Consider the following 125,264-nt stretch of genomic DNA (forward strand, 5'->3'; position numbering starts at 1 on the left):
CCATTTCCACCATCTGAGCCTCTGCCAGGCAGAGTAGGCTGTGGCTGGTACACGCCAGCTCAGCAACCCCTGGGTCATCCATCACCCTGGCTCAAGGAACCTGACCCTCAACCTGCAGGCAGGAGCGGAACCCAAGTGGGTACTTGACACCAGGGGCTGGAACGGGCCAACTGGCTGAGAGCCACTGTCTCTTTCTCACTCGCAGACCCGAGAGCACCTGCTGAGTCAAGGTAGGCATGGCTGAACATAGGATCGAGACCCAGTGTGGTACATACATACACACACACACACACACACACACCTTGCTTCTTCGCTTCTCTCTCTCTCTCTCTCTCCTCTGCCCAAAATCTTACATGGCTGACATTTTTCAGACAGACTTCTTCTAGCAGCTGTGTGACAGTAATAAATCCAACAGGTGCAGCTCTGCTCAGCAGCACTAGAGATGGTGAATGCTGAATGTGTTAGAATTTCTGCTGTCAACTGTTAATGACACAGCACCCTGTTGTGAAAATAAAAGATAGCGACTATCGAAATCCTACTTTCTGTACCTCATTAGAACAAGTTGTAGAGGGGTAGCAGCAGGAGAGAGGGTATGCCCTCAGCTCTTGCCTGTGGGCTTCCAGAGGCATTTGGTGGGCTACTGTGCGAAACAGGATGCTGGGCTGGATGGGCTTCCTTGGGCCTGATCTACATAGGAAGTTGCCTTCTACCAAGTCAGACCCTTAAGAACATAAGAACAGCCCGGCTGGATCAGGCCCAAGTCCCTAAACTATATTTGTATCCCACTCTTCCTCCAAGGAACCCAGAGTACATGAACATAAGAAGAGCCCTGCTGGATCAGGCCCAAGGAGGCCCATCTGGTCCAGCATCCTGTTTCGCACAGTGGCCCACCAGATGCCTCTGAGAAGTCCATAGGCAAGAGGTGGATGAGGGCATGCCCTCTCTCTTGTTGTTGCTCCCCTGCAACTGGTACTCAGAGGCATCTTGCCTCCGAGGCTGGAGGTGGCCCATAGCCACTAGACTAGGAAATACTTTTTTCCAGACACTGTGTGAAAAAGTATTTCCATTTTTTTGGTCCTAAATTTCCTGGCCTTTAGTTTCCTGGGATGATCCCTGGTTCTCATGTTGTGAGAGAGGGAAAATTTAATTAACTAACTAACTAACTAACTAACACATTTTTATACCGCCCCAAACACAAGTTCTCTGGGCGGTTTACAACAAAACAATAAAAACAACCAATAAAAAGATTAAAACACTTCAACAATTAAAATTTAAAATGTTAAAACTATTAAAACACGATTAAAACAATATCTAATTAAAAGCCTGGGTGAACAAATGCACCTTGACTGCCTTTTTAAAAGTTGTAAGAGATGGGGAGGCTCTTATTTCAGCAGGAAGTGTTTTCCAAAGCCTCATGGCAGCAATGGAGAAGGCCCATCCCTGAGTAGCCACCAGAGGAGCCGGTGGCAACTGCAGACGAACCTCTCCAGATGATCTCAATGCGCAGTGTGGTTCATAGCAAAGAAGACATTCTCTTAAATGCCCAGGGCTCAAGCTGTTTAGGGCTTTATAGGCTATAACCCAAACCTTGTACTTTGCTTGGAAACTTGTCAGCAGCCAGTGTAGATCTTTTAAGGTAGGAGCGATATGGTCTCTCCGAGATGACCCAGAGACCAACCTGGCTGCTGCATTCTGGACCAACTGCAGTTTCCGGACTATGTACAGAGGCAGCCCCACATAAAGCGCATTGCAGTAGTCAAGTCTGGAGGTGACCAGCAGATGTACTACTGTTCTGAGGTCATTTAGCTCAAGAAACAGCTGCACCTCTGGCCACTGCCTCAGCCTGGGACACCAGGGAGAGTTTTGTGTCCAGAAGCACCCCCAAACTGCGTACCTGTTCCTTCTGGGGAAGTGTGACCCCATCCAGAACTGGCAGATCAAAATCATCTCCTGAGTTCCAATCCTGCACAATAAGTACCTCCATCTTATCTGGATTCAGTTTGTTATCTCTCATCCAGCCCATCACTGCTTCCAGGTAGGCATTTAGGGAGGTTATGCCTTCTCCTGATGATGCTGACATGGAGAAATAGATTTGGGTGTCATCAGCATACTGATAACACCCCGCACCACCAAATCTCCTGATGATCTCTCCTAGCGGTTTCATGTAGATGTTAAACAACACCAGAGACAATACGGAGCCCTGAGGGACACCATACCGAAGTTCAGTTTTTGAAGAACAACAGTCCCTGAGAGACATCATCTGGAATCTGCCTGAGAGATAAGAATGGAACCACTGCAAAGCAGTGCCTCCCACCCCAACCCTTTCAAATGCTCCGGAAAGATACTATGATTGATATCATAGTATCAAAGGACCAACAGAGTCACACTTCCTTTATCAATTCCCAATTGGAGATAATCCATCAGGTCGACCAAGGCAGTCTCAGCCCCATAGCCCACCCAAAAGCTGGTCTGAAACAGGTCTAGATAATCAGTTTCATCCAAACTGCCTGGAGTTGGGAGGCCACCACCCTCTCAATGACCTTGCCCAACCACACAAGTTTGGAGACAGGGTTATAGTTGCTCAACTCTGAGGGATCCAAGGCATTCTGAAGTGGTCTAATAATTGCCTCCTTAAGGCAAGGAGGCATCCTGCCCTCCCTCAGAGAAGCATTTATGATCTCTACTAGGCCTTCTACAACAACCTCCCTGCCAGATAGTATTAGCCATGTTGGGCAAGGGTCAAGAGAACAGGTGGTGGGCCGCATCACTCCAAGCAGCTTGTCAGCATCTGTCACAAACTTAAACTGATCCAGCCTAACCACATAAGAGGAGTCGCTGGACACCTCCGATTCAGACACTGCAGTAATTGTGGAGTTTGAATCCAAGTTGTCCCGAATACGAGAGATTTTATCCACAAAAAAATCATTAAACACTTCACAGCAGGGAATAGATGGTTCCAAATTCTGATTCAAGGGAGGAGGGGCACTCACTAGCCCTCTCACAACCCTGGACAACTCTGCCAGACGTGAACTTGAAGACGCAATACGGGCTGAAAAGAGTTGCTTCTTTGCTGCCCGTATTGCCAGAGCATAGATCTTCCTAAGTGCTCTATGTTGTAATCTGCCGGATTTGAGTCGAGTCTTCCTCCACTTGCGCTCCAGTCATCTACTCGCTGCTTTAGCCCCCGTAGTTCTTCCATATACCAAGGGGACAATTCTGAAGCGGATCGGAGAGGATGTTTAGGTGCAATCATGTCTACTGCCCTGGAGCTTGCTGTTCCAGTTCTCCACCAGGGCATCAACAGGATCACCAACAGAGCCAACACTAAATCCCTCCAAGGCTTCTTGGATCCCTATTGGATCCAATAACCTTCTTGAGTGGACCATTCTAGTGGGCCCCTTGCCCCTGCAAAGGTGGGGTGACTGTGAGTCCAACCTTAACCAGGTGGTCCGTCCATGACAATGGGGAAATCACAGGATTCCCTACCCACAGAACACCACCCAGATCAGAGTGAAAGACCAGATCAAGTGTGTGACCTGCAATGTGCATCGGTCCTGAGACCCTTTGGGATAGGCCCATAGTTGTCATGGCTGCTATGGACTCCTGAACCACCCCAGACAAATTGGTCCCAAAGTGGACATTGAAGTCCCCCAGCACCACAAGCCTTGGAGACTCCAACACCAAACCCGAGACTAAGTCTGTCAGCTCAGTTAGGGACTCCATCAGGCAGTGTCGGGTAGAGGAGAATTAAATTCTCCTCTGTCCACTCGTGCTATTCCATGCATAATTTTATACACCTCTATCATGTCTCCCCATGGTCACCTATTTTCCTAACTAAAAAGCCCCAGATGCTCTAGCCTTACCTCATAAAGAAGGTGTTCCAGGCCCTTGATCATCTTGGTTGCCCTCTTCTACATCTTTTTCACTTCTACAATGTCCTTCTTAAGATTCGGTGACCAGAACTGTATGGAGTACTCCAATTATCCACACCATAGATTTGTATAAGAGAATTATGATATTATCATTTTTATTTTCAACCCTAATGATCCCTAGCATGGAATTTGCCTTTTTCACAGCTGCCACACACTGAGGTCATTCACACAATCGAAAACTGTGTTCTACCCAGGTTTGGGATCTGAGTGTACTCCCAGTTTTTGATTGTGTGGAAACAAGGTTAGAGGAAAACCTGGGTAGAAGTGATTGTGTGGAAGCAAGGTAGGAGAAAAAGCTACCCAGGTTTTCCTCTAACCTTGCTTCCACACAATCACTTCTACCCAGGTTTTCTTACCCGTGTCCCTCTGTTATTCAGTGGGAGAGAAGACAACTGTGGGTGAAGACGAGCCAGTGGTCTGACTCTGCCCAAGGCAGTTTCATGAGGTCATAGAAATTGTACAGCCCCATCCAGCATGGAGGGGAACCCTTTAAAACTGAATTAAGATGATTATTAATTGCTTAAAGAAGAATATACAATTTTTTGACAAAGTGGCTTTCCATGTGGCTTATATAGCAAAAGATATGAGCAAGTGGTTCCCTGTCCCCAGAGGGCTCACATTCTAAAAAAGAAACAGAAGGGAAGATGCCAGCAACTGCCACGGGAAAGGACTCAGTGCTGGGCTGAATTAGTGCAGTTGTTCTCAACAGAAGAGCACCACCATTTGAAAAGGTGCCTCTTGGTCTTGTCAGCCTCTTGGTCTTGTCAGCAGGAGGGACCGCAAAGGTGTACGAGAAATCAAAACCTTGCTGTCCAGAGCAGACGCAGCAGCCAAGGGTGCCCGGACTCACCTTCCTTGTCCGTGGAGGGGGAGGCAAGCCCAGGCGCCCTCTCCTTTGTCCTTTGAAGAAACGTGGTCTGATATTCTATCCCGCCGTGATTCAGGCTGGACTGACTGGCTGGGTTATTTCTATCTAGGAAAACTCTTGCTGAATGCTATGTGCTCCCTTCGGCGTTCTCATGCCAGCTGGAGCAGGAGACTCAGTCCAAAGACCTTTTTTCTTGCGCACGCCAACACGCAGGCCTGAGTCAAACGCTGCCCATGGGGAGGACGAGGCAGGAGGGAAGAATGGGGAACTGGAGTTGAGGAGGGGGCTGGTTTAGAACTGAGTCCCAATAAAGTGTGGGGAGGGAGGTCAGTGCAGGAGCTGGGGTGAACATAGGAATAGGAACTGAGGAAGCTGCCTTCTACGGAGTCAGACCATGGGTCCATCTAGCTCAGTATTGTCTTCACAGACTGGCAGTGGCTTAAGAGCATAAGAACATAAGAAGAGCCCTGCTGGATCAGGCCCAAGGAGGCCCATCTAGTCCAGCATCCTGTTTCATACAGTGGCCCACCAGATGCCGCTGGAAGCCACAGGCAGGAGTTGAGGGCCTGCCCTCTCTCCTGCTGTTACCCCCCTGCAACTGGTACTCAGAGGCATCCTGCCTTGGAGGCTGGAGGTGGCCTGTAGCCCTCCGACTAGTAGCCATTGATAGACCTCTCCTCCATGAAGTCATCCAAACCCCTCTTAAAGCCATCCAGGTTGTGGGCTGTCACCAGTCTTGTCTCTCAAACCTATCTTGGAGATGCTGCCTGGGAGGGAACTTGGAACGTTCTGCTCTTCCCAGAGCGGCTCCATCCCCCGAGGGGAATATCTTGCAGTGCTCACACTTCTAGTCTCCCATTCATATGCAACCAGGGCAGACCCTACTTAGCTAAGAGGACAAGTCATGCTTGCTACCACAAGACCAGCTCTCCTCTCCTGAAGGGAGGCAGTAGCAGTGAATTTTTATTCAGCCATTCATCCTGCTAAAGAACACGGTGCCCTTAAGAACGTAAGATGCTGCCTAGCAGGCAGAGCAAGGTCCATCTGGTCCAGCACTCTTGTCTCCAAAAGCAGTCGGTCTGATGTCTCTCAACACCCGCCCATGAAGGTGATGGATGGCCTTCTTGTATTGCAGGGGTTCTTAACCTGTGGTACTCTAGATGTTGCTGAATTACAACTCCCATCATCCTCAGTCACAATAAATTGCAGCTCTGTCAATGATGGGCATCATATTTCAGCACTGTCTGGAGCATCAAGGAAACCCCTGTCCTAAGGCATTGTGCCTCTGAACATGGCAGTTCCACTTATTCCAATTATTTATCATTTGAGTCCTTCACAGCTGGTTATTGTTATAGGTAATGAACTACCTAAACAACTGACACACAGACACACATCCACAGGAAACTGCTTTATACCAAGTGCTTTATACCAGGCTCCCCTCCCTCTAAAGAGTTAACCAGAAGAGAACCCTTGTCTTGACTGACAGGCTGGTGACCTACAGAGATCGCCCAATCAGTCCACGGGGGGTGGTGGTGGTGGTGGTGAGACCTAGAGAGCTGTTGCTGGGAATTATGGGAATAAGAAAGGAAGTGCTAGGCTGGAGATGCACAGGAGGACATGTGGCCATGGAGGTTGGCTGCAGGAGAATAACTCTGCAGATCCTTGAAAGACAGGAGGGCAGGAAGCTTGAATTCTAATAAGGAGTTTGGTGAGCTCAAGGCAAGGAGCCAGGGTTTATGGATTCGGGAAGTTTAGCATAGGGAACAGTTTGTTTAGTCAGACTTTGCATTAGAAACTTATATTTCTTTGTGTGTGTGCTCTGCATATTCTGGATACTGTTCTATTATAGTTTACCAGCAACGTAACTGAAATAAGAAATACTAGCCTACACTCAATACACCTAGGGTGTTGCAAAAGCCTCTGTAAACATTACTGTTTGTAATGTTTGTCTCAGTCTTCAGTAATCAAATAAAACTGGTTTTTTTTAGTTCTTTTCTTTTTATAAGGCTCTCTGAGTTGGTTTTCAACTCAGGAAAAGGGGGTGGGCATGAAGGGGGATTTATCTGCTGCAAACACATCCTCAAACTTTAGGCAGCTATCAGTTTTCTCACAACATGTAGGCTTGAATGTGGAAGGCCTTTGTACTCGTCCAAGAACCAAATTAAGAGAGTTTTCTTTCTTTCTGGGTTATCCCACCCAAGCCCAGAGAGTTTCTGCAGACAGAAGGGGTGGTGGCGGCAGCATTTTGAACCTACCGATAATAGAGAATAGTTTTAGAGGAAGCCTAGCCAGGCAGCTTAGCAGGGATGATTCAGCATTTCTTTCCCTCACGTGAGCTCCTCTGAGACAAAGGCTTTAATTCGCTACACCAAGTCACTTCATTGGTCCATCTAGCTCAGCATGGTCTACTCTGACTGGCAGGGGCTTTCCGGGATTCCAGGCAGAGATCTTCCCCAGCACTACCTGGAGATGTTGCCAGACACAACACAAAGAACAAGAAGTTATATTTGACTGGACCCAAGGTGCTCCTAGTTTGGCATTCTGCAGACACTGGTCTGGAGCTGAGCCTGCCCACTGCCTCCTCCCTGACCCTGTACCTCCTGGGTTCCGCAACTGAGTCAGGGCATTTCAATCTTGGTTGCTTGTGTAAAACCATGGACTCTGATCTAACTGTGGCCGATAAGCCAGGATGTGAAAACACAGTTTGAAGTTAGTTTAGCAAGCCAGGATGTCCAGTGGTGTGCAAGGTAGAGGGGAAAGGGAAGAGAGTGCATGGGCTGAAGACTGTGAGCCCATTGGGGACAGGGAGCCATTTGATTTATTTATTCCTATCCATGCAAACTGGTTTGGGAACTTTTGTTGAAAAGTGGTAGATAAATGTCCGTTGTTGTTGCCATAAGCCTGTGTTGATTAAACCATGGTTTCTCGCTCATGTGATCTGGCCTTTTGTGGTGTCTTCATTATCTTCATCCAGCACAACAGCGAGAAAGGGAACAAGGCTGGAGAATATAGAAGGGAAGCCAAAGCTGAGTGGGTGTGGGTATGTTTGTGTGTGTCAGCTGGACAAGGAATCAGACAGAGAACCAGGCAAGAGCAGCCGCTATTTGGGAGCAATATTGTTGTAATCTGAGCACTCCCGAATGGCATCCCACTGGCCATTCGATCTGGGCAGGGCATTCTTTAGTGTAGATGTCACACACAAACTTGCCTGCACATTGAGACTTCATCGGAGGCCTTTCTCCATGTGCTACAACTTTTGGAAGCTGGGTGAGTATTGACCTGGGAAAGGACCTCCTTGAGGATGGCTCCCTGCCTCTGGAATGGCCTTCCCAGGGAAGACTTACCTGCTGCCAGCACCGGCTCATCCTATCAAACTGGGGGCACTAAACGAGGCTTAGCTGCCCCCGGTTCCTGGCTGCTTTGGTTGCACCTCTCTCTGTCTCATCCCATCCCAGCATTAATGAGAGTCGTGCTGCCTGCAGGCTGGCCATCTATCAGGTAGAGCTGCATGGACTTTTCCTGGTGAATAGCCAGCCAGCAGGCAGCGTGGCTCTTGTTAACACCAGAGCAGAATGGGGGAGACAGGCGCAAACGGAACTGCTGGTAACCAGGGTTAACTGCGCTTCATTTGACACCCCCCTGGCTCATTGGAATTAGCTTATTTTCCCAGACATTTTTAATTTCAACTTAGTCAGCAGTTGATTTGGCTGCTGTGTTTTGATCTCTGCTGCTTTGCCCTTTCATTGTGTTGTCTTGATATTATTGTCTTCCTTCCTTCCTTCATGGATAAAACACACACAGACCTCACTTTCTTTTGAGATGCCAGTTTGGAACATAGGAAGCTGCCATATACTGAGTCAGACCCTTGGTCCATCTAGTTCAGTATTGTCTACACACAGACTGGCAGCGGCTTCTCCAAGGTTGCAGGCAGGAGTCTCTCTCAGCCCTATCTTGGAGATGCTGCCAGGGAGGGAACTTGGAACCTAGATGCTCCTCCCAGAGCGGCTCCATCCCCTGAGGGAAATATCTTACAGTGCTCACATGTGGTCTTCCATTCAAATGCAACCAGGGTAGACCCTGCTTAGCTAAGGGGACCAGTCATGTCCCCTACCACAAGACCAGCTCTCCTCTCCAGTTCTAGGAGTTTGGCAACCTCTCATCCAGGAGCTGAGCTACTGGTGTTTGCCTGTATTCAAAGAACCCGGCCTTCTGGGAGGGATGGGGCCCCCGAGGGCCTCTCAGTAGCTTGCCACCACTCCCACTTGCCAGGGGGCCACTCCTGCCACCCGCTGCCCCTTGCCACCGGGCTTGGGGGGCCCTCAAAAGCAGGGGTCCCCACTCCATCCCTCTCCCCTGAACGAAATGGGACCTCCCTGGTTCTGAGCCCCCCAAGCCTGATGGCAATGACAGGGGGTGGCAGGAAAAGCAGTGGTGGTGGAGAGGCTGAGGTACCCTAGCTATGCCACTGTGTTCATCCATGCTGGGCAAAGAGTGGGCTTTCTAAGCCCATAATATGGTCTGCATAGCAACCCAGGCAGAACGCTGACTCGCTTGAATCTCTTTTATGACCCAGCGGGCCGGAACGTAACCCAGCACCAAGAGAGCAAGGCCTGTCTGCGAAGCCAAGAAGCTGGTTGGTTTGGGATTAAAGGCACAGTTGGAAAACATAATTGTCCTACAAATCTGTTTCAGTGCACAGCCAAGATCACCAGTATGTGACTTCCGTCAGGGCTAGTTTCCCTGCACATGCATTTGGGCGCATGTCCACTGGAGCCAAGCTGCATTCGTCCCCCGCCCCGTTACAGCGTGTGAGTTCTAGAAATGCTGGGGGAGGGAGATGAACTCTGAAGAAGGACGTGCACCATCCATGTTTAAACAGGGCATCCCTCCAAGGGAAAAGGTAGGGATCAAGGCCAGAGAGGGACTGACCAGGGATAAGGAAGGCAACAATAGCCAGGTCCCTGGTACAACAGAGACAGCTGGAATAGGTGGAGGTCTCGGATGGGCTGGGCTGAACGAAGCCACCCGTCCACTGTGCTGGCAGAACAGAGGCGGTAAGTCGGTCACAGCCCACTGAGGCATGAAGGGATTGCCCGTGCCTTGTGGCATCAGAGGACCGATGGATCAATGTCAGAGCGGTGCTGATTGGCCAAGGAAACAGGCCATGAAGAGGCAAATTCCACTCGGACAAAGGATTCATTAGGCAGCCGGGAGACACAGCGGCTCTGCTTAGAGTTAGTGGGATGATGAACACCACAGCCAACTCTAGGGAAGAGCAGTGCAAAGTTTTGGAGCACAGTTGGAATTCTGTACCCATTTTTTTTTAAAGAAGTTCATGCATTTGCTTCTTTATTTCCTGGGGGCTGGAGCTCTCCACCCCACTCCCTCATTCCTGCCCCCCAGGATGGATATGAACATTGAGAAATGAGATTCAGGCCTGCACAACACACTCAGTCACTCAGTTGAATGGAGGCCACCAGCCATAGGAACATAGGATGCTGCCATCTACTGAGTCAGACCCTTTGTCCCTCTAGCTCAGTATTGTCTACACAGACTGGCAGCGGCTTCTCCAAGGTTGCAGGCAGGAGCCTCTCTCAGACCTATCTTGGAGATGCTGCCAGGGAAGGAACTTGGAACCTAAAGGTTGAAAATTATGCTTGAGAATTATGCTTGAGAATTATGGGAATTATAGTCAACAACATCTGGGAATCCCTGTTAGAGGGAACACTGGAAGGAGACCAGCTTCTTCTGTAATGGTTCCTGCCTGCGGCAGCTTTTATAACTACTTTTATTGAAAACAATTAACTTTTTTTAAAATGTGTTGCTTGATTGACTGGGGGTCCCTCCTCAGTCAATTAAAAAGGGTTTAAATTGATTAATCTAACCAGTTCTCAAGCATATGCCCTCAGATGTTTTTTGCAGTACAACTCCCAGCATCACCAGCCAAAGTGGCCAATAGTCAGGGATGATGGGAGTTGTAGTCCAACATCTGAAGACCTAAGCTTGAGAACCCCTGAATTGATAAGTTCAATTGGTAAGATTTAAACCCTTTTTAACTGAGAAGGCAACCCCAATCAACGAAGGAATACTTTTTTTTTAAAGTGATTTTTTAAAATTTTGACTTCACAATTTTGGCCTTTCTGCAGATGTGAAGCCCTGCCCTAGGTTAATCAATTAAAGTTCCCAGGCTAGTACTTTTAAAAATGAGTTTTATATTAATATTTTTGTCATAGCTCCTACCAGAGCAGGAGGAGGAGGGGGGAGTCCACTAGGGGGTGAATCCTTGACTGTAAGGGATTCACACAGTAGGCTGCCACCATCCACTATATTTTAATGTGGGACAAACCACTCTCTCCATATAAGACTCCTGGGAGCGGTTAAAGTGGCAAAACCCTCCCCAAAAGGGCTGAGCATTCCTAGGCCTCTAAAGGTATGTGACTAAGGCAGATCCAAAAGGAAGAGTAGCACACTTCAGCAACAAGGATTTATTTTCAGATTTAAAAGAAAAGGTACGCAACAAGAACAATTATATTTTCATAAAGCGGATTGTGTGTGAGAGAGGTTTCCCTTAACCAGAGGCAACTCAGATCCAAGCAACAGCATAAAGGAAAATAACTTCCCCCACACGTCTAACTGAACTAGTCCCTCTCTTACTACTCACAAGCAGGGGTCTTCCTGCTGTCTCCAGCCTCCAGGCTGTGGCCTTCCCATTTCCCCAGCAGCTCTCAGCCAGCTGCTCCTCAGGCCACTCCTGGGACAGAACTCAACAAAGAACAAAGCTTTCTCTTCCTCTGCTGGTGGTGGCTGTGTGTGGAGTTCCCAGCCAGTCCTCTGACCTGGTCTATCTGTTTTGAATTTCCCAGGCTTTCTCCCCTTATGAGGAAAGGCCCTCTCTCCCAGCAGTTGTTTTCAGTGAGCCCTAGTCCTCTCTCAAATCCTTCCCACCACTACAATTTTAAATGGTTTGATTTTTGACTGAGAGCCACCCTGAGTTGTTTTAGGATAGGTGGCATACACATGAAATAAATAAAATGAATATAGGAACATAGGAAGTTGCCCTATACTGAGTCAGGCCATAGGTCCATCTAGCTCATTATTGTCTACACAGACTGGCAGCGGCTTCCCCAAGGTTGCAGGTGGGAATCTCTCTCAGCCCTATCTTGGAGATGCTAGCAGGGAGGGAACTGGGAACCTGGATGCTCTTCCCAGAGCAGCTCCATCTCCTAAGGGGAATATCTTCCAGTGCTCACACTTCTAGTCTCCCATTCATATGCAACCAGGGTGGACCTTGCTTAGCTAAGGGGACAAGTCATGTCCCCTACCACAAGACCTGCTCTCCTCTAATAAATATATAATAGAGAGTGATTCTGAGCATGTGCAGAGTGGCACCTACACCTCCCTCTCACGCTAGCCATCACAACTGGCCCTATATGCACGAGCAGGCCAAGAAGGCAGAGTTAAGGCTCTTTGAGTTTTAGAAATTAAGGTGCACCCGAGTGCGTGTTGAGGGAAAAGAGTTGTGGCACTTGGTGCCTCTTTCTCTGGGATTTCCTGCCAGACTTTCCCCAAGAGAAAGCAGATGCTGCCCTGGAGAGTTGAGCCTCTCTGCCTGGCAGCGCTTGGTGGGTGCTGTTTACAAGGCCAAGCCCTGCTGAGCGGCCTCTTCTCCTCCCCAGCCCTGCAACTCCACGTCACGGGCTTGGTCACTGCATAGCTCATGGGCTATTCTGGGTGGCAGCATCAAGAGCATCAGGGAGAAAGAGGAAACTTGGCCCAGGCCTCTGCCCTCCCTCCTGGCCAAGTCACTGCTAGGCTATCCCATGAGAAAGCACCTTTTTTGAGCCATGCGGTGACACGGTGGAGGAGCAAGGGGGAAGGAGAAGGCTCTGGCAACTTCCAGTTGGGGGACCTCACCCGTAAAATCACAGCTGGCCAGGAAGGCTGACGTCATTTGCACGTGCTGGGTGAGCTCAGGAATGAGGGCTCTGCGCTCTCTCTCTATCTGGCCCCACAAGTGGGAGGTTGATAAACCGTCGCCCAGAGGTGCCCAGACCTCAGAAAAACACTCTTTCTTTTCGGTGAGAGTCAAGATCCCCAGGAAAGCTCACCCTCTGCCAGATTAAAAAGTTCCCCACCATAAAGTCTGTGTTTGCAGGCACATGATGGGATGCACCTGAAGTCCTTTCGAAGCCTGTTGACTGTTCATTTGGGCAGAAAACCCATGTCGACAGATGGGAAACCTTTTGTGCTGCCTTGCTGCATTGTGCGGGAATTGAGTGCAGGAACTGAAGGAGGGGTCAGAATAATTTTATTTCTCATTCATTCATCGGGGTGGGGGGCTTAATCTCACCCCCCAACGTCTGTACTGAAATGGCACCCATGGCAGTAAATTCTGTCTCAGTCATCCTAAGGAGCTGGGTGGGCACCAGAGGAGGTGAAGCTGCCTCTGCTTCTTGGCAGGAAGTTCAGGTTGCTCCCTGCCCCTTTCCTCTCCATCTAAGAGCTGCACTGACTGCAGGCTGGCCAACCGTCAGGTAGAGCTGTGTGGTTAACCACACAGCTCTACCTGACGAAAGGCCAGCCTGCAGGTGGCAGGCAAGGCAGGAGGAGAGAGAGGCACAACTCCAGCTGCTGCCGGGAAGCAGAGGCAGCCGCACCTCCTTTCCCCTCTGGACGGCTCCTTAGGATCAGCCACTACCACTCTGTCCTTGCAGACGGCACCATGGATGGGCAGTCTAGATTCTGTACACATGCCCTGTAAACTGAGTTGAGCCTTGGGGACAACTGAACACCTACCAGAGGGCCACTTGCTGAGCTTGAATCTGGACAATCTGGGTTCAAGCCCTGCCTGCACTGTGGACTTTGCTCCCGTCACTGTTATGGCAGCCTCATTCCCCTGCCTGGAAAAAGGAAAGAAAGGTGACACACAACTTAAAAAGGGCTTCTCTAGGGGTCGTTTAAAAATACAGAGGGGAGCTGCAAAGGCCACTGGTTCAAGCCGACAATTTGGACCGAAGGGCCAAGCACACGTCCCGCTCCGGCCCAGGTTGAGCTATTTGGGACCAATTGATGTAAATGCTGCTGGTGACCGCTTGAAATCCAGACTCCATTGCTGAGTGGAAGAAGGTAGAAGCTTTCATTCAAAGATGAAGTTGCCGTAGGCTGAGTCAGGCTTTTGCTCCATCTAGCCCAGTATTATTTCCTCTGACTGGCAGAGTCTCATTGAGGCTCAGGTAGGGATCTTTCCCATCACCCAAGTGTGTGTGTGTGTGTGTGTGTGTGTGTGTATTAGCCTACTTTCCAGTAGGCTTATGAGATCACCCGACAGTCTGTGTGTGTGTCCCCCCCCATCAACTTTGCAACGCCTGGACCAATAGGAATCAAATCACGTACACTTGTAGGGACACATAGGAACACCCAAATGGCGTAGTTTGTGATGATGTCATCCACCTCAATCCAAGATGGTGGATGTGTAAACTTCTGAGGCGCAAGTAGGCTAACTTGTGAACCGCCTAACCCATTTGAATCAAATTGGGTACAGCTGTAGGGACACATAGGGATGCCCAAACGGTGTGGTGTGTGATGATGTCATCCACTCCAATTCAAGATGGCAGCTGCATGAACTTCTGAGGTGCAAGCAGGCTAATTTGTAGACTACCTAACCCATTTGAACCAAATTGGGTACAGTGCAGTGAGTGACACACAGGGACACCTCAATGGCTGTTTGTGATGATGTCACCCACCCCAGTTCAAGATGGCGGACATGTAAACTTTGGAGGCACAAGTGGGCTAACTTGTGAACCGCTTAACTGATTTGAACCAAATTTGCTACAGCTGTAGGGACACATAGGGACACCTAAATGATGTAGACTGTAATGATGTCATCCACCCCGATCCAAGATGGTAGACGTGTGAACTTTTGAGGTGCAAGAGACCTAACTTGTGGACCTCGATTTGAAGATCCTACCGATTTGAAGGTCCTACCTCGATTTGAAGGACCTTGTGGACCTCGATTTGAACCAAATTTAGTCCAGTTGTAGAGACCGTGAAAGGAAAGTAGGCTGATTAGTTCTTACTAGAACAACTTGTTTTATACTGGGGAGGCCAGGGATTGCACCTGGGACGTGCTTGGCCACTGGGTTCTGAGCAGGGTCAGCCCAGGACCCAGGGAGCTGCCTTCGGCCAAGTCTGGCTTATCGGGCTCAGTCTTGTCTGCACTGACTGGCAGCAGCTCTCTGAGGCTTCAGTGCAGGGCAGGGGTCTCTCCCAGCCCTACATGGAGATGCTGCCAGGGACTGAACCTGGGACCTTCTGCTGGCAAAGCTACATCCTTCCCATCCCATAAAGGGGAATATCTTCCAGCAGACCTGTACGCACCCATCCCGATGCAAATGGGGGCAGGCCCTGCTTAGCAAAGGAGACATTTCATGCTCTCTGCTGCAAGACCAGCTCTCCTCCCCAAGAAGACAAGCTCTCCTCTCCATTTTACTGCCTGAGGTGAAGGATGCAACACTGCTCCCCCCCCCTTCTGCAGCAGGTGGGTGTGCCTATGGGGCAGAAGAGGCAGCCCTGGCCTCCCTTTGCACTCCTACTCACACCTATGCGGCCTGAGGCAACCGCCTCGCCCTGCCGCATGGAAGGGTTGCCCCTGACCCTGAGGTTCAATCCCTCCCTTCCCCCTTTAAACAAATCTTGACGGGCTGGGCTGGGGAATCCCACCCAGGGTTGCTGCTTGCCTACCTACTCAGACCAGCCCAGGCAAGCAGAGTAATGGACCGGCTCAGTATAAGATGTCCATAAGGCGACAGTTGTTAGTTGACCCAGTGGCTTTCCTGTGTGTGGGACAGATTTCAAGACAAAAGGCAACACATTCAGCATGTCTAGCAGTGCTAAGAGGACACTGGTGGATCCTCGTGGTTTGGGGTTCGAGTGACTACCAGTGGCTGCTTGTTTGCAGGATTGTTCCTCTGGTCCTTTCCATATGTATGTATATGTTAAATTCCCTATCATTGTAACTTTTTTTGTTAACCCTGTATTGGCTACAATGTCAGCCGAGTGTTTTGAGTGTCACTTGTGGAAGTATTCGTATCGCAGGCCCTTGTGACTGTGGACGATGGTTGTTGTAGTCCAGCAACATCTGGGGATCCAAGGTGGAGGAGAACCCTTGCTCCTAGCGGTGGTTTCCAAAGGGTTCTGGTCCCTCCACGGGTGCTTCTCCCTCTGTCTCCTCCCCGCTCCCAGGCCTTCCACGGGCAGTAGCCCGGGCCCCTCTGCTGGACCGACAGCTTCTCCTTCCACTTGCCACCGAAGTCCTGCCAGCGAAGGACGACCCTCTGCTTTTAGCCCTACTCGCCTCGCCTCGCTCCAAAGACACACACAAGGCAGAGAGAAGAGACAATCCGAACCCTTTTGTGTGTGTGTCGGTCCAGTTTAAAAATAGCAGCTGAACTACCCCTCGCCTTCTTCCCGTCTGGGGGAGGGGGCCGCAGAGTAGAGTTTGGGGCGGCCGAGATGGGGGGGGTGGGCTGGCGGCCGAGCCAATGGCTGCCCTCCGGCTATCCTTAGCGCCCAATCCGGGGCTCCGGAATTATCTCAGGAGGGATTAAAAGAAAGTTACTCATCCCTTACTTGTATATGGTCACAGCGGCGGCATTCTTGGGAGTCCTTCCTCCTGACGTGGAGCGCGCGGGGGGGCGCAGCCTTTTAAAGACCCCTCCTCGGCCCCGGCGCTTCCACTTTTGAATGACGCCGCCGCCCTGAGGCACCCTCGCCACCAGCCGTGACTGCGCCGCCGGGGGCAAGAAGACCGAAGAAGAAGAACCTCGCAGCGAGGGGAAGCCGCCAGCCAGCAGCAGAAGCCCCGCTCTTTGCCTCCGCCGCCACCGAGAGGGTCTCTCTGCCGCCCCGCGACTCGTGCTCCGACTCCTTCTGGATCGGCTCGTCGCCTCTTTGCCTTCGGCGCCGCTCGCTCGGCGGCCTCTGGAGTTGGGGAAGCAACTTCGCCCAGAAGAGCCGGCGCAGGCAGCGAAAGTTTCTCGGGGCGGCTTCTCGGCTCCGTCTTCGTCCACGACGCGGGGGGGCTGTAGGCTGTAGTCCCTCCCTTCGCGGGTCCGTGTCTCCCCCCGCCCTCGCTCGCCGCCGCCGCCGCCTCTTGGCGAGCCCCAGCGCCCGCCCGGCCACTTCACTGCAAGCCGCCTCGAGCCCCGGCGCGCCGCCGCCGCCATGAACAGCAGCAACGGCTACTACGAGCAGAGTCCCGCCGCCGGCCAGCCCTACTACCACGGGGGCGAGGAGCAGGAGGAGATGCCGGCCACCGAGAAGGACCTGGCCGAGGACGCGCCCTGGAAGAAGATCCAGCAGAACACCTTCACGCGCTGGTGCAACGAGCACCTCAAGTGCATGAACAAGCGCATCGGCGACCTGCAGAAGGACCTCAGCGACGGCCTCAAGCTCATCGGCCTGCTGGAGGTGCTCAGCCAGAAGAAGATGTACCGCAAGTACCACGCGCGCCCCAACTTCAGGCAGATGAAGCTCGAGAACGTCTCGGTGGCGCTCGAGTTCCTCGACCGCGAGCACATCAAGCTCGTCTCCATCGGTGAGTTGCCGCCCGGCGGGAGCGGAGGAGGAGGGCGCGTGGGGAGGAGGGGGGGCGCCGCCGCCGCCCAGCAGAGTAGCCCCCCGCCCTCCCCTCCGAGGCTCGAGATGGCCGGGGGTGCGCGCCAGGGGGGCTTTGTGCCTGCGCGCGCACGTGCGGGGCTCGGAGGAAAAGTTAGCTGGGACTGGGAGACAACTTTGTGGCCTAGGGCGGCCCCCGCAGATGGGATCTAGCGAAGAAGTGGTCGGCGCTGGCGTGCCTTTTTCTTGGGCTCCAGCTTGTGATGGCATGTGAGCTTCCCAGGTTCCACAGAGCTCTTGGTCGGAGCCGCGGGTCCAAGCGTACCTCCTAGGGACGCTGGGTGCTAGTGGCACTTCCTGCAAAGGACAAACCCATCATGGCAACTCTTCTGGGACTAAGTACTGATGATGGCATGCCAGCTTCCCAGGCCACAAAGAACGCTTCTTCGTCACGGCTGAAAATATATGGCACAGTTCTGGATTTTAAGCAGCTGTTGCTTGGTTAGTGGCAGGGAATCAGAGCGACAAAAGAGATTCCCAGGTTTCCTTGCACTGGCTTCAGGCGGGATGTGAGTGCATTACGCTTCCGGCCCTTCTGATCTATTATAGGGTAGAGAGATCTCATTTCAGATCGCTTTTATGTAGCACTTTCAATGAATGACCATCCTGTGCATTAAGCTTCAAGAGTCTGGAAACCCCTTCAGGGGAGTGCCTTAATTAGGGGAGCCTTAGGTGGTAAATCGCACGCCTTGCATGACGTTCCCAGCATCAGGTTTGTTGTAAGGATTGTTGTGATGCGGTACATGAATAGGTTATTTGGCAGAGAGACCAGGGGCAGGAGCCCTCATTTCCATAGCACTTATATGTATGTAATCACTCTGCTTATCTCCAAAAACAAAAGAGAAGATTGATCCCAAGTGGCCCATAAAACCCTTAAAATGTCAAGCAACAAAACTTTCATCAACATACATAGAAGTTCAGGCCCTGGACTGTAGTAACTCTCCGGAATTTGTAAATTCTGACTTCTTGACCTCCCCGGATTTTAAAATGTGGGGTAAAATAACTCTTGACTATGAAGGTCAGCATGAGAGACAGGAGCTTCTGTTAGGAACTGAAGTGGTGCTTTGTGGAACCTTGCAGATGTTGGCCAGAGGTGGCTGTTGTCCTTCTAGAAGGGCAGGGGGCTTTCTGAGCGTCTGTCGGTGGTGCTTGCTTGATCTTAGGCTTTTGACTCTGGAGCAAAAGCGTTTGGAAGTCACACCACTTTTCCTGTCAATCAGGCACTCCCCTAAGCAGGGTCAGTCAGCTTGGGGTGTAGCAAGGTTTTCTGCTTCTGTTCTGGCAACCCCAATGATCTCCAGCCGCTGTGAGATGCAGATCCAAGCTAACGGGAAAGAACAAAAGATGGGGATGTTGCAAAGGGTAATGAGGGATGTGGGGTACTACTTCATGGCTTGTTGTACTATGTGTATAAACTTTCTAGAGAATGAGAGGATGGGTCCCTGCCCTGAGGAGCTTACACAGTTGTGATAACAAGCCATAAGGGATAATGAAGGAAGAGGAGGGAAACCGAGGCAGGGCTGTATGGGAAAGGAGATGTGATTACTTCAGTCATACCAACGGACTAACGTGGCCAGGACTGGACTTGTGATAATGTATTCAAAGAAGGTCTGTGTTGCCATATGCCCTCTGGATGGTGCTACAAGACTCATGGGGCTGGTGTGGAGAACTCCTTGCCTGACTGGTGTGCTCATGCCTTCATCATGTGGAGCGGGCCAATCAGAAAAGTATGTTTTGAACCGGCCCATCATGTGCTTGCCGTAACTGACCCTCTAGCATTTGTCATGTGGAGGGCTCAGAAGTTTTAATTAGGGGCACTTGGGAGCTAGGCAATGCTGGCTATCAAATGAAAGGCCTGTTACTGCCTGGGCCACAATTAATGTTGCATGCCCTGCCCTCCTGTGCCTTCTAGGTCTGCAAGTGGAAGGGGGGGGGCATGGTTAGAAAAAGGAGAGGTGCAGCGTTCCCTCTTGGGTGGCTATCGGCACTTCCATCTCTCTTTCCCTTTCCTCGGCTTCCTGATGTGCAGTTGGGAATATTTTTTTCAGCCTCTGGACTTCTGCCTCCCTGGACAGCTACCCCTCTCATTGGTTGAGCTGGGACAGCTCTGCAGATGCAAGGCAAAATGCTCACTTCTGTGGCACTGGTTTCCGGCAGCATTCAAGTTACACTGAGCTCTGGAGTTTGTCTTGGGTCAGGAGCAGTGTCCTCTCTACTTTTTTCCATCTCTGTGCCGAATGAATTGTGTTCTGGGTGGCAGGATCGAGGCAGTGTGCACGCAGAGATGCATGCAGAGTGGGGCCTTCCTGATCCATCCTGAGTGGGAGCTAAAATTAACTGAGCGGACCTCACAAAACTTGTGTGCGCACACCTTAGAGGGAACACTGGTCAGGAGTAAACCTTTTCCAGCATCCCGAAGGGAAATGGTTTGCTTGACGGAGCTTGGATGTATGCAAGGTGCTGGGCACTCCCAGTTATTTATTAAAGTTCATTTACAGCCTGACTTTCTGCTGGCTCAGCTCAAGGCAGCTCACAAGAAAACGACAAGGAGGCTGTTCATACAGTCATTAATGGGGTAGGACAAGGGTCCTACCCAGCTTTGGGAGCTGTGTGTGCCCCTGACTTTTGATTGTGTGCTAGCAAAAGCCTAGGGGAGTGGTCTTCTGCACGGCAGGTGTTGGGCAGATGGCGCTGTCCTAGCCAGCAGCACATGTACCCAATACTCAGAGGAAGAAAAGCCTCCTTCTCCAGCTCCTCTCTTGCAGACTGTCGGCCTCTCCTCTTCCTACACAATTGTTTCTTCACACGGAATCAAAAACTGGGAGGCCCACAGCTTCCGAAGAGCGGTGGGGTGCTTGTCCTACCTACCCAGTTCTCGATCCTGTGAACTGCCCTAATAAGATATCAAAACTATGAGCAGACTTGCCAGCAAAAAACCCAACAAGCTCAAAGACAGTACTGCGAACCCACATGGAGCCAAATATAACTAGCCAGCCCAAACCCACCCACAAAGCCCAACCTGTTTTAACCTGGCAACTCAAGGAGTTAGTATACAGCCTATAACAGCTCTCTGTAGTGAGGGCTCTCCAAAGTGAAGGTGGAGCCACCACTGAAAGGCCCTGCTGCTAGTGGCTGCTCATGTATTTCAGTGGTGGTGATTGTTGTTGCTGTTGTTCATGGCGCTTCAAAATAAACCCAGGCAAGCCCCTACGAGATTGCCTGCAGTCTAAATCTAGGCAGGGGGTGAGAAGGGGAGAAGTCAGCTTAACGAAATATAGAAGGAAGGAACAAGAGAGGCAAGGAATGGGTGGGGCTGTCGTTCAGTGGGAAAGCATTTGGCTTTGCATGGAGAAGGTCCCAGGTTCAGTTGTTGGCAGCATCTCCACGTCTGGCTGGGAAAACCTTCAGTTTGCAGCCTTGGAGGGCTGCTGCCAGTCAGTGTTGACAATACTGAGCTAGACGGACCAAGGGTCAGAGGCAGCCTCCCACAGTCCTAATGTGCTGTTCTCATACCTCTGTGCCCCAAACAGCCACGTTCTGCAGCCTCAATTAAAAATACTTAGGGTAATGATGTTTGTGCACATTTGGTCCTTCTGCATAATCTGTCTTGGCTTCTGCTGGTCATAAGGTGGGGGTCAGGGACAAGAAGCCCTGTGAAGAAGCCCAATGGGACCCCCTCCCCCCCATTGACCACACTGCTCAACTGCACCCATCCCTGGCTTCTGAGGTTTCACCCAACACTAGCCTCGTAGAGGAGAGCTGGTCTTGTGGTAGCAAGCATGGCTTGTCCCCTTAGCTAAGCAGGGCCTGCCCTGGTTAGGGCAGACTTGATGTGTGAGCACTGTCAGATATTCCCTTCAGGGGATGGATGGAGCTGCCCTGGGAAGAGCAGAAGGTTCCAAGTTCCCCCTCTGGCAGCATCTCCATGATGGGGCTAGGAGACAGACGCCTTCCTGCAACCTTGGAGAAGCCGCTGCCAGTCTGGGTAGACAATACTAAACCAGATGGACCAAGCAACGGTCTGACTCAGTATATGGCAGCTTCCTATGTTGTTCACACACCACCAGCAGTGTAGGAGAAGCACCCAGCCTGGATAGGGAAGCCGGGCATGCTCCTGGTCTTCAGTCATGTGGTGGGGAGGATGCTCGCATGTGGGGTGGTTCTGGGTAGGATTAGTGCTCCCTCTCCAGATTCCATCCCCAGCTTGTTACCCCGGTAGAAGGGAAAGCCGCCCAAGCCAGCTGCTGCTTCTTACACAATCCTTCTCCCTGCCTCCTGTCTTAACGTTGCATTTTGCGCGGCATACAACTATGTGAAATAAATAATATTGGCAAGCACACAACCGAAAACCGTCTGAACCAGCCTGCTCTTTGTACGTTTAAGCACTTCTTTTCTATAGTCATAAGGGCTGGTGACTTGAAAACATGCACATTCTCACAAGGCAAGAAAGCGAATATTTCCAGAATGGAAAATTCTGGTTCTGAACTCCATGGCTTTGCTGCACAAGAAAGACTGCACAGGCGAGCCTTTCCTAGCATGCTTATGTGTTGGGGAGCCATGCACGGGGGCCGTTTCATAGTGCGGGCACGCCACCAGCAGTGTTCACTCTACTTTTTTCCTATCTGTGTGTGGAATGAGTTTTGTTCTGGGTGGCGGTATCGAGGCAGTGTGTGCACATGTGCATCCAGAGCGGGCCTTCCTGATTCAGCCTGAGCAGGATCTAAAATTGAGTGGACATCAGAAAGTGTGTGAGCAGATGCCCCCCGTGCCCACACTTTAGAGGGGAAAATGGCTACCCTGGGATGTGCAGCAAAACACATTCATGGGTGATGGTCATATGTGCCTGTCTGGGTGCAGATATTATGATCCCCCCCATACATGAAAGTGTCACGGAGATCTGTGAAATGGCCCCACTCCGCCATGCGCACACTCGCAGAGCCCTCCTCTCTTCAGCCTGCCTGTTGTAGAGGCTGCCAGCTGCCCTCCAAAACAAAACTCTCCCTTCCTTTTGGAAGGATTTTTTTTTTTAACTGCACGAAGGGATCCAAGCCAGTGGACGGAGGGAAGGAACCCCTGAAAGTGTGTGTTTGTCAACAAGAATTGTTCTCCTTATTATCTTTGGCTGGAGGAGAGGGAAAACCCAAAGGAAGGGGTGGGGGTGGGCGCTTGTGACTTTCTGCCTGTTGTGGGATCCGAAGGCAGCTGCAGTGCCCAGTGTGTGCTCCTGCCTGCTTCCCATTGGGCTTGCCGCTTGCCACTCAGGCCGAGGGGAGGGCAGCTGTGGGTTGCCAGCCTGCTTGCGCCCGGCCAGGAGCTGCCCCCTTTCCCATCGGAGTGTGGGAATTTCTCCTCCTCGGGTTTGAGCAGATTCGGATGCAGTGCCTAGAGCCGCGGAGGGGCAGCTGCAGTCGACAGTCAGCTGCTGTGCTTCTGCCTCTTGTTCCAGTCAAGGCTGGACTCCTGCTGGGGGCTACCCCAGCGCCAGCCAGCATGAGCGCCAACTGCCCCTTTCTACAGGGGCAGCCCCTCGCTGCCGCTCTTTGTGCCCCCTTCAGGTTAGGAGCCAAGGCCATGAGTCTGTCTCGCTCCGTATGGCAGGAGCCTTTCCCAGCCCAGCCTGGAGATGCTGCCGCCAGGGAGGGAACCGGGGACCTTCTGCATGCAAGCAGGCAGATGCTCTTCCCTTGAGCTATGGCCCCATCCCTGGAGCGCAGGGGTGCACAGCTCAAACGTCCCCGTGGGCCAGAAACAACCATGATGATGTAGGGGTGGGGGTGGGGGTGGGGCGAAGTCAGTTTTCAGTGCATTGTTTATTGCAGTGAAAGTTATGATAAAGATAAATATTAAAGCAATTACTAGTTAGTTGTGTCCTTCCCTCCCCTCCCCTGATGGGCCCACAGTTTTAACCAAGGATAGTGGACCGAAAATAAGCTCTGTCCTTGCTCATTCAGTGAGCATCTGACTGCTCCAGCCCCACACAAATGTCAAATGTTGGGGCTCCTTCTGTTGCTTGGCTACCTGGGCCATAAAAAAAAATGTCCCCGTGGGCTGGATCTGGCCCCTGGGCCTTATGTTGTGCAGGGCTGCTTAAGGGGAATGTCTCATAGCACTTGCACGTAGTCTCCCATCCAAATGTAAACCAGGGTGGATCCTGCTTAGCAAAGAGGACAATTCATGCTTACTACAAGAGTGTTAGTGTGGATTGCTAGCATTGGCGTTCTTCAGGGTTCAGCCCCTCCTCTAGCATCTCTTGATGCCTTGAATAGGGGATGGACACATCCGGTCCCTAGTGCGCATGTCAGTAGATGCATGCATATGAGCAAGATGTTCCTTTCACCATGTGCTCTGTAGCTGTTTTTTCTTTACTTTGAGGGGGCAATCTAGATCACAACTGTGGTGGGTGAGAAAGGGGCTTTAACCTTTCCCCCCAGTGGCCAGGGTTCTCTCTAATCCCCCCCCCCCGTCTGTGCGGAATGAGTTTTGTTCTGGGCAGCAGTATCAAGGCAGTGTGCGCGCACATGTGCATTCAGAGTGGGGCCTTCCTGATTCAACCTGAGTGGGATCTAAAATTAACTGAGCAGACATTAGAAAAACAAACAAACTTCTGAGCGTGCACGTGTGCGTATGCCTTAGAGGGAACTGCCATCTTGGTCTGGATCAGCTTCCTTGCATTTTTTTAAAAATCGGGGCAGAAAACTTTCATTGTTGCTGATGGGAGTTTTCCTCCTTGGCCAAACAGCAGAGGCTGCAGGGAAGCCGGATCTGGGTCAGGGCTAGCCTGGTCCTGATCCAGCGTGGGCCCCCTCGGTGCATGCCATTCAGCCAAGCAGAAACCAGCGGGCGGCTGCAGAGTGTGTGCTTCAAGTTTCCAGTTTGGCTCTGAGCCTCATGCAATGGACAACCTGCCTTCTCGCCCATTCTGGCTGTTGAGGTGCATTTCAGATGGCTGAACAACTATGCCTTTCCTGGGGCAGCATTCGCCAAAAGTGTCTTTGCCTTCATGGCTTCCAGTCAGTGGAGGAGAGGACAGTTGCTAATGAATCGAATTCTGCAGTGAGAAGATGGCACAGAGCCTTCAGCAGCTTCTGGTGAGGTGGAGGGACCAGACATTAATTTCAGGTACAAGCACGCCCCTGTTTTTATCTGTGAAATGTTGGTGGGCAACAGTGTTCCCTCAAATTTTTTTCATCTGTGCATGGAATTAAGTTTTGTTTTGGGTGGCAGTACCGAGGCAGTGTGCAGTCAGGATGAGATTTTCTTGATTCAACCTGAGCGGGATCTAAAATTAACTGAGTGGACATAAAAAAACTATTCTGCTCATGCACATGTGCGCATGCCTAGAGGAAACACTGGTGGGCATCAGTCAGAAAGAGGACAGGTCTTAATCTGATAACTGGAAAGGGAGTTATCAGGATGCATAATCAACTTGTGGAATTCTCTGCCACAAGATGTGGTGACAGCCTACAATCTGGATGGCTTTAAGAAGGGTTTGGATCACTTCATGGAGGAGAGGTCTATCAACAGAGTGCTGGACTAGGACCGAGGAGACCCGATTTCAAATCCCCCTTCAGCCATGAGCCTTGCTGGGCGGCTCTGGGCCAGTCACTTCTCTCTCAGCCTAACCTACTTCACAGGGTTGTTGTGAGGAGAAACTCAAGTATGTAATCCACCACTCTGGGCTCCTTGGAGGAAGAGCGGGATATAAATGTTGATAATAATAAATAAAAATAATAATAATCTGGTGGGCCACTGTGTGAAACAGGATGCTGGACTAGATGGGCCTCCTTGAGGGGCCTGATCCAGAGGGCTGTTCTTATGTTCTTATGAGAGCAGAATCCTTCACTCCGGTGTGGAAGGAATCCCCACATCTCATAACTGGATCTTCCCATTCCCCCCCTCAAGTTGTACAAATGCAGAGTGTACATCTGTAAGGTTTACCCTGGTTGAAAGATCTCTTGCTGAAGTGAATGAGAACTGCCATTTCCTCCAAAATACAAGCAAGGAGCTATCATAGCAATAGCAATAGTAATAATGGGGTGTGCCTGGGGCCAGCTGGGTGTCTGTGGTTGCCCTCGTTGAGAAGCTGCTAACGGGCTTGGAAGGGTGTGTGATGCTGCTGCTGCTGCCACCACCCCCTGAGACCACCTCTGGAGCAGAGCCTTTGTGGTGGAGAAGTGACTCCTGGGAGGCAGTTTGCTTCAGGCTCCTTGCATCCTGGAGTTGGCCCTGTCCAGGAGAACTTCCACCTGGATCGTGCCCATCTGTGTGCCTTGGCTTCTTCCAGCTGCAAACTCTGGGAACTGGGACTGACGCTCTTGCAGAATTTTAGCCAGGTGGTGACAGAGTGGAAGGCCAGACAGCAGCCTGGAAAGTTTTCTGTTGGAGTTTGCAAGCCAACGGAAGGGGCCAGGTGTTCTGTGAGGAGGGTTCATTCTAAGCTTTCCCCCAACGGCACAAGAAGCCAGTGCAGGTCCCCGGCCCCAGCCCGTGGGAGCACAACTCTCAAACTTTTTCTAATTAATTTCTAAAAAGAGAAATGAAAAATATAACACGAGGGAAGAGAAAATGAGAATGAATAGAGAAGGCCTGGGAAAATAGGTACGTCATCAGGGTCCTCCTGAAAACAAACAGGCTTGATTAAGGCTACGTGTGAGTTCATGACTGATGAAATGCCGTCAAGTTGGTGTCGACTCTTAGCGACCACATTGATAGATTCTCTCCAGGATGATCTGTCTTCAACTTGGCCTTTCAGGTCTCTCAGTGGTGCATTCATTGCTGTCGTGATTGAGTCCATCCACCTTGCTGCTGGTCATCTCCTTCTTCTCTTTCCTTCAGTTTTCCCCAGCATTATGGACTTCTCAAGGGAGCTGGGTCTTTGCATAATGTGTCCGAAGTAGTGTCTGACCAGTTTGAGCCTGGTCATTTGTGCCTCGAGTGAAAATTCTGGATTGATTTGTTCTAGGATCCATTGGCTTGTTTTCCTGGCTGTCCAGGGTCTCCTCAAAAGTCTTCTCCAGCACCAAAGTTCAAAAGCATCAATACTTTTTTCTGTCGTGCTTCTTCAAAGTCCAGCTTTGGCATCCATAGATTGTCACGGGAAAAACCATTGTCTGAACAGTTCTAATCTTTGTAGGTATAGACACGTCATGGCATCTAAATATCCTTTCCAAGGCCTTCATTGCAACCCTACCAAGTGCTTGTCTGCAGCGTATTTCTTGACTGCTGGATCCTTTACTGTTGATGGTCGATCCTAAAAGGCAGAAGTGATCCAACACTTCAGTGTCTTCATTGTCAGTTCTGAGGCTGGTTGCTGTACCCGTTGTCATTAGTTTAGTCTTCTTTACATTTAGCTGTAGTCCCATTTTTCCCCCACTGTGCTCCTTGACTCGGCTATCAGAGTGGTGTCATCAGCGTAGCGCAGGTTATTGATGTTTCTTCCTTCAGCTTTAAAACCACACTCATCTTCTTCCAATCCAGCTTCTCTTAGTATATGTTTAGCATATAAATTGAATGAGAAAGTAGACAGCCTTGTCTTAATCCTTTGCCGATCTGGCAGTTCATGGTAGAGGTTAAATTGGAACTGGGCACTTCCTGCTCTGTAGCTTGGTCTCTGAGCCCCAAGGTTCACTCCGTTTGTTCTCCTGCAATTTCCTTCTTTACTTTTGCATGCCGGTTGAAAAGTCCAGAATCTGCTTGGGAATGATACTTTGCTCCTCCCAGTGCGTTTCACCTTTCAACTGATCTGGCCAGGTCTACCCTAAATATCCCATCCTTTGGGGATGATGGAATGAGACCCTGAAAACAACCATGGAGGTTCTCATGTGCTAATGAGCAGAGATGTAGTCACAAATTCAGACGTGCAGGTGCTCTCCATGGCAGCCCCGTAGCCACACCCACTCTGAGAGCTACCCCCTGTAGCCACGCCCATATCAATGGCCACGCCCCAAACTTAGACGCAATAATATGTTGGGTTCTTTTACAAGAAGTAACTAGGATCAAGGGTCATCTAGAGTCTGTAGACTCTAGGGAATTTATTACAATGAAAGGCAGGGAATGTCCTCTGAAATGCTCTTTTCCCTTTCCAAGTGGCCGTAGGAATCCATGGAATTTCAAAATGGAGAATGGCCATTTGGAAATTCAGTGCATTCCGTGGGTGTTTAAAAGAAATCAGTGCATGTCAGTGGGCATTCCCAGTCATTTGTTTTAGGATGTCCTGACACTAGTCAACCCCTGCTAACTTGGCAAAGAGGCACCTTTTAACGTGGTGATTCTCTTTATTTAGAGTAACTGGCCCTCTCCACCTCCAGTGACTGTTGCTGGTGTCTCTCTTATGTTTCTTTAGATTGGGGACAGGGAGCCATTTTATTTATTTATTATTTCTCTGTGTAAACTGCCCTGAGCTATTTTTGGAAGAGTGGTATAGGAATCGCTTAATAATCATCATCATCCACCAGTAGGACTTGCATGCTGATGGTTCCAGCATTTCCCGGCAGCCTTTCTAGTTGGGGCTGGGAGAGACTCTTGCCTGAAACTGTGGAGAACTGAGAACAGTCAGTGTAGACCAGGGCTGCTCAACTCCGGCCCTCCTGCGGATGATGTTGGCCCACAATTCCCATAATACCTGGCTATTGGCCACTGTCGCTGAGTTGTAGTCCCCAAACAGCAGGGGGTGGGGTCCAAGTTGAGCAGGCCTGGTGCAGACAATACGTGGACCAATGGTCTGACTCTGCATCAGGCAGCTTCCGATGTTCCCAAGACCAGAAGAATGGCAATAAATGGAACAGCAAGAGAAGCAGATGGGCTTGATGTCGAAAGCCAAGGGCTTTGCATCCCTGCTGAGACCCTGGAGGGGAAAAAGTATTGGGACTGCATCCATGCCTGTCTCTGCAGCACGACCCCACTGCCAGTGAGGCCCATTGGAGTTTTGTGTGCAGCAGTTCTGGAGACCGCTCCGGAGTTCTCCCCCCTGGAGATTCAAACCAAGAGCCAGCTTTGCCCCGCCTGGCCTTTGCAGGCCCCCTTGCTGCTTCCCCCTCTGCATGGCAACTTGTGTGTGCAAGCAGTGCCCTCCTGTGCAGGCCCCCCCTCTCCGTGCTGGCCTGCGCTGGGCCTTTGATAAGATCACATCCTCGGAAGCAATGACGGCATTTGGGAGCCGGTTCCAAGCAAAGCAGCTGCTTCTCAACCTCTCTGTGTTTCCCCTTTGGCCAAAGCTGGAGGGAGGCTGGGAGGACACCCGGCTCACTCTTTACACCCAACCTTAAGGAGAGTCGGAGAGCTGGGGGGCAGCCAGAACCCCCACGGGGCTGTTTGAGCCTTAACCCCTCCTTGTCTGAGACATTCCACCCCCATCTGCAAGCGATGTGAGCTTATGTACTGTACGGGTGGGTGGAAGGGGGGAGATGAGGAGGGGGCTGTTCAGAGGCCGGGCAGCTGGAAGTGCAGAGGGAGAAAGTCTGGAGCTGATTTGGGCAGGGGTGGGTGCGTGGGAGGGAGGGAGGGCGGTGGGGAAGAGAGGAGCCCAAGAGCATGAAGGCTCTGCTTGGAAGGCTGTGAGCTCTGTTCAGCAGCTGGTTCACCCTGTGCTAGTGCAAGAAGATTGTGGACTGGTGCTAGAGCGTGGGGATTCGTGGGACTCCTTGTGCTCTTTCTTGTGCAAAAGTTCCCTGCAAACTGGGGGCGTGCTGCCTTGTGCAAATGCAGACAGGATCATGCTAGGACGGCGTGAGTCTGGAATGCAAGGCGCTCGTGCAAACAGCCTTGCACGACGTCCTTGGGCAAGTGCCGGTCCTGCACAGTTCTCAGCATCAAGTATTTCTGGTTAGGGTTAGGGTTAGGCATTCTCGGACAGCATGTGACTGGAATCCCAAGGGTGCCTCGACAGCTGCAGGGCGTGCAATGGCACAGGGGGCCTGGAAGCGCATGCGCAGGCACTTAAGTGCATGTGCATGACAGACAAGCTCCGGGCACACCTCCCCCCAACTTGGAAATGCAGCTTTCTAGAGAAGCTGGGGAGGGAGCTGAGCTCTCAAGGGCCAGGACCTTAGTGACTGACTCACACTCTTAATAAGGCAACTCCCAAAGGCCGGGGGGGGGGCTCCCAAACGTAGCTCCCCAGAAGTTGTTGGGTGACCGCTCCTGTCATCCTTAGCTGCCATGGCCTTGGCCATTAAACCCAAACCCTTCCTTGTCTGAGACATTCCACCGCCATCTGTAAGTGATGGGAGCCCGTGGAGGGGGGTGGGTGGGAGATGAGGGGGCAAAACGTTGTTGCCCTGCCCAAGGTGGGGCAAATGATTTGCCAGCTGTGGAGAACAAAATCCAGAAATTTAACTAACATTGACCAGGAAAAGGAAAGGAAATATCATGCTGTCGAGTTGGTGTCGACTTCTGGTGACCACAGAGCCTTGTCTTTGGTAGAATACAGGTGGGGTTGACCATTACCATCTCCCTGCGCAGTATGAGATGATGCCTTTCAGCACCTTCCTATATCGCTGCTGCCTGATATATGGGTTTCCCAAAGTCTGGGAAACAGACCAGCGGGGATTCGATCCGGCAACCTCTTGCTCTCTAGACAAGTCACTTCCCCGCTGAGCCATCAGGTATGAGTGCTGAGTGCATATTTATTTAACATATTTGTATACCGCCCAAAATGCAAGTCCCTGGGTGGTTTATAACAATACAATAAAAAACAAATAAGAAGGTTAAAACATTACAACAATTTATAAATTAAACAATGTTAAAAACTATTAAAAACCATCAAACTATCAAAACAGTATCTAATTAAAAGCCTGGGTGAACAAATGTGTCTTGACTGCCTTTTAAAAAGTTGTCAGAGATGGGGAGGCTCTGATTTCAGCAAGGAGCGGGTTCCAAAGCCTCCGGGCAGCAATGGAGGAGAAGGCCCGTCCCTGAGTAGCCGCCAGATATGGCTGTGACTGGAGTTCTCCATACAAAGCTCATGAAATCTTAGGAAAGTGGGGCACGGAGGCCACCTTTGTTTCTTGGGGAGGGGTGGGGTCAGAGCAAGGCCCATCCCTGGAAGATGCTAAGTAAGAGTGTGTGAGTGCTGTCAAACAGATGCAGGGTTTTTTCAGTCTCCACTGGGTAACCAAGAGGGCTGCATCCAATTAAAGAAACGTCAGCCAATTAATGGTATGAGTTTGAGTCAGTCCATTGCTTAGTTATCCTGTGTGCAATCCTATGCATGTTTACTCAGAAGTCTCATTCACTCCCAGCCAAATGTGCAGAAATTTGTATTTGAGAAAAGCCGTTTAACCTTCTAAGGGGTGGGGGGAATCACCTTTGTTTTAAGTCACACTAAACACCCCTGTGCTGCCTCATGTTGGAAGAGGCCTTCTCCTACCTCCAGGATCCCTCCCAGGTTCAGACTAGGAATCCTGCCTGTGAATCCCAGGTGCAGGGGAGGGGGCCTGCCTTCCGTCTCCTGCTTGTGGGCCCCTCAGAGGCATCCGGTGGGCCACTGACTGGGGGGAACAGGGTGCTGGAGAGATGCATCTTGGGCCTGATCCAGCAGGGCTCTTCTTATGATCTTAGGTTTCTTTCTCTTTTACACAGTGGGCTCTTCTGAAATGGTGCTTGCAATCAATCTGCAGTGTGTTTAAGTTCTTGGATTAAAAATAATCATCATACAAAATGGAAAGGTCTGCTATCTAAGAACCGGGGCACAGTTTCAGTCAATCGGAATATGTAGAATAGGTTTAGTCTAATTGATTCATTACTTAATGGTGCGATCCGGTGCATGGCTCTTCAAAAGTCAGCCCCACTGAGTACAATGGGGTTTATTGCCAAGGTGGTGCATGAAAGACTCTGCTATAAATGCAACCATGACCAGCCGCTTTCAGCTGGGCACCTGGGGAGGAGAAGAGTGCATCCAGGTCAGGGGGCTTGTTATCTTTAGGCATCCTGGAGTCTTGACACATTCTTAGAACTTTTTAGAACATGATGGCGATCCCTGTGAGAACAGACCAAGTGCCCACTTAATCCAGCATCCTGTTTCCCACACTAGCCAACCAAATGCCGCTGGGAAGCCTAGAAGCAGGGCATGAAGGCAGCAGTCCCAGTCTGAGCTAATACATGGAGGTAGACTGCCCTTCCATGTGGAGGCTCCGTTTATCATTAACAGCAGCTTATAGGCCTATTCTCTTTACAATCCCTCTTAGACAGTGGTCATCACTGCATCTTGTAGCTGGGAATCCCGCAAGAGTGAGAGTTTTGGAGGAGCAAGCCGATCTGGTGTCTAAGGAAGGGCCGTTGTGGCGGTGGATTATGGGAGTTGTAATCCAACCATAGCTGAGCTTTGAGACCCCTAGTCTAAGGAGGTGAAAAGAGAAGCAAAACTGCCCTGACTCTTGCTCTCTAGGGCCGTGTGGCTTCCCGCCATAGTATTCCAGAAGTCTTCCTGCCAGCCGCACTGGAGCTGGGGCCCTCCTGCCCGCCTGCGTGCTGGTGTGACTCGACACCCTGCTCCCCCAGAGGCAGGCAGCTCGGCCCAAGCTGGGGACGGAACCTCCTCCTGCAGATGCCAGGGATTCCAGGGCTCTCCTGCAACGTCTTTTGTGTTTCCTTGTCTATCTTTGGTCATAGAGGCTTCTCTCAGCCCAGTGGGAAAGGCGCGGGGGGGTGGGGGGTTGTTGCATGGCGTGATGGAGCGCAGGCTGAGATAGGAATCGGAACTCCTGGTTCAAATCTCACCTCTGTCATTCTTTGACTCAGTGGACTTTGGCAGCACGCAGTTATCCTTCAGTTCTGGCATGGCTGCCATACAGAGTCAGTCCGCCAGTCCATTGAGCCCCGTGTTGTCAGCTCTGACTGGCAGCAACCCGTCTGTGTCTCAAGCAGAGGTCTTCCTTGGTTCTCCCTCTTGGCTGGAGATGCCAAGCACTGAACCTGGCATAGACTGTATAGAAGCCATGGGCTCTTGACGCTGCCCTCTGGGCCCCTCCCCAGATGGAATCCATACCCCCACCACTGAGCCAATTCTGGAATGAATGAATGAATGAATAATAAATATGCAGTGTGGGAATGGTAATACTGGCCTAACAAACACGATTGTTTGTAAGGATTCGTGGTGGATGTATGAAGACCCTCAAGCAGGGGTTCTCAGCCTTGGGTCCCCAGATGATCTTGGACTACAGTCCCCATCATCCCTGGGATGTTGTGGCAAGGGATGATGGGAGTTGTAATCCAGCAACATCTGGCGACTGCTCCAAAGCATTCTGCGGACTCAAAGTGTTGCTGTTCCCAGATCACGCCCCACACTCTTGCCGGTTGCGCTAGCACCTCTGTTCCCGGTTTCTGCTTGGATGGCTTTACTAACAGCCAGGACATGTTTAAACCTGGTTTTGCTCAGAATGCAAGATCTTGGCACTTCGACATACAACAAGCATGTTTCTGAGCAGGCGTAGAGCACATTCCTCTCTTATTGAGCAGGGGGAGAGCAACTGGCCCTGTCCAGCCCTGGCTGTTGCTGGTGTCTGTCTTATATTTCTTTTTAGATTGTGAGCCCTTTGGAGACACGGGGCCATTTTCTTTATTTTCTTTATTTATCTAAAGTAAATAAATAAAATATTATCTTATTTATTTATCTGTGTAAACTGCTTTGGGAACTTCTGTTGAAAAGCAGTGTATATAAATATGCTTCATTGTCTCTTCACTGAATGACTGTAGCCCATCCCTGACCCTATCTGGAGAAGAAGGGCATGGATAACAGATCACAGGTCAGAGGGTGGTTTTCCAAGTTTTGGAAGCTCCTCAGTGGATCCTTTTGAGAAGTTGGCTTCCACAGTGGGCTGGGCAAACTTGGCCCTCCAGATGTTGTTGAACCGCAACTCACCTGCTGTCGTTCAGCAACATCTGGAGGGCCAAGTTTGCCCAGCCTTGTTCTAAAACCAACCTTGGGAAGGTTCCCAGCACCATCACTAGGGAGCAGCTCAGCGTCTTCTTAAAGGCCAGCGGTCTGGAAAGCAGGAGGATGGAGAACGGCATCTTCTGGCACATGTACTTGTTTAGTAAATTTGTATACCGCCTCACACTTGCTCTTCTGGGCAGTTTACAACAAATGCAACATAATTAAAATATTTTTTTTAAACCGCAAAACCGAATTCACAACTCTACAAATCTAGTTAAAAGCTTAGATCAACAATGTTGTCAGAGATGGGAAGGCTCTCATTTCGGCAGGGAGCGTATTCCAAAGCCTCGGTTTTGCAATGGAGAAGGCTTGTCCCTGAGTATATAAGAACATAAGAACAGCCCTGCTGGATCAGGCCCAAGGAGGCCCATCTAGTCCAGCATCCTGTTTCACACAGTGGTCCACCAAATGCCTCTGGGAAGCCCACAGGCAGAAGTTGAGGACATGCCCTCTCTCCTGCTGTTACTCCCCTGCAACTGGTACTCAGAGGCATCCTGCCTTTGAGGCTGGAGGTGGCCTGTAGCCCTCCGACTAGTAGCCATTGATAGACCTCTCCTCCATGAAGTTATCCAAACCCCTCTTAAAGCCATCCAGGTTGTTGGCTGTCACCACATCTTGGGGCAGAGAATTCCACAAGTGGATGATGCGTTGTGTGAAAAAGTACCTCCGTCTGTTGGTCCAGAGAAGCAGGTAGCAACTGCGGATGGATTCATGCACGATGAATCCTCCTCCTGCCAATCTGGAACCAGCAGGATCGAACCCAAGGAGCCTCTCTGGGTGTCCCCAAACCGGCTTTGGGGGCAGAATTGCCTGGGGGGCTTTTGTGCTGGACCTTCCTCCGGCTTGAGTCTGGGTGCCTTTTCAGAGCACTCTCCCAAGAATGGCTGATGATGGGTGAGGCGGTGGTTGGCATTTCCATAGCACCCCCACCACCCCATTCAAAGTGGCAGAGAAGGGGTCTCCCCCCCAGGGACTGGAATCTGAGGCATCGCCCAGGGGCTTCTTCTTGCCCTCGGCTGATGCTCCCTCTCTCCTGGTCTCGATGGAATGGTAGCATTGGCAGGTGGGGATAGTTCATTGAGGCTGTGGGAGATTGCCCTATAGAGCCCCACCCCATTTAACCTGGGGTCCACAAAAATGACAAACTATATGGATTGTTTCAGCACTTTGTGAGTGGAAGAACTCTTAATCTAGGCCCAGAGCTGATCTGGGATGGGCTGCATCTCCCTTGCATTCAAGCCCTGCATCAGAGCATGGAAGCTTTTGAGTTGCACAGAGTTCTTCATTATTCAAAATGGAGGGAAAAATAGGGTGAGCTATTAGTTCCCTACCCATACAGATCTCTTTAGTCACATTCAACCACCTTTTGTAGATGTCGTGCTCTTTTTAGCCTAAGAAATTGCCATCTTCTGTTCTTCCTAAGGCAAGTGTGCATCTTCTTTCACTGTGTATGAAAGGAAGGGAGTACTGGAGAGGGGATCTGGACACCCACAGAAAGTGCAGTGGGGTCAGAATGAAGGCAGAGAATCTAGGGGGAAGTGTGGGAAATTGGCGCTCAGATATCAGTAGCATGACCTCAATTTCTGCCATGCAGGGGTTCTCACTCTTGGGATCCCAGATTTGTTGGATTACAATTCCCATCATGCCTTGGGCCATTGTGGTTGGGGTTGATGGGAGTTTGAGTCCAACAACAGCTGGGGGCCCAAGGTTGGAATCTCTGCTATAGTGGTTGAAAGTCTGTGAGGTTATTTAGTAGAGTGCCCTATGCCTGACCCACTTCTGTCCACACACCAAGCAGAGTGTGGAGTAGTGTTCTCTCTAATTTCCCCCCCATCTATATGTGGAATAAGTTTTTTGTTCTGAGCGGCAGCATCAAAGCTGTGTGCATGCACGTGCATTCAGAGTGGAGCCTTCCTGATTCATCCTGAGTGGGATCTAAAACTGAATGGACATCCAAAAACTTGTGAGCATGAGCACGCCTTATTAGGAATACTGGTGTGGAGCACCCTGGAGGAAATGGGTTGAGAAAGGATCCTCTCTTAAATCCCCTTTAAAGCACAACAGGCAGGTTCATATGTTTTCATTAGATGCTGTAACCTCCTCAGACAGGGCCTTGAACAACTCCTGTTCCCACAAGGAAGCTTTTCCCTGATGTGCAACATTCATGGCTTCTCTGGAGTTTCTCTGTCTTTCAGGGCAGCAAAACATGGTGGCATCATGGCTGTGGCTTGTGTGTTTGCTTTTGCATTTCTGGAGAAACACGCAGACACAGGGAGGAACATCCTGGAGAGAGATGCACAATATCTTGTGCACTGGGAATGTGTGCATTTCACCGGGGTGTATGTGGTACACACATTCACATGTTACATTATGGGCACAAAACAGCCTCCCCACCTCTGACTCAAAACACATTTGCTCATCCAAACTTTTAATTAGATTTGTAGTGTGTCTTTGTTTTTAAACTGTGTCATGTTTTAATTTCTGTTTTACTTTATTTTTGTTGTAAAACACTCAGACGTGAGTTTAATATATACTTACCAGCTAACTAAATTAACAGGGAGAAGGATGAGTTGATTTGCCTGCTCACACGTTTTTCTGCTGCTTCTTGGCATGTGCACAGTGGCACTTGTGTTTTTCACAGTTGTGAACTACCAAACTGAAGTATCATAGTGCGCACATGTGCTGCAACGGCATGGTGCATGTGAACAAAATTAAAAATCGGTGGACAAGCACCAGGCCAGTCTCTGAAATGCCAGCTTTACCAAGAACATTTTTGGCAATTGCCCAATGGAGCGGAGGGAGGGGGGGCGGAATAGCTGACTGGAAACAGGCCAGTTGGCCCTCGAATGGGTGGGAGGTTCTGGGCACATGACCGGACCAGGAATCAACCCTGCCTCCGTTACCCTTGCAAGGAAGGCGAGACACATGAGCCCAAGTATCAAATGTTGAGGGAGAGGACGCAGGAGTTCCGCTGGGGACAGTAGTCTCTGGAAGCTGCTGGTGGGCAAGGGTGGGAGAGAGGAGGATTTGCAAGTGCACTCATTTACTTGGAAGGGGACCCAGGCTGAGTCCATGTATCTGAGGGACCCAATGTACCTGAGAGGAAGAGTCCATGCACTTTTCGTCCTGCAGACTGAGCCCAGTTTTCCCCCTCCCTTCTCACTGCAGTGGACAGACGTACTTGCAGCTGATCTGAATGCTCATTTAATTGTCAGTGTTGCCTCTCCCTCTGTGTGTGTGTTTTTTTAATTGTTTAAAGTGGATCTTCTAGATATATGCAATTAAAAGTTCATTCCTATTTAAAAAGTACCTGCATTTTTAAGTGGCAAGATAGATGGCAGGTAGAGAGAACAGCACACAGGTGCTAGCTAATCAGTGCTCTGCAAACCTGGTTTGTGATGTAAACTGGCAGGCTCAGCGCTGGAGAAAATGTCTGCTTAAACGAAGTGGGGTGGGTACACTTCCTGAGTCACCCAAATAATCTTTTATCAATACGCCTGGTTTTTATTGCTTGGATTTTGTAGCCTAGGCTAACCACGACAGAGCAGGTGAGGGTGCTCCCTCAGTGGTCAATTTGGCAATTCTGTGAGGCAGTTACTTGTATGTGTGTTTTACTGCTATAGAATTGAAGCTGAGAAGTGCCTCCAAGAGCAACTAATGGCGCAGTGGGGAAGTAACTTGCCTAGGGAGCAAGGGGTTGCCGGTTCGAATCCCTGCTGGTATGTTTCCCAGACTATGGGAAACACCTGTATCGGGCAGCAGTGATCTAGGAAGATGCTAAAAGGCATCATCATCTCATACTGCGCAGGAGGAGGCCATGGTAAACCCCTCCTGTATTCTATCAAAGGCAACCACATGGCTCTGTGATCGCCAGGAGTCGACAGTGACTCGACAGCACAACTTCACCTTTACCTTTGGTGCCTCTACAGGTCTCAACCCAGCATACAATTAACCAAGTTTAAGTCCCTTTGACTTTATATCCTTAACCACACACCTGCTGGTTCTACGGCTGGGCTGAGACTTAAACTCGTGTCTCCCAGATCACATGAAGGCTGGGAAAGTACCTAAATAAGACACCAAAACATCTCTGAATGCTGTTCTCAGGATGTCAAGATTCCAAGCTAAATATTAGCCGTATAGTCCAATCCTGTGCACATTTACTTAGAAGTAAATCTACTGAGCACAGTGTGCTTACTCCCAAACAAGCATGCACAAAGGAACTTGCCCAAAGGCCTGATTAGAACATGAATAAGAACATGAGGAGATTCTGCTGGATCAGACCAAGCGGGGTGCAGACCAGTATCCTGCTTCCCCCCCTGGCCAACCAGATGCCTCCAGGAAGCCCCAAAACAGGACTTGAGGGCAACAGGCCTTGACTGCTGTCCTCCACAATTAGTATTCGGTGGTAGGCTGCCTCTGAACATAGAGGTTCCAAATAGCCATCATGGCTAGCAGCCAGTGCTGGACCCAGCCCATTCCTCCATGAATGTGTCTGGTCTCCCTTTAAGCCCAGGTCATGACCACAGATGATGATGATGATGATTGATGATGGATGATGATGGGTGTTCAGGGGTGGGCCGATGCATGTGTTGGCCACATCTTAAGGCTGGGGTGGACCTCTGTGGATCCCTCTTTTGTTTCGGATTCTTCCTTGACCTGCCAGGAGTGAATCCTGCCTATCCGATGCATGCTAAGAATGCTTTCTGGTGCCCCTAAGCTCTGTGGGCCCTGGAATGGCAGAGTCTGGGGCTAGGCAGCAGCTGGAGCTGTGGAGAGGAGGAGTGTGGGAAGGGGACGGGACATTCCCTGCTAATCCCGCAGCCTTCATCCCCAGCTGGGTAAGCACAGCCTCCATTTCCAGAGGCAGCTGGCAGGAGCAGCTGACGGCCATTCTGGGCTTCTAGAGCCCCAGTGGGGCACTTCTTGAAACCCAGGCGGCCTCCAGAAGCGTCCGCGGGGTGGTCTGGTCAGGGTATTTTTATTTATCTGTTAACCGGATTTCTATACCGCCTGAGATGTGCACCCCTAGGGGGTGTACATAAGTTAAAATACAACAAATATGAAAACAGGATAAAACGATTAAAGCAATCATGAAATAAAACCAGTTGAAATTAATTAAAAGCCTGAGAAAACAGGTGCGTATTAAGGGTCTTTTAAAAAACAGCCAGAAACTTTGATTTTAGCCGGGGGAGCATTTTGCTGCCCGGAGTAGCTGCGGCCCGCCAGCTGATCAGGGCTCCTGACCCTCAGATTCTGGCAGAACAGAGAGTGGGGCCTGGAGGGGGCAGAGAGAACCCCTGACCGGTCACAGGGAGGGCTGGGTATGGATGTGGGGGCGGGGCCAGTCACAGAAACTCCTCCCTCCCTGGATGCTGGACCCTCATCGGGAGATGTTGCCACTTCCCCTGTAGAACCTGAGAAGGGGCCACAGACCTGGAGGTTTGGGCCAAACCCTGAACGGTGGCAACTCTCCGCCACGCACCATGTGCCCAGATACGTCCTCCCAGCTTCCTCTGGGTCGCCGCAAGGGGTTGTAAGAGCAGCAGTTAGCATTTATAGAACGTTTTGGGGTGCTAAGAGCATTTGGGGTCCATGCGTGGAGGTCCCGTTCAGACCTGCTGCAGAATCGAGAGGGAGAATTCTTCCCGGGCTCCGCACGTCCTCCGCCAGGAAGGGAGAGGTGGGAAAACTTGATCCTCCAGCTGTTGGGGAACCCCAACTCCCTTCATCCCCGGCCAACAACTGTGGCTGGTCAGTCTTATCCTCATGTTGCAAAATGGGGCGAGGGCGAGGCTGGGGGCATCGTGGCTGGGCTCTGGCCCTCTCATCAGGGTTGAGGCCCAAGGGGGCCTGGGAATGCCCAGGAAAAGTAGGGCTTAGCAACACAGGAAGCTGCCACATACTGAGTCAGGCCCTTGGTCCATCTAGCTCAGGATTGTCTACACAGACTGGCAGCGGCTTCTCCGAGGTTGCAGGCAGGAGTCTCTCTCGGCCCCATCTAGGTGATGTTGCCAGGGAGGGGACTGGGAACCTTCTGCAGGCAGGTGCTCTTCCTAGAATGGCCCCATCCCCTGAGGGGAATTTCTTCCAGTGCTCACAGATGTGGTCTCTCTCATTCAAATGTAAATGAGGGCAGACCTTATTTATTATTATTATTATTATTTATTATTATTTTTTACAGTTATATCCCGCTCTTCCTCCAAGGAGCCCAGAGCGGTGTACTACATACTTAGGTTTCTCCTTCACAACAACCCTGTGAAGTAGGTGAGGCTGAGAGAGAAGTGACTGGCCCAGAGTCACCCAGCAAGTCTCATGGCTGAATGGGGATTTGAACTCGGGTCTCCCCAGTCCTAGTCCAGCACTCTAACCACTACACCACACTGGTTGCTTTCACAAGACCAGCTCTCCTGGCTGACTACCACAAGACCAGCTTGAGTACCCAGAATGTTGGGGGCAATATGCTAAAAATCATTGTAAACCGCTTAGAGAGCTCTGGCTATAGAGCGGTATATAAATGTAAGTGCTATTGCTATTGCTAGTGCTAATTATGGGAGAATGGTGTGTGTGTGTGTGTGTGTGTGTGTGTGTGTGTGTGTGTACATTCCTTAATGAAACCCAAGAACTCCACCCTGAAGGCCCATTCATACATTATGTTCAGCACGTGTATAACGAGTCTACAGTGGTCACAGGTACAAATCTGAACTCAGGTCCAGTCATTCACGTGTTATGCTGAACACAGGTACAGAAGTACACCTCCTGTCTGTACCCTGCATTTGAAGGGCCTGCATCCAGGTTCTTTTTTAGAATTAGCGCAGGAACGGTCATCCACACAAACACATGTACAAGTGTACAGACGCCTGTACACTTCTACAGCATAAGGTCTGAATCGGGTCCTAGACTCCCCCCAATTTAGCCATGTGTGCATGTCAGGACCTGAGGTTGGGATTGAGAGATTCGTGATGTTTGTGACCCTTTGATTTGTTTTCAACCCTTGATTTATTTATTACGTTGCCACCACCAAATTCAATCCTAATTCGGGTTTCTAGCTTATATGCGACTGTGTCAGTAGTACATCAACGAAGGCTTTCCTTTCAAATCACTGGGGTGGCTGTTTAGAAATCTTTAGACTTCCAGCCCCTTTCCTGGGATATAACCTCCCTGGCTGTATATCCTGTGTAATCAGCCAGACTACACTCCCAGCATTTACGCTGGACAGTCAACCTTGCTCCTCTACAGAGGTCATGCTATATGGTGGAGAGCTAGTTTTGTGGGAGCAAGCATGACATGTCCCCTTAGCTAAGCAGGGTCTGCCCTGGTTGCATATGAATGAGAGACTAGAAGTGTGAGCACTGGAAGAGATACCCCCTCAGGGGATAATGGGGCCACTCTGGGAAGAGCATCTACAGGTTGCAAGTTCCCTCCCTGGCAGCATCTCCAAGCCAGGGCTGAGAGAGATTCCTGCCTGCAACCTTGGAGAAGCTGCTTCCAGTCTGTGAAGGCAATACTGAGCGAGATGGACCAAGGGTCTGACAGAGTGTATGGCAGCTTCCCGTGTTCCTATGCTGCCTGGTGTGTAAGTCCTCCCGATTCCATCCCCAGCAGCCCTGCCCTGGAGGCCCTCGCCAGAGACCCCCCCTCTAGCCCTCACCGTCCCTGTCTCTGGCTTATCCAAGCGCTTCTGCACCTGCCAGTTAACTCCCACTGGATTTTCTGGCCACCTGTTCGCTCCATTCCAAAGCCCCCCCCTTAAGGGATCTCTCCAGAGGAGGTTCCTAAGTTTATTTTCCTCTTGATTGACAGTGTGTACAAGCCAATCACCACAGTGCAAAGAACTGTGTTGCCGGGTGAAGCTTTTTGTCAGGTCCGCCCTTCGCCGCCCATGCCTGCAGTCTGAAGCAGAGCGATCCAGACCCACCTTTGCCATCTCAACGAGAGCTTGGCCATCCTTCGTAGACCCTTGGTCTTCTTGCCTTGGGTTTCTAATGTCGTGGTTTGGCCTGTGGCGGAGATGTTGTTTGATTTCTTTTGGTGCATGGCGTCTGATTGTTTGTGACGAGGCCTTGGCTCACCGAGGTCTAAAAATCCAAGGGATCAGCAGAGTCCTACGAAGCGAGCTTCCTACGAATCGTCCTACGAATCGTCTTCCAGATGTCTTGCTGGGAGTCCAGAGCTGGTGGCGGAGGGAGGGGGGCATGTGGCCAGGCTAGAGTGGACCCTGGGACAAAAAGTGAAGGTGCCCCCCCCCCCACCGCCGCCATTCTTCTGCAGAGAGGATGATGGGGAGAGCAAGTCTCTCCCCCCACCCCAGTTCAGTCCCAGCTGCGCCCCCAGACAGAGCTCTCCAGGCAGGGAGCAAAGGGCTGTCCACTCCAGGAACATGTTAAGGCAGATTTGGAAGGCGTTTGCCTGGTGCCGTTCTGCACATGTTTCTGGGTGTCTCAGTCTCGTGAGAGATGACCCAGGGATGCTCTCTCCTGGCCTGGTTGTATGTGTGGGGAGACATGCCCAGGGGCTTTATAAGCAGAAAATCCAGGGACTGCCTGGATTTCTGCAAACCGGTTTGATTCCTCGGGCAGATGGAGAGTGGAGGGTGTGCTTCAGATGCTTGGTCACCCTACGTCACAAGCGCCCCCCCCCCCCCGGTGTGATGCTGGGCATCCCTGCTCCGATGTCTCAGCCTGCCCTCCCTCCCCAACAGTTGCTTCCTTCCTAAGGGACCCTCCTGCGCTTCCAGGACTTTGGGGGAGGACCCAGCACCAATGGCGAGCCAGAGCAAAGCTTCCATTTTAGGGCTGGTTGCAAGGCGAAGGGCTCCCCCCGCCCCCCCCCGCTGCTGCAAGTGGTGGGGGGTGGGGGGGGGAGGAGGACTGCTGTGCCTGTGGGCTGCGTCTCGCTATCCCGGCCTGCTGTGTTGAGCTCATCTCTCCAGAGGGACAGCGAGAGATGGCTCAGCTTTCTTCCACAGTTGCCGCTGGTTGACCTCAGTGCTCAGCTATGAGGCAGGCGGGGGTGGGAGTGGGGTGTGTGTGTGTGTCTGTGTGTGTACGCGCATGCAGCTAGCTGAGGAAGATGGGAAGCCCAGTCTCTTACTAGCCTCGCGTTCCGTGTTTGCTGCCGGTGCTTCTGGAACCTCAGAGCTGTGCCCTTGGCAGGCCTGGAATTATGTCCTGAAGGGGTTCCCCTGGGTGCACCTAGCTCGTCTCTGGCCTTTCCTCCAGGCAGTTCAAGGCAGTGCATGTTGCTCTTCCTCCCCCTGTTTATCCTCACAACAACCTTGCGAGGTAGGTCAGCCTGAGAAAGGGTGACTGGCCCAAGCCACCCAGTGAGCTTCCAGGCTGACGGGGGATTTGAACTCAGTTCTCTCCGGTTCTGGTCTAGCTCTCCGACCCCTGCACCATTCCGGCTCCACACGGCTAGGTTCTCCTCGAGCTTTCTCTTTGGAGGAGTACAGTAGCTCAGCCAAGGCTTCCAGAAGATGGGGCTCTAGAACCTGCTTTCAGTGCAGCCCTAGACCTTGTCGAGTCATAATATGGCTGAGGCTGCGCCTGAGCACAAACAGAGTGGCTTTGCATACCTGTCGAATGGATGCTGGCCCTTTTACATGGAGGACCCGGAAGCTGGCCTTCCAGGTAGGCCTGCCCTTTGGCCTCTGCAGAGACCAAGCGTGGCTGGGAATGGGGGGGGCGGGGCGGAGAAGCTGCTGTGACTCTGCCCCACGAAGGCAGGACTGAGGGGTCTTCTTAGCTGGCGGCTTCCTCGGAGAGGACTCAGCCCTGCAGCTTATTTTCCCGTGCCTCTGGTCAGCACCTGTTCCTTCTGAGCACGTTCAGAGTGTCTTTCCTTCACTGCTGGGAGCCTGGAGAGACCCACAAGCATGTCCCTCACTTCATATGTGCAGCGCTGGGCAGAGTCTGGAGCTCCGTGATGGAGCCTCTGCTTGGCATGCAGAAGCTCCCACCTTCAGTCCCTGGCAGCATCTCCTGGTCGGGCTGGGAAAGGCCCTTCTCTGCCCGAGACCTTGGAGAGCTGCTGCCAGTCAGAGTGGACACCCCTAGGCTGGACGGCCATTGCTTCAGTCCCCTCTCCGTCCCTCCCCTTTGCCATCAGCTGGGTAGGTTTGCTCCAGTCCTGAGAGTCCAAGTGTCCAGCTGAAGGGGGAGATGGCCCGGTGTGGGGTGAGGGGGGGGTGTCTCTCTGCAGCAGATCCCTTGGCGGTGGAGCTCCCCGGCTTTTTGCAAGGGGGCCAGGCCCACAGCCACACCCCTGCCACCGAGCCCGCCGTTCTAGGAGCTGCCGAGCCGCACTCCACGCACAAACGCTGAAATAAGTGGCCTGAAATTCAGGGCAGTGTCTGTGGGGGGCGGGCAGGGGGGTCCAGCTGTGAGCAGCTGTTTGCTGGGCTGTTGGCAGCAGGAGGGGTGCGTCTCTGCAGCCCCTTCTCCTGGCCTGCATCCCGCCCTGGTCAGCCGTCTCCCCCCAGGCCAGGCCCAGAGGAGGAAAGAGCCTATGGCATGGGCTGCCCGTCCAAATATGGGGCGAGACGGCAACTGCTTAACAGCCGTGTAGAACAGCTGCCCCGTGGGCGGGCGGGGTGGGGGGAATGAAAGGAAACGGCCAACTGTTGTCTGTCATGCGCATAAACATGAAGGCTTTCTCTGAAGCGTCTTGATGGAGGGACAAACGTGGTTAAAAGCATGTGAAGGGGTGACTCAACGGCATCCTCTCGCCCTGCGCGGGAGGAGGCCCTGGGAGACCCCTCCTGTCTCCTACCAAAGACAACCGCAGGGCTCTGGGGGCGCCAGGAGCCGACACTGACTGGACGGCACCCCTTTACATCCCTGCCTGTGGAAGGGAGCTCTTCAGCTCGACCATCCTGCCTGCTTTGCCTCTGCTCTAAGCAGCCCTCTTGGGTTTCTGAGGGTCTCCATGTCGTCCCCTTTGCCAAGCCGGCAAAAGAGGGGAGCTTTGCAGAAACCGCTAATCCAGGGGTTCCCAGCCGATGTTCCCTCTAACAGGGACTCCCGGATGTTGTTGACCACAACTCTCATTATCCCCAGCCCAAGGCCATTGAAGCTGGGGATGCTGGGAGTTGTAGTCGACAACATCTGGCAATCCCTGTTAGAGGGGACACTGTTCACAACCTTGGGTCCTCAGATGCGCTGGACTACAACTCCCATCATCCCTGGCCACAGTGGCCAGGGGCAACATCTGAGGACCCAGCTGGGAACCCCTGCGGTGACCCATATGCACAACAGCCTGCAAGTGTGTATGTACAGACCTCCTCCAAGCCAAACTGCCAAAGTCAAGCACCCCCCCCCCCGCCCGCTGAAGCAAGCCTGGATTCAGAGCAAAGCTTTGCAGCTGTCCTGGGGGTGGGGGGTGGGGGAGGAGGGAGAAGCTGGACTGGGGAGCCAGATCTCCACTGGGAGGGGAGAAGGAAGATGCAGACCGGCCCAGCTGCTGCTGCTGCTCTTCATTTACATACGCAAATTCATTTCAGGGCATGGTGCCCGTTTCAGACGCGTCCCTCTCATCTGCTGGAGGCAAAAAGCAGAGGGATGCAAATGGGGGCGAGTTAAAGACTGGTCCACTCGGGGGCTCCAAGCTAGTGGTGAGGGGTCTGAGGCAAAAATGGACACATCGAGTCAGCTGCCGACCTGTTTCGCCCAGTATTGTCTGTGCTGACTGGCAGCGGCGTTCCAGGGCCTTGGGTAGGAAAGGGCCGTCCCCAGCCCAGCTCCCTGAGAGCCTCCCTTTTAGCAAAGACCTTCCAGAGACCTTTGGAACTTGGGCATGCAAAGCCAAGCTTCCCCTGCACCTGGGTGGGGGGCTTGCATTCTGAGCGCCCCCTCCCTGCAGGGTCTGCTCCAGGCACTGGGACTTAATCTGGTCCAGCTTTGAATATGTGGGCTTGCAATAAAGGGAGGAGTGCAGTGAGCATGTTTGGAGTGCCTTTCTTTCCTTGTTGGGCCCCGCCCTGCCTGCCCCAACACTTCTGTGTTTAGTGGAAGAGGCTTGCAAACGGGAAGGTTTGACTCCCAGGGCGCCTGAGGAGTCCTGGCCTCTCTCGGGTTGGTGGATGAGGCCCAGTGCGCCCCCCCCAGATGATCCCTGCTCAGCCTTGGTCTCCTTTGCAGCCTCCGTCCGAGTTCAGCGATGGGGGTGAGAAGAAGAGGAGCGCTTGGCTGCCCCTGCCGCCTCCTCCCCTCTCCACCACCACAACACCCGGCAAGACCCCCAGAGGCAGCTGATCTTGCCGGGAGCCTGGCTCTTCAGCACTGCCTGCTGCAAACATCTGTAGCCCATTTCCTCCCCAGGCACAATCCAATAGTATTTTCCATGTCCACCCCGTGGAACGGCTCCCTGGCTCTCTTTCGCCTTGTCATTGCTGGGGGAGGGCGGGGTGGGGATGGGGCTTGGTGGAGACGCGGACTTCCCCTCCCTGCGTACGTTGCCACCTTTTCTAGAGGGAGAAACCCACCAAACCAACTTTTTCGTTTCTGGCTCTTTTGCATGTTCTGCCTCATGGAAAACGACGATGGCCGTCTATTAAAAGACTGATGATGGAAGAAACAGTCCTTGAAGGGAAGACCTCCCCTGTGCTCTGAAATCTCTGCTGTGTGCCCAGCCTCAGGGCTGTCTGCAAGGCAGGGCTTGACTCTGTGAGCCGGAATCTGGAGGGAATCTGGAGGTCCTTCAGCAGGCAAAGCTGGGCTTTAATGATGGGTAGGGCCCCTGCTTTGCACGCAGAGGGTCCCAGGTCCCCATTCCTGGCATCTCCGGCTAGAAGGATCTCTGGTAGCAGGCCTAGGAAAGACCTGAAGCTTTGGAGAGCCTCTTTGCCAGTCAGACAGAGTAGGTCATGCTGCATTTCAGGGATCAAGGGTTCACCTTGTATGTCAAGGCAGCTTCTTAGGGACAGCCCCTCTTTCTAGTACTCTGTCCTTGCAAAATCAGGGCCAAACCATTGGTTCTTCTATATGGGAGTGGGATATTCACAGATTGTTCCCAAGTTCCAAGCGCAATCTTGCTCCTCGTACACATGCTGCTGCAAGCTTCTGTGCCGTATTCTAGCACAATCTTATTCTTGTGCACATGCTGAGAAGGGACCTTGTGTAATTTCCACAGCGCCATCTGCTGGCCAGCTCTTGCATTCTGAGAAGAACCCATCCTTTCCCCCAGTTGCCACAAAAGCATTAATGGAAAGGATGAGTTCTTCTCAGAATGCAAGAGCTGGCCAGCAGATGGCACTATGGAAATTGCACAAGGTCCCTGCTTGGTGTGTGAGCAGAGAATAAGAGTGATCAAGGATGGGAAAGACAACCGTGGCTCTCCCAGTTTTTGTTGAACTACAGTTTATTGCAGCTGGGGGTGATGGGAGTTGTAGTTCAGCAACCGTGGGAGAGCCAAGGTTGCCTGCCCCTGCTCTAGGAAGCAGCACGGAAGCCTGCAGCTGTGTGCTTATAGGGAGTAAGACAGTGAGGCCTGGAGAATCATGACTGGAGCCATGGATTCTAGAAAGGTGTGTTTAATTATGTACCTGTCAGTTTCCTCCTGCATGGCTAATAAGGACTTTGGGGTTGGTTTAAACTAAAAAAATGACTCGGGGTGGGGCGGGGGTGGGAGAGAAGGGTTGTTGCAGTGATGAGGAGTGGTGGGAGCTGACCCTCCCCCACCAAGCCTTTTTGCCAATTTAAACCCACCTTCCCCAAAGTTCCAAGTTTTTGCTATGCAATATAAATGGAAACTGACATGTAAATATATTCTTGACTGTCAGCTATTCTGCTGCTGTTTGGTTCTGCTTGTTCGTTTGTGGTTTTCTTAGGCTGTATTTTTATCTGTTTTTGTAGTTATTTATTATTTCTCTGTGTAAACTGCCCTGAGCCATTTTTGGTAGGGCGGCGTAGAAATCGAATCAAATCAAATCAAAACTAAACAAAACAGTTGGGAGAATGAAATGATGCAGCCTTGAACGAAAGAAACGTCACAGACTTCTCTGCCCAGATCACTCGTGCAGCTTCTAAATGGTTCTGAAGCTTTTATATGCAAAATGGACACCTCTTGCTTTCAACTGAAGGCACCCCTGAGCCTAGTGGAGCCCAAGAGGGGGTGGTGTCTTCATCTGAAGTTCCTGCGTAGTTTTTCCAGTCCTCCATGGGCTGTCTCTGGTTTCCAGTGTTCTGGCCCTGGAGGCTGTGCCTTGTGGTGCTTTCTCTGCTGATGTCCCTGGACCACACAGCAGAAAAGCTCAGCACCCTCAGCCGGGATGCTCTGTCATGGCTCCATGTGTCCCCTGGTTAAGCCAAGGGAGGGTTGCTGCTGAGGGGAAGGAAAGGCCACCTTCTCCCCTGTATTTTCGCTGCCCTTGGCTTGAGGGAGATTGTTTTGCTCTGCAAGTGTTTATGGAAAGATTGAGCTGGGAGGAAAAAGATCAGCACTGCATTGTTCTTCCCAGGACAGGCTTGAACGGGTGCCATGGATGCCGGGGCAGCCGAGAGGCTACTGGAGGAGGAGGAGGTGGCCAGAGCCTTGGGGGAGCAGGCAGAGAGGTTTCCCTGGGATCTCTCCCTCCCCTTGACCGGACCAACTCCCTACACAGAAGAAGCATTCTCAGCCTCTGCTTCCTTAGGAACATGGAGGGGATCCCAGAGTCCAACCCCTTCCTGAAGACCGACCCAGGGAAGGCTGCACCTATAACTTGGCTAGTAAAACAAAATTGTGATCAGTTGGGCTTGGCATCATGTCCACAATAAAACATACCTTTTTGTTGGTGGTGGTGTTTAACATTACTTTTCTGAACACCCAGCCTGAGGAAGGCATCTGTGAAACTCAAAAGCTTGCGTACTGCATTTGAGTCCTAATGAGGGACGCTGCCTCTGAATATAATTGGACTCACACATGCTATATAAAGTGAGCCAGCGTGGTGTAGTGGTTAGAGTGCTGGACTAGGACTGGGGAGACCCGAGTTCAAACCCCCCTTCAGCCATGATGCTTGCTGGGTGACTCTGGGCCAGTCACTTCTCTCTCAGCCTAGCCTACTTCACAGGGTTGTTGTGAAAGAGAAACTCAAGTATGTAGTCCACCGCTCTGGGCTCCTTGGAGGAAGAGCGGGATAGAAAATGAAAATAATAATAACAGTAATAATAATAATAAATTAATAATATAGACCACTCATTTCTCTGAATGTGTGAGCTGCCTCCTCAGGAAAAGTCTTGCATTGGAAAAGAGATGAAAGCTCTCTCTGTGGTGTTCAATCTGCAGCAGCTTCATTCACACATGCAGATTTTTGCTTGGTGCTGCATTTGTCAAATGATGAGCAGGCGATGTGTGAATTGACCCATGAGAGCCAGAAAGAGTTGAGCTTCCTGTTCAATCAATGCTCGTGAACAGGAAGTGAACAGGAAGAAGCTGTTCCCCTGACTGAAGCTGGGGGGGCGGGGGGCGGGGGGAATGTGACAGAGGGCATTTCACCATCCAGGAGAGAGGAAATTAGAATACTCTTTGAACTATGGACAGGTGTGAGATTGGACTGTGGGTAGTTCAGAGAGTATTCTAATTCCCTCCCCTCTGGGTGGTAAGATGCAAGGTGGCCCTATCTCCTGGGTCAGATAAGATGAGGGGATTGGTGACGGGAGGGGCTGTTAGATGTGGTGGAGTGATGCTCTCGCTTCAAGATGGTGGATCATGATGGAGGTCTGCATGTTCTCCCCGTCAGCTTCAGATCAAGAGGCTGTTCTCTTCTGAACCCGACTATTGATCTGAACAGGAAACAAAAAGTCTTTCCGACCATCTTGGTCCATTACCTCAAAGAATATACACATATATGCCAACTGGCTACAATTTAGCAATCACAAACCCCAGCCACCGAATGGCGCAGTGGGGAAATGACTTGCCTAGGTGAGCCAGGGGTGGCCGGTTCAAATCCCGGCTGGTATGTTTCCCAGACTATGGGTAGCAGCGATCTAGGAAGATGCTGAAAGGCACCACCTGAGACTGCGCGGGAGATGGCCATGGTCCACCCCTCCTGTATTCTACCAAAGTCAACCACAGGGCTCTGTGGGCGCCAGGAGTTGACGCGGACTTGATGGCACAACTTGACTTGACTTAGGAATACAAAACATATGGTTTGCTGTGCTAGAGGTGATGGGGGGAAGTGTGGGTGTTCTGCCTGTGATCTCAGACCTGTGGCATTCCATTTGCACATGATAAGGCATGTGCAAATGGCATAAGATGTGGCATGGCAGTCAACAAGTGACAAGCAAAATGTGTGAACTGGCCCTGTGAGGAGCTTGGTGCCTGTGTAAACCGGTGGTTAGGCTGTCAGAGGGGGGCGGGCGGGCCAGGAGCTCCCTTTAAATCCAGGAATTCTCAACCTTGCTTCCCCAGACAGTGTTGGACTACAGTTCCCAAACACAACACACAACAGATCCACTAATCAATGATAAAAAGATACACAACAAATGCAATATGTATGAACATGTAATAAATATATAAACTAGCTGACCGGGCGCATAGCATCTGCGCCCCTAGTAGCGCCGCCGCTGTGGCCAGGCCCGAGAGTGCCGCCGCCGCCACCTGGCCCGCCGCCTTGCCTCCGCAGCCACCCAGCCAGGCAATTCTCCTGGGTTCGCCAGGACCAATCAGGCGCCCCTGCAGCCCAGCCAATCAGCTGGGCTGCCGGGACGCACGTTCCAAAGGCACACCCAGGAGAATTAAATATGTAGATGCTCAGGATTCAAAAATACAAATACAGGTGAATGTACAAAGATAAAAACTTCATGCACATCACTAACACATGACTGATTACAAGTCTGTAATAACCACACAGCAGAAACCTGGTGTAGATCTATGGGAGGAGAGCTGGTCTTGTGGTAGCAAGCATGAATTCTCCCTTTTGCTAAGCAGGGCTCACCCTGGTTTGTGCTTGGATGGGATACCAGTGTTCCCTCTAACAGGGATTCCCAGATGTTGTTGACTACAACTCCCACAATCCCCAAGCAAAAGCCATTGCAGCTGGGGATGCTGGGAGTTGTAGTCAGCAACATCTGGGAACCCCTGTTCAAGGAGACACTGGTGGGCACTCTTAAGATATTCCCCGTAGGGGATGGGCTGCTCTGGGAAGAGCATCTGTGTGCTTCCAAGCAGAAGGTTCCAAGTTCCCTTCCTGGCAGCATCTCCAAGAGAGGGCCGAGAGAGACTCCTGCCTGCAACCTTGGAGAAGTCGCTGCCAGTCTGTGAAAACAATACTGAGCTAGATGGACCAAGGGTCTGACTCAGTCTAGGGCCGCTTCCTGTGCCCCTTCCCTCTTGTGGCTCAAGCCCCCTGCCTTGCCCGCCCACCCCACTCGCCTGACCCCTGTCCCCTCCTCTCTCTCCCCTCTTCACAGACAGCAAGGCCATTGTGGACGGGAACCTGAAGCTGATCCTGGGCTTGATCTGGACCCTGATCCTTCACTACTCCATCTCCATGCCCATGTGGGAGGACGAGGACGAGGAGGATGCCAAGAAGCAGACGCCCAAGCAGCGGCTTTTGGGCTGGATTCAGAACAAGGTCCCGCAGCTGCCCATCACCAACTTCAACCGTGACTGGCAGGACGGCAAAGCCCTGGGCGCCTTGGTGGACAACTGCGCCCCAGGTGAGGGAAGGTGGGGGGTGGAATGCAGGGGGGGCGGGGGAGGGCCCTGGGTTGCTAGTGGACAGCCTGCCTTGGCCAGGATGTGCCTTCGGTTTTGAGCGGGCTGTCTTGTGCCTGCGTTCACACTGGACGGCAGGACTATCCCCGGTGGCGGAATCCCAGATGTTGTTGACTACAACTCCCAGCATTCTCAGCTGCAGTGGCCTTTGGCTGGGGATGGTGCGGGTTGTAGCCAGCAACATCTGGAATTCCCTGTTACAGAGAGCACGGGTCCCCAGATATCATTGGTCTACAACTCCCCCCCCCCCTTTAGCCATAGTGGTTGTGGATGCTGGGCATTGTCCCAAAACATCTGGGGAACCACGGCTCAGAAGAACTCTCTGCTGAAACATTTCCCATACATTGTGCTCTGGTCTGAAGCGTCCATCTGTTTATGCCCCCTATGGGGAGGGAGAAGGAAATATCCACAGGGCCAGACACTCCCCACAGAGTTTTCTCAGCAGAGCAGCCATGAGGACTGGAAACTTGCTTCCCCCCCTTACATAAATGACAGAGTTGTTAGGGAAGGCTGAATTTTGCAGCCTGCAAAGTTCTGCACTTGTTTGATCTTGGACTATATGCATAACAGAAATGGATATGTTGCATCTCAGCTGCTACCGGCTGCTGCTCTTTGCCACACATTGATCAGAGACTATTCTGCATGCTTGCCTTTTGGGGACTATTTTGCATGACTTGACCTGCAGGGTGTGAAGGAGCACAGGAAGGGTTCTTATCTTTGGCATGCCTGAAGACTTAGTGGGCATCTCCACGTAAGTGACTGTGAGCATAGAACAGTGGAGTAGTAATGAGGCAGGGGGTGATGGGAGTTGTATTCCAACATTTCCTGCGGGCCCAAGTTTGAGAAGCCCTGGAGTATAAGGATGTGATCCTATATTTTATTCATCTGATGAGTACAGGCTGTTGCTTGCAAAATTCATGCCATGATAAACCAGTTCATGTTCCACGGGGCCGTGAAGGCTTTAACCGACATTCTTGAAATATGCTTCAAGCTCCCTAATCTAAACACATTCACAGAAGGCCAGGCTCAAAGGCCTCCTGCAATTATGCAAACTCCCATCTCAATGTTCTTATTAATCATTTCTATAGCGCTTTTAATTCACAAAGTTCCTGACAGCCATCGCCCACTTTTTTGCTTGACCTCACAACAACCCTGTGGAGTAGATCTCTGTTGCACCCATTTTACAGATCGGCAGTGGAGGCTCTGAATTGCCCAAGGCTTTCAATTAGTCTGCAGAAGAGATTATACTTGGCCTCTGAATGAAATGAAATTTCCCACATTCAAAATTTGGCACTGTTTTGAAATCAGAATTGAAAACATGTTGGAAACTCACATGTGAGGGATGCTCTTTAAAAATGCACCTTTAACTTTTGTTGATTTTTTTTTTTTAGACCATAGTATGCTCACGCTCACTTGCCAAAACCTGTCACTTTGTGTGTGTGCGTTTTAAATGATTGGGAGCATTTTTAAAGAATTTGGATTAGAAGGCCATAAACTTGAATTCCAATTTGAATTTTTCTTGAGAATTTTCTGTTTTGCTCCTAAATCCATTTGAATTTGGACTTGAACCCAGACCTGAGTCCAGGACTCTGCCCAGCCTGGTCCCACAAGCGTCTTGCTGGGCTCCCTTTTTGGTGAATGCCCCTTTTTACTTTACTTGTTGCTGAGCCCTCTGTGAAGAAGCCCGTTCCTGGACTATTCCACAGCCTAAACACTTCCCCATCAGATTTATAGCTGTGGAGAATCTGCCCTTGGCGGTGGAGAGAGCAGGGCCAAATTTGGACAAACCCAGAGGCCTGCACTGACAGATCTGGCGGTGGGAGATCCTGGCTAGGATGGAGGATGCAGATAATCTGCTAGGATAATCTGCTAGGATGGAGCATGCAGCTACAGTGTGGCTATCCATCTCCTTCTGCAGTGGTGGCCAAATTCAACTGTGGTTTGCCCCATGCTTGGGACTCGTTTCGACTTGCTGGGCTTAGCACACCCCTCCTCCTCACCCCTAAACATGAATAAAGACTTGCTCTTGTAGAAGCAAGCAGATGCTTTGCTAAGCAGGGTCTGCCCTGGTTTGCATTTGATTGGGAGACTACATGTGTGAGCACCGTAAGATGTTCCCCTCAGGGGATGGGGCCACTCTGGGAAGAGCACCTGCTTGCTTGCATGCAGAAGGTTCCCAGTTCCCTCCCTGGCAGCATCTCCAAGACAGGGCTGAAAGAGATTCCTGCTTGCAACCTTAGAGAAGCTGCTGCCAGTCTGTGTAGCCAATGCTGAGCAAGACGGACCGATGGTCTGACTCGGCGTAAGGCAGCTCCCTGTGTTCCTAAACCTTGCCCAGCATCAACACACAGGCCCATCTGTTATTTTTTATGGGCCATGGTTCACAGTGCTGCATGCACACACCCTTCTTAAGGACTCCCTCCCACACCAGTGGGTCATGCATCTAATGCCAGAGAAACTGTGGGGCTTAACTGCTCAAGTGAGAGGTGCTGGGGGAGGTGACCCACACCCTCCGTCTGAAAGACTTGAACCCTCATCTAGGCTCTGCAGAGGTGCTGAGGGAACGGCACTCTGCACTTGCTCAGAGACTGCAGAGTCTTGTTTATTAATATTTGGGCAGCCTGTAGGGCATTGGAAGTGGGCATGAGGTTGAAGCCCAAGCTGAGATGGGGTGGGGAGAGGAGCTACCCTTTCCCCTTCAAGCTCTTTGAAGGGCTGCAAGTCCAGTTTTTAAAACTGGGAAGTGCTGCGATTTCCCCTCTGCTTCTTGGACAAATTAACCGCTGCCCCTGACCCTCCTGGCTGTTCTGCTGGAGAGACCAGCTCGGCTGCAGCCCAGGAGATGCCAAGGCATTGCCATCAGGAGCCGGCGTCTTCGCGCAGAGGGGTTCTCGGGCTTGGGTCCCCAGAGGTCGTCCGTCTCCAGCTGGCCGAGAGAGTGACGGGGGATCGTGGGAGGAGGAGCAGCCCAGCAACGTCCCGGCACTCCAGGCCGGGCACTCCTCTCCCCCTGCACAGAGCTGCTCTGCGCTCACCGACGGGGCAAGAAGACGGCAGGGGTCAGTCGCGTGGCGCTCCGTGCCGGGGCTTCTCCCTTTGGCTGCTGAGCCAAGACACACGCCGAGCTTCACCTTAACAGAAGCCACGAAGGAGCCTTATATGTCCAGAGCGCCTCTGCAAGGCCGTGTCGTCGTCCCCCCCCCCCCCCGACGCTGCTCTTCCTCCCCCACTCACCGCATGATGGCTCGGTGCTTGGCAGAGTTTCCCTCCGGCTCTGGGGGACTCCCTGGGCATGCGCCTCTCCCCTTGGCGGGACCTTTTAGAGCTCTTTCTCTCTCTCTCTCACACACACACGGTCCACTCCCGACTTGCACACAAACGGCGGCCTCCCACTGAGCAGAGAGCGTCCCCTGCCGGGTGAAGAACCCTTCCTGGTGGCTCGCCGGAGTTGCTGAGCCCGAAGGCTGTTGGGCCGCGGCCACGCTCCACGCCAGGAGGAGTGGGCGCTGTGCCCTGGAGCAGAGGGAGCTGCCTCCGGGTGCCTGTCGCAGGCTGTCGGGCCCCACCGTGCCCCTTTCAGAGGGGGCCCCCCGTGCAAGCTTTGAAAGTGGCCCGAGAGGCAGGGAGGAGGGACGGGGGCCCGCAGCCGCCTCCCCGTGGTTCCTCGTGCTCTTTGCAAAGCTTGCGTCGCTCTTGAAGAGCTGCTCCGGTGGGGGTGGGGGGCACCTTTGCCACCCTGCCGCCACCCCCGCCCCGGCCAATAACCTGCTGCCTGTGGCAACCACCTCACCTGGCCTCATGCAAAGACTGCTCCCATCAGAATTGCGTGCTGTGCTCTGACTGGCAGGGTCTTCCCCAGACCTCACATCTGTGAGATCCTCTTACCTGGAGATGAACATAGGGACACAGAACATAGGAAGCTGCCATCTACTGAGTCAGGCCCCTGGTCCAGCTCGCTCAGGATTGTCTTCACAGACTGGCAGCCGCTTCCCCAAGGTTGCAGGCAGGAGTCTCTCCCAGCCCTCGCTTGGCGATGCTGCCAGGGCAGGAACTTGGACCCTCCTGCATGCCGGCAGATGCTCGGCCTGGGAGCTACGGACCCCTCCCTGAAGGGGGAGATCTCCCAGTGCGCACATGCAGCACCCCTCCAAGTGCAAACTCGGCTTGGCAAAGGGGACCAGTCCTGCTCGCTCGCCACTGCAAGTCTGGCTCCCCACCGGCAAGCGAGGGCAGGAGTCGAAGCCTGCACCTTCTGCCTGACAAGGGCTCCCGGCCACAAAGCGGCCTCAAGCAGTCCGCTGGTCCACGGAGGTGCGTTTTGGCTGCTAAGTTGGGTGGCCGGTCTCTGGACTGCACTTCCGGCCAGAGGTCTCTGATGGCCTCTCCCCATATTGTCTAGAAATCAAGCCATGGGGGAGGCAAACGGGCTCGGGCTTGTAGTGCTGGGGGGTGGCGAAGTGTGACCCTCCCCATTTATTTATTTATTTTATTTTTACATTTATATACCGCCTTTTGTTAAAAGAAAACCCCAAGGCGGTTTACAAAAGTTAAAACATACAATAAAAAGGCAATAAAAACATCAAGCAAAAAATATAAAAACATATAAAAACAGGCATAAAAACAATCCAACAGATAAAAACATACAGAAGCAGCAGTAAAAACAATTATGTAAAAGCCTGGGTAAAAAGCCAAGTCTTTACAAGCTTTCTAAAAGCCGTGATGGAGTCCGAGGAACGAATGGCGAATTTAAACGAATGAGTTTATTATGAACGAATTTAAACTGTGCCCCAAAGTGGCTCTTTGCCAAGCAGCACAAGGAGCTGGTCACAGATCTCCTGGGTCACTCCGGCTCCCAGGGGGGCCTTTGGGACTTGGGGCTCTGCTCTGGAGAGATGCACCTGCCCCCCGCCCCGCCCCATCCTGCATGCCCGGCAGTGCCCTCTCTGTGGCCTTCTAGAGGGCAGGCAGGGCCACCTGGAGGATCGAGGGAGCCCTGGACCCGCTTCCTTCCACGGGCTTCTAGCTGGGCTCTGCCACCACCACAGAAAGGCTGTGGGGACAGAGTGGGCCCCTCCAAGGACCCTGACCCTGAAGGGAGGCCGTTCCGGCCCAGGCTTAGGAAGCTGGGTGGAGGAGTCCACTCCTTGCCTGCGTGATGCTCCAGTGAGTTTGCAGATCCAGCTGCGGTTTTGCTCCCCCTCCAGGAGATGGAATTATCCCAGGGAACAGAGGAGGCTGCCTTCTACTGAGTCAGACCCTTGGTCTATCTAGCTCAGGATTGTCTACCCAGGCTGGCAGCGGCTTCTCCAAGGTTGCAGGCAGGAGTCTCTCTCAGCCCAATCTTGGAGATGCTGCCAGGGAGGGAACTTGGACCCTTCTGCATGCAAGAAGGCCTAATCCCTTCAGGGGAAGATCTTCCGGTGCGCACAGGGCTAGGAGTGTGAGCTGGAAAGTCCCTGGATCAAATCCTGCCTCTGCAAGACTCTATTATCTCAACCCTCCATGTCTGCCATATGGGAGAATAACACTATCCTACCTTAAAGGGTTGTTGTGAGGATGATGGAGCAGCTGTATGTGAAATGCACTGAACACTCAAAAAAAATTGTTCTCATAGTTATGGCCACGATCCATTCCAGGGACTGTGGAATGCCAGTCTTGAGTTACCTTCTCCCCAGAAGGGTGGGGTCTTGCAAGCCGAATCCCATCCAGTTCCATTTCATTTCCCCCTCCCCTGTAGAAGGAATCTTGCCCCCCTAATCCGTTCCAGAGGCTGCAGGAATCCAGCCCCTGTCGCAGGCGGTGGCCAGGATGGTTGGGGGCAAACCCTGGTGTGGATCCGGTGCCTTTTGGATGGGAGGCCGCGGCTGAGCCGAGGATGGGCACAATGCCCCTATTCTTCTGCTTTCTTGGCAGGCAGCAAGGTGCTGTCAAGGCCAACCCTCGCCCCAAGCTGCCGGTCTGACCTCGTCTTCTTTTCTCCTCCCTGCAGGCCTGTGCCCGGACTGGGAGACGTGGGACCCCAGCCAGCCTGTGGAGAATGCCCGGGAAGCCATGCAGCAGGCGGATGACTGGCTGGGCGTGCCACAGGTACCCGCTGTGTGCAGTTTGGGCTGAGGGGGGAGCCTGGTAGCAGGAAGGAGAGGAAGGGGGGAGAGGTGGAGAGAGCCCCAGGCGCGAGGTTGCTGGGGCTTCGGGAACCCTTTTATCCCCCAGGTCTGCTCCTGTGCCTTAACTGTCCTTCAACGGGCAGAAGTTCAACAGGTCAGGTTTTGTGACATGCTGGGGAAAGGTTTGCCCATTGAACTTCTTCCGGTTAGACAGCTTTCTAAGGGAGCCCGTCTGCCCAGGGCTGGGAAAACCCAGAGCTCTTCCTCGGTGAGTTTTGCTTCTCAACACCCACTCTTCCCCACAGGTGATTGCCCCCGAAGAGATTGTGGACCCCAATGTGGACGAGCACTCGGTCATGACGTATTTGTCTCAGTTCCCCAAAGCCAAGCTGAAGCCCGGAGCCCCCCTGCGCTCTAAGCAGCTCAACCCCAAGAAGGCCAAGGCGTATGGCCCAGGTAGGTAGCCCTTGTGCAGGCAGGGGGCCAAGCGGGCCGGCGGGTGGGCAGGGGTGGAGGGGAGCTGCTGGCCCCGAGGATTAGGGCAGGACCCAGCCTGTCCTGTCCTTTAGCCGAGGCTTCATCTGCAGAAGTCAGCGGGTGAAACAGTCTGCGGCCGGGAGCTAGACCCCCTCCTCACCTGCGCACACCTGAACATCACATGTGCCCTGCTGGATCCGACCCAAAGGCCATCAAGTCCAGCATCCGGCTTCCCACAGTAGCTAGCCATATGCCTCTGGGAGGCCCACAAGCAGGAGGTGCAGGCAACAGGCCCCCTGCCCCGCGATGCACCCTCTGCGCAGGATTCTTCCCCTCCTCGTCTGCCCGGAATCTCCTGCCACCCTTCTAGCGGTTCAGGGGGCGGCTGCAGAGGCCGGTTCAAAATTCAGCCACGCAGAGCTCCCGTTTTTTTCAGTCGTGTGTCAGTTAAAAACCAGGCTGGAGACGGGGAGCCTGATGGTGGGAGAAGCCCTGGCGGGGGGTGGGGGGCGGGAGGCTGAGCGGGCCCCGCCCAGATTCCATCCCCAACTTTGGAGTGAGGTAGGAAGGGAAAAGGCCCTACCCAGCCGGGGCATCTTTGCTCACGGCCAGGCTCCCTGCCTCTGGCCTGGTTTTTAACGGGTGGCTGTCTTAACTGGCCCCCGGAAACCAGGAGCGTGCCGAGCTCCCAAATTAGGGCCAGAGGCTCCTCCTACCCTCATGCCAACTGTGTGGACTGCAGGAAAGTCCGCACGACTTTTGCTTGGCAGACGTTGGAGAGGGTCAGATCTCCCTTGCGTTGCTTCGTTGGCCTTGGTCGTCGTTGGCCATACTTGGCAATGAAGTTGCATTACTGGCCTGCCTTGAGTAGTTCTCCGCCTCCCCACAAATAATAATAATTTCAAAAAGGTCAGCAAAGGAAGCATGCCACTCCATGGAGAGCAGCGGAGTTACCTGCCAATGCCTTCTCATCAAATTTATTATTAACATTATTGTGTATTCCGCAGGAGAGTATTCTCTCCTGTTATGGGGCAGCCTTCTACTGCCTCTTAACACTTGCACGGCAGCCACAAATCCAACAAGGCCATCTTTCCTCCGCAGTGAGATGGGGAAAGGGCTTCACCTGTTAGATTTCTGCTTTTCATGAAGCTGTTTAAGACTCAGGGGACTGCCAGAGGGAGGAAAATGGTGGCAGCTCTGCCTGCTGTGTGCCATTTCAATACTCATGTAAACAGCTTTGGAACCAGTTTTGCTGTTTCGGCTTCACCCAAAGAACCTTGGATAGGGTTGCCAACTTTTGAGCCAGTCACTGTTGCTGTGCCCTTAACAGCAGCTTGATCTGCAGAAGTCAGCAAAGGAAGCAGGTCACTCCATGGAGAGAGACATAGTTACCCGCTAATGCCTACTCATCAAATGTATTTATTATTAAATTAATTTAATAATGCATTACCATTTGTTATTAAACTATTACTTTTTTTTTTAAGTACAAGAGTTGGCCAGGTCCGGTTTCTTTCCCATCATCTGGCAACGCTTTCTGGGAATTTGTCATTTGCTTAGTGCACTGGGAATGATTTTTTTCAAAACCTATTGTCCTTCCACAGAATTAAAGTTCATTGGTTAGGAGTCTTGACAACGGAAGAGGCTTGAAATGGATTTATATTAGTTGCACAGGGCAGCATCAAGCCACTTTGAAGTTTCTGGACTGCTGCCTCCCCCTCGCTGGCTTGATCCCAAACTTAGCAGTGAGGTACAGCCGACCTCCTTCTGGTGGCCCACCTCCCAGGACTGCTGCTGTTGTGATAATGCACGTGTATGCAGGGGACGGTGGCTTGATTATGCCTCCTGATACTATGGGGCGGTTCTCACGACCAACAAAAATCGGGCTAGGAGAGCCTAGCCCGATTTTTGTTGGTCGTAAGAACCACCGGGCTCGCATCCGAGCCGGGTGGTTCTTGAGCGGGTAACCCACTCGAGAACCCCTGCTAAAAAGCAGGTTTGCGGAGCGAGCGCTCCAGCAAACCTGCTTTTTAGGCTTGTGAGTAGCCGTGGCGTGGCTTCGCACCATGCCTACCCATGAGTAGACCCCCGGCTGGGAGGCAAAAAGCAGCCTCCCGGCTCGGGGGTCTCCCCAGTATGCCCTGCGCGCTTGCGCAGGGCATACTGGGGCTTGCGGGGGCCACACGGCCCCTGCTCCCCCCACCCCCGCCAGCTCCGCCACGGAGCCGGGCATCGTGTGGGCAGCCGATCTGGCTGCCCAATGTTCCCTGCCCGCCCGTCTGCGGGGAGAGCGGGCTTAGCCCGCTCTCTCCGCAGTTTTAACAAAAGGCCCATCTCTATGACTGGGAACATTACATGTGATGGTGGCTACTTAAGAACATAAGAACAGCCCTGCTGGATCAGGCCCAAGGAGGCCCATCTAGTCCAGCATCCTGTTTCACACAGTGGCCCACCAGATGCCGCTGGAAGCCTATAGGCAGGAGTTGAAGGCATGCCCTCTCTCCTGCTGTGACTCCCCTTCAACTGGTACTCAGAGGCATCCTGCCTTTGAGGCTGGAGGTGGCCCACAGCCCTCCGACTAGTAGCCGTCAATAGACCTCTCCTCCATGAAGTTATCCAAACCCCTCTTCAAGCCATCCAGGTTGTTGGCTGTCACCACATCTTGTGGTAGAGAATTCCACAAGTAGGTGATGCGTTGTGTGAAAAAGTACCTCCGTTTGTTGGTCCTAGATTTCCTGGCAATCAATTTCATGGGATGAGCCCTGGTTCTAGTGTGATGGGAGAGGGAGAAGAATCCATCACCACATCCTATGGCACAGAATTCCATTATGTGCTGCATGAAGAAGAACTCCCTTTTGTCGGTCCTGAATGTCCTGGCTATCAGTTTCATGGGATGTGACCCCTGGTTCTAGGGTTGTGAGTGAGAGAGGGAGAAGAACGTCTCCCTGTTATCACTGTTTCTGCAGACTGGGGAGGGGGAGCACTGTGGCCCCCTCCACCTCAGCACAGCAATTCAGGATGGGAAAGACATCCTACATTGTGACGCCAATGGAGGAATTGGGAAGGAGTAACCTCTGGACTCTCTCCACAGGTATCGAACCACATGGGAACACAGTGCTGAAACCAGCCCATTTCACTGTTGAGACTATCGAGGCTGGATTGGGAGAGGTGCTGGTTTATATTGAAGACCCTGAAGGACACACAGAGGAGGTACTGGCTCTGGGTGTTTCTGCCCCTTTCTGTCCACCTTCCACCATGCACCATGAAAGCCATGCCTTTTGCAGGATTCTGCACTCTTGCAATTTGGAATTAGAGGCCTGCAGATAGAAGGCAGCAGTTAGAACAAGCCACCCTCTCCTAATACACATGTTGCTCTCTGTCCCACATCACTAGTTTTGCTATCGACTAATTCCTCTGGTCATCACTGACCTCAGATGCTGCTAAATATTTAATGTGCCTCCATAGGCTCACACTAGGCCTGTGCCAAAATGCAGAAGTCCTAATCTGTACCAAGTTCATATGAGGACACAGCTTTTGTGGACGGGCCCAAATGAGAGGGACGTTGGTGGAAGGTTTTCCTTGGAAAGAGGCCTCTTTGCCTGTTAGCAGGCAAGACCAGTTGAATTGGACACTTCAGGGGGTGTCCTTCCATTTTGAGGGGGCTTGCACAGGAGAACCTCTTGCCAGCTTTTGCCCCAGGGTCTGGATCCCACCTTGCTGTTCAGAACCCTGTCTGGTGCCCCGGATTTGCCAGTGGGAACCTTCTCTCACCGGAATGCCATGTGGTGGTGTGTGGTTGAGCAAGCCCTTTTCTCTCCTGCTCTGAAGAGATGCTAGTTCCATTCTAAGCCAATGGCAAGAGTCCTTCATCCTCCCCGGATTAACATCTTCTGCTTTCCTCCCTCTCTTAGGCCAAAGTGGTTGCCAACAATGACAAGAATCGGACTTATTCTGTTTCCTATGTGCCAAAGGTGGCTGGGTTGCATAAGGTGAGAGCCCCCCCCCCTTATCTTGCCTCTCAGCTTTGTCCTGGTGGTCTATAGATGAGGCCCAATTATTTCTGGATAAACTTTCTGTGCCTTCAAGCAGCATAGCCAGCAGATAGATCAACAGGTGCCATTTTCTCCATCTGGGTGCTTTCCTAATTAGACCCTGCAACGGGGTCACGACATATATCCAAAGTGTGCTTCTGCACTTCCTGTGCTGTGACACCGCAGTCCCTACACGGACAGCAGGGTGCCATTCACATTTCCGATGCCTTGTTTCGGATTTAATCGCTGCGATTTATTGCTATAACGTCGCATGTCCAACGTGAAAAGGTCGCTGTATTTCCCGGTTGTTAGCTTTCGCGGGACTGCTCCCCCTGCTGGTAGCTTTGCTATTTACGTTTTGAATGCAATTTGCTTGAACCAAAGCATTTTGCCACTGTTGAGCGGGTAACTGGAAAGTGCCCAAGAGAAATTCACCTGTTGAACTTCTGTTTGCCATGCAGCTCTTAGGATCACTCAGCCTCTTGCAGGAAGAAAGATAGGTGGGTTTTCATGGGTTTTCCCTATGGGGGCAAGGGTTTGCTATTCAGCATGGAGTTTGCAGTGAGGAAATAATCTTATAGTTAACAAAACAGCACCTCTTCAGTTTCTAGGTCTCATGGCAGTGGAGATTAGTTGCTGTGGCTCCCTCCCCAGATTGCCCTCTGCTACCTTTTCCCTTTCCACCCTCTGCATTAGGAACACAGAAACATAGGCAGCTGCCTTATATCGAGTCAGACCATTGGCCAGTTTAGCTCAGAATTGTCTACCCAGACTGGCAGCGACTTCTCCAAGGTTGCAGGCAGGAGTCTCTCTCAGCCCTCTCTCGGAGATGCTGCCAGGGAGGGAACCTGGGGCCTTCTGCATGCAAGCAGGCAGATGCTGTTCCACTGAGCTACGGCCCCATCCCTTAAGGGGAATACCTTACAGCAGCCCTTGCTCACGTGTAGTAGTCACCGATCCAAATGCAAAGCAGGGCCGGGTGGGGCCAGGGTGGAGAAGTCCCTGCACCCGAGTCTCCCCTCCCACCCTTGGTGCATGTGCCCGTCCAGGCTGGGTTTTCCCAAACGGATCTGCAGACAAGAGGGGAGCAACCCATCGGAAAGCAAAACAGTGGGAAGAAAAAGGTTTGTCAAAGTGTCACGGTGCTCTGTCACTTTACTGCAATGCTCACTGCTTTTCCCTGAAAGAATGGAGGCGATTCTAGCAGAGCTTCAGAGCTGTTCGGATTCTTAGTGGGTGCTCGAAGGTCGCCCGTGACGAAGCTGCTCTCCGGAATGCACGGGGCATGGCGCTAACACGATCCAGGGCAGAGGCACTCTGAGAAGCCCTCTGCTCCCTGCTTCCTGCTCTCCTTCCCCGCCCTGCACTCTGTCTCACCCCCCCGCCCACTGTCCAAACACAGGTCACCGTCCTCTTTGCCGGGCAGAACATTGACAAGAGCCCCTTTGAAGTCAACGTGGGCATGGCCCTGGGGGATGCCAACAAGGTGACTGCCCGGGGCCCCGGCCTGGAGCCCGTGGGCAACGTGGCCAACAAGCCCACATACTTCGACATCTACACGGCAGGTAAGCAGCCGGGCACTCCTGGGAGGTGGGCCCAGAGGGTGGGTGGGAGCCAGGATTCTAGAAGGAAAGGCCAAAGGTCCACCATCCTGTCCAACAGCAGCCGACCTGATATCTGCAGGAAACCCAAAAGCAGGGTATGAAGGCAAGAACCCCCCCCCGCCCATTGTTGCCTCCCCCCCACCAACTCCAGCAACTGCATCTGACCACAGAGGTCTTATTTAGCTGTCATAACTAAAAGCCACCAATGGAGTCACTGTGGAGTTGTCTAATCCCCTTTTAGAGCTTTCTAAACCAGTGGCCAGCAACATGTCTTGTGGCTGTGAGTTCCACAAGCAAATTCTAGGAATATTGCTGCTTTTTAGTTCCAGACTCTGAGCCCAGCTGGGGCAAAGCAGGGTAAAATGGTTAGAGGGCAGCTGTGGGGAGGGATTGTTGGGCCATTAAGCACTCCCCCATTATCTATTGATATGCAGCAAGGTTTGTGCTCACATTATTCTGCTCTCTATGTTCCTTTCCTTAAGCTGTGTCGATTCATAGCCAGGCCGGGGACTTGGTGGGAATGGCATGCGTGCTGGGGCTAGTGTGGTGTCTGGACGAGGCAGGCAGGGGCCGGAGGGGGTGTGAGTCCTCTGACCAGGTCTCTGTCTCCAGGCGCCGGGACAGGCGATGTGGGTGTGGTGATTGTGGATCCCCAGGGCCGTCGCGACACTGTGGAGGTGGTTCTAGAGGACAAAGGCGACAGCATCTTCCGGTGCACTTACCGGCCTGTCCTGGAAGGTCCACACACCATCTACGTCACCTTCGCTGGAGCTCAGATCCCCAAAAGCCCCTTCACGGTCAACGTTGCAGAAGGTAAGGGGCTTCCCTCCAGCTTTCCACAGGACCCGTTTGGGAACCCCTTCCTCACCCCCTGCTTCCACCCTGTGCCTGACATTCATCTCCATATTCCATTCTAATGAGTTCCTGAACCCTCCCTAAGCCAGCGGAACCCTTTCCCACTGGACAAAGCCCACCAAATGAGACCACGTGGGGTGTAGTGTATGCTGGACTTGAAGCAGGGAGACGGAGGTTCAAATCTGTGATTGGACATGAAGCTAGCTCACTGGGTGACCCTCAGGCCTGGTGTGTTTTCTCTCAGCCTGACCTACCCTGCAGGGTTGGTGTGAGGAGGAAAATGAGATAACCCCAAGTATGCCTCCCTAAGTACCTTGGAGGAAGTGTGGAGTACAATTTCTTAGTAAAATAGACCTTATTACTCTTATAGGGAATGCCCCCATTTCCAGATTCTGGAAAACCAAATCCTTAGGCAGGTAGTCGTACCTGGAACTTTCGGGTGCAACATGGACTAACATGATAAAAGCCAAAAGCCCACATCCCTGGATAGGCCAGAGGCACATTTCCCCCCAAACCCAGCATCCTTGGAAGCCCTCATGGCAACAGCCCATGTTTGGAAGGGAAGAGAGGGCCCAGAGAAGGTTTTCCTTCACATTGTGGTCCCCGGAGAAGAGACCCGGCCCCAAATCCTGGGTCTCTGATCCCTCCGCCCTTGAGGCTCACCAGGGCCAGGACATTTGCAAAAGATGGTCCGTCTCTCTTCCAGACAGGCCTGGCGGGGCACGGGGGGCCCTGGGCCCCACGGACCGATCGGGGCGTGCCAGCCTCCCCCTGAGAGGAGGGCAGCAGAAGCTCCCACCTGTCAAGGAGAGGCTGGAGCGGCCTCAGGTAGGTTTGGCTGCTCTCAGCCTTCCACTGAGACCCCCCCCCCCCACTTGCACATTGTTTCCTGTGAGGTAAAGGTCCCACTTTTTACACCCAAGAAAGGCCTGGTTTTCATGTTGCTGTTTGGAGGAGGTAAAATGACAAACGTTGCATTTGATGAGAAGGCCTTTGTTTATGGTGTGGGACCACCTCTGGCTTTCCATGGGAAAACATGGAAATATTTGAGATATTCAAACGAAATGTGCAACTGGCAAGATTCACCTCATGGCGATTTCTATCCGCCCCATTAACAAGTGAAGTGAGACTCAAATGGTGTAGGAAGGAGCCTGAGCCATCGGTGCTCCCAGGAAACCGATGAAGCTGCCTTGTGCTGAGTCAGACCTGGGTCCATCTAGCTGAGTGTGGCTGCTCTGACTGGCAGCGGCTTTTCAGTGTCTCCGCCGAGAACGGGCTCGTTACCTGCTCCCTGACACGTTAGCTGGGGATGCCAAGGTTGAACCTCGCTCAGAGGGGGCCAGTTGGAGGCTCCTCAGCTATTGCTGGACTACAATTCCCACCATCCCTAGCCACCGTGGTTTTCAACCATTGCCGCTGGGAATGGTGGGGGTTGTAGTTCAGCAGCATCTGGGACCCAAGCTTGAGAACTCCTGCTTTTGCCCATGGGGGGCTTCCCCAGAGCGGTTGGCCTGTTTCACCGGGCCGTGCTGGCGGAGAGGATGGTACGGCTTCCCTCTTCCTCAGCGACTGTCGTTGCCAAATGCCAAGGTTGGCCACGTGGTCGAAAACTGGGTAGGACCCAGCGCTGGGAGCAGTGTGTGCTCCTGACTCCCGTGCTCCTGACTTTCAGTCGTGTGTGAGCATGAGGACAGGGAGTGATCGTGGATGAGGAAGTTGCTGGGTAGGGGAGCTTTTCCTCCAGCCTTGCCAAAATGTGGGGTCTGAGAGTGGGGAAGGGCAGCACCGTCCTCTCCAGCTTCTCTCTCACACACCGTCACTCCCTGCAACTCCTAGTCACTTGTCTGCTCGCACATGATTGAAGATCGGGACGCCGGCAGCTCCAGAAACTTGGGAGGGGTGGTGGTGGTGCTTGCCCTTCTCCGTTTCCAACCCTCTGAACTGCCTTGCTGGGTGTTGGGACCATTCGCAGTGCTGTGGCCCCCTGACGTGGACACTGCTCTGTTCCCGAACGGAGCTTTTTGCAAGCTCTCTGGCCCATGCGCCTCATGCCTCCTCCCGCTGCAGTTCGGACGTTCCCAGGAAACAGGCCCTGGGTCTGCAGAGGGACCTGGGGTCTGCCGGCAACCTCCCTCCTTCCTGCCGTGCAAAACAGGAACCTCTGACACATCGCCGCTTCCTGCCAAGCCCTCCTGCCCCCCTATAGCCGAGCAGGGCTCTCTGACCACGACAGAGGAGAGGTGTGTGGGCGTCCTCAGGACAGCCCTGCTGGATCAGGCCCAAGGAGGCCCCTCCACTCCAGCGCCCTGATGCCCACAGTGGCCCTCCAGATGCCTCCGGGAAGGGTGAAGGTGTGCCCTCTCTCCTGCGGTCGCTCCCCTGCAACGGGTATTCGGAAGCATCCTGCCTCTGAGCGTGGAGGCAGCCTAGAGCCACCAAGACCTCTGGCCATCGGCAGACCTGTCCCCTGTGAGCCAAGAGAGATGAAGGTTGCCCGTTCCGTCCAGACGCTCTTCGCCGTTGCGTTTGGCCCTCTCAGCATCCCCATTGAGTGCAATCCCTGAAAGACAGTGACTTATTGCCCTGGGTCACCCAGTGAGTTAGTGGGCCTGCAAGCCCTTCTCCCCGGATCCCAACTAGCTGGGATCAGACTGGCTATCCATTGGGCAAGGGCGTGCATGATCTCGGAGGCAGTCTCCCCTTGATTGTGTGGGAGCGGAGCCGGGCTTTGAGAACAGGTTCTTGGGAGGCGGGCAAACCGAGGCCAGGCCAGGCCACACTTGCTGCCCCCCCCCGTCCCCTCCTGGTCCTCAGGCTGTGTTCCGCTGCCTCGTGTGCGTCCGGGCGATGCCTGCTTCCTCGCCCCCCCGCCCCTCACTAACGCCTCCTCTCCTCTCTCCTCTGACCCCTGCAGCTCTGCCTCCCCCGCCTCCGCCCGGCGTCTCCCCCATTCAGATCATCCCTCAGTCCGTCCGCACCCCGCCTGCCGACAAGGCCAAGAAAACCCCGCCCCCCACTCTGCCCAAGCCGCGCAAACCAAGTTAGTAGTAGTGCAAGCGGGGCCCGGCCCGGCTGGCCCCCTGCGCTTGCGAGCATGACTTGGTTCCGCCCTGGCATGGCACAGGCAGGCCCAGAGGGACACCCTCCCCAACTGGCCCTGGCTCTGACTGAGCGGTGCTTTGGTTTGCGGGGCGGGAGGTGGGGAAGAAGAGTGAATCAAAAGTTTTTATCCCTCTGTCTCTAGAGAGAATGAAGGCGTGGACCATATAGCAAGTTCAGGTCCCGCAAGACGCCTTGCAAAACCTTAGCTTCTTTTCTTGTCAGTTGCTCAAGACTTTGAGTTTAGCAGCGCTAAAGACTCAGCCCAGGCAGCTCAGCGGACTGTAGCAGAGTCCTCTGGCAGATGAACCTGGTTATTGTGGCGTGGACTTTCATAGGCAAGAGCAAGTAGCAAAGTCTTACCTAACTGGTCCTGCAAAGGAGCTGAATTTTTTCATGCAGCTTTGCTTCAAACTCGCAGCTCAGTTCTGCAAAGCTGATTTTAATTTGTTTTGATCTAGCCCACTCAGCTCTTGCAAAACATACCTTTGCCAACTGACTCTTTTTGGAAGATGTTAGTAAAGGTTAAAACTGATCAGAAGAAAGGAAAGATTGGGAGATGAAATGGCAGAGGAGGAGGGAGGGAGAACACTCTTGGAACTGGGGTTCATCCTTCTCAGAGTAGAGGAGGTCAATCCAGCTAGTCTGCCAGCATAATTCCTTGACTTGCTTTAGGAATTCTCTTATCTTGTGCATGGCATCGTGCTGACCCAATCACCATAATCCTCTTCTAGAGTTGGTCTGTTCCATGCATCTGCCAGATGTCTGTCTGTTCGTGGTGTGCATTTGAGAGACATACTAAAAGTGGCCCCTGAGGGAGGTTCCCAGGGCCCAGCATGCTTCACTTTGAGCTGCATTGCAGCCTGGGAGTTGTAGTCTCTGCCAGTTGCATTGCTGTGGCTTCACCCTACTAGGCAGCCTCTCTTTCAGGCAACTGCTTCTGCACTCACCTTTCCTTCCCATTGCCCTAATCCAGGGGTGTCCCCTCCCAACGCTCTCCAGCTCTTTTGGACTACAGCACCTATCATTCCCTGCTGCTGGGGGTAGGGATGATGGGAGCTATAGTCCAGCAGCATCTGGGGACCTGCGGTTGGGAACCTCTGCCCTAAGAATTCATGGCTACTGCAGTAATGCAGCTTCCTGCATTCCTTCCTCCGGGCTCCTTCAGGGTGGTCTCCTCTCCCAGTGGGGAAACAAATCTCCCTTCTTCCTTTGTACATGTTAATTTCATTACTTGTGACTCACTTAACAAATCAAGGCAGTTATGGCTGTCTGAAGCCCCGTTGATGTCAATGGCAGTGAGTCAGGATTGATGTTCTTGCATGGAACCCATTTCCATCTGTGCACTTTTAAAAGCTGGGCAGAGGCGAAAGTTCGGGCTGAGCGGGGAAGCCAGACCCCAGCAGGAGGGCAGGAATGCTGGGTTAGGCTGGTTGGAAGAGCCCGGCCAGAACCGTCACCTTTACACCGCTTCTACTGGCAAAATCTATGGAATGGGAGGGCCACTAGAGCTGGTCCTTCTTTCACGAGGCAAGGTGAGGCAGTCACCTCAGGTGGCTGGTGATTGGGGCAGGGTGGCAAACCACTGGAGTGGTTCTTCAGGACCGATGCGACTTTTTCATACTGGGCAAGGAGCGCCTTCCCCTCCAATCTCTGCAAAGTTTGCAAGAAGCACAAGGAGAGAAGAAGAGACCCTCCTTTCTGTCCTCTGCCCTGCCCCTCACTTTCAAAGCTTGCAAGGACTGGTTTTGAAATGGGCCTGCCCCCCACCAGGGCATGGGGCACGACTACATTGATGGTGGTGATGCGGGTTGATTGTTTAGAAGCAAGTACTTGGCTGGAGGTCTGGAGGTTGTGCAGCATCGTGGTGGAAATTGGCTGATGGGAGATGTCAAACGGGGGAGTTTTGAGAGATCTGAAGAGTCCCCCCAGTCAAGAGGTGGAAACTTTCTAGAGTGTGAAGGTTTTGTTTCAGGGTTTGCCAGCTCGCCCTGATCATTGCTAACTAGCTAGGAATATAATGGCCTCTTTAGGAAAGGATGTTGTACTGGGAACCAAAATGGAGGTCTGGAAAGCTAATAAATTTTAGATTCTACCAGACCATCTGTGATCAATGGGAAGGACCGCTGGATTGCCATCGCATGAACTTGATTGATTGTTAAGAAGGTCATTTTGGGGGGTCCTTCTCCAGATGCCACCCCCCTGCCAAGCAGAGATTCTGCCGTGTAACTGGGGAAAGGGCCTTTCAGCACTGGCCCCTGTTTATGGAGAGCTTTCCTCAGCTTAGAAAGCAGTATTTTACTTTTTGCAGTCAAAATAGGGCAGTCTTGCTAGCATTGTCCAAATCGTGGGCTGTCCTTTGGGGGAAGAACCTGACCTAGAAGTCTTTTCCCTGCACAAGGTCCTTTCTGGGTGTGTGTGTGTGTGTGTGTGTTTGGGTGTGGGGGAAAATCTCATCCTCAGCAACTGCTAGCAAGGCTGGAGTTTCTGGACACCAGAAGGCAAAGCTGAAGGTTTCAGGAGCCAGTGGAGTGGGGTGGACCAGGGAGTGGAAGGTTCAGGTGGCTGGGGGGAAGGAGCCCCATCATCATTTAGGCAAAACAGAAGGTGGTTTAAATGCCTGCTAAGAACAGCCTTGCTGGATCAGGCCCAAGGAGGCCCATCTAGTCCAGCATCCTGTTTCACACAGTGGCCCACCAGATGCTGCTGGAAGCCTGTGGGCAGGAGTTGAGGACTCTCTCTCCTGCTGTTACTCCCCTGCAACTGGTACTCAGAGGCATCCTGCCTTTGAGGCTGGAGGTGGCCTACGGCCCTCCGACTAGTAGCCATTGATAGACCTCTCCTCCATGAAGTGATCCAAATCCCTCTTCAAGCCATCCAGGTTGTCGGCTGTCACCACATCCTGTGGCAGAGAGTTCCACAAGTGGATCACGCGTTGTGTGAAACAATACTTCCGTTTGTTGGTCCTAGACCTCCTGGCAATCAATTTCATGGGATGACCCCTGGTTCTAGCGTTGTGTGAGAGGGAGAAGAATCTCTCTCTCTCCACTTTCTCCCCACCATGCATGATTTTACAGACCTCTATCATGTCTCCCCGCAGTTGTCTTCTTCCCAAACGAAATAGCCCCGGGGTTGAAGCTTTGCCTCCTAAGGAAGGTGCTCCAGGCCCTGCTGTTTGGTCCAACATTACTATGATGCTCTGTAGGGAATAGTTCAGCTCTCAGAGTTTTGCTGGGAATGGGTGGTGCCCACTATAGCTCAAGCATGGTCCATTTTGTGACTCCTCCCCCTTTTGCGATGGTTTAAGCCCAAATGCGAGTTACTTCCGAGCGGAGCCTGGTGGGTCTCCCTCCGTGGAGAAAGGGCCGGTGCTGCCAGTGTCCTGGATGGCATGGGCTGCTCCTTGACCCTCCTGCTTGCTCCTGCATGCTCCGAGGTGGTGCCCGGAGAGTCTCCTCCGAGCGGCCAGCTGCCTGCCAGCGTCTGGTCCTGGGCGCCAGTGTCCCCCTGGATGGCGGGGTTGCAGTGCTTGGCTGGGCCTGGGCTTCCGCAGCATTGAATGGGGCCAGGCTCTTGGCGTCCTGCGGTGCTCTCCCTCCGTTCCAGCCCCCTGCTGAGAGGGCCCCCCCCGGAGTCCTATAGGCGCACGGGGAGGGGGGGGGCTTGGGCTCATTCCATGCAAGACACCCACCCCCCACAGCCCAGGATGCTGAGCTCTGCCTTCTCTCCCCTCTGCAGCCTGCAACCCCAACGCTTGCCGGGCCATGGGCCGCGGCCTCCAGCCGAAGGGCGTGCGCGTGAAGGAGGTGGCCGACTTCAAGGTGCACACGAAGGGGGCCGGAACCGGGGAGCTCAAGGTGGTGGTCAAGGGGCCAAGTAAGTGCTGGAAGCCCTCCCCGCTACCCCTGCTGTTTGCCTCGGCCGTGCAGAAGGAGCCAGGGGTGGCGAGGGAGAGGAGGGGGTCTTTCAGGGCCGGCTCCCGCTTTTCAGGGGTCATTCGGCCTCATCGCCAGGCCCCATCTCTGTCCTGGATGGAGGGGGCCAGAGGGAGAGTGTGTGGCAATGAAGGGGGTGCTGCAGAACACACACACAGACACCCCGGGATGCAGGGCAGTCTCATGAGGATTGGGCCCCATGCAGCTGGGAGTGGGGTGTAAGCCCATTCCAGGAGGAACACCTCCAGGCCCAAATGCAGGTCATGCCTGAGGATGTTTATGCAGATTGGTTTCCCTGCACCTCTGTGTTGTGCCACTGGCTGGCTGCGTGACAAGCGCTTATAGTTTGCAAACAGCAGACCTGGGCATAGGAACATCGGAAGCTGCTGAGTCAGACCCTTGTTCCATCTAGCCCAGGATTGTCTACACAGACTGGCAGCAGCTTCTCCAAGGTTGCAGGCAGGCTCTCAGCCCTCTCTTGGAGATGCTGCCAGGGAGGGAACTGGGAACCTTAGATGTTCTTCCCAGAGCGGCTCCATCCCCTTCAGGGAATATTTCACAGTGCCCACATGTGGCCTCCCATCCAAATGCAAACCAGAGTGGACCCTGCTTAGCAAAGGGGACAATTCATGCTTGCTCCCACAAGACCAGCTCACTTCCAATAAGCACCTGCCGTCTTAGCTGGTCTGTAGCCAGTCGGGAGTCTGGAATGGTGCATCCCCATCCTGCTTTCTTCCCTTCTGGTGGAAAGAAACGGCAAGTAAAGACTGGGGAATCACAGCGTTAGAAGCAATCCAAAGCAAGCCAGAAACGCAAGCAATGGGGCGGTGGGCGTGCACTCCACTGCCCTCTCCCTTCATGCCCCCTGCCTCTGTCTCCTCCCCCTGCTCCGCTCTTTTTCACAGAAGGCACCGAGGAGCCAGTGAAGGTTCGGGAAGTTGGCGACGGAGTGTATGAATGTGACTACTACCCAGTGGTGCCTGGGAAGTACGTGGTGTCCATCACATGGGGTGGCTATGCCATTCCAAGGAGGTAAGAGCGAGGCTGTGTGTTGGGTGCAATTGTGTGCATGCAGAAAAGACGCAAGATGTGGCCCTGGGGGCAGAATTCAACCTCCGGAGGGTCTCCCTTTCCACGGTGGTTTGAGAAGCAAGCTCCTAGTCCTCTTGGTTGCAAAGCGGTGCTTGAAGGCATGGGGGTGATGCCTAATGACATCTCAGAAGCTGGTTAGCAGGGCTGAATAACATTGCCCAGCAGTTGGGGCGGGCCCTCGGTGATCTTTTCCCCTCCTCATGGATGACAGGAGCAGAACACATTCTGCAAAACAACGGAGCCCTCTGCAGCATGAATAGGATGCCCGTACCTGAGCTCAGCGGTGAATCCTAGCCAGGCAATTTCCATTAGGCAGGGCTGAGCCAGAACATGCTCCATGCGTGACTCATTTCTCCCTTTCTTTTTTTTCAGCCCCTTTGAAGTGCAGGTGGGGCCAGACGCTGGGGTGCAGAAGGTCAGGGCCTGGGGGCCTGGCTTGGAGACCGGCGTGGTGGGCAAATCAGCAGACTTTGTCGTGGAGGCCATTGGCACGGAAGTGGGTACCCTGGGTAAGCAGAAGCAGCAGCAAGAACCCTCCGTGTGGGTCAGCTGGGCTGAGGGAGTGGTGGGCCGTGCGGTGGATGTTTCTCTGTCATGGTATCTCAGTGGTGGAATTCCGGGCCTCTCAAAGCAGCTTCTTCACTGAAATCCAGGAGACCGGCGCAAAATAGGGCTGATGCTGGAATCTTGCTTGATTCATCAGTTAATTCAGGAGTTCTCAAAATTGAGTTTGTTGGACTACAACACCCATCATCATCATCATCATCCATCACCATAACCACCACCACCACCACCACCACCACCACCACCACCACCACCACCTCCTCCTCCTCCTCCTCCTTCATCATCATTGGATGATGGGAGTTGTAATCCAACGACATCTGGGGACCCGGGTTTGAGAACCCCTGAATTAATTCATTGATTCAGTTTGCATGGGAGTATTATTAATTCATATCGGGCTTGCAAGCTTCATCTTGGATGTGACGTTCTTTCTTCCATGAGAGAGCCGCGGAGGATGTGTCTTCTGAGATAGCGCTTGTCAGCAGCAGGTTTTATTAGTACTTACATTAAAAATTAAAATCTACTGCCCAATTAATCAGTGCTTTCAGACAGTCCCAGTCTTCTCTATGGGTGGAGTAAAGGGGTGCAGGGAAAGTGGTCCCCGCTCATTCCTTGCCTTGATATCTTCCCTGCAGCTCCCTTGTTTCAATTCTCTTTCCGCATTCCTGATGGTAACCATTAATGTGAGGTGTTGTTGAGGGGTGTGTGCTGAGGTGCTGATTAAATAAGCGTCAACGGAACAGTGGTGTCCGAGGTGTTTGAATTGCACGTTTGGGGTTTGTATTTAATTGTAACTTGTAATTCTAGCTTCACAACAGGGGCAGTGCAGTGTGTTGTTAATACTGAGGTCCTGTGTTGGTGGCAATTGGTGGTGGTTTTATATGCCAAGCTTTTGGTTCGGGGGTGGGTGGGTTCTCTTGTGGGCAGCTGTATGTTTTTTAACTGTGGTTTGAAGTATTAGTGATGCAGTTTGTTAAATGGCCGGCAGAGGCTGCTGGTTGACATGAGCATTGTGAAAAGGAAAGGAGCCAGGGACCTGAAACACGGAGCAGCGGAACAGGGTTGGCTGCTTCCCCTTCTAGAGGCCCAGCCCTCCCCTGGAGACAGTGGCCCTTATTTTAAGGCAAATTTTAAGGTAAAGTGTGCCATCGAGTCAATTTCGATTCCTGGCGCCCACAGAGCCCTGTGGTTTTCTTTGGTAGACTTCAGGAGGGGTTTTTATTATTGCCTCCTCCCGCGCAGTCTGAGATGATGCCTTTCAGCATCTTCCTATATTGCTGCTGCCCAATATAGTACCAGCGGGGATTCAAACCGGCAACCTTCTGCTTGTTAGTCAAGCATCTGAAGTTTTCCCTAGGAGGATGTACATCAGGTCTGAATTTTGTAAACATGTCAGTGTCTCAGAAGGTGAGGGGACGTATGGGTTTTGGAGCATGAGCAACAACCAACCCAAAGCACACTTTTGAAAATTAGACACATCAGGTTTCCAGTGCATGGCAGTGATGTGGCTCTGTCTAAGGAGCTGCCCCCGCTGCCACGTGTCCTGCTTCTGGCCTGTGATGCTTCTCTCTCCCTCCTTGCAGGTTTCTCCATTGAGGGCCCCTCACAAGCCAAGATTGAGTGTGACGACAAGGGAGATGGTTCTTGTGATGTCCGCTATTGGCCCACAGAGCCTGGCGAGTATGCCGTGCATGTGATTTGTGATGACGAGGACATCAAGGACAGTCCGTTCATCGCCCACATCCTGCCCGCCACCAATGAGTACTTCCCGGAGAAGGTAGGCCTTCCTCATTTTTTTCTGGCCAATCCGAGTTGATATGACTAGCCTGATCTACTAGCCAACAACCTGGATGGCTTGAAGAGGGGTTTGGATAACTTCATGGAGGAAAGGTCTATTGACGGCTACTAGTCGGAGGCCTGTCGGCCACCTCCAGCCTCAAAGGCAGGATGCCCCTGAGTACCAGTTGCAGGAGAGAGGGCATTCCCTCAACTCCTGCCTGTGGGCTTCCAGCGGCATCTGGTGGGCCACTGTGCGAGACAGGATGCTGGACTAGATGGGCCTCCTTGGGCCTGATCCAGCAGGGCAGTTCTTATGTTCTTATCTCTGCCCCCATCAAAAGGTACCTCCTTCAAAAGCCACGCCCACCATGACTTAGCCAATCGGAGCTATTCTGTCCCACTCCTCCATGAATGAGCACAGAGGTCAACCAATCAGAGCAAGAACTGGCCATCATCCATTTAGATATTGCCAGCAGGATTGCGTTGTGTCCTGTATAGATTATGCAGACTAAGCACATTGGATTGATTTCCTTGTCTTTTGCATAATTTATTCCGGTTTTCTAGTCATGAAAGTGAAAAGAACATTGAAGTCCAAGGAGAGACGCTCACATGGTAGCAAGCATGAATTGTCCCCTTTGCTAAGCAGGGTCCACCTTGGTCTGCATTTGGATGGGAGACTGTATATGACTTCTGTCTCCTGTAAGATATTCTCCTTTGGGGATGAGGCCTGTAGCGCATTGGGAGAGCATCTTCTCTGCATGCAGAAGGTCCCAGCTTCACTCCTTGGCAGCATCTCCAGGTAGGGCTGGGAGAGACTCCTGCCTGAAGCCCTGGAGAGCCCCTGCCAGTCAGTGTAGAGACAGTACTGAGCTAGACGGACCAGTGGTCTGACTCGGTACAAGGCAGCTTCCTAAGCCACTGAAAATCTTCCTGGTCCGCCTCTCTGGCCCCTGAGATTTCAGTCCACATACTTCCGTGCATACCCACCTTTGCTTCCATCAGTGCTAGAAACATGTTTCTTCGACTAAGAGCTGAAATGTTCAAGGAGCTGGAGTCTGTTCTCAGCATCACGTCCTGCCTGTGCTTCCAGAGGATTGAAGCAGGTACCCAGCCCTCACTGTAGCCCCGATACTTTCCTGAGGCTGTTCCCACCTCGCCCTCCCTCTGCACCTCCTCCTCCAGGTGAAAGCTTTCGGCCCTGGCTTGGAGCCCGTCGGCTGCATCGTGAACAAGCCAGCAGAGTTCACCATTGATGCCAGAGGAGCCGGGAAAGCGGAACTCAAGATCTACGCCCAGGTAGGTGAAGTGTGCCCTGTGTGCCAGTCTGCGCAACGCAGTCAGTTGGTGAAGGGGTGGATCAGCAGCTCATGACAAGACCAGAAGCTCCCGACTGGCCTTCCGAAGACGTGGGACGATAAGGCTTGTCATCTGCAGTGGGCGGAATTCAGTGCAGATGAGTAACTTCTAATTTGGCAAAGAGGCACCTTTTGACGTGGCGATTCTCTTTTATTTAGCAGTGGCCCTCTCCACCCCCAGCACAGCATCCCTCCAGTGACTGTTGCTGGTGTCTATCTTATGTTTCTTCTTAGATTGTGAGCCCTTTGGGGACAGGCAGCCATCTTTATTTATTTATTTATTATTTCTCTGTGTAAAGCACCCTGAGCCATTTTTGGAAGGGCGGTCTAGAAATCGAATGAATGAATAGCCCAGAGAACTGTCAAAGGAAGGGACTACGACACGCCAACTTGGGTGTAAGCAAAGAAGTCCTATGAGAGTAGCCATCAGTTGACACTTGAATGATCGCCCATGTAGCAGTCCAAACAATAAAGCTTCTTGTGAGCGTTTCCTCTTTGAGGGGCTGCATGCTTGCCTCTGTTTCTGCAACACACATGGTGCCCCCCACCCACTCCAGAGAGTTTTTCCTTTGTGAGGGACTCCTGCAACTACTGGCAGCACCTCGTGCCGTCAAGAAAGCAGGGAGACCCACAAGTCCTCTTGTGCAGATGGAGAGGTGGGGCTATGCAGATGAGACACCAGAAATTCTTCTTTACCGCTAAACAGCACACACCCAAAAGGGCATTGAATGGCCCTTTCTTGGTCCCATACCTGTCACAATTGAGGAGGCCCCTTTCCGTACCAGGGGTGCCATCAGCCCTCCAGGACTGGTCTGGGATCTCTAGGGATTGGCATCCATCCCCAGGTAGCTCTCAAAGCAATCCTGAAGATTTTAATGACTTGATATTGTGAAAAATATTGGGGGGAAATTCTCTAGCATCTCAGACCTGCCTAGCTACAAACCTGATATCTGCCCTGGTTTTCATCTTTGGACTTGTGACGAAGACAGAACCTGACTTTTATAGGAAAGACCTTTCTTTGCAGGATGCAGAGGGTGTCCCCATTGATATCAAGGTCAAGGAGAACGGGGACGGCACCTTTTCCTGCGTCTACATTCCCACCAAGGCCATCAAGCACACCATCATCATCAGCTGGGGAGGTGTCAATATTCCCAAGAGCCCCTTCCGGGTGAGTGGCGCTTGCGCGGAGGAAAGCTTGACCCCTTGGGTGGCGGTGTGAAGCTCGGCACTCTGTCTTCAGCTTGTGGCTGCTCAGATGCAGGGAGGCACCGTAACCGGGGGACAGAGTAGACGGGTGGCGTGTAAAAGGTCCCAGGCTCAACAGTTGAGGACTCCAGGACGGTGGATCTCAGGCAGCCTGGCTAGAAAGACTCCTTCGCCACCTGCCGGGGAGGGAACTGGGAACCTTCTGCTCTTCCCAGAGTGGCCCCATCCCCTGAGGGGAAGATCTTATGGTGCTCACACGTGTAGTCTCCCATTCAAATGCAAACCAAGGTGGACCTTGCTTAGCAAAGGGGGCAATGCATGCTTGCCACCATAAGACCAGCTCCCTCCCTCTTTCATTCATTCCCAGATTCAAGTGATCAAAATTCTGCTCTTTCTGATCATAGAGGTTTATTTGTTCCTCCTAAAATGCACATCTTGCTTCATCACTGGACTCTGAAGGCAGCTGCCACTACCAGCTCCAGCCTCCGGTGCGGTGTGTTGGATTCTCGGGTCGGCTTCTGGGAGATCAGGGTTCAGATTTGCCTTTAACCATAATTGCTGGAGACCCATGTCTTGGGCAAGTGGCTTGCTCTCCGCCTGGGGCCATGTTTAGTTAGGAACTTCATCCCAGAGAGACAGAGGCACTGGGCCGTAGAGAGACCACCTTCTTTACCAGCATCCTCCACCCTGGCAGAACCCAGAGGCTCCCATCCTGATCTAGCTGCAACGGCCAAAGGCCCTTGCGGCTAAGGATGATGGGAGTTGTAGTCAGACACCGTCCAAGGACCCAAGGTTGAGGCCCTTGCCCTAATGTATTTCTGCCAATGAATCTCCCATCTTCTCCTGGCAGGTGAGTATCGGCGAAGGCAGCCACCCGAACAAAGTCAAGGTCTACGGTCCCGGAGTTGAGAAGACAGGCTTGAAGGCCAACGAGCCGACCTACTTCACAGTGGATTGCGGCGAGGCTGGGCAAGGTAAGGGGGCAGTCTGGGTGGGGGGAGGATGATCTCTGTGGGGTCCGAAGGGAAACCGGGGACTGCAGCTGCTCCATGATAGGTTTCCCTTGGGTCTCGCCCTTTGCCGCCCACAAAATGTCAACTCCTGAGGAGGACGTAGCTGGACCCCCCCGACCTGCCTCCCCTAAGGCTTTTCTTGGAACTACAAGCAACTGCCCAGGCCCCCCCGAGTCTCTGAGTCTGTGGCTTTAGTTTCTGGCAGGGTTTTGCTTGATGCTGACTAGCGAAGGTGCTGCTTGGATTCCAGCCAAGCCTTGGCTTCTGTGGGCGTCCTGCCTTTTAGCTCACCACGAGCTCCAACTTCTGCCCCTTTGTAAGACGCCTCACTGGGATGGCAGAGAAGTTGCACGGATCTGAGTGCAGCAGAGACACTCATGGGGGTTCTCTTGCCTGGAAAGAGTGTCATTTGGTGCATGAACTGGGATATTTGTACCAGGAAGGAAGTGTGTGTGTGTGTGTGTGTGTGTGTGTGTGTGTGTGTGTGTGGTGCTTGCAACGCCCCTGGGCCTTTTGCTGCCTCTTCCCAGCCCCTCATTTGGGGCTGGTCTCAAACTTGGGTCCCCAGATATTGCTGGACTACAACTCCCATCATTCCCAGCCACAGTGGCCATCGTGGCTAGAATGATGGGAGATGTAGTCCATCGTGGCTGGGATTTATTTATTTATTTATTTTGACATGTTTCTACCCCGCCCCTCCAGTACACTGTGCTGCTCGGGGCGGCTCACAGCCATAAAATAGATACAATATACCATAAAAGTAATAAAATTAACCAAATCAAGCAAACAAGTTAAAAGTCAGGTTAAAAACCACAATCGGTATAAAGTTCAAATTAAAAATTGTTTTAAAAGCTAAAAACTAAGAATTATAAAAACTAAAGAACCAACCAGATATAACCAAAGATGGAGCATTAAAAAGCCTCCTTTTTAGGTGTGTTTTTAGTTGTTTTTTAAAAACACTGAGGGAGGGAGCATGGCGAAGCTCTTAAGGGAGGGCGTTCCAAAGCCGAGGGGCCACAGCCGAAAAGGCCCTGTCTCTAGTCCCTGCCAACCAGATCTCTGTTAGTGGCAGGGCCATGAGCAGGGCCTGAGATGATGAGCGGAGGGCCCTGGCAGGTTCATATGGGCAAAAGTGGTCCGACAGGTACCCTGGCCCCAAGCCGTGTAGGGCTTGAAAGGTCAAGACCAGCACCTTGAGTCTAGCCTGCAAGATGAGAATGAAGGGACTTGTAGTGCAGCCTCAACTGGGGACCTGAGTTTGAGACCTCCTGGGATTGGATCATCTTTCGTAGTTATCCTCTCCTGTTTCCTGGCTGAGGTATGTATGTATGTATGTATGTATGTGGCATATTTCTAGACCTCCCCGTAAACAAATCTCTGAGCAGTTACGATGTAAAACACAACAATCAAAACATTAACACAACTGAAACAATTTAAAATATAGATTAAAAACTCTTTAAAAATTAAAACTATAAATCAAAAGCCTGATTAAACAGGTCTGTTTTTTCATTGTTCATTCTGATTAGCTTTCTGTTCATGTGTGGCTTCTACTGTGGTTTGAAACGGTAACTGAAGTTGATTGATCGTATTTCTGTCTCTGCTTCTTTTTCCTGTGTGCCGCTGCATTTGTTTTCTAGTGTGGTGTGGTGCAGTGGTTGGAGTGATGGACTAGGACCGGGGAGCCTGAGTTCAAATCCCCGCCCAGCCAGGAAACTCACTGGGTGGCTCTGGGCCAGTCACTTCTCCTCTCTCAGCCTCACCTCCCTCACAGGGTTGTTGTGAGGAGAAACATGTAGACCGCTCTGGGCTGCTCGGAGGAAGAGCGGAATGTAAATGTGAAAATATATATATTATATTTTTGAAATCAGCAAATGGCTCTCTTTCAGGGGACGTGAGCATCGGCATCAAGTGCGCTCCAGGCGTGGTGGGGCCGGTGGAGGCCGACATTGACTTTGACATCATCAAGAATGACAACGACACCTTCACCGTGAAGTACACCCCTCCTGGCCCCGGGCGTTACACCATCATGGTGCTCTTTGCCAACCAGGTAATCTGCAGGAGCCCCGAGGCAGGGCTGGAGGTGGGGGTGCTGGGAGGACGGGGAGGGCGGTGGGAGTCCTGCCTGCCAGCAGTCGGCGTGACGGGTGAGCAGGTTGTTCCTTCCATGAGGTGCGGCGAGGCAGTTGCCTCAAGGTGCAGGTGACTGCCAGTGGGGCAGCTGGGTATCCCCTGCCTCTCCCTACAACCTCAAACCAGAAAAGGAGATGGAGAGAGGAGAGCTGGTCTGGTGGTAGCAGGCATGCCTTGTCCCCTGAGCTAAGCAGGGTCCGCCCTGGTCGCATTTGGGAGACTAGAAGTGTGAGCACTGTCGGATGTTCCCCTCAGGGGATGGAGCCTCTCTGGGAAGAGCATCCATCTTCCCAGTTCCCTCCCTGGCAGCATCTCCCAGATAGGGCTGAGAGAGATTCCTGCCTGCAGCCTTGGAGAAGCCGCTGCCAGTCTGTGTAGACAATCCTGAGCGAGATGGACCAAGGGTCTGACTCAGTGTATGGCAACTTCCTATGAGATGTCTTGGCGGGGGGCGCGGGGGCAGCATTGATCATGCTGCCCAGCCAACCAATCTGAACCTGAGCATTGGGACCCCGGACCCCTCCCCTCCTGTGGCAGCCTTCAGGACTGCAGTCCCTCGCGTCCAGGCAGGCTCCAGCCCCAGCCTCCAGAAAGGAAGCCGCGGGGCCATTTGCTGCCAGGGGTCAGGGCGGGGTCTCATGCCTCCCTGGCATCATGCGCCCGCCATCCATCCCTCTTCTCTCCTTGTCCCTCTCAGGAGATCCCCATCAGCCCTTTCCACATCAAGGTGGACCCATCCCACGACGCCAGCAAGGTGAAGGCCGAGGGGCCTGGACTCAGCCGGACCGGTGAGCGGGGAGGACAGGAGGTGGCCTGCTGGGCATGGGAGGAGACAGGACTCCCGAGGGAGTGGGAGCCCCCGGCTGGGGAGGGAAGGGAAGGGAGGGCTTCGTAGGGAGGGGGCTCTCTCTGCAGTCCAGGAGTCCTGAGCCCTAATGGGGCTGCTAGGGAGGGCTACAGTGCGAGGCCAGGGCGGGCAACTCGAGGCTCTTCAGCTGAGGCCGGACTACAACTCCCATCACCCCCAGCCACGGTTTCGGCTGGGGACGATGGGAGTTGTAGTCCAGCAGCCGGAGAGCCCGAGCATCCCCACCCCTGTGCTGGGCAGGTGTACCCAGTGAGGAGAGGGCAGGCAGCACCATCCCTGGCCCCACTGGAGTGGGGCAGCCATGCAGCCGGGGACTGAGAGCCTCTGCCTTTCCCCTCTCAGGCGTGGAGGTTGGCAAGCCCACCCATTTCACGGTGTTCACCAAGGGGGCCGGCAAAGCCAAGCTGGACGTGCATTTTGCCGGGGCCACCAAGGGCGAGGTGGTGCGCGACTTTGAGATCATTGACAACCACGACTACTCGTACACCGTCAAGTACACGGCCGTGCAGCAGGTGAGTTGCCCGGCCCCCGCCCCTGCTGCTGGTTCCACAGAGCCCCCCCAGGGTCCTTGGGTAGCCTGTGTAGCATCCTCCGCTGACTCCCCCCTGCCCCACCCCATAGCCCACCGCTCCAGACCGCTGGCCCAGAACTTATCGCCCTATTTAGTAGCCCGCCCCTCTCCTTGGAAATGGTGGCTCAGGGTGGGGTTGGAGGGTGGCCCCAGGAGTGGTGAGGGCAGAGAGGGGAGAGGCTGACGCGTCCTCAGCAAACGACAAGGCCCAGGATTCTTGGGGGGGGGACCCCACTCAGGTGTCCAGCCTAGCTTAAAACTAACTTGTAAGTGTGTCGTGCATCAGCAAGCCCTCAGATGGTGTGTGATCCTCCAGCTTTCCTTGCATCACCCCATCCCATGATAAAAGACAACTTGAGTGTTTCCTTCTGATATGGGGCGTGGTGGTTATCCCTTCCTGAGACCTTCCATGACTGGAGTCCCGGGGCTTAGTTAGGTGTTGATGCTTTCAGCCTGAATGCCTTGAAGCCGTGGCGATGTCTCCTCCGCAGTGCCTTGGCTTAATCCAGGTTTTCAAAATAATGGGGGTGGGAGCAGCTCTGCACACAAGCTGGTCTCTCTGTGTGTGTGTGTGTTTGTGTGTGTGTGTGTGTGTGTGGTCTAGCATCCTTTCTCCCCACAGAGCGATCAGGGCCCTGTGACTTCTCAGGCAGGTGTGAGCTCCATGGACAGACCCCCAAGCAAATTTGTTTTAAATCGCTCCACAGCGCAGTGGGCTAGTGTTTGTGGGCGAGGGAGGAAGAAATGGGGACAAGATCTGCAGCCACAAGGTGCAGGCAGGGACATCCACAGGGCTCTCCCTAACCCACCCACTCACAAGCTTATGGTAACTGATGCTGATTTGTTTTCTCTCTCTCTCTCTCCCCCCTTCCCTCCTCAACCTAGGGTAACATGGCTGTGACAGTGACGTATGGTGGGGACCCCATTCCCAAGAGCCCCTTCCCCGTCAACGTGGCTCCGCCCCTTGACCTCAGCAAGGTCAAAGTGCAGGGACTCAACAGCAGTAAGTGGGGGTGGTGGGGGTGGGTGAGACTGCTAGGGATTGTGACCCATGCCAGGGCTCTGGGTGGTGTCTGTGCATGCCACAGGACTCCCGGAATGAAAGGGGCACTTCCCTGAGTTTGTCACCCTTTGAAAATCTGAATGACAAAAACACAGTTAAGAAAACTAGAGAAGAAAGTGCAATGTTTGCACTCACCTGAAACATATCCCCGAATAGATGCTAAAATAGGGGGAGGGCCGTAGCTGGGAGACCCCCTGCTTTGCATGTAGAAGGACCCAGGTCCAGTCCCTGGTAGCATCTCCACATCGGGCCAGGAAACTAAAACCCTTGAGATGCTGCCGACCAGTGCTGACAATACTGAGCTAGATGGACCAAGGGTCTGACTCAGTAGAAGGCAGCTTCAAATGTCCATATGTAAAAGGAAAACATGAAGGCTTCAGTCTCATGTGCACTTACTTGGGAGCAAGTCTCCCTAGTCAGTGGGACTGACTGTAAAGTCAACAGGGCTGGGAGCAGGCTCCTTGGCTCCCTGAGTTCCACTGTCCTGCCCGAAGACCGAGCAGCAAGGCTGAAGTCTCCCTCCCTGCGTCCTGCTGACAAGTCCCCCCCAAGACCTCGGCTGCTGCTTACTTTGCTGGCAAATGGAGCCGCTCCGGCTTCACAAGTTCTCTTCCGTGGGTGTCTTGCTTGGTAGTGTGCGTCTTTCTCGCGGGGGTAGTGGCCATTTGTCGATCTGATTTCCGTGGTTTTTTTCTAATGCTTTAAAACTGCAATAAGAGCCCCTGGTGGCGCAGTGGTAAAACTGCCGCCCTGTAACCAGAAGGTTGCAAGTTCGATCCTGACCAGGGGCTCAAGGTTGACTCAGCCTTCCATCCTTCCGAGGTCGGTAAAATGAGTACCCAGAATGTTGGGGGCAATATGCTAAAATCATTGTAAACCGCTTAGAGAGCTCCGGCTATAAAGCGGTATATAAATGTAAGTGCTATTGCTATAATTCCAGCAACAGGCTGCCACAAAACAGCCGTCAACCCCAAGGCTTGATTTCCTGGGATATGCAAGAAGCCCGGGGTCGTGTTTGGTCTTCAACTGCGGCCGCCTGCCACATCCAACCCTGAGTTTTGCATGTTGCTCCCGGGCTGCAGACGAGGCTCGCTGTCTGTCTGTCCGGCTGCCCTGACCCCTCCCACCTTCTTCTCGGCAGAGGTGGACGTGGGTCGCGACCAGGAATTCTCCATCAACACGCGGGGGGCCGGCGGGCAGGGCCAGCTGGATGTCAAGATCAGCTCGCCTTCCCGCCGCCCCATCCCCTGCAAGATGGAGACGGGCACCACCAACGACATCCACTCGGTGAAGTACATGCCGCCCGAGGAGGGGCCCTACAAGGTGGACATCACTTACGACGGGCACCCCGTCCCGGGCAGCCCCTTCACGGTCGAGGCGGTCATGCCCCCAGACCCATCCAAGGTGAGTGCCCTGCCCTGGACTCCCTGGAGGGAAAGGGGCAAAGTGGGGAGCCATCCTGCTGCCCAGCCAGGAGGGCACAATCTAAAAAAGAAACCTCAGTCAGCAACAGCAGCCACTGGAGGGATGCTTGTGCTGGGGACGGAGAGGGCCGGTTGCTCTCCCCCTGCTCTATGAAGAGAATCGCCACTTTAAAAAAGGTGCCTCTTTGCTCAGTTAGCAAACTGCTAGACCGCAGAGCAAAGCAGGAGTCTGCTTCCATGGCTGCGTAGGGTGTTTCTCTCTCTGGAGCAGGCATTTAGTGTTCTACTCCTGCTACTCCTCCCTTAAAAAGAAAAAAGTAGCCTCTGTGGTGCATGGCCAGACCCTTCCTGCTCTCTCGTGCTGCCGGGAGTTTCTCTGTCATCTCCCCCTCCCCTCTGTAGTGGTGGCCATTTTGGAGGCTGCTGTGCATCTCTAATAGGATTCTGTATGGCCGCCCACGCGCAGGCCCATGACCCGGCCACGCAGAGGCCCACTGGGCATTTGTGTGGCAGCCTCCGAAATGGCCACAGCCACCAGAGGAACAGGCCGGACTGGGCCTTTTTAGAATGGGAGAAGGTCGGTGTGGGGAGGGGGAGGTGGCCGAGACCCCCTCACAGCTCCTGCCACTGCCCAGACCTGGCAGTGAGTGTTAAAAGGGTTTTTTTTTAAAAAAATTAAAACTTAGAACCTCAGAACTGGCTCGGAGCCAGCTTGGGGGTTTGACTGGAGGCTGAGCCGAACCGGGCCCGGTCTGGCTCGAGGTCAAGCCCTCAAGCTGGCCCGGTTTACCGATGGCGAACCGGCTTGCCCTCGAGTTGGTTTCCCCATCCCTAAGAGGCAGCTCTTGAGAGGCGGCCCGCCACTGACCCCCCGCTTCCCTTGCAGGTGTGTGCCTATGGGCCAGGACTGAAGGGCGGTTTCGTGGGGAAGCCGGCACCGTTCACAATCGACACCAAGGGAGCTGGCACTGGGGGGCTGGGCCTGACCGTGGAGGGCCCCTGTGAGGCCAAGATTGAGTGCCAGGACAATGGGGACGGCTCCTGCTCCGTCTCTTACCTGCCCACGGAGCCCGGTGAATACGCCATCAACATCCTCTTTGCCGAAGCTCACATCCCCGGCTCGCCCTTCAAGGCCGACATCAAGCCCGTCTTTGACCCGTCCAAGGTGACGGCCAGCGGGCCTGGGCTGGAGCACGGCAAGGTGGGCGAGGTGGCCACCTTCATGGTGGACTGCTCCAAGGCGGGCGACGCTGAGCTCACCATCGAGATCATCTCCGATTCGGGCGTCAAGGCTGAGGTCCTGATCCAGAACAACAGCGACGGCACTTACAGCATCACCTACATCCCGTCCTTCCCCGGCACCTACACCATCACCATTAAATATGGCGGACACCCTGTGCCCAAGTTCCCTGCACATGTCAACGTTGACCCTGCTGTGGACACCAGCAACGTCAAGGTCTTTGGCCCTGGAGTGGAACCACGAGGTGAGTTGTGGAGGGCCACGTGGCTCTTGCCTTGCCTTCCCCAACAGGTTGGATGAGGCTTTGCTAGAGTCAGGTGAAGCGGAGATGAGCGAAAAAGAAAAGGCGGGTCTGTCTGTATCTGTCTAGAGATATAGGCAAAGCACAGGTAGATATTCTCCTTATCTGTATTCTACCTGTCTGTAGCTAACCTAATATTTGATATTTATAAATTGAGCCACCCTGTTTATTTTCTTATTTTTGTTCTCTATTTTCTATCAGTGTTTTTGCTGCCCACTCCATCTTTCTTTCTTTATGACTCATTTCCTCCTCTCTTTTCTTTTCTCTTTCTCTGGGTGCTTTCAGAAGTGAGGCTGCCAATATGTTTTGTATCCAGTAAAAAGCAAAATGGCATGCAGTGTGGGATATGGATATGGCATGTAATGTGGGGAAGAGCCATGTTTCGCTTCAGTCATTCTTAGAAATGTTGTTCCTTTGGTTTGCACGTCCTGGTAGACTCCAGTTGGCCTGTTTTCCCCACACCACACCCATCTTCTCATCACGTGCCATTGTCAGCTGACTTGCGTATTCTGTCCCATTCCTCAGATGGCCAGATCTCCCTGTAGGACAGGAGTTCTCGAACTTGGGTCCCCAGATGTTGTTGGACTACAATTCCCATCATTCCCAGTCATAATGGCTTTTGGCCATTGTGGCTGGCCATGATTGGAGTTGTAGTCCCACAACATCGGGGGACCAAGGTCTGAGAACTTGTGATGTAAGGAATCTCAGATAAAAGTGGGTGGGAATCTCACCCCCAGCACAGTACTTCCAGTGACTGTTGTTGGTGTCTTATCTTATGTTTCTTTTTAAAATGTGAGCCCTTTGGGGACAGGGTTCCATTCCATCTTGTTTGTTTGTTATTTCTCTATGTAAACCACCCTGAGCCATTTTTGGAAGGGTGGTATAGAAATCGAATTAGTGGTAGTGGTAGTAGTAGAAATAAGGCACAACTAAAGCACAGAATTATCCTGACAGGATGGCTTTTGGCCACCTTTCAGGTGGTGTGCAGTTTCTTAGGACTCATCCAGTCCAGTGGTGTCCTGGTGAGTTGCCAGAAGACTCCAAAACTAGAAAAGAGCCATTTCACACGGGACACATTTACATTACAAAATGGTTTAATAGTGATTATATCCCTAGAGAGTTTTAATTCTTAGGAATGGATAGAGTTCAAGGTCTCTTCGTAGGGAATTCTCAGCACTCTTCGCAAACTGGCTCGCAGACTGTAAGAAAATACTTCCTTTTCCAGAATGCTATCACTAGCCCTATGCAGGCCAAGAAGAACCACCTAGAGGTTCAAGCTGTGTCTTCTCTGGCTTACGTTCTGAAGGTGCTGCTCTCTGATGCATGTGAACTGGCTTTCCCTCCCTGATTTATTAAAAGGGTGCTAGTCTTTCCTTTTTAATGTGTAACTTAAAAAAAAAAATTGCCAATAAGAGTTCTACACTCGTTCTGAAGGCTTTGCTCTTATGGTCCTTCTCTTTATTGAAGGCAAATATTTTTCCACTCTCAGAGACAGGCAAAATCCTGGCCACTCAGCGTCCAGGGCAGAGTCCAAATGCTGTTGTTTGAAATATCCAGGGCAATCCTGGATGGTTGACGATGCGACATCTCCCAATGATCTCTCCTCAGGTGTTCTGCGCGAAGTCACCACCGAATTCACAGTGGACGCCCGCTCGCTCACCAAGGTGGGTGGCAGCCATGTCAAGGTGCGCGTCATTAACCCCTCGGGGGCCAAGACAGACACGTATATCACGGACAAAGGGGATGGCACCTACTGCGTCCAATACACAGCCTACGAGGATGGTAAGGCCCTTCCCCTGCACCTGGGGTGAGGGAGCTCCTTTCTTCTTTGGCCACCACGCCACTCCTTTCTTGTCCCGGATGGCCCTCTCCTCTCCCCGCAACCCAATCAGGGCCTGATTGAGGGAGCCTTGGATCCCTTGTGCCTCTTCTACCCATCACTCCCAGGGGTGGCTGTTCACTGTCGGAACTCTGCACTAAGTTCAAAATCCTGCAAGCTGCATGGATTGTACAAATGAAACACTTGTTACGTCTATATATATTTTTTGCATGATTCATTCTGCTTCTGCTGGTTATTTGGGAGGGAGCAAGAGCCATGCTGCGTGTGGAAGTCCAACCCTGTGAGCAACACAAATCCTGGCCGACACCTCCCCTCCCTTTCTGAGATTTCAGTCGGTCTGGAGGACTAGAGACTTGCTTTCTTCTTTAAAAGTGAAAACAGAGACTCTCAAGATGCTGACAGTCTAGACCAGGGCTGCTCAACTTCGGCCCTCCTGCAGATGTTGGCCTACAATTCCCATAATCCCTAGCTATTGGCCACTGTGGCTGGGGATTATGGGAACTGTAGTTCAAAAACAGCTGGGGGGCCTAAGTTGAGCAGGCCTGGTCTAGACCCAGTGCCTGTGGGTGTGACACAGTGGAAGTCCTCTTGCACTGCGGCAAGAGCTTTGGGGAAGGGGCAGACATCCGAGGAGCCGCCCTGTAATAATCAGGGGAGTGCTTGGTGGGATCTACCTGTGGGAGCTGGCATGGTGATGAGACACGTCCCCCCTACCTGCTTTGACTGTCTGCTCTCCCAGGTGTGCACCTTGTGGAAGTGACCTATGATGACATGCCGGTGCCCAAGAGCCCTTTCCGAGTGGGCGTCACCGAAGGCTGCGACCCCAGCCGTGTCCGCGCCTACGGCCCTGGCCTCGAGGGGGGGCTGGTGAACAAATCGAACCGTTTCACTGTGGAAACCAGGTAGCTGCCTTCGCTTTCTCCTGCATCCACACCAAGCGAGGTGGTAGTTTTGGGCTGATCGGCATACAGACCGAGCCAGGCCTCTCCTCTGCCAGCTTCCAGGAGCCTGGGAGCGCGCGCCTTCCATTTTCCCAGCCCCAGAGAACGGTGGGGAAAGGGCCCCCAATCTCGACAGGGCTGCCGGAGGAAGGCAGGGTCCTGGAGGCTCCCTGGGGAACCCTCCCCTGCTGGCGGGCTGCTGGAAGGTCCTTTTACCTTGCCAAACAGGGGTGCCCGCTGGATTTCCTGGTCCTGGTCCACTGTGTGTGGGTTGCTTCCCTGCCCCACATTTATGGGCCCCTGCAAAGGGAGCAGCTGTCCCCCTCTCGATGCAGAAAGTGCCCTGAGCAGCTTTCTCTGCCTCCCCACCCCCCGTCGTGCTGCCCCGGAGCCCTTTCCCAAATGGTGAGGGCGGGGGGAGTGCTCTGAGCAGCTGTTGACACCCCGGACTGCCTGCCTGCCCGCCTGCCCTCCTCCCTCTCCCTTCCCGGCAGCATCCTCTTCCTCTGCTCCAGCCTCCCACTCTCCCTTTGGAGAGGGCAGCTGGAGCAGAAGGGCCTTCGGGCGGGCAGGATGTGGGCCTCGGAGCGCGTCTCTGGGAGGGCATGGACGGCCCGCGTGCTGCTCTGCTCAAGGAATTCTATTCCGGCCAGTAGAGCGTCTCTCTCCGTGGAGAGACCTGGAAGGCCCCCATTCTATGGGCCTCAAAGCAGTGGGTAGGCCAGTAGAGCGCTGGCCTAGAGCGTCTCCACGGAGGTGCTCTGGGCCCCTTGCAATGGCGATGGTGAGGAGGAGGAGGAGGAGGAGGGCCGCTGGTGGGCAGGTGGGGTGTTGCCACCTCTGCTACCTCTGGGACTGACACGGGAGGTTCTGTTTTCTGCCCTGAATTTAAGCACAGTTCCCAGGAAGAGCCCATGGAAGCGGCTCTGCAGGGTCCCAGGCTGTGTTCCCTCGAACAGGGATTCCCAGATGTTGTTGACTACAACTCCCACAACCCCCAAGCAAAAGCCATTGCAGCTGGGGATGCTGGGAGTTGTAGTCAGCAACATCTGGGGATCCCTGTTAGCGGGGACACTGGTCCCAGGCAGAGATCGTCCTTTGCCAGCTCAGCTACCTGAGGTGCCTGGAATTGAACCTGCGACCTCCTCCATGCAACGCAGGTGTTCCGCCACTGAGTTGTGGGCTCTCCCGTGTGTTCTTTGATCTGCTGGCATTGTCGGGGTCTCTGGGCTGCATTGTGGTTGCAAAGAGTTCGGCTTGCAAAATCGGTGTGGCTGGAGGCGGACTTTGGCCTGCAGAATCAGGGATCTTTGGGTGGATGATGCCCTTTTCTTCACAGGGGTGCCGGCACTGGAGGTCTTGGTCTGGCCATCGAGGGCCCCTCAGAAGCCAAAATGTCTTGCAAGGATAACAAAGATGGGAGCTGCAGTGTGGAATACATTCCCTTCACGCCTGGCGACTATGATGTCAACATCACCTTTGGGGGGCGCCCCATCCCTGGTAGGTAGAGGGGAGGGCCAGTTCATCAGGGCTTTGCACACACCCTGCAAAGGGGAGCGGGCGGGCCCAGAAGGGGCAACGTGCCTTTCTGGATGGGTGAGCTGCGTCTCGCATGTTAGATTCCTGAAAGAGAAGTGTGTGTGTGTGTGTGTGGTGGGGGGGGCATCTGGGGGCCCACTCCTTTGGGGAGGGCCTTGCCTCTGCCTGCTTCTGGAGCCTCCCTTGGACTGAGAGCCTGTCGCTCTTCCTTCTTCTTCAGGGAGCCCCTTCCGAGTTCCCGTCAAGGATGTGGTCGATCCCAGCAAGGTCAAGTGCTCAGGCCCCGGGCTGGGGGCTGGCGTGAGAGCCCGCGTCCCCCAGACCTTCACTGTCGACTGCAGCAAGGCTGGGCTGGCCCCCCTGGAGGTGAAGGTCTTGGGACCTGCAGGTATTGGCATGTGGAGAATGAGTCCAGTGTCTTGGGTGGGGGGGCTTGGGCAGACCTTCCCTCACTCGTCTCTCTGTTCCGCTTTGCCTTCTTGGTTGCTTTCTCGGGTAGGGATCCCATCTCTCCCAAGGCTCTTTCTGTAAGGAGGGCCAATGACTGCTTAGGAATCTCCTGGTAATGTGGCAGTCTGGAGAACTGGCTATCTATTATCTTTAATAAGAGCCACAATTGATGGCCCCTGAGCTAAAAGTTGCTCAAAGGGAAACAGCCATGTGGCTGATATGAAGATGGGTGCTGTAAGAATTACCTTGCATTTCCAGGCACATCTGATTTCCAAGGCCAAGCTCCCGTGCATGTATATTTATTTTTTCCATGCTTACTCTTGTGTTGTGTGGGAAGTGTTGCAACATCTGTATTGCGACAGTAGTGGCTGTTGTGAGGTTTTGTTCAACAGAATTATGTGTTGCTTTAGAATAATCTTCTTGTTTTATCTGTAATGATACGTTTATCTTAGTATAGGGTACTCCAGATGTTGCTAAACTACAACTCCCATCACCCCAGCTATAATTTATTGTGGTTGGGGATGATGGGAGTTGTAGTTCAGCAACATCTGGAGTACCACAGGTTGGGAACCCCTGTCCTAATATAATAATAGTGGCTTCCTGACTAATGGTGTCCTTGCATTAGGATGTTTTGTGTGAGCACTGGTTGTTGCCAATACCCCCATTCCCTCTGTTGCTCCCTGAAAATATGTCCCTGAGGGCTGGGGGACCCTCAGGGACATACATCAGGGGCAGCAGAAAGATAGGAGGGATAAGCAAAAAATGCTGCACTCATGAAACATTCTAAAGTGAGGAGAGCATTAGTCTGGGTGTTGCCCGATCATGATAAAATGATGTTTGTGATGATGCTGTTAAGGCACATGGCACTATGCAGAGTGACCTGGATGAAAAACAAGTAATCCCTGCCCCAAGGAATGCAGTATCTAAATTCCAACCATGGAGAGAGACCGTGGCAGTTCCTCAGGTGGCCAGCCAAGGTGTGGGATATTCCACTTTAGGCTGAGGATGTAGATGATGGAATGTCCCTCTATACAAAACCCTCCACCTAGAACACTTAAACCAGGGATGCTCAGCTTCGGCCCTCCTGCAGATGTTGGCCTACAGCTCCCATAATCCCTGGCTCTTGGCCACTGTGGCTGGGGATGATGGGAGTTGTAGTCCAAAGACGGCTGGAGGGCCGAAGTTGAGCAGCCCTGACTTAAACAGAGAAAGGCTAGGTTCTTCTAACTTGACAGGCTAGTTGTCTGGGGGTGGGGGGGCGGCGTATCGGAGAATTCAGCCAGGCGCGCCCCCACCTGAACTCGGATGGGGGACATCTCAGCCACAGGCTGACCACTTCAAGGAGAACAAGGCCTGAGTATTGGCGCGAGGACTTTATAGGAAAAGTTCTAGGGTTTTTTTTTTAAGCGGGCGTAATGGAGAGATTTGAAGGAAGAGGGAGGGGGCTGGCACCGTGCCGGTGTGCTGGGAGAGCCTGCCAGGCAGCCAGGCGGAATAGGTGGCGCCCCTTGAGATGCCAGGGGACCTCCGGGCACCTGAGTGCAGTGGCGGCGGAAGAGGCGCCTGCCGCTTGCTTGTCTGAGCGCTGAGACCCCTCTGGGGCCTGGGGGAGTGTGGCTCCTTCCATCTCTGTGACCCTCCTCTTCCTCCTCCTCCTCCCTGCCTAGGGGTGGCCGAGCCAGTGGAAGTGCGTGACAATGGGGACGGCACCCACACGGTGAACTACACACCAGCCACTGATGGGCCCTACACCGTCTCGGTCAAGTACGCCGGACAGGAAGTGCCCCGCAGGTAAGCGGGTTTGGGTGGGCCGCAGTCCTGGGCTGGGGGCAGGATCCCTTTCCTGCTGCGAGTCCTGGGCAGGGGCTGGGTCTCGGGAGCGAATGGAACCGAGGAAGCAGCCTTCGGCTGTGATCCTTGGCCTGTCGAGCTCAGTCTTGCCTGCACGGTCCGGCAGCGGCTCTCCAAAGTTACAGGCAGGGGTCTCTCCCAGCCCAGTGGGAGATGCTGCCAGGGACTGAACCAGGGACCTTCCGCTTGCAAGGGGATGCGCTTCCACTGAGCCACGGCCCCCTCCCCGAAGGAGAGTATCTGACAGAGCCCACCTGCCGTCTCCCTTCCAAACACAAACCAAGGCAGAGCCTGCTTAGCAAAGGGGGCCATTCCTGCTGGCTTCCACAAGACCAGCTCTCTTCCCTGGGATTGTGCTCGAAAGGGGCCTCTCCTTTCCCAAGGTCTCTGCCGCTGCCCCCCGTGCCCCTGGCAGGCGGCCTGTGCCAGGGTCCAGCTGCCCCTGTCCGTCTGGCGCAGACCCCTCTGTCACGCACACACATCGGGACTGAGCAGGAATCCATGTCCTGGTGGACGTCCGGCCCGCCAGGAATCTTGGCTGCTTTCCGTTCCCCCCCACACCGCTCCCGCCCCCGGCCGGTTGGATCACGGCTCCATTTTTAGGCTGGCGGAAAGCCTTCAGATCTTGGCCGGCTGTGGGCGAATTGTCCTGGGGAGTCCCGCAAGGGGGTGCCAGGGCCTGGAAGCTTCCGTGGGGGCAGAGTGGGAGGAGCGGGCAGCAGCCCTGCGGCCGGGGAGACAAAGGCAGGGCCCAGTCGCCAAAGCACCCGTCTTCCCCACATGTTGGGGGGCAAGCCAAGAGGGCCAGCTGGGAGGGCAGCGTCCCTCCGCTCCCTAACCCCCAGTTAGTTCCCTTGCGGGGCCCCGGAGGCAGGGCGGGCTCCACCCGGGCGCGCTCTCTCACCGCCTGGGTCTTGCTCCTCCTTCAGTCCCTTTAAGATCAAGGTCCTTCCGGCTCATGACGCCAGCAAAGTGCGGGCCAGCGGGCCAGGCCTCAACGCCTCCGGCATTCCCGCCAGCCTGCCTGTGGAGTTCACCATCGATGCCCGCGATGCCGGCGAGGGGCTGCTCACGGTGCAGATCCTGGTGAGTCTGGGGCGCTTGCGGGAGGGCGGGAGGGGCCGATGGGCCTGGCGTTCCGGCCGGGGCTGGGGCAGGGCCTCGGGCAGTGCTTGGCTGGACCGCTGTGCGGTTTCCAGGGGGCTGGGGGTGCGGGAGGTCATGTCTCTTGCTGACTCCCCTCCTCACCCTCGTATGAAATAGCCCAGTCAAGCTCCAGGGTGGAGCGGTTCCAGTGGGAAAGAACGGGAGGGTTGGGTGCTGGGTCGCATCCTGAGAGGGGCTGGGGCCAATAGCAGCGTGTCCGGACAAGCCAGTGGGGAGCCCAGCGAGGCGTAGCAGACTCTGGTTCCTGGCAGCTCCGGGGGCTCCCCTCGCCCTCTCCTCCCACCCTGGCGCTCCCAGCAGACCCCTCTGTTTCCAGGATGAGGAGGAAGGCAGGCTCCCAGGGCAGAGCACAGTCACCCCACTCCTGAGCCCCGGCCAGTCAGCGCTCGTCCTCATGAGGCAAGGGGGCGCCCAACGAGACGCAGCCGCCTCGGGTTCCCAGCTGCCCTGGTCGTGCCCCTCTCTCCTGTCCCAGCCTGGCCTTACGCTGCATGTGCGCTGAGCCCTGCGGCTGCACCTCGTTTGCTGCTCCCCCCGCACCAGCTCCTTAGGATGAACCGCGACTGGTTGGGGCTCAAGAGGGGGGTGACCATGCTCTCACCTAGGAGCAGCCTCTCTTCCCTCTAATCCTGGAGATGGATGGATTTGCTCGTCTCTTCTTCGGGGACGAAGGGACCTGTCTTATGCTCAGAGGCACTCTCTTCTTGCTTCTCATGAGCCCTGGGGCCGCAAAAAGGGGCTTGGGGCAGATTCTGCCAGTGTGTTTGGATCGTGGGAGGCAGCCATGGATCGGATGAGCTCCATCATGCGGATGTGGCTTTAGATTCGATAAGGTCATGGCAGTCGGCCCTTTGGCGTCTAGCACAGCCTGGTGCTGACAAACATCCTCTTCCCCCATTGCTGTCCCCCCCATCCCCGCCCAGGACCCCGAGGGCAAGCCCAAGAAGGCCAACATCCGGGACAACGGAGACGGGACCTACACGGTCTCCTACGTGCCGGATATGACGGGGCGCTACACCATCACCATCAAGTACGGGGGCGACGAGATCCCCTACTCGCCTTTCCGCATCCACGCACTTCCTGCAGGCGATGCCAGCAAGTGCCTTGTCACGGGTAGGTGGCTTCCACCCCCCACCCCCCGGCATGCCTCTGCTCCTGGAGAGGGTGCCGGCCCCTGCACCTGCAGGTCTCTTTCCCCTCCCGGGTGGGACATCCCGTCTGAGGTTTTGCCCTTCTTCCTCCTCTGGGCGAGGTGGGGGCTTCTTCCAGGATGGGGTGGAGAAGGGGGCCTCTTCCAAAGAAGCCCAGAGAGGGGGCACGGAGTGCTCCAGAGGCCTTGAGTCACGCTAGGGTGGCTTCTGTTTTTTTCTTTGCTGCCTTTGATTTATATCCCACGCTTCCTCCAAGGCATAAATTCCACTGGGGATGCTCCCCCCTGCAGTTCCCCTCCATGCCATGCAAAGTTGCACCTGTGGAATTTCTGCCTAGCACAGAACTGTGAAGGGCCTGGAGCCCTGCCCGGAGCAAAAAAGGGACAAGCTTAATCCTGCTCCAGGCTCTGCGTGAGGCTTCCCTCGCCAGGGCAGTGCCCAGATGACACGCTGTTCAGCAGTAGTTTACTTCGGCTTGGCAGGATCGCCTTCAAACCATGAATAAAGGGTGTTGCGCAAAGCCACCAGCAGGGGGAGCAGTCTCTTCTCGCTTGCGCAAACCACAGGCAACGACAGCTATTGTTTCACAGTTGGTTGAACTGTTGGTTGTAGTGCTGTAACGCAAAGATGAAACCCGAACGAAGGCATTGGAAATGGGAACAGCACCTCGCTGACGATTCTCCTCAGAGAATCCTCCCTCCCACTACCCCAAATCTCTCAGCCATTCCTGGCACCATCTCACAGCTGTTTCCCTTCTCTTTGTCCACAGTGTCCATAGGAGGTCACGGACTGGGTGAGTACCTGTGGAACGTGGCGGGGGGGCCTGGAGGAGAAGGCAGGGTCCCCATGCCCTTTTGCAGCCCCCCCCAGTGCCAAGCCCCTCCCTTGCTTGCCATCCCATCCCGCCAGCCTAGCAGAGGCTCAGCCTCCCCATGAGCCTCTGTTTCTAACTGGGCAGGGTGGGAGCCCACCACCCCTCTCCGCGGCCTCCTTGAGCTCTTTTTCCATCTCTTTTTGCTATGTAGACTCTTGGCTGGATTTCCGCGGCTGCCGGGAGGGGCGGGGGGTGGTGGAAGCGCAAATGCCTCCCATTTGTCCCCCAAGCCCCCCCTCTCTTTCCTGTGCCCAGCCAGAGTCAGTCACGTCACCCGCTTTGGAATCTCCTCCCTGCCCGGTACTTCATTCTGGGCTTTTGTTTCTGCGATGGCCCCACAGAATGAGGAACGTGGCCTGGGCAACCTCTTCCTGGATCAGCCAGCTTGGGGCTGGCAAGGCAGGGTCCTCAGGCCAGTCTCCCTCCTGCCCCTGCGACCCACAAACCTCGCCCCACTCTTCTCCCAGAAAGAGCAAGCCATGAGTGAGGTGCCTGGGTGGTGCATGCAAAGCCTGTCACTCTTTCAAAGCACGAGGACTGCAAGCCTAAACCCCACTCACTGGGGAGGGGAGCTCCTACGATAGGATTGTGCTGTCTGTTGGCTTAAAATAAAAGCAAGAGGGCAATATAAAAGGATGACCTCATTCCAGTATCCATCCTTTCTCTCGGTCTTGCCCTGGGTGGGCTTCAGACCTTGCCTCCTCTCCCGGACGGAGGCAGTCCGTTGACTCAGTGGGTTGGCATGTGGGTCCATCTAGGGCGAAGTGCAAGGGTCTGAGCGCATGAGCGTGTGGGGTGGGCACATGGCTTGGACTTCCGGGCACTGGGGCTCCTGCTAGTCTCAGCGGGGTGAGACTTGCCTGAAGGGAGGCACTCTGCCAGTTGGCTGCTGGTGGCTTGGGTACCCAGCCAAGGGGTGCCTCCTTCCATGAACCAGACTGCCCTCGTCCTGGAGCCTTGCATGCAGAAGGCCCTGGGCGCACCCCTGGCGTCTCCAGTTCAAAACGATGGCGCACGGCAAGGAACCCTGCCTTCGCTTTCTGCTCCAAATGGGGCTCTGTGGCGCAAGAGCTCCTTCCCTCCGTGTCTGGACCCCAGCCCACTCTTTTGCCAGTCCCGCCTGTGCAGCAGAGACGGGCCCCCTTCGGCTGGGCTGGGTCCTCCTCCGCAGCCGGCTGACCACCGCCCGCCCTTCCCCTGCAGGGACTTGCCTCGGCCCCACCATCCAGATTGGGGAGGAGACGGTGATCACGGTGGACGCCAAGGCGGCGGGGAAAGGCAAGGTGACCTGCAAGGTTTCCACGCCGGACGGGGCCGAGCTCGACGTGGACGTGGTGGAGAACCACGACGGCACCTTTGACATCTATTACACGGCCCCGGAGCCCGGCAAGTACGTCATCACCATCCGGTTTGGCGGCGAACAGATCCCCAACAGCCCCTTCCATGTGGTGGTGAGTACCGGCGGGGCCCGGCTTGGTGGGGCTGGGGCCGTAGCGGAGGGGCAGAGAAGGGCCTGGGCCCCGTGCCTGGCAGCAGCAGCACCTCCAGGTGGGGCGGAAGCTCGAGTGCAGTGACCGTTGCTGTTCTTCAAGTGGGGGTCGCTTTGGCACAAGCCCCTGACCACGAGAGACCTTCCCCCCCCCGGGATGACCTCCGCACTTTTCTCAGGGCCCCTTGGGGGAGAGGGAGCCCCTCCAGAAGAGCTCCAGGGAGGGCCACACTCCCCCACACTCCCTGCAGGCCTTCCAAGGGGGCACAGAGCCCAAGAGGGCTCTGTTTGTGTCAACAAAACATAGTGCTGCCCAGTGGGAGGGGTCACCTCTGCATGCTGCCAGCGGGGCTGTGCAGAGTGTGCAGCTTTGGCCGAAGCGTGGCACAGGCCCAAGAAACGATGGGTCAGGGAGCTGCAGCAGGGTTGACGGGGGCTGCTCCTGGCCCCCGGGCCTTACAGTGCAGGATGCTGCCCCTGGAGGGCTGGGTGGACCAAAGCTCTGACTCAGCAGAAGGCAGATTGCAAGTGGCAGTTCTGGGGCGGGCTGTGTGTGGCACAGCCCACCCACCCCCGCCACAGCCAGCCTTAAAGTAAGGCCAAGGTGTTGCAGAGCTAAGCAGGCCCCTGAGAAAGGCATCCCCCCCCCTCTCTCTCAGAGTGCTGTAGACCTGGAGGCAGAAATGTGGAGCGATTTGAGCAGTCACCTGGCCTCTGTGCATGTGCAGAGGCCAGGTGAGTGCTGCCAGAGCCGCACAGGCTGCGGGGGGAGAGCGCTGCTTCCAGCAAGCACCTTGCTTGTCAAACCCTCTTTGTAAAGGATCCCACTCTCCCCCTTAAATGCGAAGGGGGATCCTCACGTCTCTTTGCCTTTTGCCTGTGGGCTTCTCAGAGGCATCTGGTGGGCCACTGTGTGGAACAGGATGCTGGACTGGATGGGCCTCCTTGGGCCTGATCCAGCAGCAGGGCTGCTCTTCTGTTCCTCTCTTCTCACCAGACTCCCCCCTACATAGCTGCTTGAACCGTCGAACCGTCTCGAACTGGTTCACTAGAAACGACCGGCCTGCTGTCAACCAAACTGGTTCATGGACCCGCGGTCTGGTCCAACTTAGGACCGAACTGTGAAAAACGGTCCGCGCACACCCCTAGCCAGCTATGCTCATTGGCCAGAACCCTGCGAGGTCTGAGCAGTGTTACTTCTCACTAAGCGGTTGGGTAGAACACTGCCGTTTTTCTATTTCCATCAGTGAAAGGACTACAGACTTAAAAAACAACAACAACACCCTACAAAACTGCTGAAAATCCAATGACTGTAAACACCCTTGATGAAGTTTTTCTCTGCCCCGCAAACCCTGATGGTTAAGACCTAAACAGAAAGTATAGCTACCACTCTCAGAAAACAACCAATATATTTATATACTGCTTTTCAACCAAAGTTTCCAAAGCGGTTCACATAGAGAAATAAATAAATAAGATGGATCCCTGTCCCCAAAGGACTCACAATCTAAAGAAACATAAGATAGTCACCAGCACCAGTCACTGGAGGTCCTGTGCTGGGGGTGGAGAGGGCCAGTTACTCTCCCCCTGCTAAATAAAAAGGATCACCACATTAAAAAGGTGCCTCTTTGCCCAGTTAGCAGGGGCCGGATGTATAAAATATCCTCCGTGGCCCCTGCTTTACAGGCTTTTGAGTGACACGGAACCCTTCTTTAAGGTGCTTCAGGAAGAACACAGGGGGTTTGGAAGGCAAATGGGTTAGTTAATCTCTTAGTCAGTGGCTGAATCCTTTCCTCTGGGCATCCAGGGGGAATGAATGTGGTGCAGAAAGGCAGAATCATTCCGGCTCCCAGACTCCAACAAGAACCTTCTTTGGCTGATTCTCTGCAGCCTCCGCTTCCAGCATCTCTCACAGCCAGTCTAAGGAAGCATTCTGCCCGTCCCTTTTGCCCTGCTGTGCAGGTCCTAGAAGAGCGGAGCAGGGCCAGGGGCTCTTGGGGGTCCTTGCAGACAGTGGCCGGGGCCGTCTGGCCTGTTGAACCCCCTTCGGCTCCAGGATGGTGCACGGCTGCCAGACAGATCCTCTGCTCCACCCCAGAGCCAGCTGCTGGCCTGTTGCCACTGGCGGCCCGGGACGGGTGGGGGGGGGCAGCTCCAGGACACCCAGAGAGCCGCTTCCCAGGCAGAGGTGGCCCAAGGGTTTGCACGAGGCAGGCCCTGGTACTGACCAGTCCTTTGCTTCCTGCCAGGCCTGTGACACCATCCCCCAAGTGGAGGAAGCCTGCGCCACCCTGCAGCTCCAGCAGCCCTTCCCCGCCCACCGGGCTGGTGGCTACCCCCCGCACTGGGTACCAGGAGCCTGCTCTTGCCTCTCCGCCTCTGCCTGCTCCTGCCGCCTCTCTCCTTCTCTCCGGGGAAAGGAGGGCCCTCCTCCTCCTCCTCCTCCTCCTCCTCCTCCTCTTCCTTCTTGCCCAAGCTCTTTGGGCTCCAACCTCCCTGGCCCTTTGCAGCCGTCCCCGTCCCCCCTGGCCATCAAGGAAGGCCTCTTGGGTCCCCTGCAAAGGGTGGTGGAAGCCCAGCCTGGATGGCTCCCTGCTGTGGAAAGGCACCATCACCCTCTGCACGCACCCACCTGATTCCCAGACTCCGTCACAATGGCTGGCTGATGTCCGTCAGGGACACAGCTGAACGCCAAATGTAAACTGGTTTGAAACCCGTCTTGTGTGTTCCTCCGCTGAGGTCTCTGGGGACTGTAGCTTTGTGAACGTGCCAGCCATCTTCACGGGACTTGCAGTTCCCAGAGTATCTTGGGTAGGACCTTAATAATTAAGCAGGCTTAGAACTGGATTGAATTCTGTGGTGTAGACAGACGCTCAGCCCCCTGGATGGTTTGTGCCAGAGGCAGTCCTGACTAGGTGGGTGAAACGGGGACATCAGCAAACAGAGGATGGGCCGACATGGAAACCGAGGTCCGTTTTGCCACCCCCAAGGCCCTCCCAGTTCCACCCTGAGTGCCGATTTCTGGCCTCTTCCCTGGGGTGTTGGACTCCCTCCCTGTCTCCTTTCTTGCGGTTCTGCGTCCTTCTGTTCTGCATGCCCCACCTCTGGCTCTGTCTGGGGGTACCATTCTCTCCTTTTCGCTTGCCTCCACCTTGGATGCTCTCTTATGCTCTCTCTCTCTCTCTACTTAGTGTGCTTTCTTCCCCCCCCCTCTGTTTTCTCTTCCCCTTCCCCTCTTCACCAGGCCACGGATGAGCCCATCGCCCCCCCGGAGAGTGTGGACATGTTGCGCCCCTTCAACCTGGTCATCCCCTTCACTGTGCAGAAGGGGGAGATCACAGGTAACGTTTCAGTGTCTCCCATGGAGCTGTGGGGTGTGGGTTGATTTGCGTGGGGTACAAAGGCATGCAGGTGGCCTGTTGCTCTTCTGATCCCCATACAGCCATTTTTGTTTAGAAGAAAAACTCACCACAAGGTGAGACACCCCTGGCATTCTTTCCAAAGTGGGTTGCTTTTCTAAATAAATATGCCCCGTTTGTTTATGGAATTTATATCCCACTCTGTTACTGGTCTTTGGCTGTAATAAAGTCCATTCATTCATTCATGCATTCATTCACATCCCACTCTTCAGAAGAGTGCTTTTTCCAGGGCAGTTGACAGCAAACTGCAAAATGACAAAATTGCAAAATGACAAAACACCAAACCAGGCAGTTCTTAAAAACAAGTAAAATCAATTAAGCAGGTAAAACAGCATAGCCCAATTGAGCAGGGCCTAACCTCTTTCAATAATGTGTAAAAACCTGGAAAGTGAAAAGATGCTCACCTGGCATTGAAAAGGCCACAAAATAAGCCCCAGGCATCACTGAGGAGCTCAGTACGTAACCAGAGTGCCACCGCCATCAAACACGCGCTTGCTCTTTCATTTTCGCCTGTGTAATCTCAGAAGGCCAGAGGAGGACTTTTGAAAAAGATCTAGACAGATATGGAGAAACAAAAGGTGCAGTCACAGAAAAGGACTTGATTTTTCATTAAAGGAAACTCTGTGGCTATGTATGCCTCTGTTTGACTGTGTAGGTCACGTCTAAGAACCATACAAAAACCAGAGCGATCTCACATTATAGTGACAATAAATTCGTAGACCAATAAACATAGAAATCACCTCATAAGCAGGGCCCTGGATGGAATCTCATCAGTATATATTTATTATTATTTATTTATTTATAATATTTATGTACTACCTGATATGTAAATCTCTAGGCAGTTTACAAATCCCAACATTGAAACCACAGGTTAAAATACATAAAACACAATAAAAACAATATAAAACAAATTATTAAAATTATTAAAATTCTAATTAAAAGCTTGCGAGAACAGGAAAGTCTTGAGGGTCTTCCTGAAAACAAGCAGAGCAGGAGATGCTCTTAGTTCAGCAGGGAGCATCTTCCAAAGGCCGTGGGCAGCCGCAGAGAAATCCCGGTCCTGAGTCACCACCAGACGAGCTGGTAGCAACTGCAACCTTACCAGAACGCTCCAGAAGATCATAAAAGGTGGGCGGGTGCATGACAGAGGAGGCGCTCTCTTAAATAGCCTGGTCCCAAGCCATTAAGGGCTTTATAGGTAATAACCAGCACTTTGTATTTCATCTGGAAACATATTGGCAACCAGTGCAGTTCTTTCAAAACTGGTGTTATATGGTCCCTTTGTGTTGTCCCAGAGACCAATCTGGCTGCCGCATTCTGTACCAGTTGTAGTTTCCAGACTATGTACAAAGGCAGCCCCATGTAGAGTGCATTACAGTAGTCAAGCCTGGAGATTACCAGCATATGTACCACTGTTTTAAGGTCTTTCACCTCTAGAAATGGATGTAGCTGACGAATCAGCCAAAGCTGATAAAAAGGGCTCCTGGCCACCGCCTCAACCTGAGAAACCAGGGAGAGCTTTGGGTCCAGGAGCACTCCCAAGCTACGTACCTGATCTTTCATGGGGAGTGTAACCCCATCCAGAACAGGCAGATCTAAACCTTCTCCTAAATATAGGAGAAGGAGGCCTCAGAGGGGTGTAGATGGGGATTAGACGTCTTCCTGAAGCAGGAGAGCTCTGTGGTCAACACTGATGGTTAAATGGAACCTCCAGGTTCAGAGTCAGTCTATCCCTGAATACCAGTGGCCGGGATCATGCGCTGCCCGTGGGCTTCCTGGAAGCATCTGTCTGACCACTGTCGGAGGCAGGAGACTGGACTGTGGATGGACCCAGCAAGCTTGTTCTTATGTTCCAGCACCGGGATTCTCCATCTTGGGTCCCCAGATGGTGTTGGACTACAACTTCCATCATAACCAGCCACAATGCCCAAAGGCTGGGAATGATGGGAGTTGTAGTCTAACCACCTCTGGGGACCCCCAGGTTGGGATCCCCAGTTCTAACACCTCCAAAAAAGGACAAGAGGCGAACCTTGGATCCTGCCCTGGCAGCTGCCCTCCCAGGGCACATGGTGGCACCTTGGGGGACGAATGGTGCTGGAACTTTAGTGTGGGGTGAGGCAAGTAGCAGGGGAGCAGCCGCAGAGGAGAGAGGGCATGCACATTCCTCTGGCCCGTGGGCTCCCCAGAGGCATCTGGTGGGCCACTGTGGGAAACAGGAGGCTGGTCTGGATGGGCTGCCTTGGGCCTGATCCAGCAGGGCTGTTTGTAGAAGAAGCCCTCCCCCCCCACTGTGTGCACCTGGCCCTTCCCCTCCTGCTTAGAGCATCCCGTTTCCCCCCCCCCCCCGCTGCAGGTGAGGTGCGGATGCCCTCTGGCAAGACGGCTCGGCCTCATATCACCGATAACAAGGACGGCACGGTGACGGTGAAGTACGCCCCTGTGGAGAAGGGTCTGCACGAAATGGACATCAAATACGACGGCAACCACATCCCAGGTAGGCCCAGGAGCGGGGAGAACCACGAGAAGTGGCAGCACCCTCCTCAGCAGGTCTACCCAGGAGTAAGGCTCTCTGGTTCCAGGGGGACTTTTGCCTAAGTCAGTGCGCTTAGGAATGCAGCCCTAGATCCAGTGGATTCTTCGGCAGAAGGGGAAACAGAGACATGCGGCCTCAGTATTGGCGAAAAGATGAAAGGCTGCCGTGCGTGTCTGTTTTTCTTAAAGTAAATCTCTTCGGAGACTTTGGCTGGAAAGCGGCGTATAAACAGGAGTTTTCATGCGCCTTGGAAACTGGAATTCTAGAATCTTGAAATCCAAAAATGCTCAGTTCCCACTTGCGGGGTGGGTGAATAAATGAAAACGGGGCCCTCTGGCCTAGAGACCCTGCTCCCTAAAGCCAAATGTGAGCAGGCTCAAGTAAGTGAGCCAAGCTGCACAGCACACTGCACTGGCACCAGGCCCGGCCGTGTCATTGGGTCCTGCACAGGAAACGTCCCCAGCAGCTTGGGTACGAAGTTGTCCCAGGAGCAGCATCCGGAGCCACAAGTATGGACGGGTTTCAGGCCGCCTGTTGGGGCTGACAGCCTGAGAGCTGTAAGCCATCAGCCCCCCCCCGCCCCCCCGGAGTTCTGCAGCCTTCTGCTTGGGCCCAGCACTCATAGGCTGCTCTGCCAGGCCTCTGGGGGGCCCCCATGTCCTACTGCTGACCCCAGAGGAGCCGTTGCTGCCCTTGAGCCCCCTGGGAGGATTGGGCCTGGCTGCCAACAAGAGGAAGTTCTTTCCCACACAATGCATAATCAGCTTGTGGAATTCTCTGCCACAAGATGTGGGGACTGCCAGCAGCCTGGATGGCTTTAAGAGGGGCTCAGATAAATTTCACGGAGGACAGGTCTATCAACGGCTGCTAGTCTGGTAGCTGTGGGCCTCCTCTAGCCTCAGAGGCAGGATGCCTCTCCATCCCAGTTGCAGGGGAGCAACCGCAGGAGAGAGGGCATGCCCTCAACTCATGCCTGTGGGCTCCCCAGAGGCATCTGGTGGGCCCACTGTGTTTGCAACAGGATGCTGGACTAGATGGGCCTCCTTGGGCCTGATCCAGCAGGGCTCTTATCTCCCCACCACCACCATTCCTCAGAATGATGCTCTGTTGGGGCCTTGTGGGGGAATAGGACCCCTGGCAGGCCTGTGGCCACGGCCATCTGTGGCTTCTGTGTGGCCCTCCTCCTGCTGATGCCATCTCGTTCATTCCCTCCCTCTCTCCCTCCTGTTTCTGCCCAGGGAGCCCACTTCAGTTCTACGTGGACGCCATCAATGCCCGCCACGTCAGTGCCTATGGGCCGGGCTTGAGCCACGGCATGGTCAACAAGCCAGCAACCTTCACCATTGTCACCAAGGATGCTGGCGAAGGTAGGCTTGAAGGGGAAGTGGAGGCCTGTCGCTCAGGGGCAGAGCAGCTGCTTGGCGTGCGCGAAGGCCCCAGGTTCGATCCCCGGCGCCTCCAGTTAAGGAATCCTGGGTCACAGGTGCTGGGCAATACCCCCTGCCCAAGACCTGGAGAGCCACCACCAGACAGCCCTGGCGTAGGGAGACCCATGGCCTGACTCAAAAGAAGGCCACTTCGTCTGCTCGGGACTTGTTGAGGGAGAGTGGAAGATGGGTGTGGTGTGCAGTGGTCAGACCTGAGGAGAGAAGAGCAAGAAGAGATGTCGTGAGGGACATCACCTGGCTCACCGGCCTACCCCTTTAGCCCTTGACAAGGTGCTATGTGACCTTGTATGGTCAGGGGAAAAGTGTCAGCAAAAGAATGTTGGCAGCTTCTGAGAGGGAAGTGAAAAGTAGTTTGCCTGGGAGAAGGCCCTCTGTCCAAGGCTCTTAGGGACTGGAGGAAGTCTGTGCTGGTGGGTGGGAGGGAGGGAGGGGTGCTGTGGTATTGGGATCCCAGGGCTGAGGAACTGTGAGAAGGAAGACCCCAGGTGATGTGGCGGTGGTGGGGGAGCATGCAAGCGTGGAAAAAGGGAAGGGGGTGGTTGACGCCAGATCTAGGGAGGTGGGAGAGCTCTAAGGAAGCAAGCCGTGGAGTCCATCCATGGCTGCCAAGAATGGGGGCACTACGGTCTGGCCTCTGACCCAGCAGTCTCCCTCTCGCCCCAGGAGGCCTGTCTCTGGCTGTAGAGGGTCCCTCCAAGGCCGAGATCACCTGCAAAGACAACAAAGATGGCACCTGCACCGTCTCCTACCTGCCTACGGCACCCGGGGATTACAACATCATTGTGCGCTTTGATGACAAGCACATCCCTGGCAGCCCTTTCACTTCCAAGATCACAGGTGAGCCTTTCTGCCCCCAGCCCCACCAGTCTGCATCTCCCCCCGCCCCACTCGTGGCTCCTCTGGACTCTCAGCCTGGGCCCCAAAGCACCGGGCACGCCAGCCTTGCTCCCTGACGTCTCCCCGACTCCCACTCTCTCCTTCCGATGCTAGGCGACGATTCCATGCGCACATCCCAGCTGAACGTGGGCACCTCCACCGACGTGTCGCTGAAGATCACGGAGAGCGACCTGAGCCTGCTGACCGCCAGCATCCGGGCTCCCTCTGGCAACGAGGAGCCTTGTCTGCTCAAGCGCCTGCCCAACCGGCATATCGGTGAGCGAACCGAGGCAGGAGGTTCTTTGGGTCTCTGTAATTAGCAAGTGGAAGACTCACTGGGAAGACTCACACACACATTTTTTATTTGCAAGGCCTTAGGCTCGGCCACAGCATTATGGCTAGAGTAGGACAAAGCCAGCGTGGTGTAGTGGTTAGAGTGCTGGACTAGGACTGGGGAGACCTGAGTTCAAATCCCCATTCAGCCATGAAACTAGCTGGGTGACTCTGGGCCAGTCACTTCTCTCTCAGCCTTGCCTACTTCACAGGGTTGTTGTGAAAGAGAAACTCAACTATGTAGTACACCGCTCTGGGCTCCTTGGAGGAAGAGCGGGATATAAAATGTAATAAAATAAAATAAATAAATAAAGTCCAGGAGCTGTGAGCTGTGCATGCTCCCATTTTAGTGATTGTGTTCGAGGGAAATGCAAGGTCAGAGGAGGGGAAGGAAGTGGCTGTGGGTGAGGCTCATGCTGGGCCAGAGGACTTTCCCACCTACCTCATTCAGCAGCTGGGTAGGACGGAAGTCCCACAGCACTTGGAGACACGAGTTTGAGAGCCCTCCCCTTGACCCTGTCCTGTCCCTCCCCTCCCTCTCCAGGGATCTCATTCACCCCCAAGGAGGTGGGTGAGCATGTGGTGAGTGTGAAGAAGAGCGGCAAGCACGTCACCAACAGCCCCTTCAAGATCATGGTCGGGCAGTCGGAGATTGGCGACGCCAGCAAGGTGAAAGTGTCGGGCAAAGGGCTCGTAGAAGGGCGCACCTTTGAGGTGGCGGAATTCATCGTCGACACACGCACTGCAGGTGAGGAGAGGCCGGGAGTGGCCAGTCCAGGGATGTGGCATGCCTGTGCTCACAGAGGCGGCTTCCCACCCAGAGGCCATCCCGCCGCAGAACCCTTTGACCTGGAGGCCTTCCACATCCCAAGACGAGTGTCTTGACGTCTCTCCTGCCCCCCACCCCTGCCATTCCAGAGTGATGCATTTATTAACGGCAGCTAAGGTAGTGATAACTCACTATGGGGAAAAGCCCTTCCCTTCTCCACTCCTGCCCCACCATAACACTTCAGTGTAGTTTTAAAGAGAGTGGAACATCACAGCCAGTCAACGGGCACATATGATACACAGGCTCAAGACGGGCGTCTGGCACAAGTTCGTCCAGAAATGGGCCGTGCTTGCAGTGACCATGGAAAGCATTCTGCACTGTTCTCATTAGCTGCATACTCATTTGGCATATTATTTATGAATCTCGGTACTTTTATTCAGCTTGGATTGTTTCTCCATGTGATTGACGATGTTTATGTGAAGAAGTTAAAGAATCCACAGTTCTGCCAACCCAAAACTCATATTCATCAAACCAGAATAAACTTGTTATTCTCTCATCCCAACCTTGTTTGGAAGACTGGAGAAATCCAAGCCATGAGGGCAGCCCACCTTATGTTGACACCTGAGAACTGGAAGATTTTTCTCAGCTCTCTGCATGGCCCAACACTAAACAAATTGACTCTGATGTCTAAAAATTTCATATATTTATTTATTATATTTGTATAGGTAAAGGTAAAGTGTGCCGTCAAGTTGATTTTGACTCCTGGCGCCCACAGAGTTTTCCCACTGTGGTTTTCTTTGGTAGGAGAGGTTGACCATTGCCTCTTCTTGCGCAGTAGGAGATGATGCCTTTCAGCATCTTCCTATATCGCTGCTGCCCCATATAGTACCAGCGGGGATTTGTACCGGCAACCTTCTGCTTGTTAGTCAAGCATTTCCCCACTGTGCCACTTAAGGTGACATTATATTTGTGTACACTACCCCAAACGTATGATAAAACAAATCAAAACAAGCATTAAAAATGTTAAAACAATTTAAAACCACAGTTCTAGGTAGACGCTTGGGTGAAAGAATGCATCTTTAAAGACTTCTTAGAAGCTGTCATACTTACACTGTGAATATTTAAGGGTTCCCGGTGGGGGGAGACGTCTGATGCCTTCTCTGCTTGTTCCCCTGCAGGCTACGGTGGTCTGGGCCTGTCTATTGAAGGCCCCAGCAAAGTGGACATTAACTGTGAGGACATGGAAGACGGCACCTGCAAAGTGACTTACTGTCCTACGGAGCCCGGAAACTACATCATCAATATCAAGTTTGCTGACAAGCATGTGCCAGGTGTGTGTGCCTTCCCTGCCTCCATCCTCCTCCGAGCATCTGCACTGGCTCAGTCCTCTATATCAATTCCAGTGTGCCAGCCCTCCGGGTTCAAGCTCCACACTGGATTTATTAGTACAGAGGGTCCCAAGCTTGCATTGCCAGGCATTGCTGGACTAAAACTCCCACAATCCACAGCCATAATGCTGGCAGGAGATGATTGGAATTGTGATGGATGGATGGATGGATGAAGTGCCGTCAAGTCGGTGTCGACTCTTAGCGACCACATAGATGCTCTCCAAGAAAATCTGTCCTCAGTTTGGCCTTTAAGGTCTCTCAGTGGTGCCTTCATTGCTGTCGTGATTGAGTCCATCCACCATGCTGCTGGTTGTCCTCTTCTTCTCTTTCCTTCAACTTTCCCCAGCATTATGGACTTCTCAAGGGAGCTGGGTCTTCACATAATGAGTCCGAAGTATGATAGTTTGAGCCTGGTCATTTGTGCCTTGAGTGAAAATTCAGGTCTGACTTGTTCTATGATCCATCGGTTTGTTTTCCTGGCTGCCCATGGTCTCCTCAAAAGTCCCATCATTTTCTGGAGACTAAGGTTTGGAACCCCTGTATTGCGATAACCAGTGTTCACTCAAACCCCTGGTTTGTTTTACTCCTCAAGGGGTTGGACGGAAATTTTAGGCCAGTGGGTCTTGCATCATGTCTCTTTTCATGCCAGACTAAGCGATCATGTGAGCAATGTATATTTATTTATTTTATTTTATTTTAATACTGCTCTTCAGCATATCTGTGGCTGAGACCTCCTCTATGAATCCTGCCCCCTGCAGGCAGAGAGTGGGATTTCATGGTAACCAGTGTGCCTCTCTCCCCTTCAGGAAGCCCTTTTACCGTGAAGGTGACCGGGGAGGGGCGCATGAAGGAGAGCATCACCCGCCGCCGCCAGGCGCCTTCTATCGCTACCATCGGCAGCACCTGTGACCTGAACCTCAAGATCCCAGGTAGGGGCACAGCTGTGTTGGGGGCAGCGGCTGCAGCCTGCCCTGACGCCCTGGGCTCCCCCGCCCTACACCTCCTCCTTTCTACTCTGTCTCTGGTGCGATCCAGACTAGAGCTAATGCGATGTTTTGGCACACATTTGGCAGAGTTTCAAGAGTCAAAAGTAGAATCCTAAAATCTGGGAAACATTCCAGTTTTGAAGTATGATTCTGGGTGATCTTTCCTGGGAACTTGTAGATAAATGTCTCTGGTGAATGTAAGTCTTGCTCAATTTGGGTTTTGTCCCCCCCCCCACACACACATACCTAGCTTGTTTCCAAGACCGGTAAACCCAGCATCCTCTAAACTGCAGAGCGCTCCCAGTGCAGAATATATTCTCTGTTCTGCTGTCCAGTGCGCAAGCTGTGTTGGACTGCTTGCTGTGCGGGGAGACTTTCTGGGTCATGGCCCAGGGTTGCCCTGAAGGGAAGCCCCTTCTACACAGCCTTCTTCTCCCCACCCCCATTTCTAACCCGCCTTCCTCCCTGCTTGCTTCCGCCTCTCCGCCATCGTTGCCGCCGGCACAGGGAACTGGTTCCAGATGGTCTCTGCCCAGGAGCGGCTGACGCGCACCTTTACGCGCAGCAGCCACACCTACACGCGCACCGAGCGGACCGAGATCAGCAAGACGCGCGGCGGCGAGACCAAGCGCGAGGTGCGGGTGGAGGAGTCCACTCAAGTGGGCGGGGACCCCTTCCACAACGTCTTCGGCGACTTCCTAGGCCGCGAGAGCCTCGGCTCCTTCGGCAGCATCGCCCGGACCCAGGAGGGTGCGTGGGCCTTGCAGATGTGCAGTGTTTGTGTGGGGAGCATGGGGCGCACACGGTGTGGGGCTGCATGCACCTCACACAGGGAAGAGTGCAGCTTTGCGGGTGTTTGCACGGGTTGGGGGCTGTGCCTTTAAGCGGCCGTACAGGGGTGGGCTGGGAGATGTAGGTTCCTCCTCCGCAGCCCTGCTACGACTCCACCCCCTGTTCCCTCTACTTGACCCTGATGCCACTAAGGCCAAGTGTCCAGTTCAGACAAAGCAATCCTAGCATGTCCGGGAGAAGGGCTGGGCTCCAGTTCTTTCCCCAGTGGGCTAGCTTTCTACTTGCGTGGACTGTATCCAACAATGTGATTCCCCACCTGCCCCCTGAAGTGGTATAGTGCAGGATTCTACCAGGCCATTGGAACCTCATTTTGCTCCATCCGCCGACCACATCCCGATCCCCAAAAGGGATGATTAGTTTATTCATTCAAACCATGTTCCTAACACAAAAATAGGCTTCGTGCTCTGATGTTTGGAGGCTGAGGCCATAAATTTCAGTACTGATAAAGTATTGTGAATAAAACATGAAGCCCACTCTTGCTTGAGAGCTCAGGGTCTCCCCTCGAGGCCTGTGGAGCTTCAACAATGCTACATTTCTCAGACTGCGATATACAGCCCACAGCGATATCCCTTGCAGTCTATACACCACGATGCAATCAGCTCCCCGACAAAAGAGCTAATGAAGGCATGAATTTGTGAGAACAAGTTTCTGGTTTCCTGATTTAACTCGGATCTGAAATGGTGTGGTGTCTCTTTGCTAGACCGGAGGAACACGTTCCTAGCACTTTGGGTTTGGCCAAGGTGTCCTATGGGCCGAGGGCTTGCAGAGGAGCTGAGCTGTCTTGCACAATGGCTTCGTGTGGGTGCCAGCTCAGCTCTTGGGAGGCTTTCTTCAGTTGCCAGGAACACGGGATTGGCAACTCAAGAAATAACAGGAGGTCAACAAAGGCAAATCCAGGGAGCACCTATTGAGAGGGAGGGTGGTCAGCTTTAGGGCTCGTGTCTTCTGCTCAGAGCTGGTGGGTCCCCAGGAAGCTTTTGGGGGTTGCTGTGGACATGCGCCCGTCAATGTGAATGACCTTCCTCTGTCTTTGCACCAAAATGTCACCTATTTGCTACTGGCCATCCTAAAGCTAAGGATACTCTCTGAAAAAGAGTTTAAATGTTCTCTTCTGGATGAATTAAATGCATGGCATTTTTATACACAGGCATGGTGTGTGTGTGCGTGTGAGTGTGCGTGCACTGTTTTATTTTGCCAAGTGGTAATGGAAAGGACATGTGGGGATAGAAAGGGCAGAGAGAAACCCAAGTTGGGGGGCAGATATTATGATGGGGAGCCAAGCAAAAGCCCCCCAGTACTAAAAGCCCTTCTAAAGCCCCCCCCACTAATGTCAACGCTTTCAGCAAATGCTTATGTCCTTCCCAACTAGTCAGTGCAGTCATGAGGACCAGAAACATCCCCTGCTTTTTAAGTGAACAGATTTGCTCAGAGCATTGGGCGTTGCTCAGACTGATGGAGCTGTGTGTGTTTTGGGGGGTGGGTGGGGTGGGGTGGGGTGGCTATCTTGGAAGCCAAGGCGGCTCAGGACGGGCTCGGCCTTTGGAGGGCTCTTGGTCAGCAGGCTCTGCTGGCAGCCCATTGGCTGACGCTCCTGTCCCTCTCTGCTCTTCCCCAGGCGAAGCGGGCTTGCAGGCCATGACCGCCCAGGTGACCAGCCCGTCGGGGAAGATGGCGGAGGCGGAGATCATCGAGGGAGAGGACAGCGCCTACTCCGTGCGCTTTGTGCCGCAGGAGATGGGTCCCCACACTGTGAACGTCAAGTACCGTGGCCAACATGTGCCTGGCAGCCCCTTCCAGTTCACCGTGGGGCCCCTGGGAGAAGGGGGGGCCCACAAGGTGCGAGCCGGAGGCACCGGCCTGGAGAGGGGTGTGGCTGGAGTGCCAGGTAAGGGCTCTGCGGGCGGCCAGGCCTGGAAGTACCACTCTGAGTGCTCGCCCACTCCCCGGTCTGGTTTTTATCTTGCGGGGGGGGGGGGCGGAATACGAATACGATGAGTATTGATATACCACTTTGCAACCAAAGTCCCCTAAGCGGTTTACATACACTAATTAATTAATTAATTAAATGGCTGCCTGTCCCCAGAGGGCTCGCAATCTGAGAAAGAAATATCAGACAGACACCAGCAGCCGCCACTGGAGGGATGCTTGGTGCTGGGGATGGAGAGGGCCGGTTGCTCTCCCCCTGCTCAAGAAAGAGAATCACCACTTTGAAAAGGGGTCTCTTTGCGCAGTTGGCAGGGGTTTTGTCTGTGGGGCGGGGAATGGTCAACACAGGAGGGATCTCCTGCCGGGGGGGGGGGGGCGCGGCAGGGGGCTCAGCGGGATGGGAGCTCCTCTGTGGCTCAGCCCAGAAAGAGCCGCGGCTCTCCAAGGCCCCGGACGAAACCCCTTTCTCTCCCCGCAGCTGAGTTCAGCATCTGGACACGGGAGGCTGGTGCCGGAGGCCTCTCCATTGCAGTGGAGGGCCCCAGCAAGGCCGAGATTGCCTTTGAGGACCGGAAAGATGGCTCCTGTGGAGTTTCCTACATCGTCCAGGAACCAGGTAGGGCTGGAGCTCAGACCGAGGGGTTGGCTTGCACCTCCCGATGGGTGTCCTTGAACTGCATTTTGAAACCCACCTGGGCACTTTCCAGGCTAGCTGCTCAACAGCAGCAAAATGCCTCCGTTCAGACAAATCCCCTTTGAAACGTCAACAGCAGGGGGAGCCGTCTCGCGGAAACGGACAACCTGAAGAAACAGCAACTTCCTTACGCCGGATATACGACGTCTTAGCTCTGTATCGCAGCAATTAAATTCGAAACACGGCATCGGAAATGCGAACGGCACCCTAGTCTCTGCGTAGGGACTGTGATGTCACAACAGAAGAAGTGTGGAAGCACACGTCCGAGATACGACGTGACCCCATTGCAGGGTCTAGTCTGCAAAGTGCCCTGTCCTGCCTCTCCACTTGTAGACTCCACAGGGCAGCTTACAACAGAGTTAAAAACAAAACATCGCAATGCACAGATTTCAAGAGAGTTAAGATGGCAACCCATAAATAGATAACGAAATTCCAGCCTTAGTCAAGGCACACAGTCATCAAAAGCTCTGGAAAATAGGACCGTCTTGGCCTGCCACCAGAAAGACAACGGTGAAAGCACCAGGCAAAGCTTCTCTTGAGGGAGGGAGTTCCAAAGGCCAGGGACCAGGGGAGCTCCTCTCTCCAGTAGCTGGTGAGCACATCTCACCATCTCACTTATATTTTAGCATATTTTAATTGTGTAATCTTTATAATCTTGTTTTAACTTTTTCTATGTGAACCGCCTTGAGATTTTTTTTTAATGAAAGGCGGTGTATAAATTTAACAATAAATAAAAATAAATAAAAAATAAATCTGGAGAAGGACCCCCATGGCTGGTCTTCAGGGAGGGGTTCCTATTGGGGAAGACAGCCCTTCAGGGAGCCTGGCCTCAAACCATTTAGGGCTTGAGTGGTGAGAACTAGAACCTTGAACTGTGCCCAGCAACACATGGGAAGCTGGTGAGACTCTTTCGGAGCTGGAGAAATATGATCACTTGGGCAGGCTCCGACCCACAGTTCTGGTTGCTGGATTTCTTGACAGGGTTCCAAACCTGGGTCCATGGCAGCCCCACATACAAAGCATTGCAGTAGCCAAGCCTGGCTTGGGCCGGATCATGGATTGGTTTTGGCCTGTGGTCTGCCCACTGCGTCAGGGCTGGGCACATCAAAAGGCTCCTTGGGGCTTCCTTTGGAGGGCCCCAGACTGGCTGGTGATCTCGACCCTCTTGCCCTCTGCCAGGTGACTACGAGGTCTCCATCAAGTTCAACGACGAGCACATCCCCGACAGCCCGTTCGTGGTTCCCGTGGCCTCCCTCTCTGACGACGCCCACCGCCTGACGGTCACCAGCCTCCAGGTACCTGCCCAACTGGGTGCTCCTTGCAGGGAAGGGACAAGTGGGGCCCATAGCGGCCCTCCTGACCAGGAAGGAGGGCTAGCCCCGATGTACCCCAACGTGCCCCCTGAACAGCTAGGCCGCGGGGAGGTTTAGGCTGAGACCCACTAGGCCCAGACCAGCACTGACAGAATGAAAAGGTGGTTGGCCTCAGCAAAGGGGCCAGGGGGTGTCCCCTTTGCATTAGGACTAAAGAGCCGGCCAGCTGAAAAAGACGGGTGCACGTCCATCACCAGCGGGGCATGTTGTGGCTGGCTGGGCTGCTGGTTGTCTGAGCTGGCGGCTCAGGCCTGCAGACGGCCTCACTGCAGCCCCCGAGATGCAAAGCCATGCAAGGGCCAAGCACAGAGGCCGGGGGGCCGTAGAGGGGGGGCCGGGCTAGAACCACCCCTGCTCCCGGCAGCGTGCTCCTGCGGCCAGGGCTGCACGCGGCCCGGGCCTGTCCTCCCCTCCCCATTCCTCCCATGGCGCCGCTCTTCTGTGCCCCTGCAGGAGACGGGCTTGAAGGTGAACCAGCCAGCTTCCTTTGCGGTGCAGCTCAATGGAGCCCGGGGGGTGATCGATGCCAAAGTGCACACATCCTCCGGGCTGGTCGAGGAGTGCTACGTCTCTGAGCTGGACAGCGGTGAGTGGCTGGAGGGGGCCGGGCCGGAGGGCAGCCGCCGGCCAGCACTGGCTGTTGCCACGTGGGAGATGCCGAGCCTCCGCCTGCCCCCTTTGGGATCACATGTCCTGCCCTCCCAGGCGAGGTCACCGGTGGTTTTCCTGGGGCTGGGGCGTATTTCCCAACGGGCACTTTGCATCTGCTCAGAAACCAGCCGTGGGCTAGCACATGGCTCCGTCTGGGAGAAAAGGTGGCTGAAGCACGTAAGGAGGTTCCAGCGGCAAAACCTTTCGGGGGGACCCCAGCGGGGCTTGTGGCAGGGACGGGCATGCGGAGGCGTTTCTCTGCATGGGCAGAGATGGCGGGTTGCCCGGGGCAGAAGGCGGAGCCCACTCTTCACCGGTTGGGGGCGCCGGCTGGAGACCCACCACCCTCCGCGAGGCCCACCGGGACACGCCTCTGACTTCTTCTTTCCCCACAGACAAGTACGCCATCCGCTTCATTCCGCACGAGAACGGCATCCACTCCATCGACGTCCGGTTCAACGGCCGGCACATCCCTGGCAGCCCCTTCAAGATCCGCGTGGGCGAGCAGAGCCAGGCTGGCGACCCGGGCCTGGTCACCGCCTACGGGCCGGGGCTGGAGGGCGGAACCACAGGTGAGCCCCGGACCCGGAAGGGAGGCCTGCTACGGGGCGCTTGGCCACTGGCTGCCATCCCTTGCGGCAGGTGGCACCCTGGTTCCCCTGTCCCCCCATGAGGCCCGTATTGCTGCCCCAGATGCTGGAGCCCCACGGAGCCTCTTCGGCATGCTTCCTCTCCCGTATGCCATCTGGAGCACCCAGAGGATCGCCACGCCCTTGTTCTCCCGTCCACCCCACCCCCCCGGCCGCCCCTTGTGCTTTGAAGGGGGGCACTTCCTAACTGCCCGTCTCCCTTTGCACAGGCGTCTCCTCTGAGTTCTTTGTGAAGACGCGGAATGCGGGCTTTGGGGCCCTCTCCGTCACCATTGACGGGCCCTCCAAGGTGCAGATGGACTGCCAGGAGTGTCCCGAGGGCCACAAGGTCACCTACATGCCCATGGCGCCCGGAAGCTACCTCATCTCCATCAAGTACGGAGGCCCCCAGCACATCGTTGGCAGCCCCTTCAAGGCCAAGATCACAGGTAGGGGCTGGAGTGGTCCGAGTGGTTAGGAAGTTGGACCAGGGCTGGGGAGACCCGGGTTTGAATCCCCCCACCCCATTCAGCCCTGAAACTCGCTGGGTGAATTTGGGCCAGTCGCTGATCTCTCAGCCTAACCTACCTCACAGGGTTGTTGGGAGGATAAACCTATCCATCTGCAGGGAGACATGATAGAGGTCTATAAAATCATGCATGGTGTGGAGAAAGTGGAGAGAGAGAAATCCTTCTCCCTCTCACATCACACTAGAACCAGGGGTCATCCCATGAAATTGAGGGCCAGGAAATTTAGGACCAGCAACAGAAGTACTTTGTCACACAACGTGTGATCCACTTGTGGAACCCGCTGCCACAGGATGTGCTGACAGCCAACAACCTGGATGGCTTGAAGAGGGGTTTGCATAACTTCATGGAGGAGAGGTCTATCAACGGCTACTAGTCAGAGGGCTGTGGGCCACCTGCAGCCTCAAAGGCAGGATGCCTCTCAATCCCAGTTGCAGGGGAGCAACAGCAGGAGAGAGGGCATGCCCTCAACTCTTGCTCCTGTGGGCTCCCCAGAGGCATCTGGTGGGCCACTGTGTGAAACAGGATGCTGGACCAGATGGGCCTCCTTGGGCCTGATCCAGCAGGGCTGTTCTTATGTTCATGTACTCTGGGCTCCTTAGAGGAAGTCTGGGATACAAATATAGTTTAGGGGAAAAAATAAGCCGGCGTGGAATCCACACCCTCTTCTGGACTGGAAGCCCTCTTACCAATCTCAGGCTGCTCACTGATGAGTAGAAGCCACTCGGCCCGTGCTCAGAGGTGCTCTTTCATCAAGTGCATGTTCCAGCTTCCAGCTGGAGCGAGCCTTGCCTCAAATGGAGCTCTGGCGAGGCTCAGCTGTTTCCCTGCCCTGTGTGGCCACTAGGTCTTAGTAGGCAGGAGGGCTGGATTAGAACTGGGCAGGGCAGAGGCTCCTGTTATGTGGCCTCTCTCAGGCAAGCAGCTGGCCCTTCTGGGGCAAAGCCTCACCTCTTTGTGCCCCTACTGCCCCACAGGCACAACTGGAGCCTGGCATGCAACTTCTGGTTGGGCCTGGGGCTTTTCACTGGCTTATGCATTGGTTTTTAGACTTGTCTCCTGCCTTGGAACCAAAAAGATACTCAAGGCAGCTGACACAAAAAGGCAGCAATCGTACAGAATGTACTGTAAGTAAAAGCAGCTGCTGGAAACTTAATCCACCTCCAAGGCCTGCTGGGGGGATAGTGGTTTAAATCAGCTTGCTAGATCTTAGCCTGTACATTCCGTGGAACAGGAAAGCAAAGAGAGGTTTGCCTAAACACAGCGCCAATTACTTTTAATAAGAATGTTTATATACGGCTTTCAGTAAAGGAGTTTTCAAAGTGGTTTATGCAGTAAAAGAAAGGCCAAAAAGCTCACAATCTAAAAATAAAAAAGACACCAGAGAGACACCAGCACAGAGCCACTGGAGAGACACTGTGTTGGGCTGAACAGGGACAATTGGCCTCCCCCTGCTGAACGTCAGAGAAGCACCATTTAAAAGGTGCCTCAGTAAAAACGCTATTGATGCATGCCTAATGCCAGAATGTGGAGTGGGATGCAAGACATGCAAGAGAACAAATGGTTATGGGGCGCCTAACAAATAAAGTGTAGTATTGTTTATTATTATTCTGCTCCTCTGAATACGTCTCCCATGGAAAATAATGCAGTGTGGATAGAAAACCTCCATGTCTGCATGAGCGCCTAGACAGGCATTACATTTATGCCTGCAGTTCCTGATCCAGCAGGTGATGAGGGATCTCCTCCTCTGGATCGGGGCAGTTCTAATGAGGGCTTCTTCCTCCAGCTAAATGGCCACTCAATTAGCGGGCGTAAATCTCACCTGCTGTGGGCTTCCTCTGGCCCATAGTTGAAGCTGGAAGGAGAAGATAGATGGGTGCCCAGCTCCCTGTGATGGAGCCAGCGGTGACCCCCCCTCTCACCCCCCCCAGGGCCCCGCCTATCAGGTGGCCACAGCCTCCATGAGACATCGACCGTGCTGGTGGAGACCGTCACCAAGGCCTCGTCGTCTTCAGTGGCCGGAAGCTATAGCGCCCTGCCCAAGTTCTCATCAGACGCCAGCAAAGTGGTGGCCAGAGGGCCTGGACTGACCAAGGCCTTTGTCGGCCAGAAGAACACCTTCACGGTGGACTGCAGCAAGGCTGGTGAGTGCCACAGAAGATGGGACGGTGGGAGAGTTTGATGGGTCAGGACAGGGAGACAGGGTGACCTTCTGAAATGAAGTTCTGCCGAGGTGTGGCTAAACGTACAAAATCTGAAGTTTAGATTTTGAGTTACCACTTCTATGATAAACTTTTCGCCTTTTTGGCTTAACAGTTTCAAGGAACTAACCTGCCAGAATCACGATTCTGCACAATATCTTTTGAACAGTCTCAATCCAGAAATATCCATAACTGTTAAAAATTGAAATTGGATATAGGTCTGAATGACTAAGTTGACTTATTTCTTCAGAAGCAGTTTTAGAAAGCAGGCCACTAACAGATTCACAGGAAAATGGATGGTTTGCTTTAGGGTTTGGAATAATCAGTTTCAGGACGAGTTTTAAGTTCTGTTTTCTGTGTTCCTTTGATGCCTGCTGCTTTCAGAAAAAGAAACTCGTGTGAATGCTTCCAAACAACAAATTAGGGTTAAGGTCAGTTGTAGGACGATTATCCCCTTGAAGGGGGCAGGTTCCTTGCTCACCCTCATTACAACACCTCCCCCAGTGTGTGGGTGCATGAGACAGACCACTCAGGGGCCCTCATGTGCCAGGAGAGGGACTGAAGTGTGTCTTTAAAAAATGAAGCCCCTCTGCTGGAAGCATCCATTACGCCATCCTGCTCAGAGCAGGTAGGCCCTGTGCAGCACTGACTCTGTCTTCCACCCACCCACCCACCGACATCTGGGAGTAAGGATGCTCCAGGATTCTCTGAGATAGCCCCTGCAGCAGCTGACAGGTTCGGGGATATCCCAGAAGCATCCTCATTGCCCAGAGAGCACAGCACTGCCCCGAACATCCTGTTTTAATCTAGGAGGAAAAGAAAGTAAAGCAAAGCTGTGCCCCAGTTCTCAAATGCCTGGGGAAAAGCGGCCTAGCCTGACCTCATGGAGGGAATGAGCGATGTAGAGCTGGTCTTGTGGTAGCAAGCATGACTTGTCCTCTAAGCTAAGCAGGGTCTACCCTGGTTGCATATGAGAGGGAGACTTGATGTCCGAGCACTCTAAGATACTCCCTTCAGGGGATGGAGCCGCTCTGGAAAGAGCATCAAGGTTCCATGTTCCCTCCCTGGCAGCATCTCCAAGAGAGACTCCTGCCTGTCGCCTTGGAGAAGCCGCTGCCAGTCTGTGTAGGCAATACTGAGCGAGATGGACCAAGGGTACGACTCAGTATGTGGCAGCTTCCTATGTTCCTGTGTAGCACAGATTATCAAGTGAACCGGCAGATCCAAAACTAAGCACGCTCTCCTGCGTAATCCCCAAGGAGGTTTGCGGGTGTCCACACAAACGTAACCCGAGTCTCTCCTCACAGGCAGCAACATGCTGATGGTGGGTGTCCATGGTCCCAAGACACCCTGCGAAGAGGTGTACGTCAAGCACATGGGCAACCGCGTCTACAACGTCACCTACACGGTCAAAGAGAAAGGGGATTACATCCTCATCGTCAAGTGGGGGGATGAGAGCGTGCCCGGCAGCCCCTACCAAGTCAACGTGCCCTAGGGCGGGGCCTGGCGTCCATCCCTCGTGGCCCCGCCTTGACACTCCACGCCAAGGACTGGCGCTGCTGCCACATTGCCCCAGGGCGGGGCAAGCGCAACGAGGAACCTTGGGACAGTTTTTTTTTTGCCTGTTTGGACTTTTGACTTTTAATTATTTTTCCCAGCTGAGGGATGGGGGGAAAGGGGACGTCCTAGCTGGAAAGGGCTGGGGTCACAGTGAGGCCCAGGGGGAAGGAAGGGGAAACTGAGGAAAGGCGGCCACGTGAAGGGAAGTAGTTTAGTCCACACGGCAGTGGGTTCTAGGTTGCCCACTAGTGGAGGCCAGGATTTGGTGGGGATGGCGGAGAATGTTTGTGATGCCCCTGGCTGCGCCCTGTGCTTGCCATGATGGCATCCCAACAGAAGTGAAATTGGTGTCTTGGGGAGGGCAGGGACACAGCCCATATAGGCATCTATTTATAAAGTTCCCTTTCACTGTGGGGTGTGCACAAGCCCTCAGCCTCCTGACACCACAGTGCATCATATGGGCATTTTGGTGGGGGGATTCCAGGATGACGAGTGGGGGGGGGCTGCTTTTGAGCAAGAAATGACTCTGTGAGGAGGAAGAAAGCAGGGAGCAGAGTCCAGGAGACAGAGAGGCTTCTCCAGGGACCAGGGAGATGGATGACCAGAGGGGGTCTTGTATGCCCCCCTGAGTTGTAGGAACCACCCCCCCGCCCAAGTGGGTGGCAAGGATAAAGGAAAAGATGCAGGTGTAAGTAAGTGGTTTGGAGAGATCAAGGATAGGTGACCTCAGGGAAAGGTGGGGAGTTCACCTGTGCAACTCCCATTGAAGTGAATGGGGCTTGCACAGCTCCTGTTCATTTCAGTGGAGCTTGAGCAGGAGAACCTCCTGCTGGAACATGCCCAAAGGACTGGGTTTTTAAAACACGGTAAAGGGCAACGCAGCCTTCGAGCATTTCCCGTGGCCTCTGCCCACTCCTTCCAGCCCATCCACAAAATGGGTTGCCCCCCCTGTGAATTGGGGCCACCTAAACCAAAGGGACAAGGGCGATTCTTTTTTTTTTTTTTTTAAGAAAAGGAAGAAAAAATGTATTAAAAAATCTGGAGGGATGAGAGAATAAGAATTCTGGCCCTTGCTGGGAGGGTCTAACGGAAACCCTGCTTCGAGGGGAGGGGGAGGGACGGGACATTTTCTAGCGATGTGTTTGTGTGTGTCCTCTGGGGCTGGGGTGGCATCTCCACTAACAGATGGGACAAGAGGGGGGTGGGTGAGTAAGCAAGCAGTGCCATGACAGCCAGCCGGCCCCCAGCAATAAAAGTTACTTGCTATTAAGATTGATCTCTGCCTGTGGTCGATTTCTTCTTACTCTGCATCACACTTCCAGAATCCACAAACAAGTGACTGGTGGGATGCCTGTGAGGCAAGGGTTTTCAGACTGGCATCCCCAGATGTTGGGCTACAACTCCCATCATCCCCACCCCCAATGGCCTTGCGTATTGTACCTCAGGGGTTCTCAGACTTGGGTTCCCGGATGTGCGTGGACTACAACTCCCATAATCTCCTTTGGGATTGGTCCCCATTGTTGCTGGGTATGATGGGAGTTGTAATCCAACCACATCTGGGGACCCAAGTCTGGGAACCGCTGATACAAGGCGTATTGGTACTGGCGCTGTCTTGGTGTGCTATGCAGCCCAGTTCCGGCAACGGAATGACCCCTGCCTGCCTGTGCCCTACTGGATTCCGCCAAGGGAAGGGCCCTGTGATGGTCTGCAACAGGGTTTCTTAACTTTGGGCCCCCAGATGTTGTTGGACTACAACTCCCAGAATCCCCAGCCACAAAGGCCATGTCTGGAGATTCTGTGAGTGGTAGTCCAACCACATCTGGGGGCCCAAGGTTAAGAAACCCTGGTCTGCAACATGGCTCCAATGGTCACGGAGTCACGGCTGCAGAAGCCGGTGCAGTCGACCGCTCTGTCAGCATGGCTGGCTTTAGCATGCAACCAAGGACCCTTCAGGCGCGATGTTCCGCGTGTTCCTTCCTTGGCCGTCGGCCCCTTGCCGTTTGCCTGCTTAGAGAGAAGGATGGCTCAGCTCTTGGGTCACACACTGGGCAAAGTTCCCACCCAGTCGCCCCTGGGCTGGGGCCTGCAGCCGGTGCTGACCCGGCCAGCGGCCAGCATTGCAGCACAGCTCTCAGCCGAGCACGAGGGTGCCGTGGCCTGGAGCTTGGTCGCTGCTGATCTGCAAGGCTGGCCACATCCATCCCTTCAGGGGGCTGCATGCTTGTTGAGAGGCACGGACTGTCTCCCAGGTCCTGGGCAGCAGAGTGAAGCGGCAGCTGTGGCCCTTCTCGAGAGCAGGGTTGCTCAACCGGTGGTCCTCCAGACGTTGCTGAACTACAACTCACATCAACCCCCGTTGACAATAAAGTGTGGTTGGGGGGTGATGGGAGTTGTAGTTCAGCAACATCTGGAGGACCACCAGTTGGGAACTCTTGCTCTCGAGAGGAAGCTGCCAAGGCGCTGGCCTCATGATGCAGATAGTGTAGCCTCACCTGCTTCAGAGCGGCAAGTGGCACAGGTGAAGAGTGCATTGCGTGCATGATGCCTGGATGTGCCAAATCAAGCAGGGAATCTGGGTGTTGGAACAGCCCTCTGGTTGTAGCAAGGCTATAACACCTGAAGCTTTTAGTTTAGAAAAAAGATGACTGCGGGGAGACGTGATAGAGGTCTATAAAATCATGCATGGTGTGGAGAAAGTGGATGGAGAGAAATTCTCCCTCTTACATAACACTAGAGTCAGGGGTCAGCCCATGAAATTGGTTGCTGGGAAATCTAGGACCAACAAATGGAAGTACTTTTTCACACAACGCATCATCCACTTGTGGAATTCTCTGCCCCAAGATGTGGTGACAGCCAACAACCTGGATGGCTTTAAGAGGGGTTTGGATCACTTCATGGAGGAGAGGTCTATCAATGGCTACTAGTCGGAGGGCTATAGGCCACCTCCGGCCTCAAAAGCAGGATGCCTCTGAGTACTAGTTGCAGGGGAGTAACAGCAGGAGAGAGGGCATGCCCTCCACTCCTGCCTGTGGCTTCCAGCGGCATCTGGTGGGCCACTGTATGAAACGGGATGCTGGACTAGATGGGCTTCCTTGGGCCTGATCCAGCAGGGCTGTTCTTATGACAGGAGAGGAGGCTAGCCCTAGAGCAACCTCCTCCCTTACACCCATGTGCCCCAGCAGCTATTGTGTGGAGTTTCAGAATTAGGCAAACTGGACACAGACCAGCAATTATCAAACAAAAGCGGGGTTTATTTGAAAGGGGTGGGGTGTGGGGTGGAGAGAGAGGTCACCACCACCACCACCACTCATAAAGCAAAAGCCACGATCTAACCTGCTCTTCCAGTTCTTGTACCCCAGGAGTACCAGATCACAAGCTTATGGAGCCTTCAGCCCCCTCCAGGCAGATGGGACGCCTCCTCCTCTGAGTGGGACTTCCCTGGGATCCAGCAGGCAGTCCTGGTCAGGGCTCAGTTGCCCGTCCTGGCAAAGCTGTGCAAGGCAGCCAAAGCTTTCTTACGGAATACAAATGGAAGGAAATTTGGATTGCACCTTAATATCAAGAAAACAAAGATATTGACGACTGCAGAGAATACACGAGTCAGAGTGAAGATCAATAATGAGATAATTGAAGTAGTAAAGGAATTTATTTTTCTTGGCTCTAAAATTGATCAATGTGGTGACTGTAGCCCTGAGATCAGGAGGCGTATAGCATTTGGAACAACCACAGTGATCGGCATGAGTAAAATTTGGAAGAGCAAAAATATTTGTCTCCTAACCAAATACAGATTAGTTAATGCAATAATATTTCCAGTAGCCACATATGGCTATGAAACTTGGACTTTGAAGAAGGCAGATAGGAGAAGGATGGAGGCTTTCGAGATGTGGTGTTGGAAGCGACTGTTGCGTATCCCATGGACAGCGAGAATTACCAATAAGGAAGTTTTAGATTGATTTAAGATTACTAAACAAAGACTGGCATATTTTGGTCACGTCATGCGAGCTGATCCACTCGAAAAGACAATCATGCTGGGAATGATCAGCGGCAGAAGGAGACGGGGACGGCCTTGTACTCGGTGGCTGGATATTATAAAAAATGACACTGGAATGACCATGGCGGACTTAAAGGAAGCTGTCCGAGATAGGACGGCATGGAGTGCAGTGATCCATAAAGTGACTGAGAGTTGGACACGACAGAAGGGATAGAGACAAACGGAAGGGAAAGCACAGGAACCAGAGTGCCACACTCAGTGAGTGGAACGGCCCTGTCACAGGCCTCCCTCTGGAAGAGGCTGCTGGTCAAGTTGCTCAGGGATCCCTTCTGTGGGTGGATCAGGATCGTGGGGCTGGGCTTTGGCTTCTGCTGTGGGTGGTGAGTGTGTTGGCACCATGGGTCCTTTGCTCCTCCCCTTCTTGGGTCCTCTGACCCCCTGCCTAGGCCCAGTGGCATTGTCTAGGGGTGGCTGGGATGTGGCCCGTCTGGGACATGCTGCCAGCCCATCAGCAGGCGCAGAAGGGTGAGTTGCAGCAGGGAGCCACGTTAGATGTCCTTGCATGTAACATCTGATTGGTACCACACTGAAAAGGACAGACTGACTTTCATTAGAGAATGCTGAGCATTTGATTAACAGAAGCAATACATTGGTGGATAAAGTTTCCTGATAAAATACAGCCCCGTATAACAGAAGGTGTGGTTTCAATGGGAGCATTTCACTCTACACCAGTCCCTGGGGGTTTGGGTAGAGTCTGACTCCTCAATGAGGAGAGTGTCCAAAAGGTCCAAGGACACGGCAGACCCCGCCCGCCCTGGCCTTTCCCTGGGTGTGGCCAATGGGGTCGTGCTCGTCTTCTTCCGCTGATTGCAGCCTCTGGACGTGGGTTCTTCTCCATGTCCAAGAATCCTATGGGGCTGGTGTCGCTGCCTGCGTGGCCAGCTGCTGTGCTGGTGCAGTTCACTTGGCATGCAAATATGGTACAGATCTCATGCCCAAAGCAGTAGATTACCTGACCTTAGCCAATAAGCTGCAAAGTGATAGCAGGTGTGGGATGCGTCCAAAGATGTCAATGAGATCCAGCTAACACTTGATCTTCGACAACAGGCCGAGAAGGTGACAGCTGGCCGAGAGCCAGGCTCCACCTGGAGCCTTTGGCGGAGCCGTGGCAGGTGATGTGGCCCCATCTGCAGAGCGTAGCTTTCTGCTGGCAATGGAAGGGCTTTCTCTTTCTGAGTTCTCCTACTTTGTTGTTGTTGCTTTTGGTTTCACAATTGTTGTAAATGTGTATAATGTGCAACTGTTCTTAAAGATTTCTCCTCTTTTCCATATCTGTGCTTTACAGAATCCCCCACCCCCACCCCCGTTTGTTGTTGTTGCTCCAGATTTGGGTTATGTTTGCACATTTGCACACAGACTTCTCTCCTTGGAGGCTTTCGGTATTGTAATTTGCACTGCATGTTTGTTTTTGACATTCCAACTCTATACATGATACTGTTATCTGATCATTTATAAGCGCCGTCCTCCTTATTTCGGACTATTCTCCATTGATTATATTTATTTCCTACTTATTTACTTTATAGGCTCGTTTTACAGAATTCCCGTCTGTTTATTCCTGCCATATTATTTTTCCTATTCCAGCTTTTTGTTTTCATGTCTTGTTTCCCCACCCCATGACAAAGACATTTCTTTCTGCAATTTTTGTCATTGTACATTTATTATATACTTAATTTTCATCCAAAAGGGAAAATGTAGCAGTATTGCTTCCAAAATAATGCCATGTTCCCATGCCATAAGAATAGCCCTGCTGTATCAGACCCAAGGCCCATCCAGTCCAGCCAGATGACCAGGAGTCATCCCAAGAAACTGAAGGTCGGGAATTTTAGGACCGACAAAAGAAAGAATTCTCTGCCACAGGATGTGGTAATGGCCACTAGCCTGGACAGCTTTAAGGGGGGCTTAAACAAAGTAATGGAGGCCAGGTCTATCAATGGCTACTTG

General features: G+C 53.4%; 1 protein-coding gene across 8 annotated transcripts; it reads left to right on the forward strand.

Annotated features, from left to right (window-relative positions):
- The first annotated feature begins 16,516 nt into the window (after nucleotides 1-16,516).
- On the forward strand, nucleotides 16,517-120,548 carry FLNC (filamin C). Of its 8 annotated transcripts, XM_053252959.1 has the most exons (49): nucleotides 16,520-17,395; nucleotides 50,794-51,042; nucleotides 57,090-57,187; nucleotides 57,513-57,663; nucleotides 60,773-60,891; nucleotides 61,593-61,670; nucleotides 63,115-63,277; nucleotides 63,929-64,129; nucleotides 67,086-67,211; nucleotides 71,009-71,146; nucleotides 72,111-72,237; nucleotides 72,670-72,806; nucleotides 74,442-74,635; nucleotides 75,820-75,933; nucleotides 77,017-77,160; nucleotides 78,049-78,172; nucleotides 80,098-80,258; nucleotides 81,039-81,129; nucleotides 81,552-81,721; nucleotides 82,666-82,783; nucleotides 83,985-84,247; nucleotides 85,154-85,751; nucleotides 87,417-87,590; nucleotides 88,388-88,550; nucleotides 89,929-90,089; nucleotides 90,349-90,516; nucleotides 92,246-92,369; nucleotides 93,359-93,515; nucleotides 94,520-94,709; nucleotides 95,517-95,540; nucleotides 96,825-97,072; nucleotides 99,357-99,455; nucleotides 100,352-100,448; nucleotides 102,880-103,020; nucleotides 104,298-104,426; nucleotides 105,171-105,344; nucleotides 105,498-105,659; nucleotides 106,261-106,464; nucleotides 107,664-107,816; nucleotides 108,680-108,802; nucleotides 109,367-109,609; nucleotides 111,327-111,596; nucleotides 112,116-112,253; nucleotides 113,511-113,626; nucleotides 114,158-114,290; nucleotides 114,751-114,927; nucleotides 115,215-115,433; nucleotides 117,443-117,655; nucleotides 119,020-120,548. In XM_053252959.1, the coding sequence occupies exons 1-49, from the start codon at nucleotides 17,023-17,025 to the stop codon at nucleotides 119,205-119,207; spliced, it is 8,325 nt and encodes a 2,774-aa protein (XP_053108934.1). In that variant the 5' UTR covers nucleotides 16,520-17,022; the 3' UTR covers nucleotides 119,208-120,548. The 8 variants fall into 8 exon arrangements, with proteins under 8 accessions (XP_053108938.1, XP_053108939.1, XP_053108941.1 ...); XM_053252963.1 differs by lacking the exon at nucleotides 109,367-109,609 and having other exon boundaries at nucleotides 16,517-17,395; XM_053252960.1 differs by lacking the exon at nucleotides 99,357-99,455 and having other exon boundaries at nucleotides 16,521-17,395.
- The last annotated feature ends 4,716 nt before the right edge of the window (nucleotides 120,549-125,264 follow it).

Source organism: Hemicordylus capensis, chromosome 5 (assembly GCF_027244095.1).
Source record: "Hemicordylus capensis ecotype Gifberg chromosome 5, rHemCap1.1.pri, whole genome shotgun sequence".
Taxonomy (NCBI): Eukaryota; Metazoa; Chordata; class Lepidosauria; order Squamata; family Cordylidae; genus Hemicordylus; species Hemicordylus capensis.

Excerpts from the sequence above, each read along its gene's own strand:
- FLNC (XM_053252959.1), top strand. The coding sequence starts at position 17,023 with ATGAACAGCAGCAACGGCTACTACGAGCAGAGTCCCGCCGCCGGCCAG. Across the intron at positions 105,660-106,260 it reads CCTGCCCAACCGGCATATCG|GGATCTCATTCACCCCCAAG; the intron begins GTGAGCGAACCG and ends CTCCCTCTCCAG. Across the intron at positions 114,291-114,750 it reads CGTCTCTGAGCTGGACAGCG|ACAAGTACGCCATCCGCTTC; the intron begins GTGAGTGGCTGG and ends CTTTCCCCACAG.